The sequence below is a fragment of the Schistocerca cancellata genome, chromosome 3 (assembly GCF_023864275.1).
Source record: "Schistocerca cancellata isolate TAMUIC-IGC-003103 chromosome 3, iqSchCanc2.1, whole genome shotgun sequence".
Lineage (NCBI taxonomy): Eukaryota > Metazoa > Arthropoda > Insecta > Orthoptera > Acrididae > Schistocerca > Schistocerca cancellata.
The window spans coordinates 414,507,212-414,651,390 of record NC_064628.1 but is presented as its reverse complement, the minus strand read 5'-3'; the positions used below and the strand labels follow the sequence as shown (position 1 = coordinate 414,651,390).

General features: G+C 42.1%; 1 protein-coding gene across 1 annotated transcript; it reads left to right on the top strand.

Annotated features, from left to right (window-relative positions):
• Positions 1-37,646: 37,646 nt before the first annotated feature.
• On the top strand, positions 37,647-127,245 carry LOC126175162 (solute carrier family 22 member 7-like). Its single transcript, XM_049921747.1, has 9 exons — positions 37,647-37,784; positions 51,914-52,185; positions 52,356-52,583; positions 85,158-85,315; positions 99,107-99,275; positions 107,439-107,660; positions 118,133-118,347; positions 120,123-120,310; positions 126,970-127,245. The coding sequence occupies exons 1-9, from the start codon at positions 37,761-37,763 to the stop codon at positions 127,150-127,152; spliced, it is 1,659 nt and encodes a 552-aa protein (XP_049777704.1). The 5' UTR covers positions 37,647-37,760; the 3' UTR covers positions 127,153-127,245.
• Positions 127,246-144,179: the final 16,934 nt, after the last annotated feature.

The window sequence follows — 144,179 nt, the reverse complement described above, 5'->3', positions numbered from 1 at the left end:
TTCGACACTCTGTTCGAGAGTGGAACGGTCTAGAAATAGCTTGAAGATGGTTCAGTTAACCCCTCTGCCAGGCACATAATTGAGAACTGCAGAATAATCGTGATGATGTAGGTACACATCACCCAAAAATTGCATTTCGTCACCAACCATGGTTCACATCCCCCAGATAATACTACAAATTTTCTAAATATACAGCATAACAGACTGATTAAGGTATCGTAACTGCCAGTATCGGAAAGTGCACAGACTGGCCCTCCATTAAGTCTAGCACATACAAAAGGAACCTAAGAACTGGATGTGTCCCGGCAGCCGTTGCGGCACCCATTTTCTCCGTCATGTTCTATCGGCGTCTCAACCTTTATCCCTACAGTCTTGCCATGATCTCCCTTATGGTGACACCTGAAACATCTAATGGCATCCAGATGCGTTCCCTAGCCGGACGCTCTCAACCCTCCTCCAGCGCTGACGGGGAGCGCTTCGTATCATATTCCCATACGGTCTCAACTGGAGAAATTAACTGCTCCAGTTGCACAAAATTCTCTCTGCGAGCAAAAATGTTCAAATGTGTGTGAAATCTTATCTGACTTAACTGCTAAGGTCATCAGTCCCTAAGCTTACACTACTTAACCTAAATTATCCTAAGGACAAACACATACACCCATACTCGAGGGAGGACTCGAACCTCCGCCGGGACCAGCAGCACAGTCCATGACTGCAGCGCCTTAGGCCGCTCTGCTAATCCCGCGGGGCGTTTCTGCGAGTATCAAACATTATTGGTGTCCATTCAGCCGGGCGTATTCCATTAATATATTGTCGACAGATTCTTCCTCTGGAAACGAAAGCGGCACAGATCGAGTCCAACTTTTAATTCTACACTCCTGGAAATTGAAATAAGAACACCGTGAATTCATTGTCCCAGGAAGGGGAAACTTTATTGACACATTCCTGGGGTCAGATACATCACATGATCACACTGACAGAACCACAGGCACATAGACACAGGCAACAGAGCATGCACAATGTCGGCACTAGTACAGTGTATATCCACCTTTCGCAGCAATGCAGGCTGCTATTCTCCCATGGAGACGATCGTAGAGATGCTGGATGTAGTCCTGTGGAACGGCTTGCCATGCCATTTCCACGTGGCGCCTCAGTTGGACCAGCGTTCGTGCTGGACGTGCAGACCGCGTGAGACGACGCTTCATCCAGTCCCAAACATGCTCAATGGGGGACAGATCCGGAGATCTTGCTGGCCAGGGTATTTGACTTACACCTTCTAGAGCACGTTGGGTGGCACGGGATACATGCGGACGTGCATTGTCCTGTTGGAACAGCAAGTTCCCTTGCCGGTCTAGGAATGGTAGAACGATGGGTTCGATGACGGTTTGGATGTACCGTGCACTATTCAGTGTCCCCTCGACGATCACCAGTGGTGTACGGCCAGTGAAGGAGATCGCTCCAAACACCATGATGCCGGGTGTTGGCCCTGTGTGCCTCGGTCGTATGCAGTCCTGATTGTGGCGCTCACCTGCATGGCGCCAAACACGCATACGACCATCATTGGCACCAAGGCAGAAGCGACTCTCATCGCTGAAGACGACACGTCTCCATTCGTCCCTCCATTCACGCCTGTCGCGACACCACTGGAGGCGGGCTGCACGATGTTGGGGCGTGAGCGGAAGACGGCCTAACGGTGTGCGGGACCGTAGCCCAGCTTCATGGAGACGGTTGCGAATGGTCCTCGCCGATACCCCAGGAGCAACAGTGTCCCTAATTTTCTGGGAAGTGGCGGTGCGGTCCCCTACGGCACTGCGTAGGATCCTACGGTCTTGGCGTGCATCCGTGCGTCGCTGCGGTCCGGTCCCAGGTCGACGGGCACGTGCACCTTCCGCCGACCACTGGCGACAACATCGATGTACTGTGGAGACCTCACGCCCCACGTGTTGAGCAATTCGGCGGTACGTCCACCCGGCCTCCCGCATGCCCACTATACGCCCTTGCTCAATGTCCGTCAACTGCACATACGGTTCACGTCCACGCTGTCGCGGCATGCTACCAGTGTTAAAGACTGCGATGGAGCTCCGTATGCCACGGCAAACTGGCTGACACTGACGGCGGCGGTGCACAAATGCTGCGCAGCTAGCGCCATTCGTCGGCCAACACCGCGACGGCCAACACCGCGGTTCCTGGTGTGTCCGCTGTGCCGTGCGTGTGATCATGGCTTGTACAGCCCTCTCGCAGTGTCCGGAGCAAGTATGGTGGGTCTGACACACCGGTGTCAATGTGTTCTTTTTTCCATTTCCAGGAGTGTATTAATATTGTCCTGCAATGGTATTCCACGACGCTTCATCTAAGGTGCACTTTTTCTACTAATTCTTGTCGAGCTCAATTAGACAGACGTTTGTTACAAATTAGTACATGAAATTGTGCTAATGTCAGTCTCTTATCCACAGTGTGTGCTCCAAACGAGCAAAAGTGGCCGAGACTAACAACTGATAGTACCTATTGCAAACTTCTTAATCCAGGCATCACACTGTTGACTTGCAGTTCAAGGAAGAAATGTGATGTACGTCCAATCTCTTCGCTACTCCTAACTGACCAGATACCTTCTGAACTTACCAACGAAGTTGTGAGTCAGCTTAGTAGATTTCTGACATATCTTCAAGTGATCCAGAAACCGCTGCCTTACTGATCCTAGTTCGATCCCAGGAGAACTTTCAATAAGGCTCTCGGTTTCTAAACTTTATTATCCCCTGGACGATGCGCAAATCGCTACATCTACTCACGTAATGTAAGACTCGTTCCCGAATTCTACTAATGTGGAAAATGGCCGCAGTATGCTAGCTGCAGGTCAATTGGGGCTATGGCGTGGTTGTATACTTGCGCGGCCACTGCGCCAGGCCGGATGCATTTCCCCCAGTATCGCAGTTACGAATTTCCAACTCAGAGTGCGTCTTTTCTCAGATCCATCAACTTAGTTACTTTCCTTCAGGGCAAACAGAGCCGAAAACACAACAGAGTAGTGCTGGGATATATATTTTCAATTAGTAAGTTTTCCTAAAATTTTGTTTAGTTTTTCACTTACACAGCACACCACAGCCAAGCCAGTCTCCCATATCACAATTTAGTCGAACGGGAAAGTGGTGGGGCTGGATTGAGCCACGAGTGAAAATTATTTTTGATCATATTTTATTTCACAAAAATTTGACACACAAAAAAGGGACACAAATGCTAGGGAAACTGAAGGCAACAACAAATTTTACTTATGGCCATGTATTAAACATGTAATTTGATCACTGAGTCCTAAATATTCGTATGATATTTCTCCATAACAAATATAAAGATTAATAGATCTAAGGTGCAACTCCTGTACATCCTCATTACAATTTAACGTTAATACTCATTAGCTGACTGGCAGCTTATTAAATAGAATATCACTGTATTAATTTGGCAGATCACTGAGACCAGAACTTGGACTTAACAATGATTAAGATTAATTAAAATTACAACAAAAGTGTGATCAATAAAATTGTTGCATTGCTGCTCAAGTGAGGCCCCTCCAGCCACTGCTTTAATAAAGCAGTTAAAATAACACTGAATGCACAAGTGAGCACCTTGCTACAAATACTCATCAGAAGCATTACCATGGTAATCAGGTAGAATCAGCTTTACAAACATGCAGAAACTGCACAAACATTATTATATTAAATAAAAACCTCACCAGAGACTCTTGAGCTAAAGCCACACTCCAGGCAGATACACTGTCTGGTAGTCTTAAATGTTACATACAAAAATGTTTCGATTAACCAACTGAGTTCACAAGTATTGGGTTGTCAATGAAATATAATAACCATATAAGTTGTACAGGCAGTAAAGTAATCCCAGATCCGACAGACTAGCCTCCTGCAGGCCATCAACATCATGTTATGTCTATTAAACCATAGTAACATTGTAACCATAGTAACAGAGAAAAGCCCCTCTTTTTGGAACATACTCATAGAGGCGAATTCTGTCAGTGCCACCACACAGCCATTCTCGAAGGCATATTTCGCTGTCATGCTCTCAGATACACTATATTTATGTATTCAGTTGTTGATTTACATTTAGATTCTCTGGAAATCTCGAGCGTGATACTTCACCTCAACAACAGAATTAACGTATTTCAGATCAGCTTTTGGTTTTAATCAACGCCTGTAGTCATATACCATTTAGCCATTTGTTACAGCTTGTTGTTGGTTTTACTTACAAAACCAGGTTATTATTAGTACACTTCACGTTGGCCGTCGCAAATGAAAGCAAACCCCTTGACCAAAATTGACAGATACAGGATAACTGCATTTGAGGTCTGAAGTTGACAGTAAGCTACTGTTATTGTACATATGTAGTGAACAAGAAAAAACAGAACCCTATCCTGTCTCCTTGTCTCCCTCTTGCAATAACTGTCAACAAAGTGATCAGAGAAATGAGTTAACAACTCAAAATCTCTACAGTTGTGAGGCTTAATGAATTACTTTACGTCCAAGCTACTTGCAAGTATACCAAGTGCAACACTAAAGTGGTGTAGTACACATTTCCCATTGTTTACTTCATTTGACCGACTCTAATACCAATGGGGAACGCAATTTGTTTCACAATTTTATGTCATTACTGTGAGCTATATAAACCCTCAAACCACTATATCAGAATTCAAACCACATACCGTATACAGTTATCATGCTAGAGGACAGAATAAAAGTTGTTGTACTGGCTGGTGAATGGTTACGTCACAAAATACTTAAATAAATTATGATATAGGATCAGTAGCACCATAAGGTAGTCCAATGACTATACCAATGTATAGAGGAAACCATAATCCTTAAACTATCATAAGATATTGACGAAGCCAAATATAAAATATATGATAAAGGCTATAACATAGACAAAGAACCTGTACATGACAGTCTGAGAGAGGACAGCTTGCTCTCTCACCTATTTTTCGTATACGGAAAATTATTAAAGATTTTATTACAACCTGATGCACCTTGAGCGAGACTCTAGACAGTTAATGGCCTGAGCAGACGCTGATGGAGCCTGGTAAGACGCTAAAAGCATGAGGTTTATGGTTCTTAGCTAGTAGAAATGGTATGTTGGCAGTTGGATGCATTTGGCGGCGAGCTGATCCCTCAGTAAATCTTGCCAGACAGGCCCACAGCCGTATAGGGCAGACAGAAAAGCGCCTGTCGAGACAGATCTCCAGCAGAACAATGCCGCTATACCTGCATTGGCGCCAGCAGAAAGCTGAGCTGGGGGCGACAGACTGAAGGGACGTGTCTACAAATTGGAGTCATTAACCAGGCATTGTGTGCAGAACCTCACATAATAAAAATTCACAAGTTTTCGTGTTCGCTGATACTGAAAATAGGCCTGTGACCCACTTCCATCGGCCACCTCAGTTGTATAAGAAACTCTGGCATCTGAGAAACCTCATGGCTAGGACTAACAAGCTCCGAAGCAAAGGCGATTTAGATAAAGATCTTTAAGACTGTATCTGTTCGCTTCTTGCTGTGGGAAGCAACGCGACTTTGGAGAAAAACATCTTCCCCTCTGCAAAAACATAAAAAGGCAGCAATGGGCGGTTTCTTCTTTTTTCCAGAGACGTAGGTATCTTAACTCTTGCCTTGGTTCGACAGGAGTTTGTGCTGTAGTGTGGGAGGGGAGTTTTAGCGCTTCTAGAGCGCTGTGATTGGCTCAAGACGGCGTGAAGGTGGTGTCGTTCATGGACTTTGCAGGGAAACGAACTTTTTTCTGAAGAGGTGCGAGACACTCGGGTGCTCTGGCGTGTGTGATTGGTGCTTGGGACCTGTCCTGAGGCTGACTTCACTTGCGAGTAGTTTAGACTGGGGAGCCTGTAATGAAGTTGTTACTGTACCGACAGTGTGACTTCAAACGTCACGGACTACTCATTTGCCGAGAGCACACTAATTCGTTTTTGGTTTACCAGTCTTGACGTTTGGTATACTTGTGCACTCTGTCGTATGAGCCAAACTGATCCTTGGTACGACCAGCGAACGGGTGTGTCACACATAGGGTGACCAGGTGCAATTGTTTGAAAAGGAGGACAAACAGCTTCAAAGAGGAGGACAAAGGAAGAAAAAAGAGGACACATCAAACGAGTCAACTGCAGATGAGGATATCACCTGTCAGCTTTGGACAAGTCACGTGACTGCCGGGAATTAGCGGTAAAACTAGTAGTTAATTGTTACTGGTGGTCAGGTGGTGATTCCCAGAGCAATATTTTTTTTATTTTAAATTAAAAACATTGATTGTGGTGACAGTGTGGCGTCAATTGTTTTGTTATGTCAACAACATGAAATTGCCTACAAAGCGAAAAACGTAAGACCATTCACCTCCCTTCATTCGACGCACAGCTACCAACATCTACAATTCAAGCAGCAGCTGACGACATGTAAACTGCACATAAACCTTCCGAATACAAATTAATTGAATGGCGATGAAACAATGAAATAAAACCATGATAGTTAATCTGCCGAGTTATTTCTTACCTTTATTGGTCACTGAGACGTACGTTCCAGCTCCAGATATCTTTCATTCCGCTTCAAATTCATTTCTCCCTTTCTTGAAAGCCGGATTTTTGCAGGAAAGTAGATCAGAAAATGTACACTTTCGTTTAGGCATAGCCAAATATTTTACGTAACTCACTCGGTTAAAAATTACACTCACAAACCACACGTGCACTACAGGAAGCCAAGCCAATACAAAGCGAAGATACGAAACGAAAATTATAAATAATCGATATTTGCATTCCATCAACGATAACATCGACGATCCTGGTGCCACCTACTAATACCACCTTCGTGCGTGTTTATCACAAAGGCTGTGCCAATAGTTAAAGTATTTAAGAAAAGAGCAATAGAACGAGACGAATTGTAAATTTAACTGTTTACGCTCAACTTTTCGAAAAAGCCGGACACTGTAAAAATCTGCCCGGACCCCGGACAAAGGGCTAAAAGGAGGACATGTCCGGATTAATCCGGACGTCAGGTCACCCTAGTCACACACTGAAATCTATCGTGATTTCAGGGCTCTGGTAGAGAGTAAAGTGCGATCCGTCTTCCTGATCGCTAGATCGTGAGATTTTAGCGTTTCTTTCGTAGCTGCGATCGATTCACAGGTGCCGCCTCATGTCACCTCCGCCGCACACATCTCGCCAGCTGCAAATTACGTCGCTGCACGAAGCAAACAGGGTAAAGTACTGCCGCTCCAGTCTTGTCAGAGCATAGAGATCTCAATCGCCACTTGCTCTCAGCTGCACCTATATTGAGAAATTACTGTAGATTATCAATCAAAGTCTGCTCAGCGTCAGATCAATTCAGATTGCGTTATCCACATTTTTAGGGCCACAGTATTTGACTCACTTCTGCCATCCAGAATCATTGTCCACTGTGGTTTTAAACCAACTGTTAGTTGTTTACGGTATAAAATAAAACTTGTTTAGCATAATTTATGTCTGTTTTTGTTTTGGGAAAATAAATGTTGTTAGTAAACTAAATTTTGCATACATTCTCAATCATTTTTGTATCGTCCAAACAGCGTTACCTTTCAAGTTCACCCCACACGTCACCATTCCACTACAAAATTTAACAGATTGGTCATGTAACAGGATAATTGTACTCACTGCGCCGTGTCACAGCATTATTGTAATGAATGGCCCCTGAGATACAGAAAATTTGAAATAAACTGCAAAGGTTATAATGAAATTGTAACAAATAGCTCACGTTACAGTGAAACTGTAACAGATTGTCTCACACATGATGTTACAGAAGAAAATAGTTACTAATTACCCATTACATTGCAATGTCACTACAAAATTCGCTGAACACATGCGTGATGTAGAGTTCTGTGAGAGCTGTAGTGAAGAACACACAGGCTCCATGGCAGGTATGTATACTAAATATTAAAAAAAACGCCACTGTAGACTAAATCATTTGACATTAGCGGCAGGAAAACTGTTGCAGGGTATGGCATAAGACACAGGGAGTGGGTCACATATTAATGAAATGCGAGGTATCTGACGCTCACTCTGTATTCACCTACGTACTTGTGCTGAAGATTGCTTACCTGATTGTTAGTTAGAGGGCGCTCCGGATCTTCTGCTGGATACTACGCAGATTATTGACCTCAATGAATGTTCGAATTGCAATAAAAGCAACTGGCCACCAACAAATATGATGTTCAGAGGTTATAACACTACTAATAATTCGCTTAAAAGGGCTCAGTATACACTATTAGGGTTTAGGTAATGGGAGAAAAGTAAAAATGAAAGACTAATTTCACCAACAATTTTTTTTCTTAAACTCGTCGACCTTTGTCTTTCATACCTTGACATTATAATTTATCGTTTTTTGAATGAAGATTAAAGCCACAAAATTACCTTTCACGAGCATATGGCCCTGTGTGCGCAAAGAGACTGTTCTTACAACTCTTTCTTGTGACATAGTGGCTACAAGTGTACAGTGGCAATCTGAAGATTCAGAGTTCTAATCTAAATGTTTTTATTTTTTCATTTCAACGAACGAATTCACTAGAAAAACAGATAACGAAATTTCGATCATTGTTTACCCGAATTATGAACTTGAGTTTGAGAGCAACAAAATAACTGGCATTATTACATAAAGGCGTCGCTGTACTTGTAATATTTGTTTCCAAGTAGCTGATTTTGTGAGGGATATGATGTCTTATGTGAGAGAAAATATACCACAAGGAGGTCATTAGAGTCGGAGCACAAGCTCGAAGACCAGATGGATGGAGGAGGAAAGCGGCCGTGTCCTTTCGAAGGAGCCTTAAGCGATTTAGGGAAATCACGGAAAACCTAAAGCAGGATAGCCCTAGGCAGTTTTGAACCGTCGTCCTCTCGAATGCTAGTTGCTTTCCTAAAAATTACCCATTAAAAAGACAAGCAAGCTGTGTATAACTAAGGGGATTAAAATTTCCTGTAAATGGAAGAGGGAAATTTGTATAAATGTCAGAGTCAGTAAAGGTCCGAGATTACAAACTACAACATATTCTGTAGTACGCTACGGAAAATCCTCAAAACGTCCAGATGAACGTATATTGTGACAGAAAAAAAAAATAATGCAATAATAAGACTAAAACTACATGGGACATTTATCGAACGGGAGATAGGAAAGACAGTCAGTGTACAACATCCATAACAATTAAACTAAATCACAATATTGTGACTGATAATTTACAAGCTGCAAGTACTTTTAACAATCACTCTTCAGATGAAGCAGCAGTAATAGGATTCAATGATTCAGTTGAAGAAGCAAGAGAATATATTAAAAACGTTATTCCACAGAACATTAACAACTAGAAGTAGCTCTCACTCATAGTTATGGATCTACTCCTCCTTCCTCTAGCGAAGGGCCTGATGCACAGTCTAAAGTTGTTTATTGCCTGTCTGTTTTTCTATCATGCTATACTTGCTGTAAAACACGGTTATTTGCATTCTTGAGTTTTGTACTTAAATCTTAAGAACCCCTGAAGACATTGTTTTCTCGATTATGTTATTTTTCTTAAATTGCCTTACTTAATAAGATGGCCTGTCCCCGCTGTTTTCCGCGCGGAGTAGCCGTGCGCTTTGAGACGCCGTGCCACGGTTCGGGCGGCCGCCCGCCCCCCTCTCTCGACCCGCCCGCCCCCCCCCCCACCCTCGTTGGAGGATCGAGTTCTCCCTTGGGCGTGGGTGTTGAGCGTGGGTTTGGGTGTTGTCCTTAGTGTAAGTTAGTTGTAGTAGTGTGTAAACCTACGGACCGATGACCTCAGCAGTTTGATCCCATAGTACTTACCAAAAATCTCCAGTTTTCCCGGCTGTTTTCAAATACTGTCATAATTCTGTTGTGAGGGATTATCTGGGGTGTCTATAAGACCATTCACAAGATGCGTCAGTCCCTAACCTGGTGATGTAGAGAAAAACTATTAGTCGGAGTCGGGAATCTCCTTTCACAACCTCGTCTCTGTGTTGTCAGCAGAGATTTCTTGTATGCTGAAACAGAGAGTGCTTCAGTTCACTCGAGCAGAAGTCCCCATGGAGTGTCTTTTTATTGATTACATCAATCTTCTCCTGCGGAACCTAGGTGGGCAGCGCTGTATATTTGTGGTGACGAAACATGAATGACTACAGCAAGCTGGAAGGTCTCCATTTATTACTTCGTCTCCGTGCTGAGTCAGGAGAGATCTCTCATCTCATGTGATGAAACAGAGAGAGCTCAGTCGGATTGCCAGACCAGTCTCTCACAAGCACCAAGCCCGAGGGAACTGATAGATTTAAGCAAGTTGAGAGTTGTTTCCCGACAAGAACAGGTGAGCTGAGAAATGTTCCCTCGGGTGTTCGGGCTTATCCACCCGACCCTCTATTACCATGGCTTAATGGATGTCCTACCATCCTGTCCCTCCTTATTGTCATGTTTTCCACATGTTCCTTTTCTTCCTGATTCTGCGGAGAATCTCCTCACTCTTTACATTATCAGTCGACCTAATATTCAACCTTCTTCTCTATCACCATATCTCAGATGCTTCTGTTCTCTTCTGTTCCAGTTTTCCCACAGTCCATGTTTCACTATCGTATAATGCTGTTCTTTAAATATACATTTTCACATTTTTTTCTTCAAATAAATCCTATATTTTTTACTAGTAGACTTTACCCGACCGAGAATAGTGGTGGTAGTGAGAATAGATTATCTCTTCTCTGGAAAAAGATTCCAGTCTAGTCACCCGTTCGCATCTCCAGGAGAGGACTGCCAACGGGGAGGTGACCATGAGAAAAAGACTGAATAACCAACGGAAGGGTAACGTTGTACGGTACGGAGCGTGGAATGTCAGAAGACTGAACGTGAAAGGAAACTGGGAAATCTGGAATGTGAAATGCTTAGATTCAATCTAAAAATAGTGATGGTCAGTGAAGTGAAATGGAAAGAGGACAAGGGTTTCTGATCAGACGTTTACAGGATAATATCAACAGCAGCAGGAAACGGTATAACGGGAGTGTCTCGTTATGAATAAGAAGGTAGGACAGAGAGTGAGCTACTGCTAACAGTTCAGTGATAGAGTTGTTCTCATCACAATCGACAACAACAGTTGAGGTGTAAATACCGATGTCGCAAGCGGGGGATACTGAACGGTAACCCTCCCGGCGGAGGTTCGAGTCCTCCGTCGGGCATGGATGTGTGTGTGTTTGCCCTTAGGATAATTTAGGTTAAGTAGTGTGTAAGCTTACGGACTGATTACCTTAGAAGTTAAGTCCCATAAGATTTCACACGCATTTGAACATTTTGAACTCTTGGTTCAAATGGCTCTGAGCACTATGCGACTCAACTTCTTAGGTCATCAGTCGCCTTGAACTTAGAACTAATTAAATCTAACTAACCTGAGGACACTACACACATCCATGCCCGAGGCAGGATTCGAACCTGCGACCGTAGCGGTCGCTCGGTTCCAGACTGTAGCGCCCAGAACCGCACGGCCACACCGGCCGGCTTTTGAACTCTGTTCAAAAGTAACAGTAACATATATCGTGTACGAACATTACGAATTACCACCAAGAGAACGCTCTATTGACACATAGTCAACACATATTTAGGAAACATCGTTCTTGCGTAGCACAACTACCTCTTTACTCACATGAAGTGTTGAGTGCGATCGACAAAGAATTTCAGATTGATTCCGTATCTCTAGATTTCCAGAAGGCTTGTAATCATTTTTCGTGCTTATAGAACACCATCTCTGTTATGCAACTAGATTCGTGATTTTCTGTCAGAGAGGTCACAGTTAGTAATAACTGACCGAAAGTCATCGAGTAAAACGGAAGCGATTTCTGGATTTCCCAAAGGTAGTGTTATAGGCCCTCTGTTGTTCCTTATCTAATTAAACGATTTAGGACACTCTCTGAGCAGCGGTCTTAGGTTGTTTGCAGAGTGTATTGTTATTTATCGCCTGGTAAAGACTGCCTACACTATGCTTGTCCGCCCGTCCTCTTTTGGAGTACTGCTGCGCAGTATGGGATCCTTCCCAGATAGGATTAACGGAGTACATCGTGAAAGTTCAATGAAGGGCAGCACGTTTTGTATTATGAGAAGAGTCACGGACATGATGCAGGATTTGGGGAGGACACCATTAAAACAAAGCAGTTATTTCGTTGAGACGGAAAGGTCTGACGAAATTTCAGTCCCCCAACTTTCTCCTCCGCATGCGAAAATATTTAGTTGACGCCGACCTACATAGGTAGAAACGATCGTCATAATAAAATAAGGGAAATCAGAGCTCACGCGGAAAGATATAGGTGCTCAATTTTTCCGCGCGCTGTTCGAGAGTGGTATAAGAAAGGATTTTTGTGAAGGTGGTTCGAGGAGGCCTCTGCCAGGAACTTAAAAGTGATTTGCAGAATATCCACGTAGATGTAAATGTAGATGTAGGTGTAGATGCAGTTTGCCATCGACAACAAGGGGAGAAAGAAATTTAAGTATAGATGGCTTTATACTAGAAATTGAAATGGCATCGTCAAAATGTATTGTACTAACGACAATGGGCCTATGCTATGTCTTGTACTTACTCACGTTTGATTGCTAAAATCAGGGCAGCTGCACCTTCAGTTCAGTGGATTCACAGTAGTAGCCAGCACCGACAGGCCTTATACTTAAGGGTCTGGCGGAAAGCCTATTAAAATACTTAACGATTAAGTGAAAACTCTTAATTTCATCACATTAATATTTCAGAATTCAAGACTGTTTGCCATAAAACGCATCGGGATGGGCAGTGAGCACAAAATTTTCTCCTGCACGGTGAAGTATGCTGTCTTTCAAGAGGGCAACTGCTATCAGGATTATTTAAGCTTCGAAATTAACTGAAAATGTTCTGTTGGAGCTAAAAAGTAACGCAAAATCTGTGAGCACTTTTTTAGAAACGTTAAATGACAAGTACTGGCTACACAGCTTTCATATTTGGTTAACATCTTCAGTGCTCTCAGTCCTCAATTTATCGCTGCAACGGAAGGATGTCTACAATTTAAACGTTTATACTTAAATAAAAGCAGCTATTAAAAAACTTAAAAGTTGGTGCAGTATATTGAAAAGCAGTTGTTTTGATACATGTCCACTCATCAATGACTTCTTAGAAACATGTGAAATCGAAGTTAGCGAGCAAACTGCAACTGCCATCAAGGTACATGTTGAATGTTTTAGGTTTACAGTTTTTACGAACTGATACGTTAGGCCCAATGAAAGTCATTTCTTTATGCAAGATATCACTTAAATTTTGGTTCTTGTTTTAGGAGTTACTTTCCGAGAATTCGTGTTGAAATGTTGTGGATAAGAAATCTGTTTGTGGAGGACAACTTTAAAAGGCTGATACTGCCAGTATCGGAGGAGGGCTTTTTGATGGAACTAACATGTGAATATTCTCTGAAAAGTTTCTTTAAATATCCAAGCCTAACCCAAGCCAATCCACGTTTGTCTTTAAAAACCACATACAGAAAAAATTTTACATGGAAAAAGGTTCATGCCCAAAACCAATAAGCTTTAATACAGACATAAGAAGTATTATTGGGAACACCAAGACTGAACATTATCACATTTCTCACTGAATTTACCGTTTAATTTGAAAGAAAATGACTTTGTTATTGGACAAAATGTAGTATCTTCTCTTTGATAATGTTACCTTCGCCATTTTCGAAATTTTTGCTCACCAAATCATTTGTACATGTAATAATAACTTCAGTTTTATATTACATATAACTTTTATATCATTAATAATTCGTGCCTAGTCGCTGTAGTGGTTGTGTATTGAGGGTGATTCACAATTCCTTTTACAGATGTCCAGGGGCTATAGAGGGGACTTACTATATGACGTTTGGATAAGGAACCCAGAGAGGGTAATGTACCATTTGGATAGAAAATAAGTTTGTAAATCGGATCACTTTCAAGTCTCCCATATAGCGGTATGCACAGAAGCTGCGAATAGCGACCCATCGTCAGTCGCTGTTACGGCATTGGTCGAACTACAAAAAAGGCAGCGAGAATTTGATACATTCGAAACTAGGAAAGTTGGCCGTGGTGGTCGACAGAAGCGCTGCACTGACTTTGAAGATGACGTCCTTCGTCAATTAGAAGAGAATTCCATGCCACGTGTTTCTACAGCACAAAGGTCAGAGCTCATTTTCTGTGCTGTGTGCGTACCGTGAAGAAGGAGGTTTAAAAATGATATTATCCTGAATATGATTTTACATCCAAACAATACATTCCAGGCAATTGGTTCTTTATCAAAACTTACTGGATCACGAAATTTTTTCCAGAAATGTTGTTGCTCCCACGACAAAAAAAGTCTGGGAACCACTGGTGTAGATCATGTTACTCTCTTAGAAACACTCAAGTCATGCAACTGATAGATTTTGCACACAGCTGGTTTGAATCACACTTAACGAAGGGAACGCAAATAGTGGTTTGAATAGTTCATACAATGTTGGAAAGGGAGAAAGTTTCAGTGACGTAGGAGAAATCACACAGCTAGTCCCACAGGGTTCAGTTTTGCGTTGATTCCTATTCCTTATATGTGTGGATGACCTACCACTTAACATTCAATAAGCAGAACTCGTACTTTTTGAAGGACATACTTCAAATTAATGCTATAATAAATTCCATTAGACAGAAAGCAACTGCAGACACCGTTAATATTGTTTTCCAAAAAATTATTAAATGATAATCAGAAAATGGACTCTTTTCTAACTTTGAAAAAACACAAAATATTAAGACCTGTAAAACAAACAGTCACACCAACAATTCATGTAGCACACGCGGCAGAGTCAGTAAATAGGGTAGAATGCTCCAAACCATTGGGTACGCATACTGATTAAAACTTGAACTAGAAGAAGTATATAACTGAGATTTTCAAACATTTTTTTTTCTTTCGCTCTTCACTTGACTGCTGATCTTGGAAACAAAAAAATTATCCTTCTGACATATTTCGCATATAATGTTTTGTGGAACCTTTTCTGGAGTAACATAGTGATTGCACAAAAACGATCTGTAAAAATCCTTCACTCCGCTTCCTGCTACTGTCCCATTCCTTTCATCCCAGTGCTTCTGTTCCTTCTCGCTGTCACTACCTGTCTCTTCCTCGTTGTCATTGTCTCTCACCCACTTCCGCTTTCTCCTGTTCTTTACTCCTGTCCCATTGGCACTGGCTCCTTCACTCTTTTCCTAGCGATACTCCGTCGCTACCAACTATGTTCCTTCGCCACTGTGTCACTCTCTCACACACTGTCATTGTCTCCTTCGCTCTCTCTATGCCGCAACCACTGTCTACCATCTTTCAGTATTTATTACTTTTCCGTCCCTTTCCCACTGGTACTGTCTCCTTCTCCCTCAACATAAAAAAGTGCGAATATGTTCGCATGCAAAAATTTTTGGAAAATTGTTACCGGTGCTGAGGCACGTAAGAATGAGGCAGCTGGTACCCCACTTTTCAGTCACAGTCTTCTAAACAGGAGCGTATTCTACTATTTTGTGCTCTAATACGAGCATTTTTCCGCTGGTTCACTTCACTCATATGAAAAGAACTGAAAAGAAATTTATGGGACTGTTTACTTATGTCAAATTGAAATAGTGCAAACTTAATTTTACGCGTCAGACCGGATTTTACGTGCACAAAAATTTTGCACGTGCTTCAGTACTACAAGGTGGTGATCCCAGAACCCTTCTGATGTTATCGGGCCAGCATATTTCTCCGTGTCACGTTGCTTTATAAACTACATTTTCGCCTCACACTGATTTACTTCCGTATTTTACGTGTACCACAAGGAAAGTTTGAACCTCTATATCTCAGAAAACGTGAAAGATACCTAGAAAATTTTTAAAACTGCTCGAGGTAGGGATCTTAGAAGTACACTATGTGACCAAAAGTATCCGGACACCTGGCTGAAAATGACTTACAAGTTCGTGGCGCTCTCCATCGGTAATTCTGGAATTCAGTATGGTGTTGGCCCACCCTTAGCCGTAATGACAGCTTCCACTCTCGCAGGCATACGTTCAATTAGGTGCTGGAAGTTTTCTTGGAGAATGGCAGCCCATTCATCACGGAATGCTACGCTGAGGAGAGGTATCGATGTCGGTCGGTGAGGCCTGGCACGAAGTCGGCGTTCCAAAACATCCCAAAGGTGTGTTCTGTAGGATTCAGGTCAGGACTCTATGCAGGCCAGTTCATTACAGGGATGTTACTGTCGTGTAACACCTCCGCCACAGGCCGTGCATTATGAACCGGTGATCGATCGTTTTGAAACAGGCAATCGACATCCCCGAATTGCTCTTCAACATTGGGAAGTAAGAATGTGCTTAAAACATCAATGTAGGCCGGTGCTCTGATGGTGCAACGCGAAATAACAACGGGTGCATGCCCCCTCCGTAAAAAACACAAGCACACAATAACACCACCGCCTTCGAATTTTACTGTTGGCACTACACACGCTGGCAGATGACGTTCACCGGACATTCGCCATATCCACACTCTGCCATCGGATCGCCACATTGTGCACCGTGATTCGTCACTCCACACGACGTTTTTCCACTTTTCAATCTTCCACTGTTTACGCTCCTTACACCCAGCGAGGCGTCGTTTGGAATTTACAGGCGTGATGTGTGGCTTATGAGCAACCGGTCGACCATGAAATCCAAGTTTTCTCACATCCCGCCAAGCTGTCACAGTACTTGCTGTGGATCTTGACGCAGTTTGGAATTCATGTGTGATGGTCTAGATAGATGTCTGCCTATTTATTACACACGACGACCCTCTTCAACTGTCGGCGGTCACTGTCAGTCAACAGACGAGGTCGGCCTGCACGCTTTTGTGCTGTGCGTGTCCCTTCATGTTTTCGCTTCACTATCCCGTAAGCAGTGGACGTAGGGATGTTTATGAGTATGGAAATATCGCGTACAGACAAAAGTGACACCCAGTCACCTGACCACATTCGAAGTCTGTGAGTACTATGGAGCGCCCCATTCTGATCTCTCCCGATGTCTAATGACTACTGAGGTCGCTGATATAGAGTACCTGGCACTAGGTGGTAGCACAATGCACTTAATATGAAAAACGTATGCTTTTGGAGGTGTCCTGATACTTTTGATCACATAGTGTATATAGTAAAAATTCAGCCATTTCCTGTGCGTAGCTATCTTGGTTATGTTACAGAAAAATGGTAAAACGACGCTTTTTTTTTGGGGGGGGGGGTCTTCCAAGGAACCGCCTATGATCTAATAATTTTTTTTGTTAACGGGAAGATGATACTTATAGATAAATATCTAGTGAGAATACAATTAATTTTGAGTAATTGAGTGTGGTTATTTATTATTTACATATCATCTTATACAGGATTATACGTGTGTATTTCAGGCGTTGAAGTAGGGTAGCTTTGAATATATCCCGGAAGCGGATGAAGATATCGAGAAAATTTTCCAGGCTGTTCGAGATATGGATCTCAGGAATGCGTCGCAAACACTTAAACGATTTGCGTGTAAAGCCGTCTGGGGATCTGCGGCTCGGTTCTGGTACAAAACGATGCTAAAGAAACCCTTGTTTGGGGTTTTCTAAGGAATCGACATTGAACTGATGGTGCCTCCATAAGCCCCTTAAGACCCACCGTAGACTACATCAAAAGCAGAAACAACCAAACGATTTGATCCATTTGCCCAAGCAGTATTAAGTTTGCAATTTTCATACTGTTACCGGGCCCTTTAGGACAGTGGTACTAAGACGATCCTTCTGTTCGGTGTAACTGTCCTTAGCCCGAGAGCTATCCGAAACCCTTGAAACTATGTTTCTATCACCAACAGAACCCGAGGTGTGAGCTACGGAAGAATACCGTTTTTATACGCGGCGTTTTGGATCATATTAGGTAGCCCGTGATGTCGCATACGTACCGATAATATGTGGTGTTCACCCACGGACGTCGTGTAAGTACGTCTTCAAGGAGTTAGGCATTTTAGCTCCGCCGTCACAATACATATATTCACTGATGAAATTCATCATAATTAATGCTTCACACTTTGAGAAAAATAGTTATGTCTCTACCTACAACACAAGAGGAAAAATGACTTTTATTACCCATAATTGAAGCTTTCAGCGGTTAGGAAAGGAGTCAAATACACAGCAGCAAAACTTTTGATCATTTTCCCAATATTTTATAATGTCTAACATACAGCACAGCAAGCTTTATATCTTACTTAAAATCGTTTCTTTTGGACAACTTCTTGTATTCCACTGTCGAAACTCTTCTTAAAAATTGTTAGCCAGTAAAAAAAACCTTTTTTAAGTATGGTTTCATGAGTAAGACTAAAAGAACAACTAGAACACTGATCGTGTCACACATCTGGTAAACTGACTCGTTCCACATTTCTAGACTTGATGTCTGTCGGAAGCCTATGTGGCTCCAGCCAGTGTAGGACTTGTGCGCCGAGTCACCAAGACGCTTTTTAGTGGTTGTGGATTCGAATCTCGCTCACAACACGAACGAATTTTGTCTTGAGTTTGTGTTCGTCTGCGCGTGCATGTGTGTGTAGTTGAATACAATTTTGTGAAGTAGTTCTCAATAAACTTACTTGAACTTGAACAAATAATTGATATCTATACAATGAAGTCATTAAATGGTAGTAGTTATAGCAAATATGGGTCAGAAGTCGGTGTCTTTAAACTACATATACCTAAATAAAGAGAAAAATATCTGTCTGACCAACATCCTGTTGCACAACTGACTAAGGTGATAAGGCAGACGTCATCGGAACGAATTTGGTCCAAGGCACGGTGATTTTCGTACACTGTTTGTGTTGGATTTTATTGTACTTAGTGATTTTATTGTACTTAGTGATTTTATTGTACTTAGTGATGAATAATAATGACTATGAAAAGCATTGTGGTTGTTTGGCCTAACTGTCGAACGACCATATTACAGTTAACGGAAGGTGAAATGTTCGTGTTGAACCCAGAACAATCATCATGTATTCGTTTGTTTGTCTAAGTTTATTTGTTATGTTTGTTGCTAGTGATTAGTGGGTCTAGTGGGTCACCACCGTTCGAAGTCCTCCCCTACATTCTTTCATTGCTCTGTGTCCTCTGCTATTGTTGCCATGATGCTCCACACCATGACTGCTGGCCATTATCCATCTTCTTGCTCTCCTTCTCTTCTAGTTTTTCCTCTTAGAGGCAGGTAGTTTATTGTCAGTTTCTCTGCAAACAAACGCAGGCATATCAACAGAATATACAGCGTCCCAGAATTCGTGTCCAAGTGAAAAACTGTGTATAAGGAGCTCTGAATATTATTATAAATCCCATGCAAGAGCCGGCCTGTGTGGCCTAGCGGTTCTAGGCGCTTCAGTCTGGAACCGCGTGATCACTACGGTCGCAGGTTCGAATCCTGCCTCGGGCATGGATGTGTGTGATGTACTTAGGTTAGTTAGGTTTAAGTAGTTCTAAGTTTTAGGGGACTGATGACCTCAGATGTCACATAGTGCTCAGAGCCATTTGAACCATTTGAACCCAAGTCTTAAGGGTTTATCGAAACGTATTTCACAGCCTCGACATTGCACTGGATCCGACGGCTTAACTAAACCAGAGACATGAAGTTACAGTGAATCACGATTTTAACTCTTTTTTTACCCTTTTACCATGATGACTGGTTTGTATTGGGTGAAATCTACCGGACTAAAACCCCATTAGTTGCTCTTGCCTCATCACCGATTCAAACGTTTGAGTTCAGACTCCAGTGTAAAGCTTTGATATGATGCCTAATTTATTATAGAAGCTCGTATCAGACTGCATGTATTACGATCAACATATTCCGACAATTAGGTAACCAGCAATGTTGTGTTACTAGTTTGATAATTCTACCCATTCATGAGAGCGGTCGTATGTCACACAAGTACTCGTTACATTTTCATAATCCTTTTATTAATTTACTGGGAAAGTGTAGTCACTGTCTCTGTACCCTTATAGATAATAACTATTAGGTATAGCTGTTCGAATTTCTAACTTTTATTACGATAAACTCGTAATGGTTTCAATTTCCGTTATATCTTTTAAGAAAATCTGTATAAAATTGCTTTTGTGGCTGACCAAAGACACCATATCTTTCGCAAATTCAGCACTTTACAAAAATTATTAGAATTAGAGTGGTGCCGATATGCTGTAATGACAGCTATTTCGTTGCTCTCACAGTCGAGTTGTCAAGTAAGCGATCATCAACACACGGGTCATAGACGATTACAGAGTGAACGTCAGATACCTCGCTTTTCCAGAATCAATGACCTATTTCCTCTGTCTGATGTCAAGCCCTGGCCCAGTTTTTCTGCTGCGAATACCAAATGGTTCGATTCTCCTGCCGTTTTGTTCTAGTGTCTTATTATATCTTTTCTTTCTTTTTCTTCCTTACTGTTGAGCATATAAGTTCACCGTCATTCACATACCTATTGTGCTGATATGCGGCTGTTGACAGATGCAACGTAATGGCTTTGACTCGTGTTTATTGCTGTTACCAAAGATGTATTAGTTCCCACACCACGGTTTCCTAATGCGTTTCTTCCTATCCACGTTGTGGCGGTAGGTTACTTGCGGTAAGTACAGAATCCAAAGTAACCACTTGTAAAATCCAAGAGTGGCACTTGTATAGGACCCGTTGTGGGGATCCAAGATGGCTGACATAGCCCATTTGTTCTACTTGAGGTTTTCCATGAAGTCACAGTGGTAGTTGGTTACATAAGCTTAGTACACTCGTAGCATCCAAGGTGACTACTTGTAAAGTCCAATATGGCCATTTATGTTAAATGTGTAACCGAAGACGGCCGTTTGTCCCACTGGGTTTTTCCTATGATGTCATGTGATGTGGACGCTATTCATAGCTGACCTACTTTACTTGTGGAAAGTTACCAGCTCACAGCAGTTGTTCCAATTTTTGTGGTACTGCGGTTGGCTCACCCATCACACCTCCACCCCATCCATACATCTGGAAAACTTGACATACATACACATAACGCTCCAGTGAAAAGTCGATCATCATGAAGTGCCATCAGAGATCCACTGCCCTCAGGCTGAATTAAAAACAGGACAGTACAGTCAAATGTAGTTATTAAACTCTGTTAATTATTACTGTTATTATTATTATTGTTATTCTTTCTTTCTTTTCTCAGACGTTATGTCTGGTCAAAAATGGAAAGTGACACGGGCCTTGATCAAGTGTGACTTCCTTTTAACTGTACGGTATATGTTATATTGCATTTAGGAACTTTCTGGTGATTGAACATGTATCAATAATTACGGATTTCTGTAGTTGTATATATAAGTTTGGATGTAGCTGTATTGCATTGATGTACTGGTGGATATTGTGTGGTATGACTCCTGTAGTTGATAGTATAATTGGTATAATGTCAACTTTATCCTGATGCCACATGTCCTTGACTTCCTCAGCCAGTTGGATGTATTTTTCAATTTTTTCTCCTGTTTTCTTTGGTATATTTGTTGTATTGGGTAAGGATATTTCGATTAGTTGTGTTAATTTCTTCTTTTTATTGGTGAGTATGATGTCAGGTTAGGTTATGTGGTGTTGTTTTATCTGTTTAATGGTTCTGTTCCAGTATAATTTGTATTCATCATTCTCCAGTACATTTTGTGGTGCATACTTGTATGTGGGAACGTGTTGTTTTATAAGTTTATGTTGTAAGGCAAGCTGTTGATGTATTATTTTTGCTACATTGTCATGTCTTCTGGGGTATTCTGTATTTGCTAGTATTGCACATCTGCTTGTGATGTGATCTACTGTTTCTGTTTGTTGTTTGCAAAGTCTGCATTTACCTGTTGTGGTATTGGGATCTCTAATAATATGCTTGCTGTAATATCTGGTGTTTATTGTTTGATCCTGTATTGCAATCATGAATCCTTCCGTCTCACTGTATATATTACCTTTTCTTAGCCATGTGTTGGATGCGTCTTGATCGATGTGTGGCTGTGTTAGATGATACGGGTGCTTGCCATGTAGTGTTTTCTTTTTCCAATTTACTTTCTTCGTATCTGTTGATGTTATGTGATCTAGAGGGTTGTAGAAGTGGTTATGAAATTGCAGTGGTGTAGTCGATGTATTTATATGAGTGATTGCTTTGTGTAGTTTGCTAGTTTCTGCTCGTTCTAGAAAGAATTTTCTGAAATTGTCTACCTGTCCATAATGTAGGTTTTTTATGTCGATAAATCCCCTTGCACCTTCCTTTCTGCTTAATGTGAATCTTTCTGTTGCTGAATGTATATGATGTATTCTATATTCATGGCATTGTGATCGTGTGAGTGTATTGAGTGCTTCTAGGTCTGTGTTACTCCATTTCACTACTCCAAATGAGTAGGTCAATATTGGTATAGCATAAGTATTTATAGCTTTTGTCTTGTTTCTTGCTGTCAATTCTGTTTTCAGTATTTTTGTTAGTCTTTGTCTATATTTTTCTTTTAGTTCTTCTTTAATATTTGTATTATCTATTCCGATTTTTTGTCTGTATCCTAGATATTTATAGGCATCTGTTTTTTCTATCGCTTCTATGCAGTCGCTGTGGTTATCCAATATGTAATCTTCTTGTTTAGTGTGTTTTCCCTTGACTATGCTATTTTTTTACATTTGTCTGTTCCAAAAGCCGTATTTATATCATTGCTGAATACTTCTGTTATCTTTAGTAATTGGTTGAGTTGTTGATTTGTTGCTGCCAGTAGTTTTAGATCATCCATGTATAGCAAATGTGTGATTTTGTGTTGGTATGTTCCAGAAATATTGTATCCATAATTTGTATTATTTAGCATGTTGGATAGTGGGTTCAGAGCAAGGCAGAACCAGAAAGAACTTAATGAGTCTCCTTAGTATATTCCACGCTTAATCTGTATTGGCTTTGATGTGATATTATTTGAATTTGTTTGTATATTAAGTGTGGTTTTCCAATTTTTCATTACTATGTTTAGGAACTGTATCAATTTAGGATCTACTTTGTATATTTCCAATATATGTAGTAACCATGAGTGGGGTACACTATCAAAAGCTTTTTGGTAATCAATGTATGCATAGTGTAGTGACCTTTGTTTAGTTTTAGCTTGATATGTCACCTCTGCATCTATTATCAGTTGCTTTTTACATCTTCGTGCTCCTTTGCAACAACCTTTTTGTTCTTCATTTATAATTTTGTTCTGTGTTGTATGTGTTATTAATTTCTGTGTAATGACTGAAGTTAATATTTTGTATATTGTTGGTAGGCATGTTATGGGGCGATATTTAGCTGGGTTTGCTGTGTCTGCTTGATCTTTAGGTTTCAGGTAAGTTATTCCATGTGTGAGTGTATCAGGGAATGTGTATGGGTCTGCAATGTAACTGTTAAATAATTTAGTTAGATGTGAATGTGTTGAGGTGAACTTCTTTAGCCAGAAATTTGCTATTCTATCTTTTCCAGGGCCTTTCCAATTCTGAGTAGAATTAATTGCTTGGGTGACTTCATGTTGCCAAATCATTATCACTTCAGGCATCCATGGTATCGTCTTGTATGTGTCTGTTTCTGCTTGTATCCATCGTGCATGCCTGTTATGTTGTACTGCATTTGCCCATATGTTGCTCCAGAAGTGTTCCATGTCTGTTATGCTTGGTGGATTGTCTACTTTAATGTGTGTGTTATCTATTGTCTGGTAAAATTTCTTTTGGTTTGTGTTGAATGTTTGGTTTTGTTTCCTTCTATTTTCACTTTTTTGTATCTTCTAAGTCGTTTGGCCATTGCTTGTAATTTCTGCTTCTTCTCATCTAATTGCTCTATCGCTTCTTGTTGTGAGATTTTACCTAACCTTTTTGGTTTTTTTCTGACATTTCATTTCTTATAAATTTTGTTAGCTGTCTGATTTCTTTTTCAGTTTTTCTATTCTGATCTGTAGCCTGTGTTGCCATGCTGGTTTTGTGGGTTTCTTCTGTGTGTTGGTTGGTTCTGATCTCTGCCTAGTATGTATATTTAGTGTAGTGAGTGCTCCTATATAAACCAGTAGTTGTAACTCTTCCATAGTTGTGTTTTCATTTATTTTGTTGTGTATGATTGTGTTGATAGTTTTTATTGTTGTTTCGACTTGTGGGTTATTTGGCGGTCTATGCTAGAATGGTCTAATGTCTGTATTTGTGTCTTTGTATTCTATATATGTCAACTGAAATTTCTCTTGTGTATCTAACATGTGTGTCACTTTGTGCTCTATTTGTGCTTGTTCTGGTGGCTGTCTTAAGATTTCGTTTTCCTCTGATTGTTTAATTGATGCATGTTAGTCTTTGTTTGTTTGCTCTGGAATGTTTGAGTCCATTACTGTATTTTCTTCTTCTTCTGACTGCGCATTATTTTGTTCCAGTATTTGTTGAACTTGTTGTTTGATGTTTTCCAATTCTGACTGGGGTATCCTGTTATTTTTTATTATTACACGGATCTGATCAGCTAGTCGTTGTTCTGTTAAAAATTTTAATTCTGGGTATCTGGTTATAAATGTTGTGTATACTTGTGATCTGTATCCCGTTGTGTTGGTTCCTAGGTTTGTTGCTTGGTAATAACAGAACATGAGGTGTCGATTAACTTCATCTGACCATCTCATCCTGTGTCTTTATTTTCCTTCTGGGGTGGTTGCAGGAAGCATATCCTGCAAAACACCTCTATTTAGATTTAAATCATTTTCCAGTTGGCTAGCAGTGTCGTTACCATTGTGGGCAGGCATAGGGTTCAAGCGTCGTCCCCAACCATGACGGCTCTTGTCCGAGGCTTCTTTAGTTCTGTCCTGAACCAAGTAATCACACTAAGAGGGGAGTTAGCCCTATTAGTGGTTTGTTCTTTTCGTCGCCTTTTACGACTGGCAGAACATACCGGAGGCCTATTATTTTCCTGGGCCTCCACGGGGTTTATTGTTATTATTATTTTATTATTATTATTATTATTATTATTTTTTGCCTGCATATGTATGTGGTTCCCTGATTTCCATTTACCTCTGCCTCAGCACAGTGGCTCCCTGATGTAGTGCCTGATACATTGGAGTGTAATCCAAGTCAGCACACTTATTTCCAGACAAGATCCATGAAGCAGTGTCTGATACAATGGTGCAGAAGACAAGTCAAAAGTTGTTTCCATATATTTAATTTCCACTATTTAATACCTGCGCAGACAGATGAGTTCCCAGTATTGAATAATGCATCAAAGAAGTATGTGCTGTTATTCATTACAATGTACAAGTTGTACACAACTAACAGCAACATGTTGTTGTAGGCGTGCCGTCGTATTGGGGGTTCAACACAGAGATAATTTTTGAAAATGAATGATTTAATGACATGAAAGTAGTGTTTTCGGACTACTAATGATGTCAACTATGCTAGCATTCAGCACAGTTAACTGCAATGTTCAATGGTTAAACACCTGCAGTGTTACTAAATTCCCCTACACTACGTGTAACAGGCAGCCAGTAACAGTGAAAGTGTGCAACCCTGAAAATTCTATGTAGTACACTGACTGCCAGTAATCTACATTCATAAGCTTGATGTATGCTAGATCAGCTACCAAGCGTGTGATGGATAAACATACTGAGTGGCTTCCTTACGCATATAGATTTTACGGAATTGTTTGATGAAGTCTTACAGATTAGAACATTTCACAAGAAAAAGAATTCATTCCTACAGATTTTATATTTTAACCCAAATCACAACGAATAAATTATTGTCTCTCTTTAAATTGTGTTCTATTGCTCCAACTTATTGAAAAAGCACACAGTTATTTGAAAAATAATGCGGAGTAAAGATTGTGAATGATGTAAAAAATGTAAATGTCGTGTGACTAGGGCCTCCCGTCGGGTAGGCATTTCGCCGGGTGCAAGTCTTTCGATTTGATGCCACTTCGGCGATTTGCACTTCGATGAGGATCAAATGCCCTGAGCGGAGAAAATCTCCGACCCTGCCGGGAATCGAACCCGGGCCCTTAGGATTGACGTTCTGTCGAGCTGACCACTTTTTTTCCGTATTGTTTGTTGCGTTTGGTCTGAGCGGACGTCACAAGACATCTGTTCAAGTTGATGGTTGATTTCTTTACTCAGTTTTTTTTATTACAGAGACCAAACAGCCCTCTGACCGAACACGCTGAGCTACCATGCTCGCACTGCTCAGCTAACGGGAGCGGACTTGCTAATCATGATAAAAAAAAGACAGTGTTTGACGAATAAGTTTAAAACAAGGTTTTACCTGATGTAATGTGGTGTAATGGTTGTCGGAGCTATATGTAGCCCACAAGCATCCCATAGCTCGTAAAGCAAGCATGATTGTCAGATTTAATTTACTCCACCCCTATGAGATCACTATGTATTAAGACACACTACTTAGTTTCCACCTTGCGACAACAGTCCAGCACCACCAACAGCGCAACCAGCCACCCAGGACTCAGCACCATTACCACCAGGTACCACATCACCAGCCGTAATATCGACAGCAGCATCATCAGCAACTGCAGGAGCCACACCATCACAAGTAGCAGCCCCAACGCTGCCAGTCAACACCAGCTATGACCTTTACAATAGTACCAGTATATAAACGTTCCCTACTCCCAGTCATCCCATTGCCTCCCTTCTATACCCAAAGTAAACCTATTACAAAATCTAACAAAACGCACAGTGAAAGCAAGTGTCAGGGTGAAACTAAAAGGACTCAGCTAACTTTACCATATAATGACGACAAGAAGATCGAAATCATCTGAGAACCACAAACCCTAGCGCATTCCCTCTCCTTTTTGCTCAGCAGATGTGTCGCTGAGTTTTTAAACCCTAGAATACTTCTCACACCACTGCAAATACGGCAACTCATCCATGAGAGAGACTCCATCATCGTCAACACAAATGATCCCCATTCCCATTCAGCCCTAATGCCAATTATCCCCTCTTTTGGAGGAAATGCAACCATAACAACTGTTATGAACCCTCCAACAAAACAACTATAGCCCCCACGCTGCCCTTTTACTTCACAGCAGAAAAAAAGAAGTGTTACTTATAGTACACAGATAAAGAAGTAGAAGTGAACTGAACTCTCAACCAGGCGCCACAGTGTGCAAGGCTCTGTGTATTCAGAGTGCTAATGGATCTCACTTCTTAGTAAGCATAATCTCAGAATCACCCAACACCGTCGCCAAACTTGTCAAAAATTAGGCCCTAATGCACTGTGGGAGGCATCCTGTAGCAGCACGTGGAACAACCATGTAAGCGCATCAGTGCCACGAATGAAATGATTACCTGACCGAAAATTGCAAAAACCCACCATTTCTCCACAGTACAAGTTTAAATACCCACCTACCTACCAGACCTGCATCCAGACTCACCCTGCCTTCTCCCACAAGTGCAAATGTAAACCTCCTCTTCAAACCCTTGATCCCACCGTCCCCATCTGCACAGTTGATTCATCATACCACACAAACAAATCCCCCTGTCAGCACTGAAAATATTATCCATATCATATAACCTTAGTCCCACAAGACACACCCTTTTTAGAGACTCTACATTATATAGCAAATAACACTCGCCAAACGGTCTACCTTCCATCTCAAGACGTAGGTCACCTATTTCCAGAGTCACACCCATTTCATTTTTCACTGCATCGAAACACTAGTCTAAACCTACCCCTCAACGCTGAACACATTTGTACTGAAAATGTGGCAGCAGACACAAGTTATGGAAAAATATCCGTTCCCTACATTCTAATAAACATCTCCTTATCCATACCCTCCAACAACACGAAATCCATGCCATCCTTCTCAACGAAACATTTCTCCGATCCTACCATTCCATGTGCATGTCTCCTTGCACCCTATATCACACTGATAATACCAATCCTATTGCCCATGGCGACATAGCCATCGTCCATCCCTGAAATCTCTCTTCTCCTCTCCAATCGCTTCTAAGTCATCCAACTAAGTACCCCAACATCAGCATCTTTCTTCCAAACCCACATTAACCCTATCACTATCAACATCTGTCCTACCCATCCCACCCCTTACGATTTCTTAACCTATCTAGGCCGTAACTTTACCACATACATAATCGCAACCGACTTTATCCTTCACTCGCACACACCTGCCGAAAAAAGCGGTGGCGTTAGTTTATTAACGTCTTTGATGGCCACGATATCGATACACCTGTCCATACCTGTCCTGACACAGATACTAACCAGGATGCCATTATTGTCTCCCTTAACCTCTTTAGGAACACCGTAGTAGAAGTCCTAGAGCCATCTGGGAGTGATCAGCTACCTTTCTCCAAATCTCACAGCAAATACCAAACAGAACCCATCCCACACTGAATCATTCGTCTTGACAAATCCAGGATTATTTATGTACAGACGGGAATGCGTACTGTGCTCAAATCCATACCCTAATCGGAAGCCAAGATTCCCACCTGAAAATCCTGACAACATCTTAAATGAGACTGACTTCTTACAACACACCATCTCAGATGCAAATTTCAATCGTATCTCACTACAAACTCTGTACTATGTCCGTCATACTCTACCTTCAAATGCTTTTGCCCTCCTCCAAAAACCCACTGTGTCTACAAAGAATTCCTCCATTCTCGAGACTGGGACATGCTCATACGCTACTGACAGCTCCAGCGGCTTGTTCGCAGTTACTTACAAGCCACATGATGTCCAGACTCATCCATGAGCTGAACTAAATAAAACGATGCTTCCTTAAACTCTACAGAGCACTGGAAAGTATTTCATAGACTCTCCAGAAAAAAAACCACTTCGGCCTATCCCAGGCTACATAACAGACCACCCATAATAACCTCACCAAGCCCAACCACTTCGCATACTACATGGAGGACATGTTCACCATCTGACAACCCAACTCTGATTACTGGATACACACCTATGTATATGAACGTACCAATACAGCTATCTCACTTCTTGTATCAAACTTCCAGTACTTACACAACACTCCATGAACATGTCTCAGCATGTCAATAACAACTGAAGACATTTCACAAACGCCCGCTAAAAAGCGAAACACTGCACATGGCCACAAAACGGTAACCTCAAGGACTGCCTCAGAGCTAACACGAAAACCTTGCCAAGTTTTACAATACCATCATCTACACATGTTATGATACAGAGCAGTGGAAAACGTCCACTCCAAGACCTCATTCTATTTCACTTTTCAGCAAAACGCCTTGAATCCATTCTTACCTAGCACATGCATCGGGGCCTTGCAAACACGTACCCCTATCAACTCAATAAAAGGAAATCCGCCGTATTTACCTTCCTTGATATACAAAAATCCTTTGACTGGGTATGGTATTCTGGAGTGCTGTTCAAACAACAAGCCTGTACACTCCCAGTTAAATATGTCTGCCTTACAGGATTTTTCTTTCACGTCTATGCTACATGCTGTATGCCACCATCAACCACACCCTCTTCTGCATATTCCATACTACTGCAGGTGCACCTCAAGGCTCTATCTTTCCATCGCTTCTTTACATTCGGTACGCCGTAGACATTCTCAAATCGCCGCTCCCAGTCTACGTCTACGTATATGCTGACGACAACGCCTGCTTGTTCACTACCATGTCTCCCTTCAACGCCACTTTAATCTCCTGGTCGAACTGTGTGACACGTAGAAATAACAAGAAAATCCACAAAAAAGCCAGCTACTAACAGGCCACGCCTGGGGTCTACATCCTCCTACCATTATCCTCACCTATACCAAAGTCATCTGGATCTCCAACTCCACTAAATTCTATAAGCCCCTTGAAATCCTGGAATGATATGCGCACCACACCACCTTCTGCATTTGTCTACCTTCCCCAACTTGCATCCGGTACCAACCCATCCACTTCCAACACCTCCCCTTCCTAGAGCACCTTCAGATATGATACATTAATAGAAACCCAGACCCAGCACTCAGTTTCCCACCGTCTCCAATTCACGTATTTAGCCATGTCACTACATCCATATTCCTTTCAGTTGCCGTACATCACGGATATTGCGTACAGTCCGCGATTTTATGCTACAAGACGAATGTGTTGGATGAAGAGATAAAAATCCACAAAAGTTGCGGGTGTTAAAATACTCCTTTTTTTAACTCGAGTTTTACCACCGACCACCGTTCAAGTGTTTCACCACTCCTTGCGAAGGACATCTGCATTTATCAAACTGTGGCTGAGTAAGTACTCCATATTATTTTATACATGTGCAGTCTGTTCTTTCAGACATATGCAAAAGAATAGGTACTTTTTGGATCCTGCGGCCATTATTAATCAAGATACAAAGGAATTAAAGACATTAGCCGCCAGTGAGAATGGATTTATTTTAATGAGGCAGCTAACGTTTGTAATTGATTTGTATCTTTATTCACACTGGCTACAGGGTATGTCCGAAAGAACACACTCCACATACATATATATATTTGTAAAGTGCATTAGTAAATAAATACAATACTTACGCTAAGAAGCACAGTTTATTTTAGTAACTATTGAAATTAACAAATATCATTTGATCACGAGAGTTTGCTGCTATAATCAGCATAGAAACAATTTTACAATATCTGAAATTCGGCGTTGAGGCTAACCACGTTTAAGCGATTCTTCTTGTCTCTTGACAAGTACCCAAGTGCTCTCAAGTCTTTTTCCTTATTCTTGTGGAGAAATTTGTTTACGCTTTCTGCATGCTCAGACGAGTGTTCAAAAGGCAGTGGGCAGCATTTAGTAAGGGGATGTACCTGTGAATGAAGTGAAGTTGGAGCCTGAAACCATTGTGCAAGCTTTAGAGCATGGAAATAAATGTACCTTCACAACTTCTAAAGTAAAAGATTTTGTGTTACACCTGACACAGTATCAGCAGTAAAAATTTCAAAAGTAAGTTATATTATTTTGTCAGACTGTTGTAGATTACCTTATGGAATGGGTGCTGTTGAAGGCTATACCGGATTAGGAAAATGTAGATTGTTTATTGAAGTGGCTACAAGGAAATAAAACTTTCAGAGTTAATGAATATTTACTACTTGACTAGACAGAAAATTCAAATGTTTTCTAGGAAAGACAAAGTATCTGTATTTAGAGATAATGCCTCACAAAAAATGGGTAGAATTTTTTGAAGATTGTTTTTCTGAAGAGCAATGTTCAGAACTGCTTCCAATTGTGGAATGCTATTTCTGCGTTCCAGAGCGTAATGTAAACGTGACGAGAGTATTTTCTTTACTGAATACTCAGTGGATAGATAAAAGGAACAGACTGGCATTAACTTCGATCTGTGCAGTGCCTATAATTATGTATAACATCAGGAATACGAGTTGCATTGGTTTTCACAGACTCATTCAGAATCAGAGAAAGTTCCTTTTTTCTGTTCAACACTCAGAGAAATATGTCTGGCGCAAAGCTTAGTGTAAAATAGAACTTAACACTAACAACACAATTATGTAAATTCTGGTAATATGTGTTTAAAGTTTTAATTAAAAAGTTGTAAAACGAAAACTAAAAATAAATTTTCTTCAATAATGGCAACTCTTTTGCCGATGGTGTTGATGCTTGGACTATGTCCTTGAGTTGGGTTGTTTGATTATGGCAGCCGTAATATTGCACCTTTCTCGCACTCTCATGTTTTATCCATCATCTCCGGTCGGAACTCAACTCTCACTCCCCCCTCCTCCCCCCACAACTAAATCCGTCAAGGGATATACCCCTCATTTCAACACTAGTGTTGACTCCCCACTTCACCCCTTGCTTCCATTTTTCTCCCCGCCACTTCCTTCCCCCTTGGTGACTTTCAGTCGCTTCTTGTGGTTCCAGAAGGTCCTGTAATCATATCCAATAGTCCTCCTTCGTCATAGCCATGATTATTTTGATGCATCGCAAATATACCGCAATATCATTGACATTAACGTAAGTAGTTTTATTTTAAATGTAACGTGAAATGATCTGTAGGCTTTTCAAAATTCTCCTCCAGTGTGCTCCTTTTTTATCTTAATTTTGTCACCTGCTTTACTGCAAAAATCGTTGTGTTTTTTAAAACCATCACCCCTTGTCCTCTGTTTTACGTATTTTAAGCCGCATTTCAATTTTTGTAATCTACGCCTGAAGTGAGATTTTATCCGCTGACAATCCACCTCCTTTGTGAGCAATTGAAATACCATTAAAGGAAGAAGAAAATTGGAGAAACTGATTATCGCTTATACTCCTCCTTCCTACGGACTCGTAACCGGGATGCACTCACATACCACCGGCAAATACAGAGACACGTCGTATTTTACTAAATGCTAAAAAATACCGGGACTGGCATCAGATATGTACCAGACACAATGCTACACTCCCCATTTACTCTTCCAAGTACTAAATAGCAGTAATTCCATTCCACATTGCCCAATCCACCATAACAACATCCCTTACCTGACAACTTGAGGAAAGCTGAATACTTTACATCCTATCTCTCAGATATCCTCTCAGTTCCTGGCGACTCCAGTTTTGGCTACTGCCTGTTCCCTACAATCCGTGAACGCACAAACACTGTAGACTGTACAAACATCCCGCTCTGTATCCAAAGGGTTTTCAAAATATAACGAAGATGTAAACGAATATTATTAAAAGTGTAAAATTTACAATGATTTTTAAAACTATAAAAAGAGTGTATTTGGTTGGTGTTTGCTTAAAACACTTGCTGACAGCTCTCCCCCATATTGGGCATGTGAATACAATTACAATAATGAAAGAAATAAATGGCGAAACTGAGATCATGCTGTCAATAAGGCTCTTTAGTCCTTGCTTAATAGCTGTCACCTCTCTAGTACATTAATTTTTTGGTACTGAAATTTAAAAATATATAGTACCTTTTCATTATGCGGCACTAATTCTCCCAGAGGGCAAGAGTACTGGAGTTTTGAATTACCTGCCAGGGCAACTTAAATATCAGTGTGCTGCAGGATGTATAAGTGTGAGCTATTGGGCATATTAAACTTAAGGAAATTTTGTATTTCTCTCCATTTTTCTATATGGAGCAAAATATAAGCGTGCGTCTTGCATTTTCATGCTTCCTACCATTTTATACTTAGCACAGTAGAGTTTCTAGCAGACATATCGAATTTTTTAATTTCCTGACATGCACATTCCAAACTTTTTGAGAAGTGTAGATGTCGATCACGACTGGTGAACCACATGCTAAATGGAATGGATGACTCAATTTTGAAAGCTATCTATTAATAGCCCCTAATGGATGCAATCTGTATTTGAATGCTAAGGATGTGTTGTTGCATTTTAAAACTTGCCTCTTTGAATGCTAATACTGCTGTAGATATGAAGTCTTGAGTATCCAGTGCTGCTGGCACTTCACTGCCCAGCTTGGTCTGGTTGGTGACTACAGTCTGTGATAGTGGAGGTACTGCAGTGGCAGCAAGAAATGGAAGAGGTCCTCCAGGTGCCTCACTCGTTTAAATAAAGACATAGTATCTCTGTTCCTACCTACTACCTTGAATGTGAAACCAATCAAACTTAAATCAGAGTGGTTTGGGAACCACAGTGCAGTTTTAGAATTTCATCGCCATTTTAACTTAGGGCGACTGGATTCCATACACATGGAATCTGGGAACCTTGCAGGCTGTCCTCGGGTACGCCATCTTGAATTTTCTACTTACGAGGGAACCTCCCCATCGCACCCCCCTCAGATTTAGTTATAAGTTAGCACAGTGGATAGGCCTTGAAAAACTGAACACAAATCAATCGAGTAAACAGGAAGAAGTTGTGTGTAACTATGAAAAAATAAGCAAAATATACAGACTGAGTAGTCCATGCCCAAGATAGGCAACATCAAGGACAATGTAAGCGTAGGTGCGCAGTGGTCTCGTGGTTAGCGTGAGCAGCTGCGGAACGAGAGGTCCCTGTCAAGTTTTCCCTCGAGTGATAAGTTTACTTTCTTTATTTTCGTAAAGTTATGATCTGTCCGTTCGTTCATTGACGTCTCTGTTCACTGTAATAAGTTTAGTGTCTGTGTTTTGCGACCGCACCGCAAAACCGTGCGATTAGTCGACGAAAGGACGTGCCTCTACAATGGGGACCGAAAACTTTTGATCGCAAGGTCATAGGTCAACCGATTCCTCCACAGGAAAACACGTCTGATATATTCTATATGACACTGGTCACGGCATGTGCGTCACATGACAGGAATATGTTGTGGACCCACCTGACTTGTACACTTTGCGAATGGGTAAAAAGATTCTTCTATCTTTCTCGATTTAGGTTTTCTTGTGGATGTGATAATCACTTCCAAAAAGTGATGAAAACATAAGAGTTTGTGAGATAAACTGAAAACAAAAAATTAAAATTTCCACTCGAGGGAAGACTTGAACCAAGGACCTCTCGTACCGCATCTGTTCACGCTAACCACAGGCCCACGGCACTCCTGAGCTCACTTTGTTCTTGTTTTTGCTTATGTTGCGATGAACTACTAAGTTTGTATATTTTGCTTATTTTTTCATAGTTCCACACAACTTCTTCCTGTTTTCTCGATTGATCTGTGTACAGTTTTTCAAGGTCTATCCACTGTGCCAACTTAGAATTAAATCTGAGTGGGGTGCGATGGGGAGGTTCCCTTGTTAGAACAAATGATGTGGCAACCATGCTATCCTCGTATCCACAGCTTTGCCATCCTTGATACCCATCTTGCAAATTGACATCATATAGGTTGTCCTCATATTCCCAGGACTGCAATCTTGGAACGCCATCTTGGATTCTGATGTCATAGAGGATTTCCTTAGGTTAGCCATCTTGAATTTCATTCTTAGAACACTTTGCCTATGTCCACCATGTTTAATTTTTTAATTTCCCTTATTTCATACTTACAAAATTTAGCTATTTTGAATTTCCTAAGATTTTTTTTCAATCCCCCATCACTTTATACATAGGGCCCCTGGCTGATGTCCACTGTGAGATCATAAGACAGGGGGCAGAATTGAGGGAGAACTTTGGCAGCAATGAAATTTTTTGACATCATCGAAAAGTTTATATGAAATCTGGCAACAATGAAGACTGTCCCTCCAGCCCTTGACAATAAAAGAAAAAGATGGTTAATGGCATGTAGTTAGAAGAATCAAGTCACATCATCGAAAAGTTTATATGAAATCTGGCAACAATGAAGACTGTCCCTCCAGCCCTTGACAATAAAAGAAAAAGATGGTTAATGGCATGTAGTTAGAAGAATCAAGTCAAGCTGACTTGATCATAAGTCAGCACTTATTACATTTTTCCTCACCTTCTTCTAGATATTATTTGGCTCATCGGCTTAGAAGTGTAGGATGTCTATCTGCTTGGGCTCTTGTTTATTCTGTCTTGCTATCTTTCGCCGTGCCTTAGCGATAAATCTTTCACAGTTCTGCGGTAATCGTCTGCCATAAGAACTTTAGAAAGCAACTGAATAACCTCCAAAATTGTAATATGGTATTTTCCTCCAAAGTGACACTTGCATATTATTCAAGGACACCGGTGATCTTAATATAACACCTAATTTTAATGTCATTTCTATTATCACTATTATTATTCATATTTAGGACATTACTGAAACAATATTTTTAAGCTCAATGTAAGGACATTTACATCGAATTATACTGACACTGCACTACCTATATTTCATGCCAAAGAAAGGCAAACTGACGAGAAAAGCATTCTCTCTTTCCCTGCGCTGGAATGACACGAACAGTGTGTGAGCACTGTGAGATGTAGACACTATGACATATGGAAGTTGGGATCAGTCCGGGAGGTGTGTACGGATAGTCAAAATTGTTAAAGCGACTGCTCTTGAGAAGCGGGATATCTGGTTTCGAGACCAGGTTCGACGCAATTTTTTTTGTATCTATAGAATTACAATACAGTTGGTGTAACATCGTACTCGCAATTTGCGAATACATTTCATGATTTAATATGGCTTTGGAATGTCAGCAGTGTCTGTTCCTTCAGACATTCAGGAATGTATGAAGGACATTTCCATTGAAATACACAGACATTATCAAATACGAACACTGCACTACCTGTATTTCATGTCAAAGGAAGGCAAACGGAAGAAAAATACATTATCTCTCCCTGTACGGGAACACAGACACTACGGCATGTGGAAGTTTGTATCGGTTCGGGAGTCGTCCACAGATAGCCAGAGTGGTCAAGACTAGTGCTCGCGATAAGCGGGAAATACGGGTTCGAGTAGCAGTCCGGCAGAAATTTCCATGTGTCTGCAGTAAACCATACAGCTGATGTAATATCTTGCTCACAGTTTGCGGATACATTTAATAATATATGGTCATATTTATGCAAATTGAGATTACAACAGGCAGTGTAGCCCTATCTAGTACCTAAACAACTGATTGCTGTAGTAATGAGTCAACTGAAGACAGATGCAGAACACTATAGGATACTTTTGGTGTGGTATAATATATATATATATATATATATATATATATATATATATATATATACCAAAACACACACACACAGCACAAAAAAATTATATCACACCAAAACACACACACACACACATACATACACAAAGATGCATACACGAACAGATCACAGATACTTCAGTAATTACACTCGGAAGTTTGCCAATAACATTCGATCTTTGGCAAAAACATTTGACAGTCGGCAACAGAAACCAAAACATTGCATTGAAACAAGCCTTCAGTTCATAGTGCTGTAGAATGTGGGTAAAAAACCGCAAATTGGCATTCATAAGAAGAAGAACAACACCAAAAATGCAACAGGAACGTAATATGTAAGAAATTGTCCTCGCAACCGGTTAAGTACAGCTCAAAACATTACTACTTAATAGGAAATACCAACTACCAGAACTGTTTATAACCTATAGGTACAGTGACAAAAATGTAAATTAAATAGCAAACATCTGTACATATTCCAGGCCACTGGTGATGCCTTGCAGAAAATAAAGGCGAAACGCGTATGGCACCAAAATTTTGTTTTATTCAGTTGCTGTCAGACGATTCATAAGTAAAAATTATGAATATTGTGTAATATTCTCTCACAGTGTCGATGTTACACAGTAACCTTCCATTTCCTTTATCGAATTACGTCAGAGGCTCTTTCCAGATGTTACAAATTCTAATCTTTCAACAGAAAAATTTAGCAGCATGCTTATTTAACACAATATAGCAAAAGAAAGCGGAATTTCCCCGTAAGAGCATAAAGACTAATTGACGTGCGGCTCACTTCGGTTATCTCTTCCGTGCATTCTCAGAACTCAATTACGGATATCGCCCGCTGTGGCACAGGCGTGTCAGGGCACGCATTCGCTTGTTTGTGTCTCTTCACATGCGCGCATACACATTAATGAGCAGGAAAGTATCAGCTAGTTCCATACAAAAAATGCGATAAAAGCAAAGGAGAACCAGTAAAGGAGAAAACAATTCGATGGAAGGCGGTTGCTGAGAGTCAATTGCCAGCCTAACGCCTCATTATTCTATCTACATGTAATTAACGATTTCAATGTCATCCTGCAGCGGCGCAGTTCCTCTTTCAGCCTCTCCTTGTCGGTCATTCCCCGTATTGTTCCCCGTTATGGCGACTGATAACGTTGCGCTCCACCTGGTGACGACAAAACACGCGCGTACATTTAGTCCTTAGTGTTGTCGGGCACCTCCTCTCGAGAACATTCATTTCTTCCTGTGGTCGCGCAAGTCTGCCGTACAGAAATGGCTCCTAACAACTCGACAGTGGTACGTTTTGTTTTTTGCTGATGACATCTTTTTGTATTTGTGGTAACACCTCTTACAACTAGCAATTTTAAGCAGTTTCTATGTTCATTTTAACAGCCGACTTTCCGCTTTATAATAACACTGTTGTTAGTGTAGCTTGTTGCTCGTACATCAGAGTATGTGAAGTTCTTGTTTATTATAAAGTTATCATCAGATTTGGCCCCCGTCTGTCAGACAGTTTTGATCTCTTGGGAAGTTTCGTAACAGTGTAGTCTACGCTATAAAGGGAAAAGTCTGCTCTTAATACACCCCCTAGACTGTGAATAAGCCCTTTATACGCTGCATCCTCCTTCCCAGAAGTGGTTTTAAGGTGTCTTGAAATTTAGCAACAGAGAATAGTAGAAAAGTTTGTTACAGTGTCAAAGATTCCGAGTGGAAATCATCTACAGGTGGACAGATTTCTGTTACCCCCTCCCCCTTCTCCTGCCTCCACTCGTTCGTTTCAAATCTCATGGCGGCCTATAACTTTTCTTTACAAAGATAAATCATACTTCATTGGCAACTTTTCGTTTAAAGAATTACTAACATCTACGACAGGTTGGGGCTAAAATGGAACTGAGAAGAGCGTGTAGCAAACTGAAGCTGTGATCTGTGGTATGCTAGGTCAGCCTCATTGTAAAATCACGGTACACGAAAGCCTCGTAGATGTTCAGTTGAAATTGTAAGCGCCGTAAGTCTTATACCATAGTATACCCTTTGAGAACACGAAGCCAGAGTGAGGCAGTTTAATTTTTTTAATGACTGTACTTTTCTCTTCACTTTTCAAGTTGGAAAGCTAGTGTAATGTGCTGTCAGTGCGACACTGCAATGATAACTGGACGAACAGAAATTTTTAGTTGAGTAGTCGCGAGTGCAGGCTGGAGAGGCAGTGGCAGTTTGTTGAATGGTTTTGTGTGTGTACTTGTTAACCGAGCAGAATGCTGGATTAAGGTAAGTCACACGGAATAGTCTAAATGTTTATCGGTCTGGAACTTACGAGATCGATCGCTATCGTTTGCTTACAGAGGATCTCAGAGTGAAGAAGACGACGTCAGTGAATCCAGTTTGGAACGCAGTTGTGTGAATTCTCTCATGATATATCAAAAGTCGAGTTGTCAAGTGTGAAAATTGTGTCATTTCTTTAAAAACCGTCATTCTTTAGAATGGTGTTCCACGAAATTTTGGGAAAACTGCTGGATTTTTATTTTTTTCAGTCGTCAGTGTTCTGTCTGGTTTGAAGCTGCCCGTCACGAATTCCTCTCCTTTGTCAACATCCTCATCTCAGAGCAGTACGCCCAACCTGCGTCCTCAGTTGTTTGCTGGACGTATTCCAGTCTCCGTCTTCCTCTACAGTTTTCCCCTCGGCGGCTCCTTCCAGTACGATGGTTATTCCCTGAAGTCTTAACGCGTCTCCTATCATCCTGTCCCTTCTTCTTAGTACTTTCCATATGTTTGCTTCTTAGGCGATTCTGTAGGTAACCTCTTCATTCCTTACCTTATCAGTAAACTTAATTTTAAACATTCTTGTGTATCACCACGACCCAAATGCTTCGATTCCCTTCTGCTCCGGGTTTCCCATAGTCCGTGATCCACTACCATACAGTGCTGTGATCCAGATGTACGTTCTCAGGAATGTCTTCCTCAAATGAATATCAGTCAGTGCTTGGTTCTAGCAGTCTCCTCTTGGCCAGGAATTCCCTTTTTGCCAATGCTAGTCTGCCTTTTATGTCCTGCTTGATTCATCCGATATGGGTTATTTTTATGCCTTAATTTTATCTCCTTCGTTACTACAACTTTAATGTTACGTTGCTCGATATTCTCACTTCTACTATGTCTCATTACTTTCGTCTGTCCTTAGTTTACTGTCAACCCATATTCTGTACTACTAGTGTATGCCAGATCGAAATATCGTGACAGCAAATTATAGAGATCCGGCGGAGCTATACACTGGTAAATTTTAAATTTCAGGGTGGTTTGATGCAGTTCTTCAGGTTTATGTGTCCTGTACAAATCTTTTTATAGCTACTTAACTACTGCAATCATCCTCCTCTACAAACTGTTTTGCATATTCTTCTGTTTTCCCCCTCTAGCGCTTCTTCCAGCACCACTGCCCATTTCTCTAGTAAGGATGTTTCTACTATTCCTTGCTCACGTATTCTTTCATGTGTGTCTTCTTTTCTTACTTTATCTGTACACAAGTATTTACTTTCTTCAGCAGCACCATATATCAAATGCTTCCTGTTTATTCTTGTCTGGATTTACAATGTTCTATGATTCATCTTCATACAAATGCTGCCACCAGACGTAAATTTTCAGAAACATCTTCCTCATTTCCATATCAACATCCATAGACGCAAAAAGGTTCCTTCACCTGTGCCAATCTGCCCCTGATCCTTGCCATGCTGCGAAGTCTGACGCTGAGGAAGTTCACTTGCGGTGGAATACCATTTACTTTGTAGTTGTTGGAACATCATTTACTTAGTACTCATTCTTAGCTCTCATAAACGTCCATTACTTGGTAAGAGGGATTTGTATTCTTTTAAGATTTTATAAAATTCATGACACCATGAAGTTCTCTGCCACTGCGCCAACATCTAGTGCCGATAGTCACGTGCCAATTTCAGTTGCAGTTTCCAATGTCGTGGCGTTAACATTGGCATACATATGGGTTGTTGGCTGCGGAGGCCCATTGTTAGGAATCTCGGCATACTGTGTGTTCAGTCATATTTGTACTCTGTCCAGCATTAAAGTCTGATGTTAGTTCCGCCACAGTTCGCCGCCTGTCCTGTTTTACCAGTCTCACCAGGCTAAGACGTCCTACACCCGTAATGAAGGATGACCGCCCAATCCCACGACGTCTGGACGTGGTTTCACCTCGGTTTCGCCACGAGTTGAGGACACTCACAACGGCACCCTCGAACACCCGACAAGTCGTACAGTTTCCGAAATGCTCTTGCCGAACCTACGGGCCATCTCAAAATGCCGTCGGTCAAACTGAGATAGATTTCGCGCCTTCCCCATTCTACATATGGACAACACGTTCACTGATATTACACGCACCGTGCGTGCGTCTGACTAGCAGTCATTCCTCGCCAGGTGGCGCTGCTATCGCATGGACAGATTTATATTGATAGTAGGTCTGTTGTCATAGTGTTCTGGCTGGTCAGTGTATATTGTCCGACTGTTCCAATAATCCCAAATTCACCTACTGGGCAGCAGAATTATTTCCTGTCTTCTAGAACTATGTCTTAGCCAGTTTCGATGTTATGCAAGTCGTTTTCTCTGTCTACTACTCTTCATCACCTTCAGCTTTGCTCTGTTTCTCCTTAAGCCACATTCCGTGCTCAGTGTCCTGTCTTATACTTTCATCAGGCTTCAAAGTCTTCCTTGAGTCCAGGCTGGAGACTACGTCGTCTGCAAACAAAATTCCTCCCCCGAAATTTTCTTTTAACATTTTCAATGCTTTTTCGACGTAAAAGTTTAGCGATAGTGGTGTTAACTTGCAACCCTCATTAACACGAACTTTTCTTTGGTATTATCACATTTAATTATTAGTTAAGTATTCAAGCTGACAGGGTCGCAGTAGTAAGAGTCAAACATCGGGCAAGGAACGACTTTATTTCTCATATGGCGCGTTTCCGAATTTATTCATCATCAGATACCCAGAAGGAATTCCTGAGCATAGATATAGACTTTCCAGTTGTATATGAAACAAATATTCGCAGACTGTATGTCACATTTACATTACTATCATATTTGTATATTTTAGACGTAAATTATTCGTCTCTTTACATTAGTACCAATTTTCTGCAGACAATTTGCATGTTATTCTACCTTATGTCGTCGAAGACTTCTCTATGTCAAAAAATGTTATTAAGGTATTGTGAAGGTTCTTTAATCTACTTTCAGTTACTAGGCTCAAAGTCGAAATGGTTTGCCTGTACATTCTCCCACCCTCAAACTAAAATGGTCTTCGTCCAGTACGTCTTCAATTTTATTTTTATTTATAATAGTCTGATCAGAAGTTTACTAAAATATTTTATCGGGTTAATTATTTGATAATTCCACGATAATTGCTCCGTTCACTGCAACCACCGTCCTTCATGGCGTAAAATAGTCTGAAAGTGTGAGCGAGACTGGTTACCCTTGCCAACAAATATTTTATTGCGGTCAGGACTGTTCCTAATTCAATTTTATCATAATCGTTCGATAGTTTGAACCTTTTTGTGCACGTGCCTTTTTCGGCAATGCTATGGTGATGTTTTTCTTTAAAACTTATGTTAAGTTATCCGTTTCTCACTTCTCCCATAAATTTCAGTAGCTCCATAGGTTTGCTGCTGACTTACTTGGGCTGATATTATTCACTGGTCTATCAAAATTTGATGGCGTTACTGGATCACCTGTTTCCTCCGTATTGTCTTCCTCTTGGTCTTTCATCACACTTCGTAACAGTTTCTTTCCATGACTCGTCGTTTCGAAGTACTCCAATTATATATATCACCCACTCTCTTGCATCTAATAGATATTGACATCTACATCGTAAATTAACGCTTCTATATTTTGCTTTCACGAAGTGACGTTCAGTTTTACCGTTAAGTCATGTTGATTTCTCCTCAATATCGTTACAGCTTTCTCGAGTTCATTCTGACATAGCACGTTTGTAGTAACTGTTAATCTCATTTCTAAGTAACCCATAAACCGTGGGTAAGCTCCCTCGTTCTCAAGATTCTGCCATTAAGCTCGAGTACTCTCCAGATCTCCTTCATTTCTGCTTTCGCGGTACATACTGCATACTTTCTCCCTTTCATCTTCATTATATTACTCCCCTCAAGGCTTTTATTTACGCCAGTGGTCACTGCCTCAAACAATATATACTTTGTCTCGTTCTGCCTTATATTTCCAGTATTTTATCGCGTGTCTCCCCTCCACCCATTTGCATCATCCTATCGATTTTCTGCCTTACGTCTATCGCTACTGACTCGTGATCGATATCCGCATCTCCCTATGCTCTGTAGATTACGATTTCATTTCTAAAAATTTACTAGCTATCTTCTCATCTAAATCAGTATTCGATTTGTTGCCTTGTAATCGGGTTCCAAACACCTATTACTACCAAATTTTCATCCCCTACACATATTTTAGCATTTTTTCTACTACTAAAACCATGTATTATGCTGTCAAGGGGACACCACAGTGATCCGTATATTCATCTTGAATGAGTAACACAATCGAGATCACAATACATTTACTTCTAACATCCATAGATAGTCTATTGAGGGCCCGTAACGTAGTAATTTATGTAGGTCACCAATTAATAATAAGATCGGTACATATGCGACTCGATGTGTTGCCCCACAATGGCAGCATTGACTCTTAAATGAAAAAGTTTGACAACCGCTGGTATAACATATATTTCCTTCAGAAAAATTTACCTACCGAATATGAAGTGCCCCTTTGACTCAAATGTTGTCGATGACCTAAGCGTCATACGAGGAAACGGAAAGACAGTACAAACTCAAGGTGAGCGCTCGTTCGTTAGCTCATTTTTCAACTGTAATTCATTAAAAACGTGCAGACATCACCAAATGTTAGATAAGCTGAAAGCTGCTCTTGTAGAATGACGCCTTAGCAGTGCTAATTGCAGTGGTGGCAAGTCATTATTTCTTGATAGCTATGAAGATTCTCTGTTCCCTCTCATATGTTTCTCACCTTTATATTAAGAACAAGCAAGTTTTAAAAAGAATTAAGGGAGCAGAGCGTTGACTGATAAACCTTCGGTACAACGGTGTTCACAATGCATGTAAGTGAATGACTAAGTAAACTTTCTGCGTGCGAGTACACATGCGACGAATCGTGCTTTTGTTTTATCGTTATATGACTTTTGGTTAATCCAACTGTCTAGAATTTTCACTCTACAGCGGAGTGTGAGCTGATATGAAACTTCTTGGCAGATTAAAACTGTATGCCAGACCGAAACTCGAACTTGGGACCTTTGCGCACACTCCGCTGTAAAGCGAAAATTTCATTCTAGAAACATCCCCCTGGCTGTGGCTAAGCCATGTCTCCACAATATCCTTTCTTCCAGGAGTGCTAGTTCTGCAAGGTTCGCAGGAGAGCTTCTGTGAAGTTTGGAAGGTAGGAGACAAGATACAGAGCACTTGCCCGCGAAAGCAAAGGTCCCAAGTTCGAGTCTCGGTCTGGCACACATTTTTAATCCGCCAAAAAGTTGCAACCTAACTGTCGTTAGATCGAGACAGTTCTGTTCAGAAAAGTGAAACGGACGGTATTATCGCTTTTTAACAACGGTATTGTTGCGTGCACTTCGTTGGGGGCAATGTCGACACTGCTCTATATTTCCCCAAAATTCTCTTCTTATGGACCGCGTAAGTAACTATTTATGATTTGCCACCTGATCTGAATGATCCTTCATTCGATTAGCTTGTGATTTGTATTCTCTTGATCACATTACTACGGGTTTCTTTCTTATTTTTAGAATTGGAGGATTATCTCTGCCTATTATTTCATGCCCGATGATGGTCGTTTGTTGTATCCTTTTGTATCTTTCTGTGATGATCAAATCTCCAGTTGCAGTACTTTTTCTTTCTTTTCATTTTATGTGGATTAGAGTTTAGTATATCTTTCTTAAGGGTAATATTCCGTGGCTCTATGTTCTTACGCAATTTGTATTATTTCTAGCATACGTGACTCTTTTGGAAATCTTTATTTTTTTTTAATTTTCCTTTTTCTGCCGTTTTATATTTCTTCTCTCTTAATCTAATCGAGGCATTCAGTTTCATATAAACATTATGGTTTTACTCCCTTCATGTTCAAATTAATCATTCAGCTTCCGGTGAGAAATGGCTCTTATCATTAACAGTAATTATTTCGAGTGATTTACTACGCGAAACTTAATAGTTCACTTTCAGAAATTAATGTTCGTATAGGGACGGACTACACAATAAGTTCATGTCCATAGAGCAAAACGTGAACTGTAATTGAAGTGTACTTATTTGAGAAGTAGGATTAACAGATTTATTTCGTATTGTGATTACCAGTAATTGGAACATTCACCAAATCTATCTGTTATTCTGATTATATTCTCGATAGTTGTTGTCATTTTCCGTAATATTTTGCAGCAAGAATAGCTATTGCTCAATTTTGTTTCACGTAGTTGCCTTATCCGTCTTCAGTAATTTTCTTTCTAATAAAATCTTAAACATGGTTGCGAAACAGCAACTGTGTAACTCTGAAGAGGTCGAAAAATCAGTCAACCAGTTGCAAATAAGGATTTATTAGCCCCTGTTCATGGTGTCGATATTTGTAAAAATAGCTTCTTCAGAAGTATTGCCCTTATTATATCATATAACAGCACAATAGATTAGATGAAGCCGGGTGGCTCTTCTCATAAACTAAAACAAAGAATTATTGCAAGATATGGGTTTAGAAAGCCACAGATTACATATGTCATACTTCAGAATAACTACTCATTAGTACGTCCACACAGGTAGAGGCCACTGCCAACATTTAAATGCAGTACACATCACAGGATAAAATATTTGCCTAAGTTACATGCACCTTCTGCCAGAGATTAAGGCCAATTGCAGTTGGGACAGGATGACAAAACACCTCTTAAGACATTAGGAAATAACTTCCATTATACTAGATAGAGCTAGAGGGTAGAAACTGTGGATTATGAGGGTAATCCGAAAAGTAAGGTCATATATTTTTTTTATAAGAACATAGACCTGTTTATTTCTACAATGGTTTACATCATTTTACAGCTTGAACATTTAGCTATATTTCGACATAATCACCATTTCTGTCGATGCATTTTTCTAGACGCTGTGGCAGTTTTTGTATGTCCATGTCATACCAGCTCGCCGCGCCATGCTGTTCAGAAAGTTATGAACTGGCGTGATTGTTGCTTGGTCTCAGGTGTAAAGTGGTATGCTCATGTTTGGTCACCCGTGACAACTGAGTCCAGAAAGTTATCCTATTCGGCTGCAAGGCGGTGAAGAAATGCGCGGGAAGCATCAACTTGTTGCCGCATGTGGTCCTCAGTCAGCATGCGTGGCACCCTTCTTGCGCACACCTTCCGGTGGTTCAATGTTTCCGTTAAAATTCTGTGAGTAGTGCTTCGAGAAACCTCAGGAACTAACGTGCAGAGATCATCCAGGGTGATCCGCCGATCTTCACGCATGTTTTGCTCAACCTTCAACACTGTCTCCTCAGAAACTGCCGGTCTCCCGCTCCTTTGTTCGTCGAGAATTTCGGTCCGACCAGCTGCAAACTCTCTACACCACTTACGAACATTTTTGACATCCATGCACGACTCAGCATACACTTCCGTCAATTGGCGATGGATTTCAATCGGCGCAGTGCCCTTCGCGTTAAAAAACCGAATAACTGCGCGCAATTCGCACTTGGCGGTAACATCCAACGGGATCTCCATTCTCAACGGCTGCCAAGCCAAGACTGAGCGCCTCAGAGCGGTTTGCGCATGTTTACACACAGCGCGTGAAGCACTCTTCATAACAGTGTGACCAACTGCCACACGAACAGAGTTCTGTACTTTTAAAATAATTGAAGACCTTACTTTTGGGATTACCCTCGTAGATAGAGATTAGAACACAACCAGCAAATATTCGAGGACATAGGTTGCAATTGCTATTCTGAGACGAAAAGGTTAGCACAGGAGAGGAATTCGTGACGGGCCGCTCAAACCAGTCAGAAGACTGATGGCTCAAAAAGATCCATCATAATTCGGATTACTTCACTGTAATTGTTGTCTTTAAATAAAGGTGTTATTTCTGTTCTTCTCATAGTGTATGTCTTTCGTATACCTTTTGTACTATACTGTAGCAGGTGTTTCTAAGCATGATCCAAGTTTCATCGAACTGTGTTACTTGGCAGTGGCACATTATGCGAAAGTGACTTTCGTACTTAAGTTTTACGTAGCAGTGCACCATTAGCGCCAGGAAATGAGCAATTGAATCCCCTACATTCAGTCCTGGAGACTGATTGACGGAAAGATCTGCTTGTTAAAATAAGTTTATGGAAATTTTGTAGCTAGAGAAATCGAGAGTAAACCAGCAGCCTTCGCCGTATCGGACCCAAGTCGTGAGGCCCTGTTGGCAACAGTTGAGCTTTTAAAGAAGTTGTGGGTATGAAGTAGTGAGGGAGTGATTCTCAGCGATCAGTACAGTTGTTTTCCGGGTTTTTTGAAAAAAAGGGGGCGGCTTAATGAGTGGAAATTTGCTAGGCAGGAGGTTTCATATGAGAGAATGGCGACATCCGATAGTCGATGTAGTGTGTGATAAGAACGAGGCCGAGTTGACAAAGAATTATAAAACACAATAACTTCCATTTGTTCCTGTGGATACCTGTGGTGATTTTTAGGCGTTTTCCTCAACCTTTTAATGTTGTATTGTTATCCGGTTTTATTTCCTGCAGGAAATACTATAAATCGGTCTAGAGACTATTTTCGTAGCCCGTCTCTAGGTCCAGTGTTCGGATATGAGTGGCTTTCGATGGTAGTTGGATAGCTACAGCGTATTAATTAGCGGTTTGCAACTAGACAGGCTATATGGCATTATTATACACAACTCAAATTCGACTGGACAAGCGGTTTCTGTGAGCGATATGAGACGTAATATTTCAATGTAGCTCACAGAATCAAATGAGACTGGTCGTACACAGTTGCTTTTAAGCCGAAAGTGAAGTACTAAGTGAAGCCAGGACTCTTTTCATTAGTATCGACAACTGCAATATGAAACAGGAAATATGAAACAAATAATTACGTGAATAGAATGAAGGATGAACAGATGAAATCGATCCTGTAGGATAATGATGTCACTGACCAATCGATTAGACTTTACACCCAGAAGTTTGAAAAAGATCGGTCAGATCCATCAAATGTTTATTTGCATAAGTCATTCCGTTTCACATTAACTCTCGCTACTGTCTGCAGAGGTAAGCTTCTCTTTTTATTCTCAATATTTGTGCATCTGTGTCTTCGGTTTATCTCTTTCCTATTCTTTAATTATCTGTGCATGACTGAGATCAGTAAGTGTTAGTTTTCGTAAGGGAGGCTAGTAACTGTTGTACGCTAGGGCTGTTGTACCAATTGTGGCAGTTTCAGTCGAAAGAGAGAGACGTATATTGTTGTTGTAGGTCAGGTATACAGTAAAGTTCGTGGGAGGAACACTGCTCATCTCTGGCTTTCCCCGTCCCCGGATTAGCCGAACGGTTATACGGCGCTGCAGTCATAGACTGTGCGCCTGGTCCCGGCGGAGGCTCCAGTCCTCCCTCGGGCATGGGTGTGTGTGTTTGTCCTTAGGATAACTTAGGTTAAGAAGTGTGTAAGCTTAGGGACTGATGACGAGGAGGTGTCCTCCGGTCACTCTATAGATGGAGGTTTTGGAATGTACTTAGTTTGTAACATTTAACCTTTTTGGATTTTTGGGGAAAATTAAGTTGGTAATGGCGGGAAGACTTTACTGTTTCTTCCACTTTGATAGGGAGTAGTTTGTATGTGAGTGAGTAGCCCAACACGTTTGATGTGGTGCAGAGAAATACCCTTCCCCCATACAGAAATAAACATGAAATTGCTTTTAATCTGCGAAGTAAATTTGTGTTATGCAATCGCTAGAAGTGCAGGGCTGGATTCTGTATTTTTCGCTTGGAACTAGGTGGCTTTGTTCAGCTGTCGTACCACATGGGAAATGGTAATATTTATGTCTAATCTATATTTAACTTTCATTAAACGCTTGTGTTTTCAGCGCGTGAGGATGTGCACTGAAAGTTACAAATTTAAGATATTTCTTTCGAAAACAGGTGAGTTTTGTATGTGTGGCTCATGGTGTGTTAAGCCATGTGTTGCTCAGAGAACAGTGTATTGCAGTTCCTTATTAATCACCGGAAAGATCACCGGACACAGCAGAATGAATGCTTAAATGCTTGCATCATTTTTCGTCGTTTCCGAGTTGTGTAATTTTACTGTAAAAATAATGGTGGAATAAAGTTTGTGAAAATTCTATGTGAATAATGTCACCCACAGGGAATGTAAGATCTCGGTTTGGATAAAGCCCAAGGTCTTATCCAAACCCAATGTCAAATACTGTCATAACATCTTTGTATTTCATTGTCACACACAAAGAATATGAGTGATAGTTTGCACATGCGTGTATTTATGCCTACTGTAGAAGGTACAGCACCTGAAAGTAGAAAGACAAAAATATTGTTTCTAACATTATGATGTAAAAAAATCTCAAAATTTAATACGCCCGATTTCCCGATTGCAGTACAGCCTCAAAAGGCGACTACAGTGCAAGAGGGGCAGAACAACACACTTTCAAACATCAAACAAACTACTTAAATAAATATTACGCCTGACAGTGACAATAAATTCTAGAAACGCGTTGTGCTAAGCATGAAGAAATTACGTAACTGCTGCAGTGCATCATTATTTAAATTACGGAATTTAGTAACTTACGCTAAGAGTTTTATTCGTCACACTTTTAGCCTAACTAGTCGAAACAACAATCTTACACACATTGGTGCTAAATATTGAGGCTAGGCACAACACTAACGTTAGATATGAGACAGCGTCAAACTATATATAAATAAATATAGAAATCAACGAGATCATTGACTGGAATTGTGATGATAATTTTAATGAAGTGTGTTCCAATGGGGGAATCATAGTTTAGGCACATTTCTGCATATTCTACAGGAAATTGAACTACCTATAAATTTTGTTGACCATTAAAAGTTTCGAAATATATTCGCTGAAGGCGAATTCGTTGACACCAGCTGTATTAGGGATAACTCTACCCAGTAATGACATATGAAAACTTGTGTCGGAAGGGAAGGTCACCATGAGAAAAAGATTGAATAACCAGGGAAGTGTCATCGTCCTACGAGTCGAGTCGGTGAGAAACGGCAGAAGTTTTAATAACGTGATAGGGAAGCTAGAAAACCTGAAAAGCGAAATGATAAGGCCGGTGGTGTACTGCCAGTACACCACTAGCCACAAACAAGAGGACTGCCATGCGCCATCGCCTCCGGCAGACATTCCTGGTCCGAAGATGATCTGATAAAAAGATCGAAACTGGTCACCATTAAAAAAGTTAAGCGATCAAGACTGCTTCCAGTTCATTTATAATAATTACAGATCGCTGTTTTCCTATATAAGAACTATGTTCTTTAAAATGTTTTACTACAGTTTCCTGTAATTTTGGACGAAGTGACATACTTGGTGGCTGTTAATTAATTAGTCCGAATGCTGATTTCTGAATTTCATATTACGCTAAGTTTAGGCATATATAGATTCAAAAACAAATACGTTTCACAAGGAAATAATGGAGCCTACGAGAACTGTATTGCAATTTTTTATACATGTAGATTGTAGGCAGAAACAATATCATATATGCTAGAATCCTAAAGTAATATTTTAGAAATCTCTAGGTTTGGTTCTAAGGCACGCCAGTTTCATGGAAGTTTTGAACCATTTTACATGAAAGACTACGACAATTCTCGGTCTGTTAAAGTAGTAGTTGTAGGAAAATAATACGGGCCTAAAAGATGATGATGAGGTCCCATACTCCGAGGAGCGTAGGGACCTACGCGCAGAAGAAAAGCAGTGAACTTTAAAACCTACTTATGGGTAAAACAACTGAATTGTCTTTATCTACAAAAAAATGGTTCAAATGGCTCTGAGCACTATGGGACTTAACATCTTAGGTCATCAGTCCCCTAGAACTTATAACTACTTAAACCTAACTAACCTAAGGACATGGCACACATTCATGCCCGAGGCAGGATTCGAACCTGCGACCGTAGCAGTCCCGCGGTTCCGGACTGCAGCGCCTAGAACCGCACGGGCACCGCGGCCGGCCTTTATCTTCAGTTCAACCAGTGTGTATGTACCATGACAACACCCCTCCACACACACACACACACACACACACACACACACACACACACACACACACTTGAATTTCAACATTTATATGTGCAGCAGAATCAATGTATTAGTGGCGAAACTATGAAACCTTACTAATGTTTTGTAAGCTCAAACTGATAATGAGTAAAGTTGTTTAACTCAGTTGCTAAATATGTTAGCTACGATGCCATGATAGAAATGCTTTATCCACTGCAGTATTGGCCTCGATGCTATTCTTAACACTCAATGAGGTGATTGTAAATCTCGCAAATTGTGAGACGAATGAATTATTTATTTGATTATATCACAATAAAACATTTGGTATACATACCTTAATAAATACATTTTAGTGGTTTTTTGCAGTTTGTGCTCGATAAAATTTTAGTGTCATAATACAGATTTTCGAAAGTCGTAAATGTTTTTATGGTATTTCTGTTTCATTAATAATAAATAGTAGTTATATATATATATATATATATATATATATATATATATATATATATATATATGAAATAAAAAATAAATAAAAGATGGATAAAGTGTATACTATGTAAGCAGCATATCCCGGGTTCGAGTCCCGGTCGGTGCACACATTTTCAACTGTCCGAAAGAACAGATACCATCTTCATATATATATATAGTTAAGACTCACCTGCAATTTGACCATCTTCTTCTATGCGGATGCACAAACAGTGCCCGTACATTTACGGGAATCGGCGGTAAAGCCGCGAGTAAGGAGTATGATGGGCGCCGGCACGGTAGCTCAGTGTGTTCTGTCAGTGAGCTGGTTGGCCTCTGTAATAAAAAACTGAGTGAAAGCATCAACAACGAACTTGAACGGATGCCATGTGACGTCCGCAACGACCAAACACAACGATCAGCACCGAACAGAACGTAAAATAAATAAAAAATAAATAAAAGATGGATAGAGTGTATGCTATGTAAGCAGGATATCCCGGGTTCGAGTCCCGCTCGGTGCACACATTTTGAACTGTCCCCGTTGGCTTATATCAACGCCTGTATGCAGCTAAGGGTATTCATTTCATTGTAATTTCAAATAGTAGTTCTGTTTATCCGAATGCACATGTTTGATGAGTATTTTCATGTCATATGAAGGAACGTAACTTGGAAATCCAGTACTCAATCTTTTTTTTCTGCATTTCAGACATTTGAAACACGTGCAGATGGAGAGACAGAAAGATTAAACTTTACGGCACAAAAAGAGCCGACATTCGAAAACATACTAGAGAAGATAGACAGCCGAGGGAGATTCCAAGTTCGGCTGAACCTTGTTTACGTTTGTCTGTCCGTACTGTTGTGCACCATGCCTAGTCACATGTTCGTTTTGTCAATGGTGATTCCAGACCACTGGTGTCACGTTCCTGGGAGACCTGAGAATATCAGCGTCGAGAAGTGGAAGGAGATGACAATACCACCGTAAGAACCAGCTGAGATCATGCAGCACCTTTTTTCGTGTTATCGTGTAGTACTAATATTGCTTGATTCCACAAAACATGTAAGATGCAAAACTTAGCCAAAATATATTCAAAGATGTTTTTCAGTACTGTTAACGTTAATAAAATAAATGTCATTTTATGTTCTCGCAGGGATGGCAAGTCGTACAGTAAATGTTCCATGTACAAAGATTTTGACAAGAGAAATGAGACAGTTGCATGCCAGGATGGTTGGGAATACGATACGACGTGGTTTTCACTCACTATACCATCTCAAGAAAATTGGGTGTGTGAGAAGAAGATTATAGTCAGCAATACTCTGGCCACCGTCCAAGGGCTTTCTGTGATAATAGGTCTTGCCATCTGCTACATAGGTGACAGGTCAGTATGACTAACAATAAATATAGTTTCTTTCTTACACTTGGCATCTTTCTTACTCACACGTGAGCTGAACTTGTGATAAAAACTACAGGTGCCGAACAAATATATGGAAAGACCAAAAACACAATACATTACCATGTCTAATACAGTGTAGGAAACCCTTTGACATTCAAAACGATTTCCTGTTGTCTCGGATGGATAAATACAGGTCCTGTACGGATTTCAAAGGAATCTTACACCATTCTTCCTGCAAAATAGTGACAAGCGTAGGTAACGGAGATGGATAGCGATCATGCACCCTTTTCTCAAAAGTAGACATAAAAAGTTCAGTAATACTGAGATACTGTAGTAGCCAGGGAAGATGCGACAGTTCATCCTCATGCTCACAGAAAGAGCTCTGAACAATGCGATCTGTGTGGCCAGGAGCCCTATCGTCTTGAACACGGCATCACCACTGAGGAACAAACATTGTTGCTAAGCCAAAATGATGGTACAATAATTGGCTGTAATGCGACTTTGCAGAGTAACAATGCGCCCTATGAAATGTAGCAGCCCAGATAATCATCAAAGCCCTGCCATTCTGATGTAATAAAATAAGAATTATGTTGTTATTCAATGGAAAAGATTGAGATTTCGTGTATTGTTTTATCAATCACAATTGGCGTAAGAATTATGGATTGACCATTGTCATAAGATACTGCATTATGAAATGTGAATAGCCTTTACTTGCAGTTTCGCGTGGCTTGAGGCACTCACAGCTCGTGTGCTCTTGATAAAGAAATTGCATTATCGTCTTTCTAATTACATCATGATCGTAGATACGATCATGCCCGGTTCTGAAGTTACTGTTATGACAAAACAATTTCCTAAGGGACCAGAAAGTTCTTAAGGGCGCAAAAACAACTGTAACATCACACAAAAGGGGAATTCAATATTAAAGCTGATGCAAGAAGACGATAAAACAGTTTTTGGGTCTAGTTTAGCAGGGGATACAAACCGTCGGCTTTGAACAATGACGTCATTCCCTAGTCATAGATAGTAATGTCTTCACTTCGAGGCATACATAATAAATGAGTTCTGTGTTCCGGATAAGCGCTATCATTGTACATTAAAATAATTATTCATAATGATATTGAGGTAATTCGGAGTATTAGTTTGTTATTGTAGAACAATTTTTAATCTTATTTTCGTTTATAGAAATGGATTTGCCTGTTTGTGGGTATGTAATTTTCGTTACTGTCTGTCTAGACGAGCTTCGGTTATTCCTCGATATTTCCGTGTGGTAAGCTCACTTTTCCATTTGCTTCTTTCACTGTATTTCACAATTTTGACATATTTCGCAGTTTTATTCCACCAATATGTGTGCTTTCGTGTTGTGAAGTACGTAATAGAAATTTCTCGGCTGTCGATCTTCTTTCGTTTCCCAGCACTAGTATCAGTTCGACATTTTCGAATGTCTACTTGCTATATTACAGGCGAAACCCCCGACACAATTAAATTTTGTATCCCGTCCTTCACTTCGCCTTTACACTGACACTATATATGTCAATTCGCGAGCAAGATACAAATGTTGCGTATAGCTATATGGCTCAAGTAACGAATGGGATACTATTAGCGTCGAAGGCAACAAGAAAACTGTACCCCATAGTGAAGTACGGGATGCAAATTGTACATGTGTCGTCTTCTTGTCTCCGCCTTTCGTAGCGACACAGCTGAACCTAAGACAGCCATGCATAGCACCCACCCACCTCCCCAGGAGTCGGAACTCCCGCACCCATTAGAAGATACAGATGCTTCAGTAGCTGATAAGTGTTTTTTGGCTTTTAAAAAAAAAACTCACGAGATAGAATAAACTGATCCTACTTTATTAAGCAATCAATAAAAAAACTAAACTAAAACATAACAGCAAAAGCGAAAATGGTAAACTGAAAATAGAATAGATTACGAAGACAATACCAAAGTGACCAGGACAAGGCAGAGTGACCCAGAGAATCCCAGAGTGTCCCAGAGAATCCCAGAGTGACCCAGAGAGCATCCCAGAGTGCCCCAGGGAGTTACAACACTAAGAAGAATCGCTTCTTGGCTTTTGACAAGATCAATGTGTAGTTCCCTTTCAACAAGTGAAACACAAAGGTTAAATAAACAATCAAAACATATAAAATGAAACAGGTTGCAAATGTAACGTACGTGTATTTCCACCTATTCGTTACCAGTGTACATATATCGAGGTCAATGGAAGTCTGGTACACTTATATTACATACGTAGGTCCTTCTGTCATCAGTAATACTGATATGTACGTAAGAAAAGACTGTTAGTAATAGCGGAGACGAAATAACCAGCACATCTACAATTTGTATCCCGTGTTCCACTTAGGGTTTACTGAAGCGGAGGATACGTCGTTCAGGTGAAGAACAGGACAGTAATGCTAGTGAAAACGAAGAAATCGCCTTACGACAAACTCGTATTCCGGACTGTACTTAAGCAACACACTTCGAATGAGCTTTTAATTTGTATCGGGTGTTTCATTTGCGGTTTAGTGAAGCAGGGGATACATAGTTCAAGTGAACAACAGGACAGCAATGCTAGTTGAAACTAAGAAATCGACTACGCTGTACTTGTATCCCGTACTGCACTAAAGCAATACAGTTCGAAAGACTTTCGAGATACAACTGACATACATGTAACGTGATGTATTCTTTGCTAGTAACATATTTCATTCATTTCTTTCCATTGTATTTTGCGGAGAAATACTGAGATACAAACACGCGATATCGTTAAAGTGAAAATACTACTGGCCCTTATATATGTGAGGTACAGTTTTTCTCTCTGGCATTCCTTTGTTTCTGAACATTCTTCTCAGTTCTTTCATCTTTGTAATACATGCTCTCTGGCGAATTCTGACGTCATTTGTCAAAACCAACGGGTTGTATCCCCTGCTAAACTACACCCCAGTTTTTTTAAATGTAACACGCGCATTGGACTGCTGATCTTGGTGTCTGTAACCTTAGCAAAATGCACAGTTAAAATGAAAATAATACTAAGGAGATGATAGGAATGAGCACTGCTAAATGATTTACTATTTCCAGAAAAAAATTTGTTAAAACTAAAACATATATCGTACCTTACGCTTAGTACAACAATGAAGGAAAATTTTTATGTCCGTTTCATGTCCATTGAGCGCTTTTTATATAGCCATTGCCCTCTTCAGTCGCTCGTGCGTCGTCAGGATAAGTTATAACAGTTCTTCTTTTTACACTTCACTCAAACCTAGACGGAACACCTTTTTATACATTCAGTAAAAATTCGATCAGACAGCCACAAATCTGCTTCCGTCTTACTTAAGAAAAACAGTACAAGTGTTTAGCGCTCAGGGCTTCATTTTTTCTCCAGCGAACAAAATAGTGAACGATCGCATATCGATCCGTATTCTTCTGTTTATATTGCCACCAAAAGACGACGAATTACATAATTTAGGAAATTCCACCGTTGCTGTGCGGCGCCTTATTATACATTAATCATACTTTATAAACAAGTATTCGCCTTCTGGCTGAAAGTGTTAACTATTTGCTGTTTTAATGAAGCCAAAAATAGCGAATATCACATCGTTTAACTCTTGGGAAGTAAACTCGGCCAGAAGTTTGAAACAGTGTGAAACAAGACACATCCGACCAAATGACTTTCTTCCATTGTTCCTCTGTTCAGTTATGTGGCTTCGGCGCCACTGTTTTCTGGTACGAAAAAATGGTTTAAATGGTTCTCAGCACTATGGAACTTAACTTCTGAGGTCATCAGTCCCCTAGAACTTAGAACTACTTAAACCTAACTAACCTAAGGACAGCACACACATCCATGTCCGAGGCAGGATTCGAACCTGCGACCGTAGTGGTCGCGCAGTTCCAGACTGTAGCGCCTAGAACCGCTCGGCCACCCCGGCCGGCCTTTTGTGTTACGGGTATCTGCATCACTTACGAGTGAGTCTGTAATTTCATTTCACCCTACGAGTTGCTTTTGCGCTGACAGGGTTCGCTAGTGCGACATTCAGTTCTGCAGTGACTTTTGCAGCTGTCGCCTTCTTATTATTCGTCACAGCCCTTTTCGACTACCGTCTGTCACGATCACCCGACACACCCTTTCGTGCGCGTTGTGACTCAGCGGGTGGTGTTCCCCCGCCTTCACTGTATGCGGTACGAATCTTCGATAGCTGCCCCTTGAAATCCCAAACACTTTAGCTCCCTTGGTTAAGGAAAACCCCGTCATACGAGCACCAACAATGTGCCCACGAACGAATTCACTTAGCTTCAACATAGTGCACTCACAACTACACAGAACACAGCTCTGAACACGACTGACAGAAGCAGTGAATTGAGGACATTGTAAAGGTGCCGTTCGTGGTCAAAGACAACTGCGCAACCTGTTAAGGGGCTCCGGAACGCCCTATACTTGCAATGTTAAAATAACGCTTATAAATTACATCTTTCCTCACAAGGTATTTGAGGTAGGAAGTTGAACTTTTTACAGATTATTTATTGGAATGTGGGCTACAACTTAACACAGGGATTTTACAAAATTTTAGTTCAGTTATTAAAGATGATATTTTTTCAATTGTAATGAAAATTCACAACATTTTTTTGCAATTTTTTATTTATATATTCAAAAATATACAGTTGTTTGTAAAAAGGCTGTGTTAAATTATGCAGAAGGTACTGTGTAACATTTACTGAAAGTTTGAAACAAATATGTTTGGAAGATCCTTAGAAAACATGTAATTAGTATGAGAAAATAAAAGTTTTGGGAATCGAGCGACAAAGATTGGATTAACTTTTTAGTGCATTCCAGGTCCATAGGATGGATTATCTTCATCCTCTGCAAACTCCTCCTCCAGCTTCCTCTTGTTCCTCCTCCAGTTTACTCTCGCTTGTATTTCTAGACTCTTTACAGCCCTGTCTGCAGTCCGAAGGCGTTCCTTGTCTAAAGCAAGCATCGCTCGTACCATGTTAGAACCTATCTTCATTCCCATATTTGGCTTTCCAACATTTCTCCTTTTCTTAAAAGCCTTCAGAGGATTTCTAATAACTTTACTTTTACTCGTTATTATACTTCAACAAAACAGAGACTCAAGAAACAGAATTAATTACGAATATTTTCGAGATAACGACAGAGTAAATAAACATGAAACAATCGACAATCACACCAGCGATATATATTGAACAATCACATATTTTATCTCACATCACTAAAATGTACCTAATGAACACGGACGTTAATAATAACACCATTTGACAGCAGTTTATCAGCGCCACAGTGGGTCACGCCCATGTAGAACACATTTCAAAAAAAATTTAAAAATAGTTGTAGTCTTCGGAATTGAATAAATTATATATCTATTAAAAGGTAATAGTCTGCAGATTCAGAAAACGCAAAAAAGTAAAAATTGAACTTTTCATGATTTTGAGCCTTTCCGAAGCCCCTTAAGCTTGTCTATCATCTGCGTTTGTGTTCAAGCACGCATTTCTGTCTGTGTTTCCATACTTTTGTTGAGCTCCTACACATCGTGTTACCACAATAAACTGCACCCAATGAGCAGAACTGTTTTTTACACAGAGAGTTTCTCGTCTGCTTCGATTCCTTTGGTGTGTAGCCGATGTTCCCGGCGGAGAAACTGAAGAAAATGACGCATGATATATTGGAACGGAAATATGTACCATTCTGCAGGGTATCAGGGCAGTTGCGAATCTGGGGGATACGAGCAAGGAGACCAAGCAGCAGCCGGCCGGAGTGGCCGAGCGGTTCTAGGTCTGGAACCGCGCGATCGCTACGGTCGCAGGTTAGAATCCTGCGTCGGGCATGGATGTGTGTGATGTGCTTATGTTAGTTAGGTTTAAGTATTTCTACGTTCTAGGGGACTGATGACCACAGCAGTTAAGTCGCATAGTGCTCAGAGCCATTTTAACCATGAGATGAACTTGCCGTCCATCTTGGAACAGTTCCAGAAGTTAAAATAGTTATTAGAAAATTATAAGCACTTATTCGAAGCAACTTAGGTAGGGCCAGAATTTCAAGCGGATATTTCACTCAAGCAGTCCGCAGGCCTAAATTATATCGTGCAAAGCCTTTCTGCTGGCAATGCGTGACACAATAAAGGCTGAGTTAAATAATACAGCAATTAGTGGTAATGGCATCAGTTCGGCTAGATAGTGAGCTACGCATATGGTCGTCGTAAAGAAATCAAACGACGCCATCTGAATTTTGCGGTGATTATCAGACCAAGATTAACACGCAATCCTAATTTCTCGTCCAGACTTAGCGGGGGCAGTGGTTTTCAATGGCTGATTTGAAGAACGAACACTATGATTTACCTCTAGACGCAGACACGCGCTATTTGGATTGCCAGTACAAGAGGTTGCCTAATGGGATTGCCTCCACACCAGAAATTTTCCAAACATTCACGCAGCAACTAACTCATGGTATTCCTGACGTGTGTAAACTATATGGATAACGTCTGGATGATGGGTACTGCTAGGGAAGAGAACATGAAGACGTTACAAACACTATTTCAGTGGGTTCCAATGCACCCTAGTAAAATGCAAGTACTTTGCACCACCTGTGCAGTATTGGGGCATATGTTAAGCAGAAAAGGGATCACACCAACAGCGGAGCACATTGACGCGATCGAAAACCTGCCGACCCCGTAAAACTTATAGGAATTGCAATCTTTTCTGAGTAAAGTGCACTGTTACACAAAGTTCATTTCCCAGGCAGCTCACCTCACGCATCTACTGAAGAAAGGTGTTCCGCTCGTTTGGCCGCCGAGAGCTGGCTGAAACCCGAAATGAAAGGTTTGAGATATTTAGCGTGTCGTGGAACATACATCGGAAAAACAGATTAGAGGCCATAGGAGAGAGAGTGTTCATTGCAGCTAACGAAAATATTGTCTCTATTGAGGTCGAAGTTGAGTATGACAATGAAGTTGTCTGGTCGGGTATAACAGGTGTAGGTGAAACCAAGTTAATTTTTGATCTTTTTATCGGCCACCCGAATCTGCTGTAACAGTTCAAAAGTCGTTCAAATACAGTCTACCTTCAGCAGCGCTTAAATACCTAGGTCATACAGTATTAGTAGGAGGCGACTTTAACTTAACCAGTGTAGACGGGGCTGTCTGTGAATTCATTGCGGGGTACAGACAGTCGTGCCAAGTTCTTTTGAACACTTTTTCTGGAAACTGTCTTGAGCAATTAGTTCGGGAGTCTACACACAATGAAAATATCTTAGACCTTTTTGCTACAAATAGGCCGGACTTCATCGATAACGTCGGTATAGAAACGGGGATTAGCGATCATGATGTCAGCACAGAAACTATGGTTAAGAAAAAAAATAAATTACTCAAGAAGGCTAGGTGAGTGTGTGTGCTAGAAAGAGCTGATAAACAGTTGTTGGCAACTCACGTAGACAGTGTACTGACATCACTTAGTTCCAGTAAGACGGACTTAGAGCAATTATGGGCAAAGTTTAAGCAGACTGTAAATCGGGGTCCGGAGAGTTATGTTCCTGGTATGTGGAGTAGGGATGGAAAAATGGTTCAAATGGCTCTGAGCACTATGGGACTTAACATCTGTGGTCATCAGTCCCCTAGAACTTAGAACTACTTAAACCTAACTAACCAAAGGATATCACACACATCCATGCCCGAGGCAGGATTCGAACCTGCGACCGTAGCGGCCACGCGGTTCCAGACTGAAGCGCCTAGAATCGCACGGCCACACCGGCCGGCCAGGAATGGAAAAGACCCAGCACGGTTTAATAACGAAATTCGGAAAATGATGAAGAAGCAGAGGCTGTTGCACCCTCAGTTCAAAAGAGAACGCACAAAGGACGACAAGCAAAGGTTAGTATAGATTCGTGCGCCTGTGAAAAGATCTATGCAGTCTGATGTGTGAGTTGAAGGCAGCAAAACGAAAGCCGAAGTTTTAAATTTCGCGTTCAAGAACTCGTTGACGCAGAAGAATCGTACAAACAAACCGCCATTTGACCATCGGACACACTCCCGTATAGACGACATAGTGATAAGCATCCCTGGCGTAGAGACACATCTGAAAGATTTGGAAGCCAGGTCCGGATGGAATACCAGTTCAGTTTTACAAAGAATACTCTACAGTGTTAGCCCTTACCCAACTTGCACTTATCGAGAATCTTTTGCCCAGCGCAAAGTCTTAAGCGGCTGGAAAAAAAGCGTAGGTGACTTCTGTATACAAGAAAGGTAAAAGAACGGACCTGCAGAATTATAGTCCAATTACCCTAACTTCAATTTTCTGCAGAATCTTTGAAGATATTCTTAGTTCGAAAACAACAAATTTTCTTGAGTCGAGAAGCTTACGTCCACGGAACAGCATAGTTTCAGAAAGCAACGTTCGTGTGAAATTCAGCTTACCTTTCCCTCACACGATACGCTTGAAAACAGGGAGATTCCATATTTCTAAATTTCGGAAAGCATTTGGCACTGTGTCCCATTGTAGATTGTTAAGGAAGATATAAACATGTGGAATAGGTTCACAGATATGCGAATGGCTTGAAGACGTTTTAAGCTATAGAACTTAGTGTGTTGTCCTCGACGGGGAGTGTTCATCAGAGGCAGGGAATAGTGACAGAGCCGCTGATGTTTTGTATAAACATAAATGATATGGCGAACATGGCGGGCAGCAGCCTGCTGTTGTATGTTGATGATGCTATGGTGTACGGTAAGGTATCGAAGTTGAGTGACTGTAGGAATATACAAGATGACTTAGAAAAAATGTGTAGTTAATGTGATGAACGGCAGCTACCTCTAAATTTGTAAAAACGTAAGTTATTCGGGTGAGTAGGAAGAAAAAACCGTAATGTATATAGTATTGCTGGTGTCCTGATTGCCACAGTCAAGTCGTTTAAATAGCTGGGCGTAACAATGCAAAGTGATATGAAATGGAACGAGCATATGAGAGCCGTGGTAGGGAAGGCGACTGGTCGAATTCGCTTTATTGCAGAATTTTAGGAAAGATTGGTTTACCTGTAAAGGAGACCGCATATAGGACGCAGGTGGGACCTATTCTTGAGTACTGTTCGAGTGTTTGGGCTCCCTACCAGGTCGAATTGAAGGAACACATCGAAGCAATTTAGTGACTGGGAGCTAGATTTGTTACCGATAGGTTCGAATGACACGTAAGTGTTCTGGAGATGCTTTGGGTACTCAAGTGGTAATCCTTGGTGGGAAGGCAACAGTAGAAACACTACTGAGAAAATTTAGAGAACTGGCATTTGACTGCTGAAAGATTCTACAGACGTCAATATACATTGAGCGACAGGACCACGAAGACAGGGTTCATACGGAGGCATAGAGACAGTCGTTTTCCCCTCTCTCTATTTGCGAGTGGAACAGGAGAGGAATTGGCAAGTAGTGGTACACTGTATCCCCTGACGTTCGATATACAGTGACTTACGGGGCTTCTTTCAGTTGAAAACACGCTTGTGGTTCGCCCTGTACTTAGCGATGTTCACACTGGACAAGATCCTGACATTGGCAACTGACGCACCACAATTTGGTACTGGGGTCATCCTCTTGTATAAGAAAGCTGATGGTTCAGAAAAACACTCTGGCAGGCGTAGCAAAATTATTCACAAATTGAGGCGGTTGTGTTGGACATCGTGTAAGGTGTCAAAAAATTCCGCGTTTTCCTGTACGTGGGAATAAGTTCCAGTTACTTACGGAGCACAATCCCAAAACAAATGGTTCAAATGGCTCTGAGCACTATGGGACTTAACTTCTGAGGTCACCAGTCCCCTAGAACTTAGAACTACTTAAACCTAACTAACCTAAGGACATCACACACAGGATTCGATCCCGCGACCGTAGCGGTCGCACGGTTCCAGACTGTAGCGCCTAGAGCCGCTCGGCCATCCCGGCCGGCAGCACAATCCCCTCGTTTCCCTTCTTGGCTCACATGCTCCCCTTCCCAACAAAACAGCACAACATTTGCAACGTTGGGCTCTGTTCTTTATCAGTTACCATTATAACATTCATTTTCAGTCCGCTGAATAGCGTGTAAATACCGATCCATTATCATGCCTCCCCACAGGCCCTAATGTTCTGTTTGACCACATGGAAGGAGTGTGTTTTAGCCTAGATGAGACTATGTGCTACACCTGACAATGTTTCCCATTCATCTCTTATGAACCATCCAGGACTCCCTCCTGTGTAGCTTTGTTTGAGTTGTGCTAAGTGGTTGGCCACAGTCTTCCAACATAAAAAAATTAGACGTGGTGTTACAAAAGTATTTTGCTTTGAGAAGCAGGCTTAATGTTGTTCAGGGAATGATGTTATTGATACAGAGAATGCTAAATGTCACATCGTTATTCCACCTCTGCTATGTGATCACATCCTTCAGTTACTACGTATATCACTCTGCGCGATGCCAAGGATGAAAGCTTCAGCACAAAGCCACGTGTACTGGCCGGGGCCGGATGACACAATAAAGTACACAGTGTGCACATGCTCTCAGATCTGTGCTCACAACCAAGCCTAGTAAGGAAATGTTCTCCCCATGACTCCAGCCTGAGCACCCTTGGAAGAGGTTGCACAACGACTTTGCTGACCCTTTTCAGTGCTCAGGGTGGTTATTGATGGAGGATGCACTCCGGTTTTCCTTATGTGGCCGGAGTCTCTATTACAAGAGTACATATTATAGTCAGAACAGTAGGCACCATTTTCACTATAGAGGGAGCTCATTACACGTTAATAACCGACAGCTGACCTCAATTATTCCCACCAGGAGTTGCAGCTCCCTTCCGCACACTCTCAAGGATTTGCTGCATTTGGCCTGTGGGCCCTTAGTCTAAGTCACACAACCCACTAACAGCAGAGTGCAACAGTGGGGGCTCACACGCTCGGCCAGAAGCCGGGATGAGCGCTGGACGTAATTCTTGGCCACAAAGGGCGCCAAATATTCCTTGCCACAGTCGGGCAGGAGCACCTGATTCGTCACTGAAACCAGATGCGCCCACGTTATATGCAGGAGTCCTCCCGAGGCCTTGAAGCAGTGTAGGAAATCTCCAGCCCCGCCGTTCTTGGTGACCACGGGTTTGAGACATCCCTGTCAATTCTCAGCGTTCCTTGGTATGCATTCTGGACACTGCCACAGCGCTGTTAAGACCTCCGCCCATGCCATCAATATTTAACTGGTGCAGGACTGGCAACCCATGGAGGTCGCTAATAGTCTCAATGCCTCATCATCAGCGACAGTGTCGAGTGGAGAGGACAACAAATGATCACACCATATCGATGGAAGCTACAGCAACTGAGATGCCTTTGGAGCAACTGGCAGGACTACTCATACAGTCTTCCCCAATGTCGCAGCAGACAAAACACAAGTGTGCTCATTCCCAACATGATGTGCCTACTACAAGGCACTGTCCAGAGTTTCTCGGTTTCGTGGTCACATTGCAAGCAATGTGGAAACAATGTTAGTTGGCAAGACCCTCTGGTTGCACTGCCAGGGTGAAAGTATGCACATGTTCCTTGGCCAGTTGTGTTTCTGGTAACCGATGTTACTATTGGGACACAGTGACTCGATTGTTCTGAGTTATTCTCTCCAGATTTTGTTGGTAGACACTGAGTAGTCCATTCGGTCTTTTTTGGCCGATTACTGTTTTCCAGAAAAACCACTAGTTGCACTCCTTCACCTGGCTAGTGTGCCACAAAAAATCCATCTTGGACTCTACACTTAGCACAAGTGACTTGGTAACCATGAAGCCTGAGACGTATTCCCAGGTTCGCCCTCTGTCATTGCGATCTGATAGGGCTGGAGGCACCCAGAAGGTCAACTGGCTGCGGAAAACCTAGAAGGATGAGTGGCCTGGCAGCCAATCAGCCTGGGCTTCAGTCTTCATGGGATCTGTACCTGCCATCCTTTATTGCCTAGTAAGGACAGTTGGGTCTTTAACATCAAGCAGGTATGATGGAGAACACCCAATAGCACAAGAACCTACGTCTCCCATCTGGGGTTTTATACTTAGGACAATTGGGCTAGACACACCATCTTGGATCTTCAAACGTCCTCCCACATTAAACTTAGCATAAGTGAGATGTTTTGAATTTCCTGCCATCTTACACATTGGGCAATTCTGATGAGAACAACCTCACCGAACAGTTTACAGTAACTCACTTTCTGCCCTACCTTCCTATTCACAACGAATTCTACGCCCGTTATACCATTTACTCTTTTGTTGATATTACCCTATATTTATCTGACCAGAAATCTTTGTCTTCTTTCCATTGCAGTTAACTGACCTCCGCTATATCTAGATTTTGCCTTTGCAGATTTTCTAGCTTCCCCAGCACGTTCAAACTTCTGACATTCAACGCAACGCCTCGGTTAACGTTATGCTTTAGTTGATTGTTCGAACTTTTCTCATGGTCATCTTCCTTCACAGACAGGTAAGAGACCAACTAATAAACTTAGACACAGTAAAACTGTCTTTTCGCTCGATTGAATGTGGTGCACAGAAAGCCAGAAGTTGTTACCAGCTGGTATAGTTAAAAATACAATGGTGCTCAGTAAATTAAAAATTCTCAATAACTGCATTGACGGTTTAAGGCCTAATTAAAAGTACGTTTCATCAGAAATCCAAACAATTGTTAGAAACAGGTGCAGTTACCAGTTACTTAATTTGTATGTGCTTCTGTGCCTCCTAAGTGTACTTACACTACTGGCCATTAAAATTGCTGCACCACGAAGATGACGTGCTACAGACGCGAAATTAAACCGACAAGAAGAAGATGCTGTGACATGCAAATGATTAGCGTTTCAGGGCATTCACACAAGGTTGGCGCCGGTGGTGACACCTACAACCTGCTGACATGAGGAAAGTTTCCAACCGATTTCTCATACACAAATTGCAGTTGGCCGGAGTTGCCTGGTGAAACGTTGTTGTGTTGTCTCGTGTAAGGAGGAGAAATGCGTACCATCACGTTTCCGACAGTGATAAAGGTCGGATTGTAGCCTATCGCGATTGCGGTTTATCGTATCGCGACATTGCTGGTCGCGTTGGTCGAGATCCAATGACTGTTAGCAGAATAGGAATCGGTGGCTTCAGGAGGGTAATACGGAACGAAGTGCTGGATCCCAACGGCCTCGTATCACTAGCAGTCGAGATGACAGGCATCTTATCCGTAACGGATCGTGCAGCCGCCTCTCGATCCCTGAGTCAACAGATGGGGATATTTGCAAGACAACAACCATCTGCACGAACAGTTCGACGACGTTTGCAGCATCCTGGACTATCAGCTCGGAGACCATGGCTGCGGTTATCCTTGACGCTGCATCACAGACAGGAGCGCCTGCGATGGTGTACTCAACGACGAACCTGGGTGCACGAATGGCAAAACGTCATTTTTCGGATGAATCCAGGTTCCGTTTACAGCACCATGATGGTCGCAACCATGTTTGGCGACATCGCGGTGAACGCCCATTGGAAGCGTGTATTCGTCATCGCCATACTGGCGTATCACCCGGCGTTATGGTATTGGGTGACATTGGTTACACATCTCGGTCACCTCTTGCTCGCATTGACGGCACTTTGAAGATGTGTTACCACCCGTGGCTCTACCCTTCATTCGATCCCTGCGAAACCCTACATTTTAGCAGGATAATGCACGACCGCAGGTTACAGGTTCTGTACGGGCCTTTCTGGATACAGAAAATGTTCGACTGCTGCCCTGGCCAGCACATTCTCCAGATCTCTCACAAATTGAAAACGTCTGGTCAATGGTGGCGGAGCAACTGGCTCGTCACAATACGCCAGTCACTACTCTTGATGAACTGTGGTATCGTGTTGAAGTTGCATGGGCAGCTGTAGCTGTACACGCCATCCAAGCTCTGTCTCAATGCCCAGGCGTATCACACAGGTGGTTGTTCTGGGTACTGATTTCTCAGGATCTATGCACCCAAATTGCGTGAAAATGTATTCACATGTCAGTTCGAGTATAATATATTTGTCCAATGAATACCGGTTTATCATCCGCATTTCTTCTTGGTGTAGTAATTTTAATGGCCAGTAGTGTTACATCTTCCTATTACTCAGTACTGATGCTCTTGAAGACTGAGACCGAACTGGCCCCAACCAGCGACGGGCGGCTCGTTAAATCAACGTTGACAGGGGCTGCTGAACTCTGTCTTCCTGGAGTCCCCGGCCGCGTTCCGACATCCGTACTGCGTTCCGAGGGGAGAGTCGGTCGGAAAACCACTGGAAGGGCACCCGAAGCTGGTCCGCCGCAGAACAGAGAGGACGGTGATGGTGACGGCGGCGGCGGGAGCGGCCCCAGGTCAACGGTGGGTGCCGGGTCGAGCACTGTGTCGGCGAAGGCGAGGGGTTCAACCCCACCGGTTCCGCAGGCGGTGCCGAAGAGGCGCCTGAGGGTGGCCGCGCCGGCAGCAAGATCCCGTTAGTATGCGAACCTGGGGACAGAAAATCTGCTGAAGAATCTCGCAAGTGACAAGCCTGAAACTGGTTTTGATGGCGGCGAGACATCACAGCAGGACCTTGAAATAAACACATGCAACCGCCCAAATTTTGAAAAATCGTTTCCCTATCTCAGCGGCTGGTTCGACCAAAAACTCTGAAAAGAATATAATCGTTAGGAGCAAAACGATATGTGCGGATCGTGGGAGGCACCGTGCACTGTGGTGGGTTCAACAAGTGGAGCAGGATCCGATGGCGCCGGCCATGTAGAAACTCCGCTGGTGACGGACCGTCGCTGGGCTTGGGAGCAGTACGTTGCGAGAAAGAGTGGCAGCACTAGCTCCCGAGTGTGGGAGGCACGTAGCTTCGCCATATGTTGCCCTTAACTTAGGCACAAATCGTTCAGCTTCTGCGTTTGACTGAACTGAGCACTGGTAAGGTGAGTGACACCACTGGTTGCACAAAACTGTTCAAAGTCCCGAGCCGTAAACTGTGGTCCGTTGCCTGTAACGAAAACTTCGGGAATAAGCACACGCGACTGTCCAGAGTCATTTTGCAAAAAAAAAAAAAAAAAAAAAAAAAAAAAAAAAAAAAAAAAAAAAAAAAAAAAAACACATCGTGTTGGACGAAGAGGCTATGCCGACGAGCAAAATATCGGTGCGCAGAAGAATTCTGAATCTTTTTCACTGAACGGGGCTAAGCAGTACGGATGCAGTGCAACAAAAGGTTCAAGTCAGGATCTGCTTCTATGGCCTATGCAAGTCTGTAAAAGGTCAGAGTCCTGCAGATCGATCTGATAGCGGGATGTGGCAGCAGCCTCGAATTCAGAATCAGGTCCAACAGGACGTCAGCGTTTGCGTTTACAAGGGTAAGTACAATATTTCGTATCGATACTTACGGCAAGAAATGAAGAATGAATTGATTGTTGGTGTTAATAACGATCATCCTCCTTTACCTCTTCTGCATTACTGCAGATGATGTGTTACTGAGCACATTTGTTCTGTGCATGCAGTACACGTGAGGCGTCTAGTTGTTTCCGCTGCACTGTGTGGAATACGAAGGTTCTGTTATAGTTCACTAACCTGCTGTCTTCAAGTTGATGTCCCGAGCGCAGAAAACAGCACGCAGGTAGTAGGTTCTGTATCTTTAGGCTGTCCTCAAATAATGTATCACTTGTTTGGGATGCCACTCGCGTACTTTAATATAGCCACAAGAGAAGACTACACGATCTTAATACAACACCTTATGATACAGCAAAGTACATGATCAAACACCATGTTTACGAAAATGTATCTTTACACTATTTGTGGCACGTGTCTCTGCCTCGTGACTACCGGAGTGAATTTTTTAATACTGAATACTGGCAAACACATCCTGCCACAAACAAGATGACTGTACATCTCGACTCCTTAATCCAAAGTGACGAACAGGAACTTAAATAAAAATTGGAAACACATCCTACGACAGACAACATGTCTTTTCTTCTCGACTGCGTAATCCAGAGTGACGAACAGCCCGAAACACTTAGCGCGCCATACCTGAAAGGGCGTGACCCGAACGCATCCGAAGTGCTTCGTCTACTATTTCGTCAGTCTTTTGTTTTTGATTTAAATTCTAAAATGACTGATTGATAGTCAGCTGTTGAGACATATTTACACTCCTGGAAATTGAAATAAGAACACCGTGAATTCATTGTCCCAGGAAGGGGAAACTTTATTGACACATTCCTGGGGTCAGATACATCACATGATCACACTGACAGAACCACAGGCACATAGACACAGGCAACAGAGCATGCACAATGTCGGCACTAGTACAGTGTATATCCACCTTTCGCAGCAATGCAGGCTGCTATTCTCTCATGGAGACGATCGTAGAGATGCTGGATGTAGTCCTGTGGAACGGCTTGCCATGCCATTTCCACCTGGCGCCTCAGTTGGAATAGCGTTCATGCTGGACGTGCAGACCGCGTGAGACGACGCTTCATCCAGTCCCAAACATGCTCAATGGGGGACAGATCCGGAGATCTTGCTGGCCAGGGTAGTTGACTTACACCTTCTAGAGCACATAGGGTGGCACGGGATACATGCGGACGTGCATTGTCCTGTTGGAACAGCAAGTTCCCTTGCCGGTCTAGGAATGGTAGAACGATGGGTTCGATGACGGTTTGGATGTACCGTGCACTATTCAGTGTCCCCTCGACGATCACCAGTGGTGTACGGCCAGTGTAGGAGATCGCTCCCCACACCATGATGCCGGGTGTTGGCCCTGTGTGCCTCGGTCGTATGCAGTCCTGATTGTGGCGCTCACCTGCACGGCGCCAAACACGCATACGACCATCATTGGCACCAAGGCAGAAGCGACTCTCATCGCTGAAGACGACACGTCTCCATTCGTCCCTCCATTCACGCCTGTCGCGACACCACTGCAGGCGGGCTGCACGATGTTGGGGCGTGAGCGGAAGACGGCCTAACGGTGTGCGGGACCGTAGCCCAGTTTCATGGAGACGGTTGCGAATGGTCCTCGCCGATACCCCAGGAGCAACAGTGTCCCTAATTTGCTGGGAAGTGGCGGTGCGGTCCCCTACGGCACTGCGTAGGATCCTACGGTCTTGGCGTGCATCCGTGCGTCGCTGCGGTCCGGTCCCAGGTCGACGGGCACGTGCACCTTCCGCCGACCACTGGCGACAACATCGATGTACTGTGGAGACCTCACGCCCCACGTGTTGAGCAATTCGGCGGTACGTCCACCCGGCCTCCCGCATGCCCTCTATACGCCCTCGCTCAAAGTCCGTCAACTGCACATACGGTTCACGTCCACGCTGTCGCGGCATGCTACCAGTGTTAAAGACTGCGATGGAGCTCCGTATGCCACGGCAAACTGGCTGACACGGACGGCGGCGGTGCACAAATGCTGCGCAGCTAGCGCCATTCGACGGCCAACACCGCGGTTCCTGGTGTGTCCGCTGTGCCGTGCGTGTGATCATTGCTTGTACAGCCCTCTCGCAGTGTCCGGAGCAAGTATGGTGGGTCTGACACACCGGTGTCAATGTGTTCTTTTTTCCATTTCCAGGAGTGTATATTAAAAAGTGAAGTCATTCCAATGAGTAGTTTAACTAATAATAATAACTATACTTTAACGTTTTGGCGCCCTTGCTCCGTACACAGCAGCCAATCACAGAGCAGTAGCATTATACAGGCGGTCTTTCTCACGGGAATGGCACCGAATCTAACATCTGTCACAGGTACCTCACACCACATTTCGTCATCTATATACTTCTTGCATCCCCACTCCTCTAGGAACAGCTTCTTGGAGCCTAATATGATGGCTGACTAAGCCAGAAATATTATATGCTGTGGCAACAGCAAAGCCCAGCGTTGCAGCTTCTGAGCCGCGCGCGGTGGAACAGTGTTGCACGGATGAAATAAAGACTGAAGTGGCGTATGATCCAACACTTGGTAAAACTTCCGACCAAACAGATTATAGTGGAACTTTGTTACGTCATAGATAAGAGCGTTCGCTTCCTTCTCGATATGGGAGTAGTTACATTGAGTCTTGTTCAATACCTTGGAAGCGAAAACAATCGGTCTGTCCTGTGAACCAAATCTTTGCGAAAGCACAGCTCCGATTCTGTACGAAAAAGCGCCCGCTGCCAAAACTACAGGCTTAGCGAGATCGAAATTAATAAGGCATCTGTCACTCAACAAGACATGAGGTTTCCTCGTTGCATCGTGGCAGTCTTTCGTCCAAACAAAAAGCACATTCTTCCGGCGCAAACCATGCAACGGAGGCGCGATCTGGGCTGCGTTGGATGTAAATGGGAACAATGTTAATTTCTCGAGAACTGACTGCAAATCCGTCACATTACGCGGGGCAGGGAGGTTCCGGATGGCCATCAAACGTGACGGAAGGGGATGAACACCCTGGCTATTAAAGAAAATGACCTAAGCAACGAGTTTCAGACTGAGAAAAGCTGCAGTTGTCCAGGCGACACTTCCGACCAGCAGCTGAAAGCACGTGAAAAAGTATACGAAGGTGACTGATATGTTCCTCCGGTGTACGTTCTGACGCCACAATATCGTCCAAGTAGTTTGAGCAGAATTTAACTTTTGCAGTAAGTTGTTCTATGCAGCGTTGGAACATGGCAGGCGCGGAAGAGTTCCCAAAGGGTAAGCGCAAAAATTGGAGCAACCCTAATTGTGTGTTGACCGCGAACGGTTTCTGAGACTCCTCAATTGCCAGTTTTTACAAATATGCATCGCGTAAATCAATTTTTTAAAAATAGCAGCCCGCACCAACCTGTTCATTAATTATACATGTACATCTATATGAATACTCTGCAAATCCTATTGAAGTGTCTGGCAGAGGGTTCATCGAACCACCTTCACAATTTTCTATTATTCCAATCTGGTATAGCGCACGGAAAGAACGAACACCTACATTTTTCCGTACGAGCTCTGATTTCCCTTATTTTATCGTGGTGATCGTTTCTCCCTATGCAGGTCGGTGTCAAAACAATATTTTCGCATTCTGAGGAGAAAGTTTGGAATTTCCTGAGGAGATTCCGTCACAACGAAAAAGGCCTCTCTTTTAATGATGCCCAGCCCAAATCCTGTATCATTTCAGTGACACACTCTCCCACATTTCGCGATAATACAAAACGTGCTGTCCGTCTTTGTACTTTTTCGTTGTACTCCATCAGTCCCATCTGGTAAGGATCCCACACCGCCCAGCACTATTCTAAAAGAGAACGGATAAGCGTAGTGTAGGCAGTCTCCTTAGTAGATCTGTTATATTTTCTTAAGTGTCCTGCCAATAAAACGCAGTCTTTGGTTAGCCCTCCCCACAACATTTTCTGTGTGTTCCTTCCAATTTAAGTTGTTCGTAATTGTAATTCCTAGGTATGTTGTTAAATTTACGGCCTTAATATTTGACTGATTTATCGGGTAACCGAAGTTTAACGGATTCCTTTTAGCACTCATGTGGATGACCTCACACTATTCGTTATGTAGGGTCAACTGCTAATTTTCGCATCATTCAGATATCTTTTCTAAATCATTTTGCCATTTGTTTTGATCTTCTGATGACTTTAGTAATCGATAAACGTCGACATCATCTCCCAAATCGTTTATATAGATAAGGAACAGCAAAGGTCATATAACACTACCTTGGGGAACGCCAAAAATCACTTCTGTTTTACTCGATGACTTTCCGTCAATTACTACACCTCTAGCTTTCCGTACGACCTCTGATTTCCCTTATTTTATCGTGGTGATCGTTTCCCCCTTTGCAGGTCGGTGCCAACAAAATATTTTCGCATTCTGAGGAGAAAGTTGGTGACTGGAATTTCACGAACTGTGACCTCTCTGACAGAAAGTCACAGATCCAGTCACATAACTGAGACGATATTCCATAAGCACGCAATTTCACTATAAGCCGCCTGTGTGGTAGAGTGTGAAAAGCCTTCTGGAAATCCAGAAATACGGAATCGATCTGAAATCCCTTACCAATAGCACGCAACATTTCATGCGAATAAAGAGAATGTTCGAACACCATGTATGTTCCAGAATCCTGCTGCATATCGACGTTAATGATATGGGCCTGTAATTAAGTGGATCACTCCTACTACCTTTCTTGAATATTGGTGTGACCTGTGCAACTTTCCAGTCTTTGGGTATGGATCTTTCGTCGAGCGAACGGTTGTATATGATTGTCAAGTACGGAGCTAATGCATGAGCATACTCTGAAAGGAGCCTAATTGGTATACAGTCTGGATCAGAAGACTTGCTTTTATTAAGTGATTTAAGTTGTTTCACTACTCCGAGGATATTTACGTCTACGTTACTCATGTTGGCAGATGTTCTTGATTCGAATTCTGGAATATTTACTTCGTCTTCTTTTGTGAAAGCATTTCGAAAGGCTGTGTTTAGTAACCCTGCTTTGATAGAACTGTGTTCCATAGTATCTCAATTGCTATCACGCAGAGAAGGCATTGATTGTTTCTTGCCGCTAACATACTTGTCATGCGACCAGAATATCTTTGGATTTTCTGCCAGGTTTCGAGACAAAGTTTCGTTGAAATTTCGAGCTTCTGTAAAAGATCGCAAATCTTGGGGATTTTGCGTCTGTTTGAATTTGGCATGTTTGTTTCGTTGTTTCTGCAACAGTTTTCTGACCTGTTTTGTGTACCAAGGAGGATCAGCTCAAAAATCAAGTGGCTCTGAGCACTATGGGACTCAACTTCTGAGGTCATTAGTCCCCTAGAACTTAGAACTAGTTAAACCTAACTAACCTAAGGACATTACACACGTCCATGCCTGAGGCAGGATTCGAACCTGCGACCGTAGCGGTCTCGCGGTTTCAGACAGCAGCGCCTAGAACCGCACGGCCACTTCGGCCGGCTGAGGATCAGCTCCGTCGTTTGTTAATTTATTTGGTATAAATCTCTCAATTTCTGCCAATGCTATTTCTCTGAATTCAATCTGGTCTGCACTTATATCATTAATTTGGAAGGGGTAGAGATTGTCTCTCAGGAAGGCGTCAAGTGAATATTTATCTGCTTTTTTGAATAGGTATATTTTTCGTTTATTTTTGGAGGATTTGAGGGTTACAGTATTCAGTCTCGCTACGACAACTCTGTGTTCACTAATCCCTGTATACGTTTTGATGCCCCTTATTAACTCAGAATTATTTGTTGCTAAAAGGTCAAGTGCGTTTTCACAACCGTTTACTATTCGCGTGGGCTCATGAACTAACTGATCGAAATAATTTTCAGTGAATGCGTTTAGCACAATTTCGGATCATGTTTTATGCGAACATCCGGAATTAAACATGTATTTTCGCCAAGATATCGAGGGTATATTAAAGTCACCACCAACTAAATGGCGTGTGACGAGGGCCTCCCGTCGGGTAGACCGCTCGCCTGGTGCAAGTCTTTCGATTTGACGATAATCGTATGAGTCGGGTACGTGTCTGAAATCAAACTCAAGTTTCCTATGCGTTACCTCAGTGCGGAGTAATGCATAAATGTCAATTATCGTTTGTGGACTCACAGCGCATTTAAAGCCAACACCAAGACGAAGTCTTCGAGAAGGCTTTGGTAAGGTCACAAAGGGAGAAGCCCATTGAATAGCCTGGATAGGAGCAATAACACCACTGTCTTGGCATTCTTTCAGTTCACTTGCAGCTTTGGCTCTAGGACCATGAGGGATGGGACGCGCCCGAGAAAACGTAGCTTGTGAATTGTTCTTTCTTTGAAATGTGCACCACAAAGTTATTTTCTCTGCCAAATACCTCAGAAAATAAATCAGGGAATTCCCCAATCAATCTAGTAACACTGTTTATATAGTTGAAAGAAGAAACAAAAAGTGCACAGTCCTAAAGACAAAGACAAAATAAATGAAATTAATCAAAACCAACAATGTTTTCACAGTCTCATGAAAGCGAAATTTTAAATGTCACTGTTCTAGTGTTAGACTGGAATGCGGCAGGCAAACTACATGAATCAAACACTGGAAAGTCCTGACCGTTATACGCACTAAATTGCATGCAAGATTTTGTCAGCTGTGGGGAGCCCAACTGCTCATAAGTGACACGATTAAACAATCTAACGAAAGCGTCAGTGTCTAACTGAAGTCGCACACAGCGTCCGGAAATGACTAAGTTCACAAACAGTTTGTCTAGCTGTCATTGCACAGCACTTCGGCGCGATAAACGCAAATCCTGAATTTGGTCAGTACTAGTGCCGGTAGCTAGTTTAGAAGAAACTACATTCTGTGAGGGAGAAGATGTTCTGTGCTTACTAGAGCGCACGTGGATAGAATTATTTTTCTATTGCAAATACACAGGCTGTACATGAACTGGCTTCCCACAAGCAAAACAAGTCACATTCCGTGAAAGTCAATGTTGTCTTTTATGCATGGGAAAGCAGCGGGGACATGACGTCACAGCAGACAGACGTGGTGACACTTGTTTACTCCGGCCGCGGCGCGGTGTCCTGTTTGCACGCGGCGGTCGGTTCTAAGGCCAGACCGGTTTGTCACTTTGCGTTACGCTGCAGACAGAAGCTACCTCAAAATTTTCACAGCACTGTCGCACGAGTTCTCACGTTCACTAGTTTGTAACATTTGATTCAAAGTACAATCACAATGTTTAAAAATTTGTTCACAAAATTTGTTGTCTGGCACATCGTACGTAATGGCATCACGAATCATTACGTTACTGTAGTACAGTTCACAGCTACATTGAAAACGACACTGTCGTGTCAAACCATGAAGCTCCGTGACCCACTGATGGTATGTTTGTTCTGACTTTTTCCATACTCATAAGAAAGTTTCATAGGACCTTGCACTTGATGTATAGCACAATGCGCACTGAATGGAGTGTAGTACTCGTTCCATTCCTTTCGTTGCTGATCAAGAGGTGGAATGAACAGACGCGGGGCCGTGGATGTGGGTGGCTGTTGTGATGAAGTTGATGCAGCAGCGGTTTGTGCATTAATGAGCTGCTGGACGGCTGTCATCAACAGAGATATATGGTGGCTATGAAACTGAGTAAACTGCATTAGATCAGAGGCAGCAGCATTCGGAGGCTTAGGCACAGGTGGTGTAGGGGACAGGTTAGAGGACGTTTCACTGAGAGGAACACCGCAACAAGTTATGTAAGTAAAAGCAAGGCAAAAGAAAGAGCGATTAGTAGCAATGTGCCTCTGAAAGAAAAGAGAGAAATATTAGTAATGTGCTGTGACAGAGCAGTGTAGAGCGAATGCAGAAGTGGGTCTGGAATTCTCACCGCCAGATATTGTGTTGGCTGCTGTGGGAGTCGACACCGTCACAAACAAGAAAGGAGAGCAGCTCTGATTGCCGGTACCAGGAATCCAAAATAATCTATATAAAACTCTCTTTCCAAGCGTTAATCCCGACTTGCGGGGTCTGCCAGTTAATCGGATGTGGCATGTTAACCTGAAGGGATGGCTGGATGCCCTTCCTGTCGCCACACCGTACCCCCCAGGAAGTAATTAGTGTACCCCAACTGTCTGTGTATAGCGTAATACATGGAATAGTGCGAATGTGTTCAGATGTACGTCAGCCGGGTAACTGAGGCGGAACATGGGGACCAGCCCGGCATTCAGCTAGCAAGATGTGGAAAACCCCCTAAAAACCTCATCCAGGCTGGCCTTCACACCGACCTTCGTCGTTAATACGCCAGGCGGATTCGATCCGGGGCCGGCGCGCCTACTCGAGTCCATGAAGCAGCGCGTTAGCGATCTTGGCTACCCTGGCGGGTATATGAAATTGTGGTGCATTAATTCAACACTGTATTCCTACAAAGAGGAGAAACTTTACTTAACTTGTATGTGCTTCTGTGCTTCCTACGCTTAGTTACTAATACAGACTATTGTCACTTGCAGAATGCAGGTTAAGTAACGTCTTCCTGTTTTGCTCAGTACTGATGCTCTTGAAGACTGTGACCAAACTGGCCCCAACCAGCCATGGGCGGCTGGTTAAATCAGCGTTGACAGGGAGCGCTGGATTCTATCTTCCTGGAGGTGTGGCGCAGCCTGCTCGTTCCATTGTTGCACGGGGAAGCACCTTCTTGATGCCGTTATGTGGCGCTGCATTGGCCGGTGCACCGTCGATGCTTTAGGAATGCACACTTGGTAACTTCACCATTAGCTTCAGGCAGAATTAAACAAAAGGAAGGCACATTGCTGTAACATACACTAATACGATTACAAGGAACACTGCAGATTAAAAACGCGAACTCTTGAAACCAATGATCTAGACTTGACAATTGTATCAGCGCTGCCTCACAAAAGCTGCATTATGACAGAGCGTATCGTCGTGCTGGTACAATCGCTGTCTCTGAACTGTTCCTCTACTGTATGCAGTACACAACGGTGTAATGTGTGTCTTTATACTGTACTTCTGCACTGTTGGCGTCCACCTGCTTAGTTTGCTGGTAACGTATTCGATTCCCGGCGGTGTTGGAGATTTTCTCCCCTCGGGGACTGGGTGTTGTGTTGTCCTCAGCATCATTTCATCCTCATCGCTGGCGCGCAAGTCGCCCAATGTGGCGTCGAGTGGAATAAGATTTGGCGGCCGAACTTCCCCGAATTGGGGCGTTCCGACCAACGATGCCATTCGCTCATCTCATTTTGCATTGTTGGCTCTATACATGACGGTAGGTAACGTTCTCCAGGAATTCGCCAAACCCAAACTCTTCTGTCGGATTTACAAGAGGTGTAACACGACTGACTACTCTAAATGATTATTTTCCAGTCCTCCGTTGTCCCGTGGCGTCACCCTTTACGTCACCTCAAGCGTCGCTTAGCACTGATTATAGAAATTTGCGGCTAAAGACGAGAAGCTCGACTGTTGTCCCCCAGTCTTTTCGACTCCATAGCCACAGTCAGTATGGTGGCTGGACTGATCGCAGCACTCTGGAACTCACAAGTGATTCCTTCCGCTGATTTCATGAGGTTTGTTACTACCACACTCCTCAAAGCTCGACGGTCTTTGTCCGTCAGCACATGTGGTCTGCCCTATCTTGGCTAAGCTGTGGTCGTTTCTTCTCGTTTCCAGTTCACTATCACATCAGTAACAGTCGACCTTGGCCATTTGAAATGTACTTGATTCATTTGTTACTTAAGTGACATCCAGTGACCAGCCCTGATTCGCAGTCACTGACCTCTTATGACCGACACGTTCTGCAATTACTGCTTCTCTCCAACAACACAATACTCCCCACCCACATCCTTTTACACTGGCAGGCACTGTAACACCCCAACGACACCCTTAAAGTCAATTAAGACAGAATATCATAATATGAAGTAGGGAAGAGTTATCTTGGCAAATACGACATCTTTGCCGATAAGCTAACACCAAGAAGTTTTGATAATAACAATTTTGATAACAACAACATTATACATCACTGAGAGTTTTTGTTATAAAAAGAGGAGGAAGAAACCTCAGATATAATTAATGGACAAATATCCAACTGATAATTGCAATTAATATCTTGAAAGGTAAGTCCAAGGTGATGTTAGTCAGAGATAACTTTTATGTGGAAGATGGTTGTAAGCGCAACGAAGAAATTCAATGCGCCTACAATACTCTTTCACAGAAGAAGTCGCTTGCTGGCTCTCGTCCTGTAAAGGCGTGCGAGAACAATTCTTGTGATTCTTCAGTTTCTCCCGGCGTATTTGTTGCTCGAACAGTCCACGGGTATACTGCCGGTTCATAGCGACCAACGGGCACAATATTTCGGCGATCAGACATGTCGCCATCGTCAGGTACGCTGACGAACTGAGCTCCTGAGGGCGGGCGGCCACATCCTGGCTCAGGCCTCTAAATATTGGGACAGCGTTATAAGGGAGACTATCGAAATTCGCACCAGGGAAGATCTTATCAACCGAGATTGCGGCTACAATCTCACCAGGCTTGGGAACCGGCTTTGGATGTAATTAAGAAGACTCTCAGCAAGAAGTACGAACTGGCGAGCAGGGTGGACGTAGCAACAACATCGACGCTACGACAGATTCCGACGCCCACGTCTTCGCGACCGCCGGCGCGCGGGCGTGGACGGCGAAGAGAGCGGCCCGCGAGGGGAGGGGATTTAAATCGGCCGCCCGCCCTCAGGAGCTCAGTTCGTCAGCGCACCTGACGATGGCAACATGTCTGATCGCCGAAATATTGTGCCCGTTGGAAACTATGAACCGGCAGTATACCCGTGGACTGTTCGAGCAATTCTTGTCTTAGTTATTGAGAGTACGGAACGCGACGAAATTGTTTTACGTTCAGAAGTGTTTTTTGCGTGACGTGATTCACGAACTTCGGAAACTGATTTTCTGATCAGAGGCAGGAACTGATAGAGGTGTTTAACCGTGCACAACGGGTTAATTGAACTTTATTGACGAAACAAGTGAATATTGGACTTGACTTTCAAATAGTTGGAACTAAAAGCAGAGTGGATAGTATATCAAATGACTACACTCAATTAGTCTCGAGTAGGACACAATTACACGACTTCACGAAGGTAATACAATTACGCTGAAGAGTCAAGTTGTCGTAATTGTCAAGAAACTTAATTTTAATAGAACTGACTTTACCAACCAACTGCATGTGCGTGGGGTGCGAAAGTTATAAAGTATTTAGTGACCAAGGAACAATAAACTGTACGTTACAAGTGAACTATCAAGTGTGGACTACATTACTAAGTGATTTAATCAATGATAGTTAACCAACGACTGTTCAGCAGGGACAATTTAATCTGACTATCAAAATACCTACTTCATTAATTGAAAAGAGAACTTTTGAACTTTTTTTTAACATTACGGCGTAGGTTGACACAGATATGATCAAAGATCATCTGTGGATCTCGCTTCATACAGGTTAACAACACCATAACGAGCCAACAACTTACGAGAAGACTGATAATTACAATGTTTCCTCGCAATTGGTGGTGTGTACGATGCGGATGAGATAAGATTTAGAAACTAATGCATATCCGGGCAATGAATCATTCAATCTTAAATCATAAGAAGCATCCATCGTACGAGTTCGCATTTCTGTCTCCCGTTCACCAGCGGGGACCTATGTCATCGCGCATCGTGTCTCAACTCCACTGCGAGAGCTGTGGCAGTAGCAGCTCTACGGCGTCGACAATATCAGCACGCGGTTGGAGTGCGGGGACGCCACACAGTCCGCCTCTAGTGACATTCAGTGCTTAATTCCGCATACTATGGGAGTGTCTGGATACCTTTGAGCAGGTTTCGTATGTTCTGACAATTAGCCCAGGGAAATCTCAGGTTATTATTATTACGTTTCGGTTTGTGTCATGTATGGGTCACTTTTTAAAATGTTTCCATTACATGTCAGTATATCACGTTTATATACTGTCAATATTTTTATGTTCTTCTTGGAAGTAGGTTCTTTCCTTTTACACTGAGTCTTCCTCTGTCTCCTCGAAACCAATTAACTTGCCAAGTTTTCCATATAGCTCTCAACCAGACGTTTCATTCCCTGATCTTGTCCAGATGAAACTTCACCTCCAGAAAATATACTTGTCTTTTGTTCACCGAAATATTCGAAGAGTCTTTAGTCAGATCCTGAGCATCCTCATTGTGCATCACCAGTCTCCTCCTTGTGGAAGAATTCTACTCTGCTTTCTTCTTCGTTTACGCTATTTTTATATGAGTGCAGAACAAGAACATTATTTACCTGCAGTGGGCGTCCGTAGATACGTTCATAAAAGAGTGTATTTCCCTTCCTCATCAGTTCCGCCTCTCCTATCTCCCGGTGAAATTTTCGGTAGGTCGCACTTTCATTTCCGCATCTTTTACTATTGCCCCCTTGATATTTGGATCTAGTTCCCTGTCCTATGGGTCCTGTTGCATACTGGTGTTACACTTTAACTGCTATGTGCATGTGTCTCAGTTTACCTGTCATTTGCTAAGTCCGTCTTGTTAAAATACATTTCCTTCGATGAAAATCTGTTTACATTTTTTATCATTTGCTGTTCAGCCGCAGCTTGTCTGGGACCATTTTCTGAAATGGAATTGTGCTCTTGTATTATCTGAATCTTTTTATCGTCTTGATCTACACCGAAGCTCCAAAAAAACTGGTATATGCATGAGTATTCGAATACAGAGATACGTAGTCTGGCAGAATAAGGCGATTCCGCCGGCAAAGCCTATATAAGACAACAAGTGTCTGGCGCAGTTGTTAGATCGGTTACTGCTGCTACAATGGCAGGTTATCAAGATTTAAGCAAGTCTGAACGTAGTGTTATCGTCAGATCACGAGCAATGACACACTGCATCTCCGGGGTAGCGATGAAGTGGGGACTTTCCCGTACGACCATTTCACGAGTGTACCGTGAATATCAGAACTCCGGTAAAACATCATATCTCTGACATCCCTGCTGCCGGAAAATGATCCTGCAAGAACGGGACCAAAGATGACTGAAGAGTCGTTCAACGTGACGGAAGTGCAACCCTTCCGCAAACTGCAGCAGAGTTCAATGATGGGTCTTCATCAAGAATCAGCGTGCGAACCATTCAACGAAACGTCATCGATATGGGCTTTCGAAGGCGAAGACCCACTCGTATACTCTTGAAGACTCCACGACACAAAGCTTTACGTCTCGCCTGGCCCCGTCAACATCGACATTGGACTGTTGATGACAGAAAATATGTTTTATAAACGATAGATCACAGCAATCAGTCGTCCTTTTTTGCAGATTGTATTTGGCAAATCCAGGTTTCGTCTAGTGCCTAGCCAACATCAGTACTCAGTATTCAAAAAATTGTGACTGACGGCCGAACAACTTGGAGCTGACATGCATCGAGTTTAGAAAATAATGCATTGATAATGGCTAGGCACTAGCCGAAATCTGGATTTGCCAAATAAAACCTGCAAAAAAGGACTACTGATTGCTGTGCTCTATCATTTATAAATCAGGTCACAGTCGCTGAGTGCACCCACGTTCATAATGGAAGGTAACCTGATAAAAACATGTTTCCTGGTCGGACGAGTTTCGTTTCTAATTGTATCGGGAGGATGGACTTCTACGGGTATGGAGACAGCCTCATAAATCCATGGACCCTGTGTGTCAGCAGGGGACTGTTCAAGCTGGCGGAGGCTCTGTAATGGTGTGGGACGTGTGCAGATGGAGTGATAGGGACCCTCATACGTCTAGATACGACTCTGTCTAGTCGACGTACGTAAACATCCCGTCTGTTCGCCTGCATCCATTAATGTCCATTGTGCATTCCGACGGACTTGGCCGATTCCAGCAGGACAATGCGACACCCCAAACGTCCAGAGTTGCTACAGCGCGGCTCCAGGAACACCCTTCTGAGTTTAAAGGCTTCCGCTAGCGACCAAACTCCCCAAACATGAAAGTTATTGAGCATATGTGGGATGCCTTGCAACGTGCTGTTCAGAAGACATCTCCACCCCCTTGTACTCTTACGGATTTATCGACTGCCCTGCAGTATTCATGGTGTCAGTTCCCTCCAGCACTACTTCAGACATTAGTTGAGTCCATGACACGTTGTGCTGCGGCACTTCTGGGTGCTCGCGGTGACCCTACGCGATATTTGGCAGGTATACCAGTTTCTTTGGGTCTTCAGTGTATATGCTTTCAGTTAAATGGTGAAGGAATCATCTATGTTGGTCATGAACTCTTTTCATATGAGATTTATAACCTGGTGATTCTGTTATACTGAAGTCTTCAAAATGCTTTTCTCTGCTGTTTCTAGTTCGTTAGTAAGTGGTGCCGTGTCATCTTCATATGCCAAGTAACAGAGCCTCTCTGTCCTGTCAACTCCCTTATCCCACATACTTTTTCATTTGAATTTCTTATGTTTTTTTTCGTTCCGTAATTACTCATTCGAGAAAGTAGTTGCATGTAATCGATGAAAGAGCTTCCCATTGTCCGGCTGCAATCTTGAACGCAATGGCATCTCTTGCTCCCTCCCCCCGACCGCTTTCAGTTGCTAAGACTGGGTAATGTGGCACAAAGGTTAAAATACTGGACTCGTATTCTATAGGATGCTGGTTCAGAAGCGTGTCCAACCATTCAGGTTGAGCTTTTCCGTGGTTTGCTTAAAATCGCTGAAGGTAAATCCAGCGATTGTTCCTTTGAAAAGGACGTGGTCGACTTCTTTTCCCCATCCTTTCCGAACCGGTCTTGTGCACCGTCTCTGTCTTCAACGTCGATGAAACCCTAAATCCAAATCATGCTGCCTCATGTTTTTTAGTTAAAACTGTTGGTTTCAATGGTCATTTTTATTATCCACTCTGAAGTCTGTAGCTTTCTATCTAAAGACTAGTATATTTTGTTCAAGTCAATGAACATCGCCGCTGACTTGTTCTGCACAAACGTATAATATTTTATTGTGTTCATCAACAAAAATATCTCTTAAGCGTATTCTGTAATAGGATTCTGGAAAATATACTGTATTCCAACATCATGAAAGAAAACAATCTCTTGCGAAATTATCAGTACCGACTCAGACAGTATTGTCCTTATGAAACACCACTGGCTCATCATTCACACGAAGTAAGGAGTGCTATCGACAAGAGATCTCTAGCTGACTCCGTATTTCTACATTTCCAGTAGGTTTTTGACCCCGTTTATCAAAGGTAGCAGCTAGTCAATTTGCGTGCCTATGGAATACCGCCTCAGTTGTGCGACTGGATAAGTGATTCCCTGTCAGAAAGTCGATTGACGGGAAGTCACCTAGTGAAATCGAAGTGAGATGTGGGGTTCCCCAATGGACAATATGACAATTATTATTTTCATCATGGCAGCGGCAACAGCAACCGTTACGAAATTGTCTCGAATGAAAAACAGTCCACAGTTGCACTAAATTATGTTTATTTTAAACCTTGACCATAATTTCTGCTATAATAATATAGACTTCTTCAGAAGTCCTAAAAAATGATCAAAATAACATCTTGACCAGTGATACAATCTACACATAAACTTCAAAATTAGGTTAGTGATAACACGTTACTTACCTGTACACTAATAAATGAATAATGTCTTAGCCCAGCGGCTGCGTCAAGATCAATAAAATAGCTTCAACAGACATAAGCCTGTTTCGAACATAAGTAAAATTACCTGTGGCACGCTATGTCCTCCGCCACTACCTTTGTTAAACTGGACGCACGTTTGTCAAGTGTGCCGCACCCCGCGCACCACAGGTGGCGCTCACCACAGTGAGCTGCATCGCACCGTTTATCAGGCAACTAGTCAATTTTGAAGTTCATGTGTAGATTGCATCACTGGTCTAGATGTTTTTGGATCATTTTAGGACTTCTGAAGAAGTCTATACTATTATAGCAGAAATTATGGTCAAGGTTTCAAATAAACCTAATTTAGTGCAACTCTGGGCTGTTTTTCATTCGAGACAATTTTAGATGCCTTCTTAAACTTTTTGCACAAGACGCTGTCGTTTACCGTAAAGTAAAATCATCAGAAGATCAAAATTAATTGCAAAATGATTTATACAATATACCTGAAAGATGTGAAAACTGACAATAAAAAGTATGAGGTCTCCCACTTGAGTGCTAAAAGAATTCCGTTAAATTTCGGTAAATTTAAAAGTTGCAAATTCCGCTATATACGTAGGGACTACAGTTACAAACAACTGGAACTATCACAAAGGAAATGTTTGAGGAAGGGGAACCAAAAACTGCATTTTGTTGGTAGACATTTTAGAAGATGCAATAAACCTACTATGGAAACTGCATACACTACACTTCTCAGTCTTTTTCTGCAGTACTGGTGAGAGATACGGGGTCATTACCACATCGGACTGACAGAACACATCGGAAAATTGTTACTCGGAAATTACTCTGCTATTAACTTCATATGGCCCCATTCAAGCTCTCTTTATATCCATGGGATATCACTTGACGTCGCTTTGCTCCGAGGTTTGAAAGATAGTGTGGTACAGTCTCTCTTCATTAAGCTAAACCCGAAGCACTTTTCAACATGTAATTATCTGCTGCCTACAAAATTATATATTAATTTATATTTGTTGATTTATTTATTTCTCCAAATAATGTATTCCGTAGATAGCGTAAATAAACATTGCCTATGCGCCTTTGTGTTTAATTTTCCTTGCTCCCACACTTCTTCCATCGTTCGAGAGAGTCGTTCGTTTTCTTCCCGTGTCCAATTCCAATTCCTGACGTCTTTCTTTCGTGAGATCCTCCTTTTGTGCTTCTTCTCTCTTGAGTCCGTTATAATTTCATATCTTTGTTAATTTCAGTGAAAGAAATGGTTTTGTATTTGTAGCTATTTCCTAAGTTGAAGATCTGCTTGCTTTATATCTTTCGATATGTCCATAAGACTGTAGTCTTCTTTCCCTCATTACATCGGTTACCTTCTCAATTTTCAAACGGAGCTTTGTGATATTTATTTGTATTTGTCATTACTATTACTTTTAGGTCCCAGTGTTTTCCTTAGAAGTTATTTTATTTCAGTATTTTAGTTTTAATTTACACAAATCAATAACATAACGAAAGGAGGGAGATCCTGTCAAAAATTTATGGCTTCAATTTTATTTACAGGTTTGGTCGCCGCATGCAGTATTTCGTGTCTCTTTCCCTGATTGCTGTCTGCCGAACACTGAGTGTACCCGCAGCAAATATTTATCTCTTATTCATTCTGCTGTCTGTACTTGCAACTGCCGCGGATAGTTCGACAACAGAAGCAACTACAGCCATCGGTAAGATTTGTGAATTATATTTTACATTAGTCTACTCAGCATGCATCTCAAGATCTAACGAAGGTACACAGAGATTCGTAATGTGTTCCATTAGTGACTTGCTCTAGAAACTTGTTCATCTTGTATTTGAAACTCTTGTCCATGTTTTCTTTGAAATATGTGATTATGAAAATAGGTTTCTGGCTTAAGCAAACGTAAATTTCTTCTTTAACTCCCATACATGTTTCAGTGAAGCTTCACAATCGTCAGTGGGCTCATCTTATTTTCTCAGATTCACATATTGTTTGAGTAGATGTCTGTCACTTGTAGTACAGCTCATATTTTGCTCCAGCTCGTCATCTGCAGTTGTTGATGTTTCCATTCTTCGGAATCCCACGATACTTTGTAATGGGTGCATATCTCGTATACAGTGACACTGTGCGTGTGAGCAAGTGCCGTTTATGTGCAGCCACGACAACGTGGAATCAGCGAAAATTGCAGATGACAAACTAGAGCAAAACATCAGCTAAAACTGCGAATGACAGAACAGCTCTTTTATGTACGAAATGGAAATGGTGAAACTTCACCGGAAAATGAATTGTGCTAAAGAAGAAAATCGTGTTTGCTCAAGGCAAAACCCAATTTCCCTAATTATATGTTTGAGAACCTAGCATAACATCTATTTATCTGTAAGTAAACACAGTTCGTTCTATTTCAATCGAAGTAACAACGTACATAAACAAGTGCCTCATATTTTGAACTCTTCTCGGGTACTCAGCAGGGTGGCGTCAATCAGATGGCAACATCTGGAGGACACCACTTGGTCGAAGAAACGAGAAGAGTTACAAATCTTCATGAGCCTGGAAATTTTAACATCATATTGGTTGGTTGGTTGGTTGGTTGATCTGAGGGAGGGGACCGAACAGCGAGGTCATCGGTCCCACCTTATCGCGGAAGGATGCGGAAGGAAGTCGGCCGTGCTCTTTCAAAGGATCCATCCCGGCATTTGCGTGATTTAGGGAAATCACGGAAAACCTAAATCAGGATAGCCGGACGCAGGTTTGAACCGTCGTCGTCTTGGATTTGAATCCACTGTGCTAACCACTGCGCCACCTCGCTCTACATCACACGTGTTCCCTATTCTCATAGGAATTAATATTCATCAAAACCTGAAATCTTTAAAGATATGTGTGGAAAAACATACTTGACAAGCTATGGACCATCCAGTCCTTTGATAGCCATCTGTCTTTCAACACTAATATACAGAGAGTGATTAACCAAACTCGTTCTCAAACACCGTTCAGCCCCTCATAAACAGTCACGAACTCTTGCGAACACACTTGGCTAGCTCTGATTTTCTCACGTGTATCGATACACACTCCTGCAACACGTGCACATTATTGGAAGGTAGGGAATACGCCGGTACTTTTAAATGTCGCTCAGCCAGAAACCTAAATGATTAATGTAAGGTGAGCGGGAAGACCAAGCTACTGGACCTCCTCGACTAATCCATCACTCATTAAAAGTTTGGTCCCCAGTGGTGGATCGACTTTTTGAAACGATCTATAAAGTATGAAGATGGTCTCTGTTCTTTCGGACATGTCCGAAAGAACAAATAGCATCGGTGACCATGCAGCTCTCTTAGAATGAAATGATAATTAAATCAAGACCCTAAGCTGTAGACATCAACGGGAACAGTTGAAAATGTGTGCCCCCGACCGGGGCTCGTACCCGGGGTCTCCTGCTTACATGGCAGACGCTCTATTCATCTTTATTTCTTTTTTTAATTGTTCTCATTTTGTTCGATTTTGTTCGTTGCATTTTTTCGGTGCGGATGTCCCATAACACCCGTTCAATTCAATGTTGAGGCGTTGACTCAGTTTTTTACTTCAGAGGTCAGCTAACCGTCTGACGAACACCCTGAGCTACCATGCCGGCAACCCATCTGAGCCACCGAGGGCACAGAGGATAGTGTGACTGCAGGGATTTATCGCTTGCACGCTCCCCGTGAGACCCACATTCCCAACTTAACGTCCACATGTTACGTTCGTAGTGCCCCTGCCCATTATATTCATTACTCGCGGCAGACAAACTTACCGAGTCCCGTAAGAGTTCCGTCAATGCGTGTGCATCCGGCACAGAAGGAGGTCAATGGCTGGTTAGTCTTAACTATATGAAGTTGGTATATGTTCTTTCAGACATTTTCAGCTGTTCCCGTTGATGTATATCAACGCCTGTCGACAGCCTAGGGTCTTGATTTATTTATCATTTCGATCCATAAAGTGATGTAGGTATCACACCCTGCAGCAGTTCTCCGTGTTGGTCCCTTGCTTGCAAGTAATCGACGAAAAAGAAATTCGGGATTTCACGTAATAATCTATATCTTTTTTTAAAAAAAAGTCGTGTTATAGGCATTGGTTGCACAGCGCAATGGTGCAGTTGCAGTCCTCACATGCAAAACGTGTGGGCGCTAAACAAATCAGCCGCTTTGAATTTTTTTATTTTTAAATCTTTATCGAAATGATTTTGATCATTACTTGTATTCAATTATTTGGTTTAAGCGTGATTTATTTTTATTTCTCTCCTTCGTCAGGTCACTTTAATGTTCGGGTTAACTTTTCCATTTGCCCTGATTTTTCTTCCAATCATATTTTTTTTTTTCACTTTTAATCTTCGTTCATGTGATTTTGATTATATGTCAGTATTAACTTCGACTTGATTTCGTTTCTTTTCTCTTTCTACATCTTAGACCATGCTGTTGCATTCATTATTCCTAGTCGTCGTTTTGGTTGAATTTCGTTTTCTTATAATCCATTCATTCATTTAATCTTCATATGCGTTATTTTGTCCGTAGTGCAATAATAAATTCTGTTTCAAATGTTTGTAGGATGGTAACCACTAAAACATGTACATAATCACACCGCTGCACGTTCAGTATAAACACATTATTTTGCCTTTTGTTTCTTAACTGATAAGCGGCATTTTGTGATATTTAAATATCATGATAGATGAAAATAATTAAGTTCACATTCACAAAAATTCGAAGTGCAAAATTAATGATAGAAAGAAAAAATATCAGAGCAAATGAAAAAGATCATACAGTAATTAAAAAAAGTCTCAAAGGAATATAAATAAAAACATATCTTTAAGACAATTAATTAAATAAAAATAAGGATCAAAGTCGCTCGATATAGATTTAAAATAAGAAAATTAAAAACACCTGACCAAGTTCGAACCCACAACATTTTTCATGTGAGTAAGGTACGCTATCCATTACATTACGCAACCATTCCATAGACCATTCCTTTTATGTCAGCTGTTGGAGCATCACACGAAGCTCCGAAATTTTCTCCTCGATTACTCGCAAAGCAGGGTGAGTGGCTGCTGGGTGTGATAACTGGGACCTTAGCCTACATCACCTTGTAGATTGTTTCAAAATGTGGATCCCACCACTGGGGACCTCTCTCTGTTCGTGTTAACACGGTTTTGTGGTGTGGTTTTGGAATTCACAAAATCTGGGCCTCACGGGCATAGTGTGATTTTTCCAGTTCTTTAGATGTTGTCGGATAGTGTCGTATGAGGCGTAGAAAGCAGAGTGATGACCAGTCATGTTTGAAACATATCTGCTGTCTTTCCGCAGGTGCAACTTCTCCATTACTAATAAAGTGCACCTGTTATTAATTTGCCCGCTAAAGGCATATTAAATTGTGTTTGAGTGAAAAGTTTGTAGTGACAACTATGTGAAATCTATCTTCTGCGTATCCGTATATGCAATTTGTTGAATGTCTTATGCTGTCCCAAATACACGTTCTAAGCATTATGAGGCGAATATGCATCATTAAATTCCTTAAAGCATATTGAGGTCCTTTCCTTCAATGTTCACAACCAAGCGAACCTGATGCCTTGCATCCACGATCGGGCGAGGATTTTCATCTGTCCGTACAGGGTTATTGTACACTACTGGCCACTAAAATTGCTACACCACGAATATGACGTGCTACAGGCGCGAAATTTAACCGACAGGAAGAAGATGCTGTGATATGCAAATGATTAGCTTTTCAGAGCATTCACACAAGATTGGCGCCGGTGGCGACACCTACAACGTGCTGAGATGAGGAAAGTTTCCAACCGATTTCTCATACACAAACAGCAGTTGACCGGCGTTGCCTGCTGAAACGTTGTTGTGATGCCTCGTGTAAGGAGGATAAATGGGTACCATCGCGTTTCCGACTTTGATAAAGGTCAGATTGTAGCCTATCACGATTGCGGTTTCTCGTATCGCGACGTTGCTGGTCGCGTTGGTCGAGATCCAATGACTGTTAGCAGAATATGGAATCGGTGGGTTCAGGAGGGTAATACGGAACGCCGTCCTGGATCCCAACGGCCTCGTATCACTAGCAATCGAGATGACTGGCATCTTATCCGTGTGGCTGTAACAGATCGTGCAGCCACGTCTCGATCCCTGAGTCAACAGAACAGTTCGACGAAGTTTGCAGCAGCATGGACTATCAGCTCGGAGACCATGGCTGCGGTTACCCTTGACGCTGCATCACAGACAGGAGCGCCTGCGATGGTGTACTCAACGACGAACCTGGGTGCAAGAATGCAAAACGTCATGTTTTCGGATGAATCCAGATTCTGTTTACAGCATCATGATGGGCGCATCCGTGTTTGGCGACATAGCGGTGAACGCACATTGGAAGCGTCTATTCGTCATCGCCATACTGGCGTATCACCCGGCGTGATGGTATGGGGTGCCATTGGTTACACGTCTCAGTCACCTCTTGTTCGCATTGACGGCGCTTTGAACAGTGGACGTTACATTTCAGATGTGTTACTACCCGTGATTCTATCCTTCATTCGATCCCTGCGAAACCCTACATTTCAGCAGGATAATGCACGACCGCATGTTGCAGGTCCTGTACGGGCCTTTCTGGATACAGAAAATGTTCGACTGCTGCCCCGTCCAGCACATTCTCCAGATCTCTCACCAATTAAAAACGTCTGGTCCATGGTGGCCAAGCAACTGGCTCGTCACAATACGCCAGTCACTACTCTTCATGAACTGTGGTATCGTGTTGAAGCTGCATGGGCAGGTGTACCTGTACACGCCATCCAAGCTCTGTTTGACTCAATGCCCAGGCGTATCAAGGCCGTTATTACGGCCATAGGTGGTTGTTCTGGGTACTCATTCCTCAGGATCTATGCACCCAAATTGCGTGTAGTCAGATGTCAGTTCTAGTATAATATATTTGTCCAATGAATACCCGTTTATCATCTGCATTTCTTCTTGGTGTAGCAATTTAATGGCCAGTAGTGTAATATATTATCCCACTCGGTGTGAATTTCACCTCATTCTTAAACACAATGCGAACATTGAATTTTGGATCGTCTGCGGTCCGTCATATAATCCATTTACAGAACTGTAACCTGGCATGGTGGTCTAGTGGCCTGGGACATTGGACACTCCGTTTAATTTCAGAGTTGGCGATAAATGGCTGTAAACAGCAACAAACGTATAGATCTGAAGAGTAACCGTTCGGAGCAACCTGAAGTGGAATAAAACTAAATTTAGGAAAAGCAGAAGCAGATCTGAGAGCCGTTGGCAGAATCTTAAGAAAATTAATTAATCAACGACGGAAGTGCCTTGGAAGCAGTGATTGTCACGCTGGACACGCATCTGGAAGATGAAGGTTCAAATCCTCATCCGAAAAACCTGATTTAGGTTTTCCGTGACTTGCCTAAATCGTTCTCCGCAACTGACGGGAAGCGTGAAAGCAGTGCTGGAGGGTGTAGAACCTCAAGCTGTCAACAGTATTGGGATATCTCTGCAGTCTCCACTCACTGCAAGGGTTTACGTTTCTTACACAGTCGTTTCACGCCATCTGACTTTCTTAAACTGCGCGTCTTTCTGCATAGAGCGGGACTGAGACTCAACGGCTACGTTCGACAGACTTCTTTAGGCTTTATACTGCTGCCTTTCGTCTTCGTTTCTCGTCATAAACCTTTGCTCCTCCCTTGCATAACAACCACAGATTCATAAGTAATGATAAGCTTGACGTAAAACAGTCACTAAAAGCAACTAAATAATTAGTGGCAGGGTCGAATCCTGCCTCGGGCATGGATGTGTGTGATGTCCATAGGTTAGTTAGGTTTAAGTAGTTATAAGTTCTAGGGGACTGATGACCTCAGAAGTTAAGTCCCATAGTGCTAAGAGCCATTTTTTTGAGAATTTTCAAAGTCGCTCTCCAAGGTAATTTCTGGTTAAGTGTTCCTATTTGTCACCTATCCTCCTTAAATCGTCAAATCTATAATATTTTACTGTCGGTTACATTCTCGCGTTCTTTATTTGTTGCTGACACGTGTTGTTGGCAAGTAGATAGAGCCTCGTGAACTACGTACCTATTTTCTTAGTATAGCACAAAACGTGTTCGCAGGTGTACGTTAATTTTAACTATCCTAAGTTTGATGAAGTTTTAATCTGCCAGGAAGTTTCATATCAGCGCACACTCCGCTGCAGAGTGAAAATCTCATTCTGGAAACATCCCCCAGGCTGTGGCTAAGCCGTGTCTCCGCAATATCCTTTCTTTCAGGAGTGCTAGTTCTCCAAGGTTCGCAGGAGAGCTTCTGTAAAGTTTGGAAGGTAGGAGACGAGATACTGGCAGAAGTAAAGCTGTGAGACGGGGCGTGAGTCGTGCTTCGGTAGCTCAGATGGCAGAGCACTTGCCCGCGAAAGGCAAAGGTCCCGAGTTCGAGTCTCGGTCGGGAACACAGTTTTAATCTGCCACGAAGTTCCTCATTGATTTGTTCACAACTTTCGTGTGATACTACTTTCCTGTAGACTTCAGCATCATCGTCAAACAATCCAATGCCGCTGTCAATACCATCAACCAGTTTGTTTATATAAATCGTAAAAAGCAGCGGACCTATTACGCTGTCCTGGGGCACACCTGAAATTACGCTTGTTTCTGTTGAAGTCTCTCCATTCAGGACGGCATACTGCTCCATGTCTGTTAGAAAACTTTCTATCCAACCGCATATGTCGTCGGATAGACCGTAAGCGCGCACTTTTTGGGAGCAAGCGACAGTGCAGAACTGAGTCTAACACCTTTCGACCTGGGAGCCGGTATCTAGAGCCTGTTGTGTATCATGCACAAAGAGGGCCAGCTGTGTCTCGCATGACCACTGTCTCCTAAAACCGGTGCTGGTTTCTGTAGATGAGCTTCTCAGAGTCTAGAAAGGTCATTATGTCTGAACACAACAAATCGATGTCAGTGAAATTGGCTGGTAATTATGTGCATCTGATTTTCTACCCTTTTTATAGATTGCTATGACCTGGGCCTTCTTCCAGTCCCGTGGAACTTTCCGCTGCTCCAATGATCTCTGATAGATGATGGATAATAATGGTGCTATATTTGTAGCATAGTCAACATGTAATCTTACGGGGATACCGTCTGGGCCAGATGCCTTCCTGGCGTTTAAGTATCCTAACTGTCTTAGAATCCCAGATACACTAAACGCTATGTCAGCCATCCTTGCGTTTGTTCGATAATTGAAAGGGGGCATGGTGCTGCAGTCTTCTACCGTAAACCACTTTTTGAAAGATAGGTCTGATTTGAATCACTAATAACTGGGAAACTAATAGCGCGCAGTGGTTCAGCCCAAAACGAATAGATCATGTCTGTATGTACTTGTCACGTAGTATTTGTTTTGACTGTGCCGTCATCATACCAGCACAGGCTCATATGCATGATTCTTTCATATTAGCTTCGTCGATGTAGCGTGTAAACACGTTTCGCTGATGAAACATTGATTCGGGTGTCATTGTGGAGCACTACTAGGACCCAAATTGAAAAATCAGTATTAAATTGAAAAGTAAAAAATAATGAAAGATGTCTCACGTTACTCGCAAATACCCTCGGAATCACGGGAAAGCTCGCGAGGAAAGTAACCAAAAAGACACAAAAAGACCAGTGTCGAGCGAATATGAGAGCTACGGCAGAGTCGAGAAGGAAATGAAGAAAAATTCTCAAGGCGATTACGCGACAGGTCCGTGGAACCTACAGCAACCGGGGGCAAAAATATACACATCGTCTGAAGGCGTCGTTGGAAGATGTCACAGTGAACAGTCATGATACATAGATGGCAACATGGCGGCACCAGAGTAGAGCGATAAACTTGTGATTTATCTATCTTCGCTGTTGACTATTATATAAAGTGATTAATTATTAAATTACATATTGACACGAAAGACATTGATTTGATCTCAAAGCTTTCACGAAAAATCTACGGCGCGGAACAGAAGAAAAAAATTTTTAAATGTGTGTGAATTCCTAAGGGCCCAAACTGCTGAGGTCATCGGTCCCTAGGCTTACACACTACTGAAACTAACTTAAACTGACTTATGCTAAGAACAACACACACACACACACACACGCACACACACACACACACACACACACACACACACACACATGCCTGAGGGAAGACTCGAACCTCCGGCGGGAGGGGGGAACAGAACAGCGCATACAGAATTTTTTTTTCCCTAGCTTTTAAACTACTCTTGTATGCTACTCTTGTCACCACTACAGGTTTTTTAACAAGAGGCTCTTTAAGGATAATCAGCGTGTGTTGGGAAACAGTTGCTCAAGGTATTCCAGACATTTATCAGGAGCAGTATTTCACATTGTTTTGCAACGGTATTTATATTTTAGCACGAACGCAGAACTTGTTTCGCTCACGGTCACGTGTACTGACTTAAAATAGCGTATATGATCTCCATTACGATAACTGCCTCGCTTTAGTACTTCGACATCATCAACCTGAGCTACGTTTGAAGAATTTTATAGCTTCACCTGCAGAATCTCGCTGTCAGTAGTAACGCCTCATCTTTGTTTAGATCTGCATTTAACAAAATGATTTCTTTGGAGCAGCTACCATATTGGTACACGTGACAGGTTGGCGATCACCTGCGCAGTATAATCTACTATTCTCGTTAATCGTTCCCTGCTGTTCACGTATATTTTCTAATGTTTTGGTATAAGGAACCTGTGGTCTACGGTGGCTCGTTAAATACACTGGAGTATAAACTTTAAGGACAAAAGTAAAATTCACGTGACCTGTGACTCTCAAGTAACATAGCTCGATGAAACTTAGAGCATACATAGAAAGAACTACTACAGTTTAGTATGGCTCAAACGGTTCAAATGGCTCTGGGCACTATGGGACTTAACGTCTGAGGTCATCAGTCCCCTACAACTTACAACTACTTAAACCTAACTAACCTAAGGACATCACACACATCCATGCCCGAGGCGGGATTCGAACCTGCGACCGTAGCGGTTGCGCGGTTCCAGACTGTAGCGCCTAGAACCGCTCGCCACCCCGGCCGGCCAGTTTAGTATGGAAGCCAACTGAAAGAAATACACAATGAGACGAACAGTAATGGCACTTTTATTGAAAGTCAATAATTACACCGAGAAACAGCGGTTTAAGAAGGTCTACTCGACATATAAAAAGGCCGGAGGTGGTTCTTAATACAGTGTGTGATCACCACTGACGACAGTGTATGCTCTGAAACATGCCCTCACACTCGCCACGAGGTTGGCAAGGAGTTCTTGTGGTAGAGCGTTCCATTACTCACCAGTGTGGTTGACATTTGCTGGATGGTCATTGGTGCATGTGGCGTTCTGCAGTACTTCTTCCCCGCGCATCACACAGGTGCTTAATGGGACTGAAGCCGGGTGAAGGGCAGTCAGTCCGTTCGCCGAATGCCCTCTCGTTTCGAGAGCTCCTCCACTTGCACAGTTAGATGCCGTCGAGCATCGCTGAAAAGACGCTTACGGGGAAGGAGCACAGTGTCACAGGCACATTGACCGGTTCAAAGATCTGGAAGGCAGCACGCCCTTGCAGCGTTGCACAGGGTGGGGCAAATAAAAGTGGTCCGTATAAGTGGTCCACTGATAGTGACCGGGCCAAATATCTCACGAAATAAGCGTCAAACGAAAAAACTACAAAGAACGAAACTTGTCTAGCTTGAAGGGGGAAACCAGATGGCGCTATGGTTGGCCCGCTAGATGCCGCTGCCATAGGTCAAACGGATATCAACTGCGTTTCTTTAAATAGGGACCCCCATTTTTATTAAATATTCGTGTAGTACGTAAAGAAATATGAATGTTTTAGTTGGACCACTTTCTTCGCTTTGTGATAGATGGCATTTTAATAGTCACAAACATGTGGCTCACAATCTTAGACGAACAGTCGGTAACAGGTAGATTTTTTAAATTAAAATACAGAACGTAGGTACGTTTGAACATTTTATTTCGGTTGTTCCAATGTGACAGATGTACCTTTGTGAACTTATCATTTCTGAGAACGCATGCTGTTACAGGGTGATTACCAGTGAATACCACATTAATGCAATAAATGCTCAAAATGATGTCCGTCAACCTCATTGCATTTGGCAATACGTGTAACGACATTCCTCTCAACAGCGAGTAGTTCGCCATCCGTAATGTTCGCACATGCATTGACAATGCGCCGACGCATGTTGTCAGGTGTTGTCGGTGTATCACGATAGCAAATATCCTTCATCTTTCCCCACAGCAGGAAATCCGGGGACGTCAGATTCGGTGAATGTGCGGGCCATGGTATGGTGCTTCGACGACCAATCCACCTGTCATGAAATATGCTATTCAATACCGCTTCAACCACACGCGAGCTATGTGCCGGACATCCATCATGTTGGAAGTACATCGCCATTCTGTCATGCAGTGAAACATCTTGTAGTAACATCGGTAGAACATTACGTAGGAAATCAGCATACACTGCACCATTTAGAATGCCATCGATAAAATGGGGGCCAGTTATCCTTCCTCCCGTAATGCCGCACCATACATTAACCCGCCATGGTCGCTGATATTCTTGTCGCAGCCATCGTGGATTCTCCGTTGCCAATAGTGCATATCATGCCGGTTTACGTTACCGCTGTTGATGAATGACGCTTCGTCCCTAAATAGAACGCGTGCAAAAAAATCTGTCATCGTCCCGTAATTTCTCTTGTGCCCAGTGGCAGAACTGTACACGCCGTTCGAAGTCGTCGCCATGCAATTCTTGGTGTATAGAAATATGGTACGGGTGCAACCGATGTTCATGTAGCATTCTAAACACCGTCGTTTTTGAGATTCCCGTTTCTCGCGCAATTTGTCTGCTACTGATGTGCGGATAAGTCGTGACTGCAGCTAAAACACTTACGTGGGCATCATCATTTGTTGCAGGTCGTGGTTGACGTTAAAATATGTGGCTGAACACTCCCTGTTTCCTTAACTAACGTAAATATCCGGCGAACGGTCCGGACAGTTGGATGATGTCGTCCAGGATACCGAGTAGCATACATAGCACAAGCCTGTTGGGCATTTTGATCACAATACCCATACATCAAGACGATATCGACCTTTTCCGCAATTGGTAAACGGTCCATTTTAACACGGGTAATGTATCACGAAGCAAATACTGTCCGCACTAGCGGAATGTTACGTGATATAACGTACTTATACGTTTGTGACTATTACAGCGCCATCTACCACAAAGCGAAAAAAAGTGGTCCAACTAGGACATTCGTATTTCTTTACGTACTACACGAATATGTAATAAAAAATGGGTTCCTCTTTTTAAAAAAAAACGCAGTTGATACCCGTTTGACCTATGGCAGCGCCATCTAGCGGGCCAACCATAGCGCCATCTGGTTTCCCCATTCAAGCTAGATGAGTTTCGTTCTTTGTAGTTTTTTCGTTTGATGCTTATTTCGTGAGAAATTGGGCCCGGTCACTATCAATGGACCACCCTGTACATATAACCGCACACGTGACACGTACAAGACGTGTACGCCCGCCACGTGATCCATACCAGTTCAGAGCGTAGTACGGGCTGTGACAGTGTGAGTAGAGCTGTGCAAAGGAGACAATGCTCCTCACAGTGGAGTAGCGGGTGTTCATTGTGGAAAGTTACTTTACAACAAAGTCGTGGAAACGGTGTGGTCAGTTGTTTGCTGAGAAGTTTACTGCTGTCAAAACGCCGGCAAAGAGTGCCGAAAATGGCGTCAGATAGGATCTGTTTTGAACAAGTTCAAAATGTTCAAATGAGTGTGAAATCTTATGGGACTTAACTGCTAAGGTCATCAGTCCCTAAGCTTACACACTACTTAACCTAAATTATCGTAAGGACAAACACCCACACCCATGCCCGAGGGAGGACTCAAACCCCCGCCGGGACCAGCCGCACAGTCCATGACTACAGCGCCCCAAACCGCTCGGCCAATCCCGCGCGGATTGTACAAGTCATAAACATTCCGAAACATGCGCACACCAGAAAATGTGGCTGCAGTTCAGCAGAAAATGCTACAGAGTCCTACCAAATCAAGCCGTCGGCAGTCGTAAAAAGACCGGCGTATCAAGTCGATCACGGGGACGAATACTCCATTTGAAACCTGCAGTCTAATCGCGACTCTAGCTGACCACTCACGTTACCTCATCTGTCAGTGTGCGATTACTTTGTGTGGGGAGCTCTCAAACCTAAGTCGTATCCAACAACCCTCATAGTCTTCAAGAACTGCAGCAGAACACTTCGGATGAGACTGCCACAATTCCAGCAGTTCAGCTTCGATTCGAGGTCAGCAGCTCGGTGACCATGGCCCAAAAGTGCCAAAAGGGGAATGGTGGTCACCTTCAACGTCTGATATAGTCAGGTTAGTACTTTATTTCCATTTCTCTGCTGTCTTTCTTTGTATCCTGGAACTCTGCTCTCTGGGCCACTTTTATCTGCCCCACCCTTTACCATCCCCACAACGTAACACCTGGGCCACGAAAACGATGATGTTCGACAGTGTTCCTAGGTGCACGTCCTGTTTCCACTTTAATGCACCCAGGTGAAGCAATGCGACGCCCTACTACGTTAAGAGCATATGCTGCCGTCCTTGGTGATCACACATCCTGTTGAGATCCATGTCCCGCCTTTTGTAATAACCATAGTACCATCATAAATCACGACGACTTCAGTATAATTATTGTCTTTGAATTAAATTGTCACTTCTGTTCGACTCATTGTGTGTTTCTCGCAGTTAGTTTCTGTACTATAACGTAGCAGTTCTTTCTACGTATGGTGCAAGTTTCGTCGAGCTTTGTTACTTGGCAGCGGCACGTCATGCGAAAATTACCTCCGTTCTTAATTTTTGCGCACAAGTATAGTAACTGCATTTCGTCTGATTTCTTACTCTGATTTATCTTTGCATCAGCAATAGGCTATGCCGGTAATCTCTGCACAGCAGTACAAATGTCAACTATATGCGCTGTGTGTCCTGTTTGGAAACAAACTTGTTTCAGTCGCCCAAGGTCCTTGCTGCTTACATCAGCAATTTCCACTGCACTACTCACGTTCAAACGTGCATTCTGTATCCCTTGGTTCTGTCTCAGGTTATTTTTCTCAGCGGTTTTAGTTGAACAATAAAAGTAATACATAGCAGCATGGAAGGATTTCCACATGAAGAATGTCAAAAGCCGCAAATGCTAAAGTACTGTGATGTGGTTGGCGTCGCAGGGAGAACAGATCGACATTGCGTCGTTGTGCGCTTTTCCATTGCTTGTATGAGCTGCATATCGCTCACTTCCTGGTAAATAAATCTATGTGTCTCCTGATGATGGCTGACGTTTCGATGAAATTTCGTATGACTTTCACAACGTGTTACGGCGGCCAACCGATAGTTGTAAATTCAAAATTAGTGCGTCTTTCATATGATGTGACACCACTTCAAAATTGCAGGGCTTGAGCTGACGGACATTATGTACCGGTCGAATATCAACTTCCAGTTCGCTTTAATGATGAGCGTGGGTTCAATGCTGAGTCCCCTCATCGCTTGGGCGTCTGGAAACTGGGTCACGTTTATGCTGGCGTCATCAGTTCCATGTTTTCTTCTCTTCACCTGCCAAAGGTAAGTTGTTCTCTATTTGTATGTAAATAGTAGCTTTTCTATTTATAGCATGTATTTCACGAAGAACTATTAGCAGCAAGTATTAATATGGAACATGCATGATCCGTCAGAAACTACGGTTGCTGTAAATAGGAGAATTTTTTTAATACAGTGTGGCGCAAGGGAGCTCTAATTCTCCAATCGATGCAGAATAACAAGATTAGCGACAGAATTACGTTCACGTATTGTGTCATTAACGTGCTACTCGGTGTTACAACTTGCAGATGACAGCGCATAGAAGTGTTCCAATTCAGCACACACATTCCGAGAGCCTCTTGCCACATGCAGGTGTCAGAGTGGTTGTCAGGAATTGTAGGCCTCCGAGGCACTTAGGAATGGGACAAAAGGTGCCACAGCTGACTATATTGTCCAGTACGGAGTACCGCCTGTCGCGCCCTGGAGTTGGTGAATCACCAGCTGGTTTGGTTTGTCATGGTGGGTGTTCATCAGCGACGGAACAAAGTCTCAAAATCATTGAGCAGGGAAGGGCACACTTCAAGCTGCGCCGAGCGCAGAGAGAAGAGAGAGCGAATGCATCGTGACCGCCACTCTGCACTTGGCCTGCGATCAGCACGTGATTCCACACCTACTCACTTCATTGGTCACTCAGGCGCCACTCGGTAGAACATTGTCCTTCAGCATCCTTCTCCAGAACAATCTGTTTTTATTCTGAGGTGATGAGTCGACACGGCATTGCAGACCATTAGTTAGACTGACGAGGGTCGTTCCGAAAGTAATGCCTCCTATTGTTATTCATGAAAACTGCAGGAGATACATAAATCACAACGGCGCAACTAAATAGAGCAGTATTTCAGCTACAGACTGTCATTTTTTCACATAGTCACCATCATTCGTTATGAACTTTTTCCGACAACGAATCAGAGCCTACATGCCGCCCTCGTAAAAATCGGAACCAGCTGAGACCAACCACTTCCCTACAGCTTTGACAAAGGCATTCGAGTCTTGAAAATGTTCACCATGTAGTCCATCATTCGGAGGCCCAAAGAGATGCAAGTTTGAAGGCGCTAAATCGGAAATTTACGGTGGATGTGGTAAGATAGTCCAGCTGAATTTTGCAATGAGCTGTGTGGTCGCAAATCTGGTGTGGCGCCTGACGTTATCATGTTGCAGGTGAAAGTTGGTGTTTTTCTCTGGCCTTACCCTGAAACTTCGGGCTTTTAGCTTAGTCAGTATCACCTTGTAGCGTGCTGAATTGACAGTTTCTGCAGGCCCCAGAACATCCAAAAGAACCGCACCATAGCTATCCCAGAAGACTGAGCACATCACTTTGCCTGCAGAGGGCTGTGTTTTGAATTTCTTCTTTGACGGAGAATTCGCATGTCGTCATTCTATGGACTGTCTTTTGGATTCCGGCTCTTAGTGGTGACACCAAGTTTCATCTCTGGTGACAATGCTATTCAGAAAATTGTCACCTTCAGCTCCATATTGCTCCAGCAGATCCCGACCAATTTCCAATCGATGAATTTTTTGTTCTCCTGAAAGCATCCGCGGGACCCAACGCGCACAGACTTTGCGATAATCAAGATCTTCCAACAATGTTTCCAAGGCATTACAACCGAAATTCAGCTTTTCACACAATTGTCTGGTCGGTACCCTCCGATCAGCAGGTATGAGGGTTGATCAAGACGCTCTTCATTGCGAGGGATGACAACTGTACAGAGTCGACCGGGCTGTGGCTTGTTATGCACACCTTGAAAATGCCGTGCCTATCGCCTCACATTGTTCACGTCTATTGTATCGTCTCGATACACCTTTAGCAAGCGTCGATGGATTTCAGTCTGCGAAATTCCTTGAGCAGTGAGGAATTGAATCAGACATCGTTGTTTTATACGCGCGCTCATATCGTACTCCATTTTGGAACACTCCTCTGCTGACACCAACAACTGCAGAACAATGGAACCACCTGAATATGAAAGAGGAAGGTTCAAGCAAAACAACTACACCAACGAGATCTGGTGTGGACATCCAAAGTCACCCAAAAAATAGGAGACATTACTTTCTGAAAAGCCGGCCATTGTGGCCGAAAGTTCAGGCGCTTCAGTCCGGAACCGCGCTGCGGTTACGGTCGAATCCTGCCTCGGGCATGGATGTGTGTGATGTCCTTAGGTTAGTTAGGTTAATTAGTTCTAAGTCTAGATGTTAAATCCCATAGTGCTTAGAGCCATTTGAACCAAGACCTTCGAGAAGACCCTGGCATAAGTGAGAAATATTTTTTTAGTTAAGAATAAAGTAGTCTAAGTAAGCAAACTTTGTCTGCAGGGTTGTAATTGAGTTCTTCTTCTCAGTTATTTGATTTCCTTTTGAGATGCACCAATAGAAAATACTGCGAGCAATCAAATCAGAATACCTCAGAGGCTATGAAATGCCATAATTGTGTGAAAGGACGCATGTCTTCCATTGATTACTATGTTGTAAGGGCAGAAATTACTTTGGTTACGCCTGCTAATAACTTAACGAGCCGATGTTACAGTTCTTGCAACTCCCCTCACTACAAAACAAGTTTCTTTTGATACGACGCAGCAAACCACACTTAATAATGGGTGTTGAAGGTAGCAAAGAGTTTTTCATTATTCTGCGAAGTTCTTACGAAGTTGTTAGTTAGAGCCGGCCGCGGTGGTCTAGCGGTTCTGGCGCTGCAGTCCGGAACCGCGGGACTGCTACGGTCGCAGGTTCGAATCCTGCCTCGGGCATGGGAGTGTGTGACGTCCTTAGGTTAGTTAGGTTTAAGTAGTTCTAAGTTCTAGAGGACTTATGACCTAAGATGTTGAGTCCCATAGTGCTCAGAGCCATTTGAACCATTTTGTTAGTTAGAAATCGAGTTCTTCTCACACTAACAGTTTAAAAAAGTCAGAGCCGTTGTTAACATCAAGAAATACTCGTTCGATAACGCAAGACAGTAACGTGAGTATATAATTTCTCTAAAAGTTCTAACTTACATTGGCAGATCTGAACTTCATGCCTTTTTGTTAGAATCCTCCTCATTGTAGCTGTAGCGTCCGTGTACGATTTTTTAATAGACCAGCGATAACTGCTTTCGACGATAACTGTAACAGAACAACTGTTCTCAGGAGAACATACGTCTCGAATTTCAGCCAGAAACTTCTTTTACGAGACTGAATCTGTCTCTTCGAAATTATGCATCCATGTTGTACTCAAGTGGGTTGAAGATACACTGTTGTAACTGGCACCAGTTACACTCTCACAGTTTCTATAAATTGCTGTAATACAAGGCTTGTCCAGAAAGGAAGTTCCGATCAGTCGCGAAATGGAAACAACATTGAAAATCAGAAAAGTTTTATTGCGAAAGTTGGCTCCATGTTCCAGTTACTTCTCTACATAGTCGCCGCTCCAGCTAGGACATCTGTCGCACCGTTATACTACCTTCTATACCCTCGTCATAGAAGGCAGCCGCCTGTGCTTCCCGCCAATTCTCTACGCTCATCTATAGCTCGTTGTCTGCGCGAAAATGTTGTCTTCATAGCCAGTAGTTAATGTGAACATACAGTAGATGAAACACAGAGGGAGCCAATTACCGGCTGTAGTGCGGGTGATCAAACACTTCCTACCGAAAACGCTTCAGGAACATTTTTATTGTCCCTGCAGATTGCGCCCGAGTATTGTCAAGAAGTAGGAACCGTATTACAGTTCTGTAATGTGGGCTGCACAACATCAGGCGAAATCTCTCACCAGGACCTCATACTTGGAGGGAGAAACTATTTTCTACGCATCTTTATGTGCTCACCGTGCGCTCAGAACTGAAAAGAGCGAAGTGATGCAACCGACAGGGATACTAAAGACACTGTCGAATACATACGTGCAAAACTTTATTAGATTTTCACAGTGATTTCCATTTCTTGACCGATCGGAACTTACTTTCCGAATATCCCTCGTATCAAACATTTGTTCAGTCTTGCTCTATTGCTCCATGACTAAGAATCATCCCAACAAGCGCAGATTCCGGAAACATCGCCCATGAGAATCCTACTAGCGCTTTTCTCACAAAACAACCTGAAACCTATGAGTCAAGGAAGTCAGCTTAATGCAATATTTCTTGGCTTCCGAAAATCATTTGACACAGTGTCTCACCTATGCTTATTATCTAAAGTATAATCTTATGGAACATAAATGGAAATTTGTGACTGGGTTCAGGATGGTGGAAGGATGTAGCATGTTTTCGTAAATGGAGATTCGTCGACAGAAGTAGCCTCAGGTGTGCCCCAGGGAAATATGTTGGGACCCTTACTTACCACGTCCTTTAGGAATGACATCGCAGACAATTCATCTTCATCTACATCCATACTCTGCACGCCACCCTTCGGTATGTGTGGCGGAGGGTAGTATATGTACCACTGTCGTACATGTACCACAGTCATTTTCCCCTTTCTAGTTCCAGTCGCGAATTGTGCGCGGAAGAACAATTTCCGGCAAGCCTCCGTGTGGGTTCGAATCTTCTCCAGTTTCAAGGCCTTTTTGCGAGACATACATAAGGGGAAGAAATATGTTTGTTGACTTTTCTAGTAACGTACGCTCTCGAAACTTTGCCGATAAACTTTGGCGTGTTTCAGAATGCCTCTCCTGCAGCGTCTGCCACTGGAATAAGTTTTGATTATCTCTGTGACGCTTTCGTCCTTACTAAACGAACTTCTAGCGGAACGTGTTGCTCTTCTTGGGATCTTCTCTGTTTCATCTATGTCCTATCTGGTACGGATCCCACACTGATGACCAATATTCAAGTATTGGTTGAACGAGTGTTTTGTAAGCTACTTCTGTTCCTGATGGACAACATGGCCTGCGGATTCTTCCAATAATTCTCAGTCTAGTATTTATTTACCCGCAATTAATTTTATGTGATCATTCCATTCCAAATCGTACGCATACTCGTAGATAGTATATGAAAATAACTGCCCCCGGTGATTGTTCTGCAGTCGTGTAATCACATAATGAAGGGTACATCTGTCTATGTATTCGTAATTTTGTTTATTAGGCGACAGTGAGGAGCTGTGTCAAACGAAGTCAAGGAACACGGCGTCTAGATGGGCGGCTCTATCTGCTGCTTTCTGTATCTCGTGGACGAACAAAGCGAACTGGGCTTCACAAGATCGTTGTTTTCAGAATCCATAATGGTTCCTATTGAGGAGATTTTCGGCCTTCAGAAATATCATAATCCGCGAGCATAAAACAAGTTCCAAAATTCTACAATTCACCGACGTCACAGATATAGGCCTACAGTTTCTTGCATCTGTTCGACAAACTTTCTTGAAAACGGGGATGACCTGCGCTTTTTTCCTCCAAAAACCTACGGTATACAGCTGTTAGAAGAGGACCACGTTCTTTCACGTACTCTATTTAGAATCGTAATCGTATCCCGTCAGGTCTAGTTCCCTTCCCTCTACGGAGTTTTTTCATTCGCTTTTCTATACCGTGGTCATTTATTTCGCTATCAGCAATTTTGTCGTTCGTACGACGATTTCAAGGAGGGACTACAGTGCGATCTTCCTCTGTGAAACAGTTTTGGAAAAAGAGGTTTGGAATTTCGGCCTTTTCTGTGACGTCCTCTGTTTCAGCGCTATTAAGGTCACAGAGTGTCTGGAAAGATGGCTTATATTCATTTATTGATTTAACGCAAGAATAAAACTTCCTAGCATATTCATTCATGTTGGTAGACAGAATTTTACTTCCGCATGCGGTGAACACTAATTTTGAATTCGTTTAACTTTTGTTTGTCTGTGGGACTTAGGCTACGTTTAAATTTGCAGTGGAGCTCTCTTTGCTTTTGTAGTAGTTTTCTGACATGGCTGTCGAACCACGGCGGGTCTCTTACACCCATCACGTCACAGCTTAATCTGCAAATACTAGTCTAGTCCGTTTAGTACAACGCTCTTGAGCTTTGTCCATTGGTACTCAACGTTTTTAGAATTGGAGATGGAGTTTTCGTGCTCCCCCATTACATGACGTGAAATCTGTGTCTTGTAGCTCTTGCTAAGCAGAAAGATTTTCCTACATTTCTTTGTGTGCCTATTTACTTCCGAATTCAGTGATGCTGTAACGGCGTTTTGATCAATGATTACCTGTTCTACGCTGAGTCGAAAAGTTCGGATCTGTTTGTTATCAGCAGGTCAAAGATGTTACGTTTATGAGTTTATTCTCCAATTAACAACTCAAGCTAATTTTCGTAGAATGAGCTAAGAACAAATTTACATTATTCTATGTCCCTACTACCCGTCCTAATAAGTTGGGTCTTCCTGTCTATAACTGCTAAGTTAAAATCTCCACCTAAAATTATAACATGACCAGGAAATTTACGTGAAATAGTCTCCAAGTTTCGTCTGAACTATTCCGCCACTACTGTTGCTTTAGCAGGTGGTTTGTAAAAACACCCGCTGACCATGTTCGATTCTCCTCTAACACTTATATTCATTAAAATTATTTCACATTCTGGATCCGTACTACTTTCACTAGATATCATTGCATTTTTTGTGGCTAAGAAACGCCTTCACAACCAGCTTTCAACTTATCTTTGCGACCTATATTCCAATCGGAATTCAGAGTTTAATTGCTATTCACATCTGGCTTCAGCCATCTTTCTGTTGCTAATACTATGCGGCCATAGTTACCGTTAATACGCGAGATTAGTTCCACTATCTTTCCATAGACGCTCCAGCGGTTAAATTATAGAATATTAAGATTATATATTCCCAATTTGCTAATCTGACGAATGTTACTCTGCACTGAGAAGTCATCTTATTTATCTATCCTTAAAAACCCACATGTGCACGTCAATTGTACTCCGATACTCTAATAGCCACTTCCTGCGCGTAGCGCACGCCTGGTCTATTAAGGGGAACACTAAAGTTCTCAACCCAGTAGCGAAGGTCTAGAAATTTCCATCCGGTACCATCGCAGAACCGTCTGAGCCTCTAACTTAGACCTTCCACTCTACTCCAAACGAAAGAGCCGCAGTCGGTTCTGGGAACGACGCTGTAAGACGATAGCTCTGCTTCCACGCTACGGGTGTGGCTGTCTCCATCACATCAGCCAGCCACCTGTATGAACCAAGGAAAACCACTGGACTCAGATGGCACGAGTCATTGGTGCCTATATCAGCAACGATTTGCTGCCTGGTGTACCCCCCCCCCCTTTCCCTAATTCACACTCCATCCCCCTAGTATTCTCAGTTTCTCCTAGTTGAGCCTCGCCTACTTTTCGCCGACGATGCAGTTGTCAATAATAAAGTACTGTCTGAGAAGTGCTGGAAAAATCTTTAATCAGATCTTGATAAGATTACAAAGCAACTTAAATATTCAGAAATGTGAACTCGTGCACAAACGTAATGTCTTACGGATGTATTATCAGTGAGTCACTACTGGAATCGGTCGACTCATAAAGTACTGGTGTGACCCATTCTAAAATGCTGCTCACTTCTGTGGAACCTCCACCAAACGCGTATAGCAATGGATACTGAACATGCAAAGAAGGATAAAGCAAATGATCACCAGTTTAGTTAACTCGTAGGAGAACGTCAGGAGAGCGCTGGAAAAACTTAGGTGGTAGACACTAGAAGACAGACGCAAACTATTCACTAGAAACCTGCTCACAAAATTTCAGGAACCAGCTTTAAAAGAGAAATCTAGAAATATACTACAGCTCCCTACGTATCGCTCCAGTAGGAATTGCGAAGATAAGATTAGACTGGCTATTGCACGCACAGAGCCGTTTATGCAATCATTCATACATGAATGCAATGAGAATAATCTTTAACAACTGCTAGAACGGGAAATACCTTCTGCCATGAACTTCAAATGAGTTTTCACAGTATACGTGTATTTGAAGATCATGATGCCTCGGCTGTAATCATATGGCGTCGCTAAAAATTTGCCAAGAATATACTGAAACTGTCATATTTTCTGCGTCGAGGCTATATATTGTATGATGTTAAATAGATTTTACCTGCCAAGAAATTTATGATTTTCAGTTTTAAAGACATTTAATAACATAGTACTGTTTTAATGGAAAGAGAGACAAAAAGCTGATGTTTATGCATTATAAAAATCCATGATAACTTCTGTTTACTTTATTTATTTGTTACTTTCACAACTATTGCAGTTTCCTTCCTGAGTCACCCAGATGGCTGCTTAACAAGGGACACACGAAAAAAGCGTTTTCCGTGATACGCAAAATCGCAGAAACTAACAAGAGACCTGTTCCAGATGACACATATGAAGTCCTCAGCAGCATGAGCAAACGCCACACTGCCAACATGAGTGTGCTGAGCTTGGTCACAAACAGAAGTTTGTTCAAGAACACACTCATTCTGGTTTTCGGCAGGTAATTAATAATTTGACAGTAGCTCAGAATTTTAGATTAGTTTCAAGCACTCGCTAAACCCATTTACGTGCTATATTAAATTATCTGAATTTACACGCAATCACATACGTTATAGGCGCAACTATTAAAATTAACTTAGCCCACAAGTGTTGTAACTGTAATCGAATGATTGTTGGATATATTCATTCGAAAATTCTCGTAACATTCTCAAGTTACTCTGCAAATAACTCCTGAATAACAAAGAGAGGAGACAGTCAGATCCTAAGATCAGAGGCCGCTCAGGATACGGGTGCCGGCGCGCAGTGACCATTTTCCATCCAAAAGCACTGGGCGAGTTTATTCATTTGTTCGGAAGGAGAGGCCCATAAGTGTTTGCCACTTTTCGGCCGGTCGGCGATGACAGAATTGAGGCACACATCCAGCAATCTTTCACAACGATTTTACAGAAACCATTCGCTAAAAAAAATTCTTACTTATTGTTTTATATGTGAGGTTCATGATGAGGTGCCTATCACTTGGTTAATGATCATAGGTATTGCAATGTTTACGTGGAATAAGACACTGCGCGAAATTCGGAAAAGTTTGCAATGAAAAATAGGGGTCGCTATTATTTTGCTTTTGGTGCATATTACGTAATTTGCTGCTGCATATGAAATTTAGCTAACATATTGAATTTGGCTTTAGACTTGGGTAGAGGTATCTATCTGTCAGCAAATTCTAGGACATTTAGCCGGCCGATGTGGCCGAGCGGTTCTAGGCGCTTCAGTCTGGAACCGCGCGACCGCTACGGTCGCAGATTCCAATCCTGCCTCGGGCATGGATGTGTGTAACGTCCTTAGGTTAGTTAGTTTTAAGTAGTTCTAAGTTCTATGGGACTGATGAACTCACATGTTAAGTCTAAGAGTGCTCAGAGCCATTTGAGCCATCTAGAAAATTTATCTGACGTAGCACACTCATTTACGATTGCGCAGCGTCAGTGATAAGGCCAGAGTGAAATATCCACAACATTCCTCATATTTCATAAACTGTTTCATATATCGAAGTGAGATTTTGGCAAATGATAGCACGCAAAGAGGAGAGTGTTTTTCCGTATCGTTGTTATGCAAAACTTCATTATCTACCGTGTTATCCAACAAACTACACACTTTTTCGATGAGAGAATGTAATTTTTAAGGGCATCACTATGGGGGTCCGGATGGGGGTTTGTCGGGGACGGCCAGCTCGTCCCACGCATCCCCCGATCGGACTACGACTGTGGCTGCCCGGGATACTGCCCACATTGAGGCTGATCCCTCACATGTGGTAGAGTGGGAGGTCGTCTCGAGGTGTGGCAGGGGGCGAAAGACATTCCGGAGGGCTGAACGGAAAGCCTCTCCAGTTTGTCTGACGAACCGGTTTCAGGCTCTGTCTCAGGCTGATACTGATCTTTGGCCGGACATGGCTGCATGTCCTGTGCCAGAGGTTGCCCCTCAGTCTGCAAGATCCGGGCAGTCGCAGAGGCTGGGCTTACTGGTAGTTGGGAGCTCCAACGTCAGGCGCGTAATAGGGCCCCTTGGGGATATGGCAGCAAGAGGGGGGAAGAAAACCAATGAGCACTCCGTGTGCATACCGGGGGGAGTCATTCCAGATGTGGAAAGGGTCCTTCCGGATGCCATGAAGGGTACAATGTGCACCCATCTGCAGGTGGTCGCTCATGTCGGCACCAATTATGTGTGTCGCTATGGATCGGAGGAAATCCTCTCTGGCTTCCGGCGGCTATCTTATTTGGTGAAGACTGCCAATCTCGCTAGCGGGATCAAAGCAGAGCCCACCATCTGCAGCGTCGTCGACAGGTGACTGCGGACTTTTGGTACAGAGCCGAGTGTAGGGTCTGAATCAGATGCTGAGACGGTTCTGCGACCATGTGGGCTGCAGATTCCTCAACTTGCGCCATAGGGTGGTGGGGTTTCGGGTTCCGCTGGATAGGTCAGGAGTCCACTACACGCAGCAAGCGGCTGCACGGGTAGCAGGGGTTGTGTGGCATGGACTGGGCAGTGTTTTAGGTTAGATGGCCTCGGGCAAGTACACAAAGGGCAACAGCCTCAAAGGGTGCGGGGCAAAGTCAGGACATGCGGGGACCAAGCAGCAGTCGGTATTGTAATTGTAAACTGTCGAAACTGGATTGGTAAAGTACCGGAACTTCAAGCGCTGATAGAAATCACCGAAGCTGAAATCGTTATAGGTACAGAAGGCTGGCTGAAGCCAGAGATAAATTCTGCCGAAATTTTTACAAAGGCACAGACTGTGTTTAGAAAGGATAGATTGCATGCAACTGGTGGCGGCGTGTTTGTCGCTGTTAGTAGCAGTTTATCCTGTAGTGAGGTAGAAGTGGATAGTTCTTGTGAATTATTATGGGTGGAGGTTACACTCAACAACCGAGCTAGGTTAATAGTTGGCTCCTTTTACCGACCTCCCGACTCAGCAACATTAGTGGCAGAACAACTGAGAGAAAATTTGGAATACATTTCACATAAATTTTCTCAGCATGTTATAGTCTTAGGTGGAGATTTCAATTTACCAGATATAGACTGGGACACTCAGATGCTTAGGACGGGTGGTAGGGACAGAGCATCGAGTGACATTATACTGAGTGCACTATCCGAAAATTACCTCGAGCAATTGAACAGAGAACCGACTCTTGGAGATAACATCTTGGACCTACTGATAACAGACAGACCCGAACTTTTCGACTCTGTAAGTGTAGAACAGGGAATCAGTGATCATAAGGCCATTGCAGCATCCCTGAATATGGAAGTTAATAGGAATATAAAAAAAGGGAGGAAGGTTTATCTGTTTAGCAAGAGTAATAGAAGGCAGATTTCAGACTACCTAACAGATCAAAACGAAAATTTATGTTCCGACACTGACAATGTTGAGTGTTTACGGAAAAAGTTCAAGGCAATCGTAAAATGTGTTTTCGACAGGTACGTGCCGAGTAAAACTGTGAGGGACGGCAAAAACCCACCGTGGTTCAACAACAAAGTTAGGAAACTAATGCGAAAGCAAAGAAAGCTTCACTCCAAGTTTAAACTCAGCCAAAACCTCTCAGACAAACAGAAGCTAAACGATGTCAAAGTTAGCGTAAGGAGGGCTATGCGTGAAGCGTTCAGTGAATTCGAAAGTAAAATTCTATGTACCGACTTGACAGAAAATCCTAGGAAGTTCTGGTCTTACGTTATATCAGTAAGTGGCTCGAAACAGCATATCCAGACACTCCGGGATGATGATGGCATTGAAACAGAGGATGACATGCGTAAAGCTGAAATACTAAACACCTTTTTCCAAAGCTGTTTCACAGGGGAAGACCTTCTCTAAATCCTCGCACAAACGAAAAATTGGCTGACGTCGAAATAAGTGTCCAAGGAATAGAAAAGCAACTGAAATCACTCAACAGAGGAAAGTCCACTGGACCTGACGGGATACCAATTCGATTCAACACAGAGAATGCAAAAGAACTTGCCCCCCTTCTAACAGCCGTGTACCGCAAGTCTCTAGAGGAACGGAAGGTTCCAAATGATTGGAAAAGAGCACAGGTAGTCCCAGTCGTCAAGAAGGGTCGTCGAGCAGATGCGCAAAACTATAGACCTATATCTCTGACGTCGATATGTTGTAGAATTTTAGAACATGTTTTTTGCTCGCGTATCATGTCGTTTTCGGAAACCCAGAATCTACTCTGTAGTAATCAACATGGCTTCCGGAAACAGCAATCGTGTGAGACCCAACTCGCTTTATTTGTTCATGAGACCCAGAAAATATTAGATACAGGCTCCCAGGTAGATGCTATTTTCCTTGACTTCCGGAAGGCGTTCGATACAGTTCCGCACTCTCGCCTGATAAACAAAGTAAGAGCCTACGGAATATCAGACCAGCTGTGTGGCTGGATTGAAGAGTTTTTAGCCAACAGAACACAGCATGTTGTTATAAATGGAGAGACGTCTACAGACGTTAAGGTAACCTCTGGTGTGGCACAGGGGAGTGTTATGAGACCATTGCTTTTCACAATATATATAAATGACCTAGTAGATAGTGTCGGAAGTTCCATGCGGCTTTTCGCGGATGATGCTGTAGTATACAGAGAAGTTGCAGCATTAGAAAATTGTAGCAAAATGCAGGAAGATCTGCAGCGGATAGGCACTTGGTGAAGGGAGTGGCAACTGACCCTTAACATAGACAAATGTAATGTATTGCGAATACATAGGAAGAAGGATCCTTTATTGTATGATTATATGATAGCGGAACAAACACTGGTAGCAGTTACTTCTGTAAAATATCTGGGAGTATGCGTGCGGAACGATTTAAAGTGGAATGATCACATAAAATTAATTGTTGGTAAGGCGGGTACCAGGTTGAGATTCATTGGGAGAGTCCTTAGAAAATGTAGTCCATCAACAAAGGAGGTGGCTTACAAAACACTCGTTCGACCTATACTTGAGTATTGCTCATCAGTGTGGAATCCGTACCAGATCGGGTTGACGGAGGAGATAGGGAAGATCCAAAGAAGAGCGGCGCGTTTCGTCACAGGGTTATTTGGTAACCGTGATAGCGTTACGAAGATGTTTAGCAAACTTAAGTGGCAGACTCTGCAAGAGAGGCGCTCTGCATCGCGGTGTAGCTTGCTCGCCAGGTTTCGAGAGGGTGCGTTTCTGGATGAGGTATCGAATATATTGCTTCCCCCTACTTATACCTCCCGAGGAGATCACGAATGTAAAATTAGAGAGATTCGAGCGCGCACGGAGGCTTTCAGACAGTCGTTCTTCCCGCGAACCATACGCGACTGCAACAGAAAAGGGAGGTAATGACAGTGGCACGTAAAGTACCCGCCGCCACACACCGTTGGGTGGCTTGCGGAGTATAAATGTAGATGTAGATGAATGAATATTTATTCTGATCAAACTGGAACCCATGTGATCCCGTTGTATGCAGCGATCATTCAATATATACAACGGAGAAAAGAAGAGCAGTCGTTTGTGAAATTCGTCATTTTATTGCACAAGATCTATATTTCAACTACTACATAGCCATCTTCAGTGCATATAGCAATAGGTGACATGAGTCCAAAGTGTCACGTAGTAGACAATATAGGTGGTGTAGAGCTTACAAGAGTCTAACATGAACTCAATGACTTGTCACTGCAAAGGTCAACAATCTATTTCAATGATAAGTATACTATATGGTGAAAGTCGGACATACACAGTGATGGTTCCATGAAGCCGTTCTTTAGATCCATCGAAGACATGCAGCACTTTCTACAGTAAATATCTCATATATGATAGTGTTATACGTGGAGGATACTGTACTGTACCTACGAACTTATGGTGGTTTTTGGTTGGCACTTCAGTTTAGTGACTGATTTTAGAATTACATGAAAGAATGGGCCGCCACAAGGAGTTACCACCATTTTCCTTAGTGCTTGTTGTTGCTAGACATGAGGATGTTTTTTGCATATCTTTTGTAAATATTTCACGTTTACACATTTAAGTGCTGTATAATACATTAAAGGTATTGGGAATATATCATTACTTCTTCAGGTACAGAATTTTATGGTGAGTAAAACGCTATATATGTCTAGAACTGTTTATAAAGCTTGTGAACAGTTAAGCCATACTTCATCAGTTGTGCACCATCTCGTACGCGGAAACAAAAGACTGTCTTTTACCAACCGATACTAGCAGATGAACTGAGTTTCTTTTATGTCTTCACAGTTTTACCTGTCTTGAAAATGGAAATCTGAGTTAGTTTCAAATAGTTTCTTTTCCAAAATGTATTTTACTTATAGTTGGTTTTCGATAACACTTCTTAAGCAGATTTCTTTACTGATTGCTTTACTGATTATTGATATGTAGTAGAATAATAATGTAAAAGATATATTGCTAAATACAGCATTTACGAGATTTTTCTTCATTGCAAATCTTTTAAATTTCAATAGAATACTTGTCCCTAGGCATTCGTATGTGACCATACTGTTCGTTGGAACATTTTTTTTTCCATTTGTAAAACCCTTATTTAGCCGGAGTAATTTTAGCAACTTCAGAAAAAACTGTAGCAGATGAAAAGTGGATGCCATCATTTAAAAAACGAATACTAAATCTCTGTTACATAAGTGCGAAAAGTGTACCAAGATACAATAGGCTCCCCCACATCTCTTTGATGCGTTTCGCTCCGGGTGGATGTATTCATTTGACAGACACAGGCAGGACACTTCGTTTCTACTTGTGTTGTTGTTTCAATATTGTACTTAGTGGCGACACTTTTTTATTGGCAGAAGTAAACACTTCAACAGTGCAGTGGGAGGATGTAATTTCCACAACCTTCTGCATCATCCAATTCACCATCTCTAGATTTCTTTCTCCGGAGCCATACGTAATAATAGTGGACTTCTTCTCTTCACCTTAGCGAGTCATAAATTGTAAAAATATTCTCAACCTTTTAACCGTTCCAGTGAATCCACACGTGAACACACGAGAGCTTGAACAAGAGACTGGCACTCCTAAAACCAGCGTACATGCCACTGAAATACTACAGCAGTTCCATCCTATCATGTACATTTATTGCAAGAATAGCACAGGAATGACGTCCACAACTGCTTGAGAATAGTTAACAGAACAGTATCCTCAGAAAGAAATGTACATGAGTCTGGAAATCATTCTTATGCCGTTCTTTCTGTAAGTATACATGACACGGATGGATTTGCTGTCGTTTTTCAGTTGGATGTACACTGGTTTCAGGTGTGCCAATCTTTGATCCAAGCTGTCGTGTGCTCACATGTGGATTCATTGGTGCGACAGGGAGAACAATAATGTCGGTGGCTTCGTCTGAGCGAATTATACGATGACTGCGTTGCCTTGCACTGAAGTTTCCCGTTTCCTGAAGCGTCAAGGCAACACGAAAAAAATATCCATCCTGAAGATAGGTTCTTGTCAGCATATCGCTCTCTGTTGATTTCCTCCCTCAGAGTAGTGTTACGCCTACGTTAAAACACAATAACACAAAAACAATGAAGTAGTTTTTAATCAATGACTGCATCTACTGTACACAACATTCAGATTACGACCTACCTTACTGTGCTACATGTGCCCGTAATATAAGTAAGAAGAAATTACTGACTGCTGGCAAGAGCGCATATAAGACAATTGGCAGGGGATGTGGGTCTAGACCTGGGGTATGGTGTATATTTAATATTTTGGAAGACGAATGGTGAATTGAAAGTAGAATTTTTTTTAGATCCGACTATGTTAAAAACCTGGGCAATACTGACTTTTAGATCACTTTCATGAAACACAACACCTGAATACACTGTATTTTTTTTTCCTTTCCTGATAGCCATGGGTATGGGCGCACTTGGCTGCTAGTGAATATTCCTTGCTCTATGATCGAGGCCCACGAAACTTTTCTATTCCTAACATTTCGTCCAGAGTTACGCTGGACGTCTTTAGAGGTGCTGCATGTTCTGCTGAATCTTGCCGACTGACGGGTCGGACGTCTGAGAGCAATGTAAATACCGTGACAAAGGAGGTGCGGTTGAACTATACACGTGAATGTCAGAGATAATCCTTGCCAGAGATAAAACTTAGCTGCCGATTGTGTGATGCAAGTGTCCATATATTACTGAGTTTCATGGCTACCTCTTTTCCGTTAAATTATCCCCAAGTTCAAAAATATTTCGTGGACCACCATCATACAACCTGAAAGACTTACCAGCATCTAAGACATTCATTCACTCGTGAAAAGCTTCATTCTACGATCGCAATTATTGATCTGGTAAACTACATTCTCCATACATGAGTAGCGTTTCTGATTTCTTTCCGAACAGACCTTGTAGAAAGGAGGTGGATTACCGTATAGGCTTCAATTTTAAAAAAGACATTAGTAAGAAGTAAACACGTCATCAATCCCAAGATTGGTTGAAACACCACCGTGCTTTAATGGTCCTGTTGGAGGTGATATCGCCGGCCGCAATGGGCGAGCGGTTCTAGGCGCTTCAGTCCGGAACCGCGCGACCGCTACGGTTGCAGGTTCGAATCCTGCCTCGGGCATGGATGTGTGTGATGTCCTTAGGTTAGTTAGGTTTAAGTAGTTCTAATTTCTAGGGGACTGATGACCTCAGATGTTAAGTCCCATAGTGCTCAGAGCCATTTGATCCGTCTTTGGAGGTAGTATGCTTTCGCCTTCCTCCGATCTTTGATAACTGATTTGCCCAGCCAGTTATAGTGGTTCCTACATTCCAACGTGGATTCAGAGCCACGGTGCATTTTTCATATCAACAGACGTTGCTAGCGGTGAAAAAAGTGATATGGGGCAGATCAAAATCCTAGGATTGACAGGGAACCGAACCTGACCCCTTTCGATTTGTAGAAACTCAGTCATATTGATTTACGTTCCCCAGGTATCCAAACAAAATTCTCCTGATACATTATTTCATTTTGTTTCTGGACGAAAAGTTCCTTGGGGAGGTCAAGATAAATGGGACATCTTGTACGCTGACGGAAATAGAAAGCGCTACACCATGAAATATCCGTTCAATATTTATGAAACTTTGTGAAGTTTATCGTCAAATAACGGGTATTAAAAGATTAAATTTTCATTCTTGTCGGGACTGATGTCCATCACCAACGCCAATGTGTGGTGTGCCCTCCATGGAAACGAATTCACTCTCGTATTCGTTGTGGTGTGGAATAAAACAGCCCTCGAAGGTCATCTTGATGGATTTCTTGCCATGCCTGAAACACATGCTGGGTCAGTTCGTAATAGTTGTTGTCTGAAGTCTAGTATCACAGAATATTTTCTCCCATCGCATCCTAGTCATGCATTATGGGTGACACTATGGTGGACTATGGTGGACCAGACAGACAGTCAAGGATTTGTACATTCTTCAGAGCGTTTATAGTCTGAACTGCACTGTGGACTCTTGCGTTATCCTACTGGGATATGTAATTTGAGACCTTGTTTGTGAAGGGTATGACATCAGGGTTTACCTTTCTTGCCACATACTGGAGACCATTCAGCCTCCCCTCAAACAAATCAGTTCTGTTTTATTTAACACCTTCGCACGTGGTTCCACAGAAACATCGCAGAAAGTACTCCCACTGATTCTGGCTTCACGTTAGTTTCTGATGCCTCAGGTGTGGTGTCAGCGGTAGACGATGCATGGTGACTCGTGATTTCAATCCAGCTTCCAGGAATTTGCTCCCGGCGGTTCGTGGTGGCACTCTATCTCTGAACTCTCCCCGGATTTTAGCTGTTATCACTTGTCTTTCCATCAGAGCGCGCCGAACAATCCTGCGATGTTCTCGTAATGTAGCCTGCTCTGAGCACTATGGGACTTAACAGCTATGGTCATCAGTCCCCTAGAACTTAGAACTACTTAAACCTATCTAACCTAAGGACATCACACAACACCCAGTCATCACGAGGCAGAGAAAATCCCTGACCCCGCCGGGAATCGAACCCGGGAACCCGGGCGCGGGAAGCGAGAACGCTACCGCACGACCACGAGCTGCGGACGTAATGTAGCCTGCCTTCTTGTTGCCAAACTGGTGTCTCGACGCTTTCTCGTCGCTCGTTCTGAAGCCACTGAATTACAGTCCAGTGTCTATGCGAACCGTCGGTATGTTCTATACCTGCTTCTTCATGAGTACTCTGCAAATCACACTTAAGTGCTCGGCAGAGGGTTGTTCGGATCACCTTCAAACTACAAAGTCCATACACATTAATATGACCACCGCCTACGTTCTGTGTCAACGTGCAAAAACCACTGTTGCCAGCATAGCAGTGGAGGGTATATAAAACTTGTTGGCAGGATGCGATTGTTGGGTAATGCAGAAACGGAGCGATATATATGACGTCCAAAAGGGCATGATCATTGACTTTCGGGCCAAGGGTGGAAGCGTTTCCGAAACGGCTAAGTTTCTAAATCGTTCGCTTGCTGCCATGGTTAAAGTTTGCTGTGCATGGCAAAATGGCGGTATCCACAACTGGCGCCAAGGCAGCTTTGATGCACCATGAACTATAGATGACAGGGATGAACGACGGCTACGGAGATGTGTACCCGCGAATAGACGTGCACATGTTGAACAACTGACCTACAAGTCAGCAAGGGGCTATCAACCGTTTCTCCTCAACGACCGTTCAGCGAACATTGCTTCATATGGGCCTCTGTAGCAGGCGCCTTGTTCATGCACCCATGCTGACTGCTGTTCATCGGACACGAAGACTGGAATATGCACACCAGTACAGAGCTGAACCTCCACTAATCGGTGACAGATGGCCTTTTCAGATGAAGCGCCTTTCTTGCACCATCCGACAGATGGCCGTTGGCTTGTACGGGGTCAAACAGGTGAAAGCAAACATCCTGCAACAATCATAAGAAGGGTATTCGATCTGAAGAATGTTTCAGCCTTAATAGAAGAATAACGTGACATTTTCTTTGTCCGCAGGAGTGTCTGCGTTCTGACTACGTGCAGCATGATGTTCAACATTGGGAATCTTGGTGGAAACCCATTTTTGGCGTTCATGGCGCAGGGAGCTGGCGACTTGCCAGGAAATCTAGCAGCACATTTCTTGGGCAACAAATTTGGGCGCAGGTTTACAGAAGCGTTCTCATTATTGGCAGCAACCTTGATATCCATATTTATTATCGTCGTTATAACAGGTAAGACAGCTTCTTTTAATTTCCTGCCCCCACCCCATACCCCCATCCCCTCCCTCCCCCTATCCCCCCCCCCCCCCCCCACCCCTTCCCATGCAGTCCCTGTGCCACTGCGGAGTGTGATTTTGTATGCCTTGTATTTCAGTTAAATGCTGTTGCAGCTGCAACCATCTTTCTAGCTTGTTACACAATGTTACGTTAATCTGCTGCTGTAGTTGACTGTGGTCGACCGCCACCTCCCCCTTGGGCAGCAGTGCCTGTGGTTCGGAATGCTCCCGATGCTCGTTAAACAATGCTGTGAGCCATACCAAACTCCCGCGTTACATTCGTCATACTTCGTCCTTCGTCCACTTTGCCGATGACTCTTCCCCCTGTGAAGTCATCCAAATGTTATCTATAGGCCATACTGTAATGAAGGACATTAAAACAGTGCGCCATAACTGCTCACTAGTTGACAACACACTTCTTTTCCCGTTACTTCAACTGTCTCGAGTTGTGGGCCCAACTCCATTTGGCTCTATAGGCACGTTGCCTCAAGCCATGTGACGTTCAGCTTCCTGCGCACTACTGGCAGACCTCTGGTGACATGCTCCCGCACTTTCATTCATTTCCACCGAGTTTCTAATATATTCTGTTACTTTATCTCATCCTTAAGTTTTGCGGAATAGTGTACTTAATTCTGCTTAATAGCTATTATTTAATAGCTGTAAACCATTTTCTATCAAATCATTAACAATGCTGAAACCCGTCGCTTGTATATTTTTAGTAACTCATGAAGAAATCCTTAATCTAATTCGTATATCGGAGCTCCGTCATTTTCCATATCCGGGTTTTTCAAGTGAGGTGGCTTATGAAAAATACGACCAATCATCCCTAGACTGTACAAAGCCCATTTCTCACTTCAATCGTGTACCGGAGACTCTCTCTGGCGTCCACAATAGCCAAGAGGATGAACGCATGGGTGTGGCCGGGAATGAAATGTTATAGGGATCGGAATAATTATCTGTGGTAACATAAGGCGAACACAAGTAAACCGCGCATTCTTAGTCACTTGAGTAGTCTACAACAGCTGTGAGTAAACAAACATTTCTCTGAGTAGAATTCAAGAAGTTGACCCTGGAACGTAGTGGTAAGTTAAAACATACCGTTGTCGCTTAAGAAATCAGAAGTTGATATTGGTCGCAGATGCAGGACGTGGACCAATGCTGCGTTCTGCTGTTTCAGAGCAGCAGCGGAAGTATGACCTTGCAAACAATTGTCTTCTATCAGGGACCATTTCAACATTTCTTTTATTTGTCCACTGCCACTTCCGTTTCTTGAATCTTTCTTAACTTCCTTTGTCCCGATTACTACAATCTGCAATCTTACTGCGTATTCATTTTCTACCGACTTTATTGTTGTTTGTTTTCCTTTCATAGTTCCCCAACTGACAGATATTGCAGCTTCTTTGGCCTTTTTTTGCCATGTCCAATCGTAAGCAGTCCTTTCTCTACTCATTTACAACATAAAACTCGTACTGATAACCACTAACGATTTTTCCTAATTTGAAGGTCCAGCTTCCCCAGCCGAGACGTTTACATTATTGCGTCACAACGCAATGGAGTTCATGTTATTAGTTTGTAATATGCTAAAATGTGGTAAAAATTCTATCGACAAGACGACGTTTAGTCTCTGTTAGTGGCAGATGTATTCTCACTACTGTCAGTCAGGTCTAATTAGAAGTCACCGAATTCACTCACAATATACCAAATCTGACTAAGCATTTTTCTCTGTTGCAGTATCTGGGCCTCACTGGATTGTGACGACCGCAGCTGCGTTCCTCAAGTTCTTCTGCGTAATGTCTCTCTTCACAAACGTACTGCAGAGTATGGAGATCCATCCTACGTGTATTAGACAGATTGGTTCAGCTATAGAGTGGGCTTTTGTCGCAGCGGTAATAGGAATTGCTCCGTATCTTGTTTACTTGGTAATTATTGAGCGCACGAATTCTTTACATATGCATGCAAATTAACCTATTGTTAGCTTTTTTCTATCTGTACGATAAGGTATAGACTGTTCGATAGTTGCTAAGGAACAATCGCACATTTAAGGTCTTGGCTGTACATTGAAGTGGAAAAGGACGTGGGATACGTCTTGACATATTGTCGGACCTCCTTTAGACCGGCGAATTGCAGCATGGACTGAACAAGTGACAGGAAGTACTGCTCAGAAATGCAGAGCCACGATGGCTCTACAGCTGTTTATAACTGCGAAAGTATTACCGTTGCAGGATTTTATATGCGAACTGATCTCTCGATTATATCCCATAAATGTTCGATGTAATTCATGTCGGGCGATCTAGGTGGCCAAATCATTCGCTCGAACTGTCCAGAATGCTCTTCAAACCAATCGCCAACAATTGTGGCCTGGTGACATGACGCATTGCTATCCATAAAAAATTCCATCTTTGTTTGCGAACATGAAGTCCATGAATGGCTGGAAATGGTCTCGAAGTAGCCGAACGTAACCATTTCCAGTCGATGATCGATTCAGCTGGACCAGAGGACGCAGTCCATTCCACGTAAATACAGCCCACGCCATCATGGAGCAACCACCTGCTTGCACAGTGTTTTGTCGACATCGTGGGTCCATGGCTTTGAGGGGACTGTGCCACACTCTGGTCTATCAACAGCTCTCACAAACTGAAATCAGGACTCGTCTGAAAAGGCCACGGTTTTTCAGTTATCTAGGATTAAATCGGTATGGTCACGAGCCCAGGAGAGACTCTCCAGGCGACGTCATGCTGTTAGCAGACGGACACGCGTCGGTCGTCTGCTGCCATAGCCCATTAACGTTAGATATGTCGCACTGTCTAACGTATACGTTCGTCGTACGCCCCACATTGATTTCTGTGGTTATTTCAGGCAGTGTTGCTCGTCTGTTGTCCGCAGCTCGTGGTCGTGCGGTAGCGTTCTCGCTTCCCACGCCCGGGTTCCCGGGTTCGATTCCCGGCGGGGTCAGGGATTTTCTCTGCCTCGTGATGACTGGGTGTTGTGTGATGTCCTTAGGCTAGTTAGGTTTAAGTAGTTCTAAGTTCTAGGGTACTGATGACCATAGATGTTAAGTCCCATAGCGCTCAGAGCCATTTGAACCATTTGAGCTCGTCTGTTAGCACTGACAGCTCTTTGCAAACGCCACTGCTCTCGGTCGTTAAGTGGAGGCTGTCGACCACTGTGCTGTCCGTCGTGACAGGTAATGCCTGAAATTTGGTATTCTCGGCACATTCTTAGTACTGTGGATCTAAGAATACTGAATTCTCTAACTCTTTCCCAAATGGAATGTCTCCAACTACAATTTCGCGATCAAAGTCTGTTAATTGCCGTCGGGAACCTTTTCACATGAATCACCTGAGTACGAATTACCTCTCCGCCAATGCACTGCTCTTTTATGAGGTGCGATAATAAAGTAATGAGACTGATGTGAAAAAAAAAATGTTACTTACCGTTTTAGTCAAGTTTAGTGTTTTCTCCTTCAAAGTAGTTTCCTTCTGAGTGCACACACTTTTTCCAGCGCTTCTGCCATTGATGGTAACATTTCTGGAACTTATCTTCTGTAATATCCTCCAAGACCCTCGTCACGCCTTTTTGGACATCTTGTGTTGTTTGAAAATGATGTCTCATGACCGCCGTTTTGACTCTTGGAAATAGAAAATAGTCACACGGAGAGATATCTCATAAATAAGGTGACTGTGGTAGTACTGAAATTTGTTTTGAGGTTAAAAATTGCTGTACTGACAGAGCAGTATGGGATGGCGCATTATCGTGATGCAGAATCCAATTATCACCAATGTTGGCACGGACACGAAGAACTCTTTTTACGAAGTCTTTCTAAAATTTCTTTGTACTAATATTGGTTAACTGTTTGTCCAGGAGGCACCCTCTCTTTATGAACAATTCCCTTGCAATCAAAGAAGCACACAAGCAAGCATTTCACTTTTGACTTTGACATTCGTTCTGCCTTCACTAAAGATTTTATGCCAACGAAAAACTTGAGCTCTTGACATAACCTCCTCTCCACAAGCCTTCTGAAGCTTACAGTAAGCTGTCGTCGCGTTTTCACCCATTTTAACGCAAAAAGAAATGGCATACCGTTGCGTTATATTATGCAGTTCGATTTCTGTGACGAGAGACACAAACATGTGTTAACTTCTTACAGCACAACTCATGACTGAGCAGTTGCAGCGATGTACTGCTTAGACTAGAAGCAGCTTATAGGCCAAGGTCAAAGTTATTGTGCCTACGCAAGCCTGCAAGGTTGCCACATCTTGCAAAGGAAATCAGTCTCATTACTTTATTGTCGCACCTCGTATACCTTGTGTACACGATACCACCGTCAGTTGTATATAAGCATATCACTATCCTGTGCCTTTTGTCACCTCAGTGTAAGCCTCCCAGAGCCACAAAGATGATGTGAAGTGTTTTTATATCATACGGTAAGATATAAAAACCATTAGTAAAAGGCACCGACCGCCGTGTCATCCTTTGCCAGTGGTGTCGTCGAATGTGGTATGGAGGGCACGTGATCAGCACACTGTTCTCCCGGTCGTTGTCGGTTTCATTAACCTTGGAATCGCTACTAAACGGCCGTTTAAAGCGGATTTACACAGTTTAGAATATGTCCAGCTCACGTAAACAGGTGTGCTTATGTGTACTGTGTTTTTTGTAATGTAGTAAGTATCTGTGAGCGATATACACTCATGCTCAGAGAAAACAGGACACGTTGAACGATGGAGATAGGACGTTCATATTCACAGGGCATGTACATTAATATGTTCTGCAGAAACGATTAGCGTTTCAGTCACCTCAGTTCACCCTTTGTCCTGTTGCCTAGTAGACACAGGGTCTGCTATGGGACCTGGTAACTTGTTCCATGTGTGACTGCACCGATGCATATCATGTCATCCTGTGATATAGCCATCCATGCTGCAATCACCTGGTCCCAAAGTTCATCTGTGGTGGTTTTCAGTGTTCCACAGCACTGTACCTATCATTTCACAATATTCCACACATTTTCGATTGGCAACACATCTGATGGGTCAGGGCAAAAGGCTGACATCCTGTGACACCAAGAAGGTACGTGTTTGAGCAACAACATGTGGTCATGCATTGTCTTGCTGAAATAAGGCATCTGGGGTGTTGGGCAGAAATGGTATGGCTACGGGTCACAGGACGTCATTCACGTAGGTCACAGGACAGGCACCATCTTTGATTTGTGGTTGTACTCAATACCACCCCACACCATAAGGCCTTGAGTTGGCACTGTATGTCATGTGCGAATGCAGTCACGGTGATGCCGGTCCCCTTGTCTGCGATGAAACAAAATGCGGTCATCATTTTCACTGGCCGGTGTGGCCGAGTGGTTCTAGGCGCTTCAGTCTGGTACCACGCGACCGCTACGGTCGCAGGTTCGAATCCTGCCTCGGCGTGGATGTGTGTGATGTCCTTAGGTTAGTTAGGTTTAAGTACTTCAAAGTTCTAGGGGACTGATGACCTCAGATGTTAAGTCCCATAGTGCTCAGAGCCATTTTCATCATTTTCAAACAAACAGAAACTGGATTCATCTGAAAACACTATCTGATGCCATTTCTGTCCCCAGTGACGTCGTTCCACGCACGATTACCGTCTAGCATGTTTCTGCACAGTCCTCAAAGGTATGCAGAGATGTGGACAACGTGCACATAACCCATGCCGTAATAAACGGCGATGGACTGTTACCCGTAAAAGTGTGCGATGTGTTACACTGTTGCACTGTTGCTCCAGAGCTGAGGAGGAACAATGCAATTCTGATGAGTTGTCGATCCTCTCATGGGGTAGTCTGGATGGTGCGACCTGATCCATCTCGTTGTGTTCAGAGGCCTTCCATGAATTATTCTGCACACCCCCGTTGCACTGCCGAAACACTTCATCCCACATGAACAGCACGTTCCTGGATGGATGCATCACATTCTCTCATACCAATAATACGCCCTTTTTTAAACTCACTGATTTGACTGTACGGTTTGCGTGCATGTCGGGGAGGCATCCTGCATGTCTGTTCAAACCACACTGATCCATAACCTGTGGTTTATAAAAATGGCTCTAAGCACTATGAGACTTAACATCTGAGATCATCAGTGCCCTAGACTTAGAACTACTTAAACGTAACTAACCTTAGGACATCACACGCATCCGTGCCCGAGGCAGGATTCGAACCTGCGACCATAGCAGCAGCGCGGTTCCGGACTGAAGAACCTAGAACCGCTCGGTCACAGCGGCCGGCTAGGTTTATAGCTACAACGAGAGCTGCGGGCAACTTTTACTGATAGGTAGCTTTACGCCGCGATATCGACGTTGTCCTTGAACCCTTTGGCAGACATGGTTCAAATGCTAATCATTTCTGCAGAACATACTAATGTACGAGGGCTTTCAATAAGTAATGCAACACATTTTTTTTCTGAAACAGGGGTTGTTTTATTCAGCATTGAAATACACCAGGTTATTCCCCAATCTTTTAGCTACACAACACTATTTTTCAACGTAATCTCCATTCAATGCTACGGCCTTACGCCACCTTGAAATGAGGGCCTGTGTGCCTGCACGGTACCATTCCACTGGTCAATGTCGGAGCCAACGTCGTACTGCATCAATAACTTCTTCATCATCCGCGTAGTGCCTCCCACGGATTGCGTCCTTCATTGGGCCAAACATATGGAAATCCGACCGTGCGAGATCATGGCTGTAGGGTGCATGAGGAAGAACAGTCCATTGAAGTTTTGTGAGCTCCTCTCAGGTGCGAAGACTTGTGTGAGGTCTTGCGTTGTCATGAAGAAGGAGAAGTTCGTTCAGATTTTTGTGAACAATTGTGACAGCACTACCAACAGAGATGTCAAGTTGAGCACTGAGTTGTTTGATGGTGATCCGTCGATCATATCGAACGAGTGTGTTCGCATGCTCCGCCATTGCAGGAGTCACAGCTGTGCACGGCCGGCCCGCACGCGGGAGATCAGACAGTCTTGCTTGACCTTGCGGCGATGATGACACACGCTTTGCCCAACGACTCACCGTGCTTTTGTCCACTTCCAGATCACCGTAGACATTCTGCAAGCGCCTATGAATATCTGAGATGCCCTGGATTTTCGCCAAAAGAAACTCGATCACTGCCCGTTGTTTGCAACGCACACCCGTTACAGACGCCATTTTAACAGCTCCGTACAGCGCTGCCACCTGTCGGAAGTCAATGAAACTATACGAGACGAAGCGGGAATGTTTGAAAATATTCCACAAGAAATTTCCGGTTTTTTCAACCAAAATTGGCCGAGAAAAAAAATGTTTTGCATTACTTATTGAACTGCCCTCGTATATGTCATGTGAATATGAACATCCTATCTCTAGTCGATCAAGGAGCTGTTTTTTCTGAATATGAGTGTATATACGGACATGGAGTCAGTCATAAAAATTCCGTCGTTGTTTGGGAACATGACATTCGTGAATGGTTGAAAATGGTCTCCAAGTAGCTGAGCACCATGAGGACTCAGTCCAATCCATATAAACATAAACCACTCGATTATGGAGCCTTACACAGCGAACTGTTGACAACTTCGTTCCATGGCTTCGTGGGATCTGCACCGCTTTCGAACCCTGCCATCATGTCTTACCAACTGCAATCAAGATTCATCTGACTAAGCCAAGGTTTCGCAGTTGTCTAGGGTCCCTCCTACATGGTCACAAGCCCAGGAGAGGCGCTGCAGCAATTTCATGCTGTTAGCAAAGACCCTCAAATTAGTCGCCTGCTGCCACAGCCCATAACGCCAGATTTCGCCACACTGTTTGTCGTACGTCCCACGTTGTTTTCTGCAGCTACTCCACGCAGCGTTGATTGCCTGTTAGGACTGACAACTCCACGCAAACGCTACTGCTCTCAGTCGTTAAGTGGAGGCCGTCAGCCTCTGTATTTTCTGCGGTGAGGGGTAATGCCGAAATGTCGTATTCTCGATACAATCTTGGCACTGTGAATAGCAGAATAATGAATTCACTAACGATTTCCAAAATGAAATGCCCCATGTGTATAGCCCCAGCTGCTATTATGAATTCATAGTCTGTTAATTCCCATCATGCAGCCTCAACCCAGTCGGAAATCTTTTCATTGAAATCACCTTTGCACGAATGACTGCTCCGTCAATGTGCTGCCCTTTTGTATCTCGTGTACATGACTCTACTACTCTGTAGTGACCCATGGAGTATATAAGTAGATGTAAAGTAAGAGCTGGATACAGTGGGTCATACAAAGAATTATGAATTATGAATTCATAGTCTGTTAATTCCCATCATGCAGCCTCAACCCAGTCAGAAATCTTTTCATTGAAATCATCTTTGCACGAATGACTGCTCTGTCAATGTGCTGCCCTTCTGTATCTCGTGTACATGACTCTACTACTCTGTAGTGACCAATGGAGTATATAAGTAGATGTAAAGTAAGAGCTGGATACAGTGGGTCATACAAAGACTGCTACATGTATTGCATGAAATGGTAAAAGCGAGAAAAATCTAATAAATCTATCACTTTTATGTATTACACAGATGGTGCTCGAACCTGTTTTTCTTTCCACAGGGTACTGCAATAGACCCTAGATGCCTCTATGGGGTTCTTGGACTACTTCTTGCCTCAGCGGCCATTGTAACATCATTCCTGCCTGAATCGTTGAATGAGAAGTTACCTGAAACGCTGGAAGATGCTACCAACTATGGCGCCTGTCAAAAATATTGGAGTTTGCCTGTTAGAAGAAAATGCTGATAAATATTCACCAATGACTTTATATTTATTTATTGATCAAAATGCTCTATCCAACCCTTTATTGGCTATAATAAAAACTTCATTTAAACTAAACAGGTTTTATTGGTGTAGTTAATTTAACGTAGAGGCAGTGCCTTAGGAGAAACAAAAGAAAACCATGTAACTGATCTATGGTCACAAAAAAAACTACCACCAAATATTTAACAGAATGTTCAACAGATTCACATGTTTAATGTTGTTACAAGTAAAACTATGTTAAAGGTTAGCCTCACAGCAATTTTTGATTAAGCAATAAGTTTCCTGATTAAATATTTATGCTCAGTATCAATAACTAGCCCATCACCATATGTTGAAATCGCTATATCTTTCCTATCCCCCCCCCCCTCTCTCTCTCTCTCTTCATCCCCACATAGCACCAAAGTTTACGCACAGTTGCCACTTGCCCACAGCTCAATGTCATGGGTTCCTGTGTTTGGATACCATAACACCAAATTAACAAAAAAAAATAAAAATAAAAACACACTTATTTCAGGCATCGCTCCTTTCCAAATTTTTTCTCTTAATTGTTGCTGATTTTTGTAGCTTTTGCTTGTAATCATTAATTTTTTTGAATTTCACAATTCTCAAGTGTATACTGTTAGATACAAAAAGGGCAAGAGCAGTGAAGGGCAGCTTCTTGTCTCCCTTCCCCATGGTTAGAAAAAAGATCTTTGCAAGTTGAACTCATATCCTGAGCCATCAAACAAGCAGACATATTAGTTCAGTACCACTCTGAAGAAAGCTAAAACATGTGGTGGATATTTACTAACAGAAAATGTACCCAGACTCATTCGTTGAGAAATATCAAGACTATTTCCTCATTCACTGTGAAACTAACATGAATTACTGTCTCCTTCTCTCATCTCCCCCCATCCCAGTCCCTCACCCCTCCAGCTCAGATCCCAGGTAAGCTCTTGTTAAACAATGTGTGAAGGTAATAATAGTTAAGGCAGAAAGGGTTTTGTACAGTCTTTACAATACACTGTATAGATTCTTGCAGAATCTTACAAAGATATATGACCATGGGATGGCAGATGATGTCTCGGGAGAGACTTTTCACATTACTTACAGCCTCTGCCACTACTGGTCACGAGACATTAATGTTGATGCAGACAAGTCTGGGGACTTTCTCATCAAATCTCTCACATAATCACAGTCATAGGGAGGAGGTTGGGGGGGAGGAGGGGGGTGGCAGTGTTGGGTAATGGAAGAAATGTGTGATAATATATTACAACAGATTTGGTGAAAACAAAGGTGAAAGTGCATTTGCAGCTCTGTGAAATCAATTAACTCCAAGCAGGCAGTTAAACCATATTCTCAAACAAGCATCTAATGTACATCAGTTATGCAATGGAGAGAGATTATGGCTGCTATTGGCCAACCTGTAAGTGCATGTGTGGCATAGACTGGTATCAGTAAAAGTCACTCTTGTGGGAGGAATGCAGTGCTACCCAACACATAATAAAATATTTTTAAAGGTAGTGACATGAACAAACTGGACCTGCACAAAATGCTGACTCAGATCACATAAGAATGATTATGAGATCTGGGAGGGTAGTCTTTTCTCATAGATACTGGTTTCATTATAAATAGTTGTTCTCAGTATGCAAATGAGGAAAGCAAGCTTAAATTACTTTTCATTGAATAAAGCACTCTGTCTTCAGGCCACGACTGGCCTACCAGGACCATCTGACTGCCATGTTGTCCTTAGAGGAGGATTTCATTGAATAGCTGTAAAGAAATTTACGATGGCTCATATGCTTGTGTAGTGTAGTGTTTCACTTGAACATGAAAACAATTATTATATTCTGTGTGTGAATAGAGATAAAGTTTGTAGAAACATCTTGAATCAATATGTTAGATGGAATGAACATTACTGGGGAAGGTATAGAATCATTCCTATTTACTATTTCCTAAAAAGAAAATACCTCTGCTCAATCATTACTTGAAGGTGTTTGATAAGCTAAGAGTAAAGTAACCAATAAAATTCTCAGACAGTATTCCAAGAAGCATATGCAGAATATATCACCAAATTTAGTAGATGAGTTTGTTTTGAATGTGATGGAACCATCATTCAGATGTACTGGTAACATAAAAACTGCTAAGCATTACAATTAATTTCTTCTGTTGATAATCACAATGTTTGTGTTTTACAATAAGATTCACATTTTTTATCAGCATGTGATGAAGGTGGCTATGTTAGTTGTCTACATATTCAATGGAATGTAGAACAAGAACCTAGTTGAGTTCAAATAAAACTGTCTGTTACCTCTTATGGTGGAAAAAATTACAGATTATCTAAACATAATTTCTACACTAACTGACTGCTGCTGTTAACCATCAAGATTTACATACCTGTCACTGTGTTACAAAAACACAGTTATTGAATAATGTAATACAAGTAAGATGCTTTCCAGAGCACTTGACAAGTTGCATTAAAATATTTACAAAAATACCAACATTAAAATAAAATTTAACACACACTATACACAGGAAGTGAGGCCTGAAACAAGATTGTCACTTTTCTTCATTATTATTTAACATTTCTACTGATTGACCTCTAATAGAATAGAGCTCTAAGTAAACCTGGGTACGAAATTAAATTAGAGATGTTGTTTCAATATACTGATAAAGTATATGAAAATAACAAATACAGTATATCCAAAGGCAGTGGCGGCCGCTGAGGCATTCCATTGGCGGCACCAAAAAAAAAATTAGTTTCGTAGCATCAAATGTATTATGGAATTTTGTCAATAATTCATATATTTCATAGGACATTACATCAAACAAAGCGTTTAGGGAAATAGAAGTAAACACCTATTAGAACAGCTTCCTTCTTATGCACAGTAAGAGAGTGATATATTCTGGAGAACATGACATAGCAAGGGTTTGTATAAGATAGAGAGAGGGGTGGGGGGAAGGGGGTGTAGCTTCAGGTATCTTTTGCACATGTCAGCACAAGATATAAAATTAACACTGTCTCTGAAAATATCTCTCGCACACAAAAATGCATGCACACATACACATACCAACAGCACAGTTCTTCACTGCTCACATAGTATGTGCGAACACTTTTATGTGGCGGTACAAGGTGCATTCAAGTTCTAAGGCCTCCGATTTTTTTTCTCCGGGCTGGAAAGAGATAAAAAGATTGTTTTAAAATGACGCCGCGTTCATTGTCAATATATCCCAGAGATGACAGCAACGTATGGCAGATGGAATTTTACCGCCAGCAGCGAGAATGAGAACTGTTTTAAATACTTAAAATGGCGACGTTTTCCTTACTTGAACAGCATGCCATCATTCGTTTTCTGAATTTGCGTGGTGTGAAACCAATTGAAATTCATCGACAGTTGAAGGAGACATGTGGTGATGGAGTTATGGATGTGTCGAAAGTACATTTGTGGGTGCAACAGTTTAGTGAAGGCAGAACATCGTGTGACAACAAACCGAAACAACCTCGGGCTCGCACAAGCCGGTCTGACGACATGATCGTGAAAGTGGAGAGAATTGTTTTGGGGGATAGCCGAATGACTGTTGAACAGATCGCCTCCAGAGTTGGCATTTCTGTGGGTTCTGTGCACACAATCCTGCATGACGACCTGAAAATGCGAAAAGTGTCATCCAGGTGGGTGCCACGAATGCTGACGGACGACCACATGGCTGTCATGTGGCATGTTGCCAAGCAATGTTGACGTGCAATGACAGCATGAATGGGACTTTCTTTTCGTCGGTTGTGACAATGGATGAGACGTAGATGCCATTTTTCAATCCAGAAACAAAGCGCCAGTCAGCTCAATGGAAGCACACAGATTCATCGCCACCAAAAAAATTTCGGGTAACCGCCAGTGCTGAAAAAATGATGGTGTCCATGTTCTGGGACAGTGAGGGCGTAATCCTTACCCATTGCGTTCCAAAGGGCACTACGTTAACAGGTGCATCCTACAAAAATGTTTTGAAGAACAAATTCCTTCCTGCACTGCATCAAAAACGTCCGGGAAGGGCTGCGCGTGTGCTGTTTCACCAAGACAACGCACCCGCATTTCGGGCTAACATTACGCAACAGTTTCTTCGTGATAACAACTTTGAAGTGATTCCTCATGCTCCCTACTCACCTGACCTGGCTCCTAGTGACTTTTGGCTTTTTCCAACAATGAAAGACACTCTCCGTGGCCGCACATTCACCAGCCATGCTGCTATTGCCTCAGCGATTTTCCAGTGGTCAAAACCGACTTCTAAAGAAGCCTTCGCCACTGCCATGGAATCATGGCGTCAGCGTTGTGAAAAATGTGTACGTCTGCAGGGCGATTATGTCAAGAAGTAACGCCAGTTTCATTGATTTCGGGTGAGTAGTTAATTAGAAAAGAAGTCTGAGGCCTTAGAACTTGAATGCACTTCTTAGTAAGTAGGGAGTGTTTTGATGTACCATTGCATAAGATACCAGTCGAGATCGAGCCTGAACTATCAAATTAACGACAATGCCAGCCTCAGCTAACAACTGCACTCTGGCAGTTACCGAATAATTTGTATGTTCTGCTTTTGTTTGAGTTGTACTTGCTCGTTGTTTCCTATCCTTATTTTGAAATGAGTGGAGAGAGCAATTGCTCTGTCACAAGAGTTCGAATAAGACTCCCATAACACCAGATGGAATCAGCAATCCATATGTCCATTATTACGTTGGTTCTGCCTTCTCAGTAGCACAGAATACAAATGTAGGCTGCCAGTCCTATGAGAGGAAGGCATGGGTTGTCGCTCCTGTCCATTCTTCTACCCTCAGCATCCAAAACTCCTTGTCTGTTTTACATTCGAGGCTGACTGCCAGAAAAGTGTCCACTACAACATGAGTACCAGTACCACAAATAACAGAGCAAGCATAAATTATTCAAACTTGTAATCTGGATTTTGCAAAGCAAATTTAATCAAATTACAAACATTTGAAACTAAAAGCATTGTACTCACCAAAAGCAGAAAATCCATGACTTTTGGAAGATAGCTTCAAAATAATTAGTTGGAATGGTATTATAAATACAATCATCATTCCTTCTTGTTGACAAATAAATCCGTCACTCTTGAATTGAAATCTTCAATTTTACACATGAATGACTTTTCACAGGATACCATTCCTAAGGCGCTCAGTTGTCTTCTTTCATGGTGTTTCATAGGAATATTTTAATTCTCTTGAGCATTGAAAAGCGCCGCTCAGTTTTTGCAGTCAAGATAGCAATTTCAAAACTTTAATAGTCTCTTCGAATGTGTCACAAAGCTCATCCTATAGAATCAGCGAAAGAAACAGTACTATGCCAGAAACTGCTCTCAACTCGAGCCTAGCATAGAAGACTTGAAGCTCGCCCTTCAACTTTCTTTTTTCCCAGAAATGTATATGTGTCTCTAATTTCAAGGTATTTGAAAAACTTTTGATACATTTGTCAAACTGATATACATCAAGTAAGTTGGCTGCAATGAGGTGTCCAGTGAAAGGAAAACGTAATTTTATTTAAGAAAGGACGGCATGGCGTACTTCCAAGGCATCTCTCTTTTTATGCTTATCAAGAATCCACGGCTTCTCGGCAGGCATTGTTTCGACATTTACGAAACTAATCTCATTAAGGATGGAGTCAATATCATCCAATATCATCTCTGATATTTTGCATTACCGCTTCAAAATTCTAGACATCTTGTTTTGCTTTGGTCGTTTGGCTACCTTCTTTTGAAGCTGATTAAAAAGTACATCTGCATGAGGCAGTATCATATAGAGAAATTGTAGCAAGAAAATGAATTTTCTACCTTGCAGTTTTTGTTTGTATGAACCAGCTTTTTCACTAGTAGAAGCCGGTTTTATGCTCTCAATTTTTTCAGTGACTTCTGTAACAGTAATAAGATCTTCTATGTTTTCAATAACATCTTTTTCTACTCGTGAATGGTAATTCCATCTCGTGACACAAGCACAGAGCAAGTTTTATTGAACAATGCTATACAACACTTTTGATCTCTGTGGTGAGTTGGAAAAGAAAGAAGAAATATCTGGAAGATGTGTAAGAAAGAGGCAGGCTTTGTGATTTACAGAGGCTGCCGTAGACACAATAACGAGTGATGTAGTTCACATTAGGGTATTTGTCTTTAGTTAATTCGACTTGTCACTCATAACATTTCCACCATCATAGCTCTGAGCTGTTAGTTTTGCTTGTTCTTTGCCAATTAATGGTTCAGTTTCTTTCAAAATACTCTCAGCTATAGTATGAGCATTCTGATTGTCTGGATTAACAAAGTTCCAAAATCTTTCAACAGGTTTGCCCTGAATAACATAACACAAAACCATAACCAACTGAAATTTACAAGTCACATCTGTGGACTCCCTTGTGATTATTGCAACATAATCGGCATTTTATTTCTTTACAAACTTCATCATGACACACTTCCAACATACATTGTAGTAGTTCGTTCTGAACAATCTTCGAAATGTCTTCGAACACTGTTGCTTCACTGAGATGAACTTGAAGATCTTTATCCAGTCCCACACTGAACTAAATTAGTTCACAAAAACTCCATTATTTTCAGAGGCATCAGATTCATTGTGGCCCCTGAGAGCCAGCTCCAAAGCACCACAGAACCCAATACAATTTACAATTAAATTCAATATATATGTATTCTTTTCTACACGTTTGTTGTGGCTGTCAGTTGTTTGTCTGTATTGTGCATCTAATGTCTGCTGAATGTTGGCTTTGCCTAGAAATGAAAGACTAAGCACATTATTCATGTGTCACTATGACATTTCATGTGCTTTCATTGTAGACCGTATATGCCCAGTATCAGTTATTCCAGTCTTACACCAATGAACATGTCCCCCAAATAACACATGAAAAAAAAAAAAAAAACAAAAAAAAACCAGTGTTGCTCTCTTCACAGCCACAAATTCGTTTGTTCTTTTGATAGATTTCTGGGTTGAATTTATAGCATTGGTTTTTCATTTGGTGCTGTAGATTCAGATTCGGGAGTGGCCTACCTAGCGTTTTTATCTGAATTTTTTCACTAAGAGTCCTGTTGCTAAATGGCATTTTTAATAACTCACTTATTTTGTTCATGTTTGCTATTTCCACAGTCAACTGAATTTTCACTTACACTTTGCGCGCAGCTATATACAGTCAATTACCTGATCTCACAATAATGACAAAGTGCTTGTAAAGAACTGTATTACATGAAAGTAACAAGTAGAAACAGAAATACTATGGTACATGATTGTTTGAAAAGCAGATGCTCAACAGGTGGTGAATATGTTAGATTTTTTGTTGAGTACCAGTAGCTCTGCTGTTGTGAAATACACCAGTATTGAAGTAATGCCTCTTAGTTCCAAAATCTAAGGGCATAATTATATTTATAATGATATTTAAGTGTATTATTTCTATAACCAATTTAATTAAGCATTAATTTGCGTTTACAAATTCATTAGCATTAACTTGCAAAAAGAGTGTATGACTGTGTCAGAACACCTTAACAATTTTGGGTACAAATCAGTTATCTGCAAACAGAGGTATATTGTTTTATCATTCTCCTGACAAATGTCATATTTGCCACTTCAAATCTTTTCTTTTACACTCTTCATGTCATCTTTGGAAGGAACTTTAGTTTACCTCTTCATGTGTAAATATGCATTATTTGCTCTTATGTTATAACATGTTACACATCCCTGAAGATCTCCACACTTTGGACCTATGGAACAAAAAATGATCTAGTGCAGAACAATAAATTGATTAATGACCAAACAAAGAATCACATGCCACCCTTCAACTGTATATGATGTGATATAACCTATCATCAAAATTATAAAACAAATCACCAAAGCATACATAGATTTTAATCTGCTTCACGATGTTTCCGACATATGCAGACTTTTTATCTTAAAAATTATTCACCTAATCATTTTCAGATAAAATGCATTTGAGATAAACTTATAAAGTTGAACAAAATGGTGAACCTTACATTTCTTAGAGGCTGCTGGAGAATGGAGGAAACTGTAATCAGGAATCTGTTCTTGACACTGCACTATGGCACACCACACCCCACAGCCAAAGCCAGTGGGAATTGCTGATATTAGATAGTGTGACTAGTATTACTTCCATTTCGTGCCATTACTCATTTCTATATATAAAAGGAAATGTTCTGACTGACTGACTCTTCATCTTCCAGCCCAAACTACTACGGATAGAAATTTGAAATGTGGAACTGGAGTTGATCTTGTACTGTAGTCATCATTTAAGAAGAACTTTTCCAAAATTCCACCACTAAAGCAATGAAATAAGGGCTCTTAAGGCAATTCTGAAGCTAGAACTATGAAAATTGGTATTTGATTTCTCAATCAGAAATATAAAAAAAAATACATATTTCAGCATTTTTGAAAATTCGACCCCTAAAGATTGAAATAGTAAGAGCAAGTTTTTCTTTTAATAATTCATTATAAAGGACTCCTAAACCATTTTTAAAACTACATCTATAAAAATTGTTATTTGACTTCTCAGTTAGAAATATAAAAAATACGTCTTGGGAATTAAAAAGCTGCTTCATTGTATTTAATCTTTTTATTATCTGATCAAAACCAGTTTCATGATACTGAAAACCATATCATCAGGTGACATGTGTATAATAACGAATTACAAAATAGTAATACATTATAAAATACCCAATAAAACAAAAAAATAGTGTATAATGTGTTTCAAACCGAAAAAAATTTTACTCATTTTACTAAGTCAGAAGAATTAAGTAGCCCAGAACATGGAACTCAACATTCATTCTCCAATCTGATTAATAAACCATTCAATGACAATACATCAATGACTCAAAATCAACTGGATCCAGATTAAACAAAGTATGTTACAATGGTAATATGAAAATCTATAAAAAAAAGTGTGTAAAGATTTGATGAGTGGCTATTTTAAAGAAGAGACAGCAGAGGGGGGGCTTAAAGGGAAATGGTACTATCCCAAAAAGCCAGATACTATGTGTTAAGTAAGTGGTTTACTAATGGAAAGGAGATACAAATAAAATAATCAAATACCATATCTCCCGTCTATGCACATTTCCAGAACACAGGGCGTAAATAATCAGCCTGAGGAGGGATTGTGTGTGTGCAGATGATGTGCTGGAGCAACTAAAGAATCAGTTATTTTTGGGGAATGCACAAATACTCAAATAACAACAAGAAATGTTGGAATGTCTAAATACAATATCTTAAAATTTGTGTGGAAAATATAATAGTGATAGTTAATCTGCATTACAATGTGTCACACTGTGACCTGACAACAGCTGGTCAAGCACCCACTTGCACAGATATAAACAGCAGCCTCCAAGGTTCTCCAGATCCACAGGAGACTGGCAATAGCACCACCATCTTATGGGATGCTCAGATGTATAATCAACAGTCTTCTAAGGGTGGAGGGATACCATGTCAGTGCACATAGCCCTCCAGCATAACAGCACTGCACCACTGGTGGCCTGTGCTGCAGGTTGCAAGTTTTACATCAGCAAACACCATCACTATAGTTCTGAGCACATGAATCAGTCAAAGAGCTGCAATCTGCACAGACCAACTCATTTATATTGGATCACTTGCCAGAAAATAGATCTCATTATTATCCTGGTGCCTCAAAAGTATTTAGGCCAGCATGTGTCTATGGCAAGCCATTTCTCCAAGGGTAAGCTCTCTGATAATTTACACCTAGCACTGCCATGGCTCCTCAACCAGAAGCTCTCCAGGAATCATTCTACAGACTGTTGTCTGACACCAACAGTCTACCTTTTTGGGATCCTCACATCTGACACTACATATACCCATCTATGGTCATCCTTGAGCTATGACAAGCCTTGGCCTCCACAGCACAGGCATCTGGGACTTTGGTATTTTGGAATAACACAGTATTTGTGCAGTTACAGACAATAAGTTCCTAGTAAACAGTACTATGACTCTAGTGACTGTGATTCAGTTAGCCATGGATGAAAGTTTGCCAGACTTACGTATTTCACTCACTTCAAAGACAGAGAATAATTGTGAACTACTTCTTGTGTTGCGTAATTAAGTGCTGCAGAAGGAGAGTTAAAGATTTATGTTCATTTCAACAAACTTTCATTTCATTGTCTACCTGAACTTTAATTTTACTGCCTATAAAATGTCATAGGCCATTTCAGTGCCCAACATCCAAGGTAGCAGGAAGTGAACCTCCTACTACAGAATATTCAGATGATCAGTGTCAGCTGGAACTGTGTGGTTTGTTTAAATTTCAACTGTATTGCCGGAATAATCTGACATCTTTGATATCTCTGGTAAAAGCAGAAAAGTGTTCTAGGCTTCAGCATCCCTGTGGAGGCTGACAGCATTAGCAGCAAATAGTCTGACATTTTGAAGGGTTTGTGGTGGAAGCAGAAATTAATTCTGTATTATAGAGTGCCATCTAGGTGGTAACTGCTAAGAACTTTGATGTACCAGGTGTCAAGTGTCTGTTTGGTGGCCCTTTCTGATGCTGTTACTGCATACACAGCACCCCACCCCTGGGAAGAGGGGGACTGTAGTTGATGAACCTGACTTAATCAATTTCATGCTTCATAACTTGCCAGCATGTGAATCTATTTGCATCTGGTCATTGCTTGTAGGCTGCAGCTGGGTCCTGCTGTTACAGATGCAGTTGGGGTTGGTTTCCAGCTGCATCTGTAGATCCCAGAGGCAGCTGGCTGTATACAGGTCTCCTTATTCTGAGAAAGAGTACAGCCTTTGACATCTGTCTACTGCCTGAATGTGCATCAGCACATTGCAGCCTAATGTGATTCATATGGCTTGATATAACACCATGTTGAGTATTTAATTGCTGAGCAGCTGTGTGACTGTTCCTGATAGCAAATATTTCTTGCATGCTTGTACATCATAATTGATCATTTATATTAAAAATTTGTTGTCACACAGATGTTCGCACTTTTTCTGTGGATGCATGGGTGGCTTTAAAATCAGTATTAATGTGTGACATGGTCTGCCATGTAGGTTTTCAGCTTGAGGATTGGCATCATGTGGAGTTACTCTGTGTGAGAGAAAGGAATCAATAAAGCATGATTTCTATTGCACTGCTGAATGAGCTTTGCAATGTCACTTGAAAGTTCAAAAAAATCTTGCTGCAAGTCCATTAGCCTTAAGACAAAATGATGTAGTTTGATTTGCATGAAACCATTACTTTAAGAAAAAAAGTTTAGACTCCTGAAATTATAACTTAGTATCATTGTCCATGACATGTGCTTTCAGCAACTCTTCAATGGAGAAAATCCTTGACAAAGCCTGAATTGTGTTCATTGAACTGATTGGTAACATTTGAAACACAAATGGAAATTTGGAAAAGGCACCAGTGATGACAAAACAGTAGCTTCCTAAAAATGGTCCTGCAAAATCAATGTAAAGACATAACCAGAGATAATGCATGTGGCCACAAAAAATGTTTTCAAGGTGGAGCTGACTGGTTATTTTTATATAAGAGGAATTTATCCGGCATTACTTCTATGTTCTTATCTATATTTTTCCAGTGGCAAAGCTCTCTGGCAGTGTGTTTGCGCCCCTGTGGCATTGATGAAGTTCTTTGGATTTAAGTACCTGAGAAATAACCACTTGTATCTTTGCTGAATCTGAATGTACCAGTATGACACCTTCATAAGCTGTGAGTATACATCTTACATGCTAATATGACTTAATTTCAGGCTGATTTATCAGCTTCCTATTTAACAGCCACTCCATCTCAATGCCCCCTCTAATCTTTGATAAAACTGAATCCTTTGGCACAAACTTTGCAGTTAAAGTAGAACCTCAATGGGAGGTTTTTGACAGTGTCTTGATTAGTTAAACCTAGTGAAAGATGAACATCTGCCAAAGAATCACAAATTTGGTCCTGTCTATTGACAGTTAAGAGATCAAATCTGTGTTTGCATGTTCAGGTGTTGATCCAAAAATTATTTCATAGTCATAGCAACACAGTGGTAGAACCCAGTGCTGCAGTAACAGAGCTGTTCATGAAGAAACAGTATTATTTGATCTGAAGACAGTCACCATACGCTTGTGCTCCATGAGGAGAATGAACTTAAAACTGAAGATAACTCACGAAACTTTTTCACCACAAAAATAATCACAAGTGCCTCCTTTTCTATCTGACTGGAGCTTCTCTGAGCAACTGTAAGTGGTTTTGATGTGAATGCTATTGGACACTGAAAATCATGTTGTGGATGTGACAAAATGGTGCTGATGTTATAGTCTGAAGTCCACTATATCTGTATGAATTTTGTATGGATCATATGTCACAAGACAGTTGGTGCCTAACAAACACTGACTCATAATACCAGAGAAGGAAAGTTGCTACTCACCATATAGCGAAGATGCTGAGTCACGATAGGCACAATAAAAAGATTCACACAATTGAAGCTTTTGGCCACTAAGGCCTTTGTCAACAGTAGACACACACACACACACACACACACACACACACACACACACACACACATACGCAACTTGCACACACTGGCAGTGTGGTCTCAGCTCTCTGAGACTGCAGACGTGTGTGCAAGTTGCGTTTATGTGAGTGTGTGTGTGTGTATCTACTGTTGACAGAGGCCTTAATGGCCGAAAGCTTTAATTGTGTGAATCTTTTTATTGCACCTATCACGACTCAGCATCTCCACTATATGGCGAGTGGCAACTTCCCTTCTCTGGTATTGTTACATTCCATCCTGGATTTTCCATTTTTTGAAACATTGACTCACTTTATTGAATGCACTTCAGCATTCATGTTCCAGGGCTATTATGAGCCTTTGCATAATTATTTGTGAAGTGATTCACTTATGGATGCTGCATGTGATATGAACTGTCATTAACAATTTATTTATCATAATACAGCACCCAGCTGCTTGATAGCTTTGGGAAGTGGGAGGTTTTTAATTGCTTCTATGTCATGCAGTATAAACCCTAACCCATGTGCAGACAAAATGCATCCCAAATATTGTACCTCACACTGGAGGAATATGTACGTGCCTTCATTAATTTTAAATTTGCCACTTGCACAATTTTGAAGACAGATTCCAAGTTATGTAATGCTTCTTCTGGAGTTTTTCCTCAGATAGTGGTGTCATCAAGGTGGTTCACAACATTCAGAGCTTTCAAAATAAATTGTATCCAAGTTAATTGTATCACTGGAACAAGTTCAGTGCACTGGCAGTCCCAGATGATGATCTATTGTATTGTTATAGCAAAACAGAGTATTTATAGTTGTGAATCTCTGTGTTTCTTCATCAAATGGGGTTTGAAAATAAGCCACCTTGAAATCAACTTTTACAAAGTACAAATCAGCTGCTGATTTAGACATCAGTTTTTCTGGTTTTGGAATTGGGTAAGAATAAATAATGGATTGTACATTGATGGCCACTTTAAGGTTCCTACAGATATGTAACGTGTCATATGGTTTTGCCTTGGCATATGTCTACTTGTGTCCATATATGTGCGGATGGATATGTGTGTGTGTGCGAGTGTAAACCTGTCCTTTTTTCCCCCCTAAGGTAAGTCTTTCCGCTCCCGGGATTGGAATGACTCCTTACCCTCTCCCTTAAAACCCACATCCTTTCATCTTTCCCTCTCCTTCCCTCTTTCCTGATGAAGCAAGTGTGGGTTGCAAAAGCTTGAATTTTGTGTGTGTGTTTGTGTTTGTTTGTGTGTCTATCAACATACTAACACTTTCGTTTGGTAAGTTACATCATCTTTGTTTTTAGATATATTTTTCCCATGTGGAATGTTTTTCCCATGTGGAATGTTTTTTCCCACGTGGAATGTTTTTTCCCATGTGGAATGTTTCCCTGTATTATATATATATATAACAAAGATGCTGTAACTTACCAAACGAAAGTGTTGGTATGTTGATAGAGACAATATCAAACACAAACAAACACACAAATTTCAAGCTTTCACAACCCAAGGTTGCTTCATCAGGAAAGAGGGAAGGAGAGGGAAAGACAAAAGGATGTGGGTTTTAAGGGAGAGGATAAGGAGTCATTCTAACATAAACCAAAATCGCCTTGCTGTGCTGGTACTGTGAACAGCTGAAAGCAAGAGAAAACAACAGCCGTAATTTTTCCTGAGGCATCCGTATCTACTGTATGCTTAAGTGATGATGGCATCCTCTTGGATAAAATATTCTGGAGATAAAATAGTTCCCCATTCAGAGCTCTGAGCAGGGACTACTCAGGAGGATGTCGTCATCATGATAAAAAAGATAAGAAGTTGAGCAGGCAGGTTTGAAAATTTGAAAAACGAAAGTTAGATATAGTGGGAATAATTAAGTTTAATGGTAGGAGGAATAGGACTTCTGGCCAGGTGAATGCAGGATTACAAATACAGAATCAAATAGTGGTAATGCAGAAGTAGGTTTAACAATGAATAAGGAAACATGTATGTGGGTAAGTTGCTGTGAACAGCATGGTGAACACATTGGAAATGAAGTCCACATCCACCACACTGGTAGAAGTTTATGTACCAACTAGCTCTGCAGATGGTGAAGATATTGAAGAAATGTATCATTGGATAAAAAAAAATATTCATATAGTTAAGGTAGATGAAAATTTAACAGTGTTGACAGACTGGAATTCAGAAGTAGAAAAAGGAAGAGAAGGGGAAGTAGTAGGTGAATATGGACTGGGAGAAAGGAATGAAAAGGGAAGCTGCCTGGTAGAATTTTTCAAAGAGCATGTTTTCATAATTGCTGACACTTGACCTAAGAATCATGAAAGAAGGCTGTGCATGTGGAAGAGACCTGGAGACTGTAGAAGGTTTCACACTAATATAATGGTAAGACAGAGATTTCAGAACTATATTTTAAATTTTGAGTTTTTTCCATGGGCAGATATGGACCCTGGCCGCAATTTATTGGTTGTGACCTGTAGATAAAAATGGAAGAAATTGCTAAACAGTAGGCAATTAAGGAAATGGGACCTGGATAACTTAAGATAAACATTGATGAGGATTTCAGAGGGAGCATTAGACAACAATTGACAAGGACAGGGGAAAGGAAGACAGCTTTAAGGGCTGAAATAGTGATAGCAGCAGAGGGTCAGATAGGTACAATAGCAATGCCAAGTAGAAATCCTTGGATACCACAGGCGATATTGAATTTAGCTGATGAAAGGAAAAAAATATAAAAACGCAATAAATGAAGCAAGTGAAAGGAAATGCAAACATCTAAAAAATGAGATTGACAGGAAGTCCAAAATGTTAAGCGGGAATGGCAGGGGACAAATGTAAGGATTTAGGAGCATACATCACCAAGGGAAAGATAGATACCAATCACAGAAAATTAAAAAGGCCTTTGGAGAAAAGTGAAGTCACTATATGAATATCAAGAGCTCAGCTGGAAAACCAGGAAGGAAAATCTGGAAGGTGAAAGGCATATGTGGAGGGTCTAAACTAGGAAGATGTACTTGAGGGCAATGTTATAGAAATGGAAGTGGGTGTAGGTGAAGATGAGAAGATAAGATATGGTACTATGAGAAAAATTTGGCAGAACACTGAAAGACAAGTTGAAACAAGGGCCTAGGAGTAGATGACATTCCATCAGACCTACTGATAACATGGGGAGAAAAACCTGTCGTGAAACACTTCCATGTGGTGTGTGAGATGTATGAGACAGGTGAAACAGCTACAGACTTCAAGAAGAATATAATTATTCCAGTTCCAAAGATAACGGGTGCTGATAGGTGTGATTATTACTGTACGATTAGTATAATAAGTCATGGTTGCACAATACTAACACAAATTATTTAATGAATAACAGAAAAACTGGTAGGAGCTGACCCTGGGGAAGATCACTTTGGATTCCATTGAAATGTGGGAAAGTGCAAGGCAATACAGACCCTGCAACTTTTCTTAGGAGATACATTAAGGAAAGGCAAACCAATGTTTAAAGCATCATCTGTAGGCTTAGAGAAAGCTATTTACAATTCGCACAGAAACCAGATGGCAGTTACAAGAGAGAAGGGGCATAAAAGGAAAGCAGTGGTTGAGAAAGAAGTGAGACAAGGTTGTAGCTTGTCCCAAATGTTATTCATTCTGTGACAATCAGCAAGCAATAATCAAAACCAAAGAAGAGTTTGGAATAGGAATTAAGGTCCAATGTGAAGAAATATTAACTTTAACGTTTCTGAAAAAGTGAAAATTTTAACAACAAATATTGATTTAAGTGTCTGGAAGTCTTTACTAAAAGTATTTGTATGGAGTGTGGCAATGTGTGGAAGTGAATCATGGATGATAAACAGTTTAGGCAAGAAGAGAACAGAAGCTTTTGAAATGCGGTACTACAGAAGAATGCCAAAGGTTAGATGGATGGACCACATAACTAATGAAGAGGTACCGTATAGAACTAAATTTGCTGCACAGGTTGAAAAGAAGAAAGGATTGCTCAACACGACACATTCTGAGATACCAAGGGATCACCAATTTAGTACTGGACTGAAATGTGGGGTGGGGAGTGGGGAAAGGGGGGTGTAATAATCATAGACAGAGACCAATAGATGAATATAGTAAGCAGATTCAGAAGCATGAAAGTTGCAGCAGTTATTCGGAGATAAAGAGACTTGCACAGAGTACAGTAGCAGGGAGAGCTGCATCAAAACAGTCTTCGTATTGAAGACCACAACAACTCAAAAGAATGGGAAATTTTGGAATGGAGATTAATGGATGAGCACAATTATTTTACACATTTTTATTTATGTCAATGTATAGTATGGAGTATACCATAATTGAGCATTTTTATTTCTTGAACATCACATCTGATAGATGAGCTCTGCCTCAGTGCAGCCTGATAGGAACATTACACATGGCTTGACATTACATTTCAATAGTAATCCTGGATATTTCATCTCATATTCTTGCTTAAAGTTCTTTGGTGGTAGCAGGATGAGTATGGTAAACTGCACTGTTAAAAGTGGCTCCACAAGAA

Coding starts and splice junctions, on each gene's coding strand:
- LOC126175162 (XM_049921747.1), top strand. CDS start 37,761: ATGGCTCCTAACAACTCGACAGTG. Junction 37,785..51,913: donor CTCCTAACAACTCGACAGTG/GTACGTTTTGTT, acceptor TCTGCATTTCAG/ACATTTGAAACACGTGCAGA. Junction 85,316..99,106: donor AGAAGCAACTACAGCCATCG/GTAAGATTTGTG, acceptor TCAAAATTGCAG/GGCTTGAGCTGACGGACATT.